This window comes from Mobula birostris, chromosome 21 (assembly GCF_030028105.1).
Source record: "Mobula birostris isolate sMobBir1 chromosome 21, sMobBir1.hap1, whole genome shotgun sequence".
Classification (NCBI taxonomy): Eukaryota; Metazoa; Chordata; class Chondrichthyes; order Myliobatiformes; family Myliobatidae; genus Mobula; species Mobula birostris.
This window is the reverse complement of record NC_092390.1, coordinates 18,949,280-19,079,900: the sequence shown is the minus strand read 5'-3', so window position 1 is coordinate 19,079,900 and position 130,621 is coordinate 18,949,280. Positions and strand designations below refer to the sequence as shown.

The 130,621-nt window shown below is 49.1% G+C and overlaps 3 protein-coding genes across 6 annotated transcripts in view; all 3 read right to left on the bottom strand.

The window, feature by feature from the left end:
- Positions 1-26,510, bottom strand: part of rrp12 (ribosomal RNA processing 12 homolog) — a 72,693-nt gene extending 46,183 nt beyond the window's left edge. The window contains 4 exon segments of the mRNA XM_072239101.1: positions 16,916-16,992; positions 18,858-18,941; positions 21,089-21,321; positions 26,327-26,510. Coding sequence (XP_072095202.1) covers positions 16,916-16,992; positions 18,858-18,941; positions 21,089-21,321; positions 26,327-26,465 — 533 coding nt within the window. The 5' untranslated portion in view covers positions 26,466-26,510.
- An 8,590-nt stretch (positions 26,511-35,100) lies between these two features.
- Positions 35,101-62,239, bottom strand: LOC140185647 (uncharacterized). Of its 2 annotated transcripts, XM_072239100.1 has the most exons (13): positions 62,089-62,239; positions 52,944-53,087; positions 52,061-52,219; positions 47,365-51,913; positions 46,592-46,645; positions 46,392-46,425; positions 46,217-46,284; positions 45,000-45,993; positions 37,210-37,365; positions 36,850-36,961; positions 36,219-36,340; positions 35,769-35,920; positions 35,101-35,422 (listed from the first exon to the last, which is right to left on the bottom strand). In XM_072239100.1, the coding sequence occupies exons 1-13, from the start codon at positions 62,182-62,184 to the stop codon at positions 35,319-35,321; spliced, it is 6,744 nt and encodes a 2,247-aa protein (XP_072095201.1). In that variant the 5' UTR covers positions 62,185-62,239; the 3' UTR covers positions 35,101-35,318. The 2 variants fall into 2 exon arrangements, 1 of the variants encoding a protein (XP_072095201.1); XR_011882686.1 differs by lacking the exons at positions 35,101-35,422; positions 36,850-36,961 and having other exon boundaries at positions 35,832-35,920.
- Positions 62,240-75,967: 13,728 nt separating this feature from the next.
- Positions 75,968-112,543, bottom strand: entpd1 (ectonucleoside triphosphate diphosphohydrolase 1). Of its 3 annotated transcripts, none has more exons than XM_072239099.1 (10): positions 112,325-112,530; positions 95,346-95,470; positions 92,914-93,031; positions 88,575-88,725; positions 85,751-85,910; positions 84,958-85,167; positions 80,388-80,645; positions 79,811-79,924; positions 79,070-79,204; positions 75,968-78,875 (listed from the first exon to the last, which is right to left on the bottom strand). In XM_072239099.1, exons 1-10 carry the CDS (start codon positions 112,341-112,343, stop codon positions 78,651-78,653), a joined length of 1,515 nt encoding a protein of 504 aa, XP_072095200.1. In that variant the 5' UTR covers positions 112,344-112,530; the 3' UTR covers positions 75,968-78,650. The 3 variants fall into 3 exon arrangements, with proteins under 3 accessions (XP_072095200.1, XP_072095198.1, XP_072095199.1); XM_072239097.1 differs by lacking the exon at positions 112,325-112,530 and adding an exon at positions 96,107-96,440; XM_072239098.1 differs by lacking the exon at positions 79,070-79,204 and having other exon boundaries at positions 112,325-112,543.
- Positions 112,544-130,621: the final 18,078 nt, after the last annotated feature.

Below are 130,621 nucleotides of genomic sequence, written 5' to 3'. Positions count from 1 at the left end.
AGTAGACTGGGAAGGGGGGAGGGGAGTAGACTGGGAAGGGGGAGGGAGGAGTAGACTGGGAAGGGGGAGGGAGGAGTAGACTGGGAAGGGGGAGGGAGGAGTAGACTGGGAAGGGGGAGGGAGGAGTAGACTGGGAAGGGGGAGGGAGGAGTAGACTGGGAAGGGGGAGGGAGGAGTAGACTGGGAAGGGGGAGGGAGGGAGGAGTAGACTGGGAAGGGGAGGGAGGGAGGAGTAGACTGGGAAGGGTGGAGAGAGGAGTAGCCTGGGAAGGGGGAGGGAGGAGTAGCCTGGGAAGGGGGAGGGAGGAGTAGCATGGGAAGGGGGAGGGAGGAGTAGCCTGGGAAGGGGGGAGAGACGGAGGTGTAGACTGGGAAGAGGGGCAAGAGGGAGGAGTAGACTGGGAAGAGGGGAGGGAGGGAGTTGTAGACTGGGAAGGGGGAGGGAGGGAGGAATAGACTGGGAAGTGGGAGGGAGGGAGGAGTAGACTGGGAAGGGGGAGGGAGGGAGGGAGGGAGGAGTAGACTGGGAAGAGGGGAGAGACGGAGGTGTAGACTGGGAAGAGGGGCAAGAGGGAGGAGTAGACTGGGAAGAGGGGAGGGAGGGAGTTGTAGACTGGGAAGGGGGAGGGAGGCAGGAATAGACTGGGAAGTGGGAGGGAGGGAAGAGTAGACTGGGAAGGGGGAGGGAGGGCGGGAGGAGTAGACTGGGAAGGGGGGAGGGAGGGCGGGAGGAGTAGACTGGGAAGGGGGAGGGAGGGAGGAGTAGACTGGGAAGGGGGAGGGAGGGAGGATTCGACGGAAGGGGGAGGGAGGGAGGATTCGACGGAAGGGGGAGGGAGGGAGGATTCGACGGAAGGGGGAGGGAGGATTCGACGGAAGGGGGAGGGAGGATTCGACGGAAGGGGGAGGGAGGATTCGACGGAAGGGGGAGGGAGGATTCGACGGAAGGGGGAGGGAGGAGTAGACGGAAGGGGGAGGGAGGAGTAGACGGAAGGGGGAGGGAGGAGTAGACTGGGAAGGGGGAGGGAGGGAGGAGTAGACTGGGAAGGGGGAGGGAGGGAGGAGTAGACTGGGAAGTGGGAGGGAGGGAGGAGTAGACTGGGAAGAAAGGAGGGAGGACGGCGGTAGACTGGGAAGGGGGAGAGAGGGTGGAGTAGACTAGGAAGAGGGGAGAAGGAGGAGTAGACTGGGAAGAGGTGAGAGAGAGAGGAGTAGACTGGGAAGGGGGAGGGAGGGAAGAGTAGACTGGGAAGGGGGAGTGGTAGACTGGGAAGAGGGGAGAGAGGGAGGAGTAGACTGGGAAGAGGGGAGAGAGGGAGGAGTAGACTGGGAAGGGGGAGGGAGGAGTAGACTGGGAAGGGGGAGGGAGGGAGGAGTAGACTGGGAAGGGGCAGGGAGGGAGGAGTAGACTGGGAAGGGGGAGGGAGGAGTAGACTGGGAAGGGGGAGGGAGGAGTAGACTGGGAAGGGGGAGGGAGGAGTAGACTGGGAAGGGGGAGGGAGGAGTAGACTGGGAAGGGGGAGGGAGGAAGGAGTAGACTGGGAAGGGGGAGGGAGGAAGGAGTAGACTGGGAAGGGGGAGGGAGGAGTAGACTGGGAAGGGGGAGGGAGGAGTAAACTGGGGAAGGGGGAGGGAGAAGTAGAGTGGGAAGGGGGAGGGAGGAGTAGACTGGGAAGGGGGAGGGAGGAGTAGACTGGGAAGGGGGGAGGGAGGGAGGAGTAGACTGGGAAGGGGGGAGGGAGGGAGGAGTAGACTGGGAAGGAGGAGGGAGGGAGGAGTAGACTGGGAAGGAGGAGGGAGAAGTAGACGGAAGGGGGAGGGAGTGAGGAGTGTTCTGGGAGGGGAGGGAGGAGTAGACTGGGAAGGGGAGAGAGGGAGGAGTAGACTGGAAAGGGGAGAGAGGGAGGAGTAGACTGGGAAGGGGGAGGGAGGGAGGAGCAGACTGGGAAGGAGGAGGGAGGGAGGAGTAGATGGGGAGGGAGGGAGGAGTAGATGGGGAGGGAGGGAGGAGTAGATGGGGAGGGAGGGAGGAGCAGACTGGGAAGGAGGAGGGAGGGAGGAGTAGACTGGGAAGGGGGAGAGAGGGAGGAGTAGACTGGGAAGGGGGAGAGAGGGAGGAGTAGACTGGGAAGGGGGGAAGAGGGAGGAGTAGATTGGGAAGGGAGAGGGAAGGAGGAGTAGATTGGGAAGGGAGACGGAGGGAGGAGTAGGCTGGGTAGGGGGAAGGAGGGATGAGTAGGATGGGAAGGGGGAGAGAGGGAGGAGTAGACTGGGAAGAGGGGGAGAGGGAGGAGTAGACTAGGAAGAGGTGAGAGAGGGAGTAGTAGACTGGGAAGAGGGGAGGGAGGGAGGAGTAGACTGGGAAGGGGAGGGAGGGAGGAGTAGACTGGGAAGGGGGAGGGAGGAGTAGACTGGGAAGGGTGAGGGAGGGAGGAGTAGACTGGGAAGGGTGAAGGAGGGAGGAGTAGACTGGGAAGGGGGAGGGAGGAGTAGCCTGGGAAGGGGGAGTAGACGGAAGGAGGAGGGAGGAGTAGACGGAAGGAGGAGGGAGGAGTAGACGGAAGGAGAAAGGAGTAGACAGAGGGATGGAGGAGTAGATGGAAGAGGGAGGGAGGGAGGAGTAGACTGGAGAGGGAGGGAGGAGTAGACTGGGAAGGGGAGGGAGGGAGGAGTAGACTGGGAAGGGGAGGGAGGGAGGAGTAGACTGGGAAGGGGAGGGAGGAGTAGACTGGGAAGGGGAGGGAGGGAGGAGTAGACTGGGAAGGGGAGGGAGGGAGGAGTAGACTGGGAAGAGGGGAGAGAGGGAGGAGTAAACTGGGGAGAGGGGAGAGAGGGAGGAGTAGACTGGGAAGAGGGGTGGGAGGGAGGGAGGAGTAGACTGGGAAGGGGGAGGGACGGAGGAGTAGACTGGGAAGGGGGAGGGACGGAGGAGTAGACTGAGAGGGGGAGGGAGGAAGGAGTAGACAGGGAAGGGGGAGGGAGGGAGGAGTAGACTGGGAAGAGGGAAGAGACGGAAGTGTAGACTGGGAAGAGGGGCAAGAGGGAGGAGTTAACTGGGAAGAGGGGAGGGAGGGAGTTGTAGACTGGGAAGGGGGGAGGGAGGGAGGAGTAGACTGGGAAGTGGGAGGGAGGGAGGATTCGACGGAAGGGGGAGGGAGGGAGGATTCGACGGAAGGGGGAGGGAGGGAGGATTCGACGGAAGGGGGAGGGAGGGAGGATTCGACGGAAGGGGGAGGGAGGATTCGACGGAAGGGGGAGGGAGGATTCGACGGAAGGGGGAGGGAGGATTCGACGGAAGGGGGAGGGAGGATTCGACGGAAGGGGGAGGGAGGATTCGACGGAAGGGGGAGGGAGGATTCGACGGAAGGGGGAGGGAGGATTCGACGGAAGGGGGAGGGAGGATTCGACGGAAGGGGGAGGGAGGATTCGACGGAAGGGGGAGGGAGGATTCGACGGAAGGGGGAGGGAGGATTCGACGGAAGGGGGAGGGAGGAGTAGACGGAAGGGGGAGGGAGGAGTAGACGGAAGGGGGAGGGAGGAGTAGACTGGGGAGGGGGAGGGAGGGAGGAGTAGACTGGGAAGGGGAGGGAGGGAGGAGTAGATTGGGAAGGGAGAGGGAGGGAGGAGTAGATTGGGAAGGGAGAGGGAGGGAGGAGTAGACTGGGAAGAGGGGAGGGGGGGAGGAGTAGACTGGGAAGAGGGGAGGGAGGGAGGACAGCGGTAGACTGGGAAGGGGGAGAGAGGGAGGAGTAGACTGGGAAGGGAGAGGGAGGAGCAGACTGGGAAGGGGGAGGGAGGAGTAGACTGGGAAGCGGGAGGGAGGGAGGAGTAGACTGGGAAGGGGGAGGGAGGGAGGAGTAGACTGGGAAGGGGGAGGGACGGAGGAGTAGACTGGGAAAGGGGAGGGAGGGAGGAGTAGACTGGGAAGGGGGAGGGAGGGAGGAGTAGACAGGGAAGGGGGAGGGAGGGAGAAGTAGACTGGGAAGGGGGAGGGAGGGAGGAGTAGACTGGGAAGGGGGAGGGAGGGAGGATTCGACGGAAGGGGGAGGGAGGATTCGACGGAAGGGGGAGGGAGGATTCGACGGAAGGGGGAGGGAGGATTCGACGGAAGGGGGAGGGAGGATTCGACGGAAGGGGGAGGGAGGATTCGACGGAAGGGGGAGGGAGGATTCGACGGAAGGGGGGAGGGAGGATTCGACGGAAGGGGGAGGGAGGATTCGACGGAAGGGGGAGGGAGGATTCGACGGAAGGGGGAGGGAGGATTCGACGGAAGGGGGGAAGGAGGATTCCACGGAAGGGCGAGGGAGGATTCGACGGAAGGGGGAGGGAGGAGTAGACTGGGAAGGGGGAGGGTGGAGTAGACTGGGAAGGGGGAGGGAGGAGTAGACTGGGAAGAGGGAGGGAGTAGACTGGGAAGGGGGAGGGAGGAGTAGACTGGGAAGGGGGAGGGAGGAGTAGACTGGGAAGGGGGAGGGAGGAGTAGACTGGGAAGGGGGGAGGGAGGAGTAGACTGGGAAGGGGGAGGGAGGAGTAGACTGGGAAGGGGGAGGGAGGGAGGAGTAGACTGGGAAGGGGAGGGAGGGAGGAGTAGACTGGGAAGGGGAGGGAGGGAGGAGTAGACTGGGAAGAGGGGAGGGAGGGAGGAGTAGACTAGGAAGGGTGGAGAGAGGGAGTAGCCTGGGAAGGGGGAGGGAGGAGTAGCCTGGGAAGGGGGAGGGAGGAGTAGCCTGGGAAGGGGGAGGGAGGAGTAGCCTGGGAAGGGGGAGGGAGGAGTAGCCTGGGAAGGGGGAGTAGACGGAAGGAGGAGGGAGGAGTAGACGGAAGGAGGAAGGAGTAGACAGAGGGAGGGAGGAGTAGATGGAAGAGGGAGGGAGGAGTAGATGGAAGAGGGAGGGAGGAGTAGATGGAAGAGGGAGGGAGGAGTAGATGGAAGAGGGAGGGAGGAGTAGATGGAAGAGGGAGGGAGGGAGGAGTAGATGGAAGAGGGAGGGAGGGAGGAGTAGACTGGGAAGGGGAGAGAGGGAGGAGTAGACTGGGAAGGGGAGAGAGGGAGGAGTAGATTGGTAAGGGAGAGGGAGGGAGGAGTAGACTGGGAAGGGAGAGGGAGGGAGGAGTAGACTGGGAAGAGGGGAGGGAGGGAGGAGTAGACTGGGAAGAGGGGAGGGAGGGAGGACTGCGGTAGACTGGGAAGGGGGAGAGAGGGAGGAGTAGACTGGGAAGGGGGAGGGAGTAGTAGACTGAGAACGAGGAGGGAGGGAGGAGTAGACTGGGAAGGGGAGGGAGGGGAGGAGTAGACTGGGAAGGGGAGGGAGGAGTAGACTGGGAAGGGGAGGGAGGGAGGAGTAGGCTAGGAAGGGGGGAGAGAGGGAGGAGTAGATTGGGAAGGGAGAGGGAGGAAGGAGTAGACTGGGAAGGGGAGGGAGGGAGGAGTAGACTGGGAAGGGGAGGGAGGGAGGATTAGACTGGGAAGGGGAGGGAGGGAGGAGTAGACTGGGAAGGGGAGGGAGGGAGGAGTAGACTGGGAAGAGGGGAGAGAGGGAGGAGTAAACTGGGGAGAGGGGAGAGAGGGAGGAGTAGACTGGGAAGAGCGGTGGGAGGGAGGGAGGAGTAGACTGGAAAGGGGGAGGGACGGAGGAGTAGACTGGGAAGGGGGAGGGACGGAGGAGTAGACTGAGAGGGGGAGGGAGGAGTAGACTGGGAAGGGGGAGGGAGGAAGGAGTAGACAGGGAAGGGGGAGGGAGGGAGGAGTAGACTGGGAAGAGGGGAGAGACGGAGGTGTAGACTGGGAAGAGGGGCAAGAGGGAGGAGTAGACTGGGAAGAGGGGAGGGAGGGAGTTGTAGACTGGGAAGGGGGAGGGAGGGAGGAATAGACTGGGAAGTGGGAGGGAGGGAGGAGTAGACTGGGAAGGGGGAGGGAGGGAGGGAGGAGTAGACTGGGAAGGGGGAGGGAGGGAGGAGTAGACTGGGAAGAGGGAGGGAGGGAGGATTCGACGGAAGGGGGAGGGAGGGAGGATTCGACGGAAGGGGGAAGGGAGGGAGGGAGGATTCGACGGAAGGGGGGAGGGAGGATTCGACAGAAGGGGGAGGGAGGATTCGACGGAAGGGGGGGGGATTCGACGGAAGGGGGAGGGAGGATTCGACGGAAGGGGGGAGGGAGGATTCGACGGAAGGGGGAGGGAGGATTCGACGGAAGGGGGAGGGAGGATTCGACGGAAGGGGGAGGGAGGATTCGACGGAAGGGGGAGGGAGGATTCGACGGAAGGGGGAGGGAGGATTCGACGGAAGGGGGAGGGAGGATTCGACGGAAGGGGGAGGGAGGATTCGACGGAAGGGGGAGGGAGGATTCGACGGAAGGGGGAGGGAGGATTCGACGGAAGGGGGAGGGAGGATTCGACGGAAGGGGGAGGGAGGATTCGACGGAAGGGGGAGGGAGGATTCGACGGAAGGGGGAGGGAGGAGTAGACGGATGGGGGAGGGAGGAGTAGACTGGGAAGGGGGAGGGAGGGAGGTGTAGACTGGGAAGAGGGGAGGGAGGGAGGACAGCGGTAGACTGGGAAGGGGGAGAGAGGGAGGAGTAGACTGGGAAGGGAGAGGGAGGCGCAGACTGGGAAGGGGGAGGGAGGAGTAGACTGAGAACGAGGAGGGAGGGAGGGAGGAGTAGACTGGGAAGCGGGAGGGAGGGAGGAGTAGACTGGGAAGGGGGAGGGACGGAGGAGTAGACTGGGAAGGGGGAGGGAGGGAGGAGTAGACTGGGAAGGGGGAGGGAGGGAGGAGTAGACAGGGAAGGGGGAGGGAGGGAGGAGTAGACAGGGAAGGGGGAGGGAGGGAGAAGTAGACTGGAAGAGGGGAGAGAGGGAGGTGTAGACTGGGAAGAGGGGGAGGGAGGGAGGAGTAGACTGGGAAGGGGGAGGGAGGGAGGAGTAGACTGGGAAGGGGGAGGGAGGGAGGAGTAGACTGGGAAGGGGGAGGGAGGGAGGAGTAGACTGGCAAGGGGGAGGGAGGGAGGAGTAGACTGGGAAGTGGGAGGGAGGGAGGAGTAGACTGGGAAGGGGGAGGGAGGGAGGAGTAGACTGGGAAGGGGGAGGGAGGGAGGATTCGACGGAAGGGGGAGGGAGGATTCGACGGAAGGGGGAGGGAGGATTCGACGGAAGGGGGAGGGAGGATTCGACGGAAGGGGGAGGGAGGATTCGACGGAAGGGGAGGGAGGATTCGACGGAAGGGGGGGGAGGATTCGACGGAAGGGGGGGGAGGATTCGACGGAAGGGGGAGGGAGGATTCCACGGAAGGGCGAGGGAGGATTCGACCGAAGGGGGAGGGAGGAGTAGACTGGGAAGGGGGAGGGTGGAGTAGACTGGGAAGGGGGAGGGTGGAGTAGACTGGGAAGGGGGAGGGAGGAGTAGACTGGGAAGGGGGAGGGAGGAGTAGACTGGGAAGGGGGATGGAGGAGTAGACTGGGAAGGGGGAGGGAGGGAGGAGTAGACTGGGAAGGGGAGGGAGGGAGGAGTAGACTGGGAAGGGGAGGGAGGGAGGAGTAGACTGGCAAGAGGGGAGGGAGGGAGGAGTAGACTGGGAAGGGTCGAGAGAGGGAGTAGCCTGGGAAGGGGGAGGGAGGAGTAGCCTGGGAAAGGGGAGGGAGGAGTAGCCTGGGAAAGGGGAGTAGACGGAAGGAGGAGGGAGGAGTAGACGGAAGGAGGAGGGAGGAGTAGACGGAAGGAGGAAGGAGTAGACAGAGGGAGGGAGGAGTAGATGGAAGAGGGAGGGAGGGAGGAGTAGATGGAAGAGGGAGGGAGGGAGGAGTAGACTGGGAAGGGGAGAGAGGGAGGAGTAGACTGGGAAGGGGAGAGAGGGAGGAGTAGATTGGGAAGGGAGAGGGAGGGAGTAGTAGACTGGGAAGAGGGGAGGGAGGGAGGACTGCGGTAGACTGGGAAGCGGGAGGGAGGGAGGAGTAGACTGGGAAGGGGAGGGAGGGAGGAGTAGACTGGGAAGGGGAGGGAGGGAGGAGTAGACTGGGAAGGGGAGGGAGGAGTAGACTGGGAAGGGGAGGGAGGAGTAGACTGGGAAGGGGAGGGAGGGAGGAGTAGGCTAGGAAGGGGGGAGAGAGGGAGGAGTAGATTGGGAAGGGAGAGGGAGGGAGGAGTAGACTGGGAAGGGGAGGGAGGGAGGAGTAGACTGGGAAGGGGAGGGAGGGAGGAGTAGACTGGGAAGGGGAGGGAGGGAGGAGTAGACTGGGAAGGGGAGGGAGGGAGGAGTAGACTGGGAAGAGGGGAGAGAGGGAGGAGTAAACTGGGGAGAGGGGAGAGAGGGAGGAGTAGACTGGGAAGAGGGGTGGGAGGGAGTTGTAGACTGGGAAGGGGGAGGGAGGGAGGAATAGACTGGGAAGTGGGAGGGAGGGAGGAGTAGACTGGGAAGGGGGAGGGAGGGAGGGAGGAGTAGACTGGGAAGGGGGAGGGAGGGAGGAGTAGACTGGGAAGGGGGAGGGAGGGAGGATTCTACGGAAGGGGGAGGGAGGGAGGATTCGACGGAAGGGGGAGGGAGGGAGGATTCGACGGAAGGGGGAGGGAGGGAGGATTCGACGGAAGGGGGAGGGAGGGAGGATTCGACGGAAGGGGGAGGGAGGGAGGATTCGACGGAAGGGGGAGGGAGGGAGGATTCGACGGAAGGGGGAGGGAGGGAGGATTCGACGGAAGGGGGAGGGAGGGAGGATTCGACGGAAGGGGGAGGGAGGATTCGACGGAAGGGGGAGGGAGGAGTAGACGGAAGGGGGAGGGAGGAGTAGACTGGGAAGGGGGAGGGAGGGAGGAGTAGACTGGGAATGGAGAGGGAGGGAGGAGTAGACTGGGAAGGGGAGGGAGGGAGGAGTAGACTGGGAAGGGGAGGGAGGGAGGAGTAGATTGGGAAGGGAGAGGGAGGGAGGAGTAGATTGGGAAGGGAGAGGGAGGGAGGAGTAGATTGGGAAGGGAGAGGGAGGGAGGAGTAGACTGGGAAGAGAGGAGGGAGGGAGGACAGCGGTAGACTGGGAAGAGCGAGAGAGGGAGGAGTAGACTGGGAAGGGAGAGGGAGGAGTAGACTGGGAAGGGGGAGGGAGGAGTAGACTGAGAACGAGGAGGGAGGGAGGGAGGAGTAGACTGGGAAGCGGGAGGGAGGGAGGAGTAGACTGGGAAGGGGGAGGGAGGGAGGAGTAGACTGGGAAGGGGGAGGGAGGGAGGGGTAGACTTGGAAGGTGGAGGGACTGAGGAGTAGACTGGGAGGGGGAGGGAGGGAGGAGTAGACTGGGAAGGGGGAGGGAGGGAGGAGTAGACAGGGAAGGGGGAGGGAGGGAGGAGTAGACTGGGAAGAAGGGAGAGAGGGAGGTGTAGACTGGGAAGAGGGGAGGGAGGGAGGAGTAGACTGGGAAGGGGGGAGGGAGGAGTAGACTGGGAAGGGGAGGGAGGGAGGAGTAGACTGGGAAGGGGGAGGGAGGGAGGATTCGACGGAAGGGGGAGGGAGGATTCGACGGAAGGGGGAGGGAGGATTCGACGGAAGGGGGAGGGAGGATTCGACGGAAGGGGGAGGGAGGATTCGACGGAAGGGGGAGGGAGGATTCGACGGAAGGGGGAGGGAGGATTCGACGGAAGGGGGAGGGAGGATTCGACGGAAGGGGGAGGGAGGATTCGACGGAAGGGGGAGGGAGGATTCGACGGAAGGGGGGGGAGGATTCGACGGAAGGGGGAGGGAGGATTCCACGGAAGGGGGAGGGAGGATTCCACGGAAGGGCGAGGGAGGATTCGACGGAAGGGGGAGGGAGGAGTACACTGGGAAGGGGGAGGGTGGAGTAGACTGGGAAGGGGGAGGGAGGAGTAGACTGGGAAGGGGGAGGGAGGAGTAGACTGGGAAGGGGGAGGGAGGAGTAGACTGGGAAGAGGGGAGGGAGGGAGGAGTAGACTGGGAAGGGTGGAGAGAGGGAGTAGCCTGGGAAGGGGGAGGGAGGAGTAGCCTGGGAAGGGGGAGGGAGGAGTAGCCTGGGAAGGTGGAGTAGACGGAAGGAGAGGGGAGGAGTAGACGGAAGGAGGAGGGAGGAGTAGACAGAAGGAGGAAGGAGTAGACAGAGGGAGGGAGGAGTAGATGGAAGAGGGAGGGAGGGAGGAGTAGATGGAAGAGGGAGGGAGGGAGGAGTAGACTGGGAAGGGGAGAGAGGGAGGAGTAGACTGGGAAGGGGAGAAAGGGAGGAGTAGATTGGGAAGGGAGAGGGAGGGAGGAGTAGACTGGGAAGGGAGAGGGAGGGAGGAGTAGACTGGGAAGAGGGGAGGGAGGGAGGGGTAGACTGGGAAGAGGGGAGCGAGGGAGGACTGCGGTAGACTGGGAAGCGGGAGGGAGGGAGGAGTAGACTGGGAAGGCGGAGGGAGGAGTAGACTGGGAAGGGGAGGGAGGGAGGAGTAGACTGGGAAGGGGAGGGAGGGAGGAGTAGACTGGGAAGGGGAGGGAGGGAGGAGTAGACTGGGAAGGGGAGGGAGGAGTAGACTGGGAAGGGGAGGGAGGGAGGAGTAGACTAGGAAGGGGGGAGAGAGGGAGGAGTAGATTGGGAAGGGAGAGGGAGGGAGGAGTAGACTGGGAAGGGGAGGGAGGGAGGAGTAGACTGGGAAGGGGAGGGAGGGAGGAGTAGACTGGGAAGAGGGGAGAGAGGGAGGAGTAAACTGGGGAGAGGGGAGAGAGGTTGGAGTAGACTGGGAAGAGGGGTGGGAGGGAGGGAGGAGTAGACTGGGAAGGGAGAGGGAGGGAGGAGTAGACTGGGAAGGGGGAGGGACGGAGGAGTAGACTGAGAGGGGGAGGGAGGGAGGAGTAGACTGGGAAGGGGGAGGGAGGGAGGAGTAGACAGGGAAGGGGGAGGGAGGGAGGAGTAGACTGGGAAGAGGGGAGAGACGGAGGTGTAGACTGGGAAGAGGGGCGAGAGGGAGGAGTAGACTGGGAAGAGGGGAGGGAGGGAGTTGTAGACTGGGAAGGGGGAGGGAGGGAGGAGTAGACTGGGAAGTGGGAGGGACGGAGGAATAGACTGGGAAGGGGGAGGGAGGGAGGGAGGAGTAGACTGGGAAGGGGGAGGGAGGGAGGAGTAGACTGGGAAGGGGGAGGGAGGGAGGAGTAGACTGGGAAGGGGGAGGGAGGGAGGATTCGACGGAAGGGGGAGGGAGGATTCGACGGAAGGGGGAGGGAGGATTCGACGGAAGGGGGAGGGAGGATTCGACGGAAGGGGGAGGGAGGATTCGACGGAAGGGGGAGGGAGGATTCGACGGAAGGGGGAGGGAGGATTCGACGGAAGGGGGAGGGAGGATTCGACGGAAGGGGGAGGGAGGATTCGACGGAAGGGGGAGGGAGGATTCGACGGAAGGGGGAGGGAGGATTCGACGGAAGGGGGAGGGACGATTCGACGGAAGGGGGAGGGACGATTCGACGGAAGGGGGAGGGACGATTCGACGGAAGGGGGAGGGAGGATTCGACGGAAGGGGGAGGGAGGATTCGACGGAAGGGGGAGGGAGGATTCGACGGAAGGGGGAGGGAGGATTCGACGGAAGGGGGAGGGAGGATTCGACGGAAGGGGGAGGGAGGAGTGGACGGAAGGGGGAGGGAGGAGTAGACGGAAGGGGGAGGGAGGAGTAGACGGAAGGGGGAGGGAGGAGTAGACTGGGAAGGGGGAGGGAGGAGTAGACTGGGAAGGGGGGGGAGGGAGGAGTAGACTGGGAAGGGGGAGGGAGGGAGGAGTAGACTGGGAAGGGGAGGGAGGGAGGAGTCGACTGGGAAGAGGGGAGGGAGGAGTAGACTGGGAAGGGGAGGGAGGGAGGAGTAGACTGGGAAGGGGAGGGAGGGAGGAGTAGACTGGGAAGAGGGGAGAGAGGGAGGAGTAAACTGGGGAGAGGGGAGAGAGGGAGGCGTAGACTGGGAAGAGGGGTGGGAGGGAGGGAGGAGTAGACTGAGAAGGGGGAGGGACGGAGGAGTAGACTGGGAAGGGGGAGGGACGGAGGAGTAGACTGGGAAGGGGGAGGGAGGGAGGAGTAGACTGGGAAGGGGGAGGGAGGAAAGAGTAGACAGGGAAGGGGGAGGGAGGGAGGAGTAGACTGGGAAGAGGGGAGAGACGGAGGTGTAGACTGGGAAGAGGGGCGAGAAGTAGACTGGGAAGTGGGAGGGAGGGAGGAGTAGACTGGGAAGGGGGAGGGAGGGAGGGAGGAGTAGACTGGGAAGGGGGAGGGAGGGAGGGAGGAGTAGACTGGGAAGGGGGAGGGAGGGAGGGAGGAGTAGACTGGGAAGGGGGAGGGAGGGAGGGAGGAGTAGACTGGGAAGGGGGAGGGAGGGAGGGAGGAGTAGACTGGGAAGGGGGAGGGAGGGAGGATTCGACGGAAGGGGGAGGGAGGGAGGATTCGACGGAAGGGGGAGGGAGGGAGGATTCGACGGAAGGGGGAGGGAGGGAGGATTCGACGGAAGGGGGAGGGAGGGAGGATTCGACGGAAGGGGGAGGGAGGGAGGATTCGACGGAAGGGGGAGGGAGGGAGGATTCGACGGAAGGGGGAGGGAGGGAGGATTCGACGGAAGGGGGAGGGAGGGAGGATTCGACGGAAGGGGGGGGAGGGAGGATTCGACGGAAGGGGGAGGGAGGATTCGACGGAAGGGGGAGGGAGGATTCGACGGAAGGGGGAGGGAGGATTCGACGGAAGGGGGAGGGAGGATTCGACGGTTTGGGGAGGGAGGATTCGACGGAAGGGGGAGGGAGGATTCGACGGAAGGGGGAGGGAGGATTCGACGGAAGGGGGAGGGAGGATTCGACGGAAGGGGGAGGGAGGATTCGACGGAAGGGGGAGGGAGGATTCGACGGAAGGGGGAGGGAGGGAGGATTCGACGGAAGGGGGAGGGAGGGAGGATTCGACGGAAGGGGGAGGGAGGGAGGATTCGACGGAAGGGGGAGGGAGGATTCGACGGAAGGGGGAGGGAGGATTCGACGGAAGGGGGAGGGAGGATTCGACGGAAGGGGGAGGGAGGATTCGACGGAAGGGGGAGGGAGGATTCGACGGAAGGGGGAGGGAGGATTCGACGGAAGGGGGAGGGAGGATTCGACGGAAGGGGGAGGGAGGATTCGACGGAAGGGGGAGGGAGGATTCGACGGAAGGGGGAGGGAGGATTCGACAGAAGGGGGAGGGAGGATTCGACGGAAGGGGGAGGGAGGATTCGACGGAAGGGGGAGGGAGGATTCGACGGAAGGGGGAGGGAGGATTCGACGGAAGGGGGAGGGAGGATTCGACGGAAGGGGGAGGGAGGATTAGACGGAAGGGGGAGGGAGGATTCGACGGAAGGGGGAGGGAGGATTCGACGGAAGGGGGAGGGAGGATTCGACGGTAGGGGGAGGGAGGATTCGACGGAAGGGGGGAGGGAGGATTCGATGGAAGGGGGAGGGAGGATTCGACGGAAGGGGGAGGGAGGATTCGACGGAAGGGGGAGGGAGGATTCGACGGAAGGGGGAGGGAGGAGTAGATGGAAGGGGGAGGGAGGAGTAGACTGGGAAGGGGGGGAGGGAGGAGTAGACTGGGAAGGGGGAGGGAGGGAGGAGTAGACTGGGAAGGGGGAGGGAGGGAGGAGTAGACTGGGAAGGGGAGGGAGGGAGGAGTAGACTGGGAAGAGGGGAGGGAGGAGTAGACTGGGAAGAGTGGAGAGAGGGAGGAGTAGACTGGGAACAGTGCAGAGAGGGAGGAGTAGCCTGGGAAGGGGGAGGGAGGAGTAGCCTGGGAAGGGGGAGGGAGGAGTAGACGGAAGAAGGAGGGAGGAGTAGACGGAAGGAGGAGGGAGGAGCAGACGGAGGGAGGAGGGAGGAGTAGACGGAGGGAGGGAGGAGTAGACGGAGGGAGGGAGGAGTAGACGGAGGGAGGGAGGAGTAGACGGAAGAGGGAGGGCGGGAGGAGTAGACTGGGAAGGGGAGAGAGGGAGGAGTAGACTGGGAAGGGGAGAGAGGGAGGAGTAGAATGGGAAGGGAGAGGGAGGGAGGAGTAGATTGGGAAGGGAGAGGGAGGGAGGAGTAGATTGGGAAGGGAGAGGGAGGGAGGAGTAGATTGGGAAGGGAGAGGGAGGGAGGAGTAGACTGGGAAGAGGGGAGGGAGGGAGGAGTAGACTGGGAAGAGGGGAGGGAGGGAGGAGTAGACTGGGAAGAGGGGAGGGAGGGAGGACAGCGGTAGACTGGGAAGGGGGAGAGAGGGAGGAGTCGACTGGGAAGGGGAGGGAGGAGTAGACTGAGAACGAGGAGGGAGGGAGGGAGGAGTAGACTGGGAAGCGGGAGGGAGGGAGGAGTAGACTGGGAAGGGGGAGGGAGGGAGGAGTAGACTGGGAAGGGGAGGGAGGAGTAGACTGGGAAGGGGAGGGAGGGAGGAGTAGACTGGGAAGGGGAGGGAGGGAGGAGTAGACTGGGAAGGGGAGGGAGGGAGGAGTAGACTGGGAAGGGGAGGGAGGGAGGAGTAGACTGGGAAGGGGGAGGGAGGGAGGAGTAGACTGGGAAGGGGAGGGAGGAGTAGACTGGGAAGGGGAGGGAGGGAGGAGTAGACTAGGAAGGGGGGCGAGAGGGAGGAGTAGATTGGGAAGGGAGACGGAGGGAGGAGTAGACTGGGAAGGGGGAGGGAGGGAGGAGTAGACTGGGAAGGGGAGGGAGGGAGGAGTAGACTGGGAAGAGGGGAGAGAGGGAGGAGTAAACTGGGAAGAGGGGAGGGAGGGAGGAGTAGACTGGGAAGGGGGAGGGACAGAGGAGTAGACTGGGAGGGGGAGGGACGGAGGAGTAGACTAGGAAGGGGGAGGGAGTGAGGAGTAGACTGGGAAGGGGAGGGAGGGAGGAGTAGACTGGGAAGGGGGAGGGAGGGAGGAGTAGACTGGGAAGGGGAGGGAGGGAGGAGTAGACTGGGAAGAGGGGAGAGAGGGAGGAGTAAACTGGGAAGAGGGGAGGGAGGGAGGAGTAGACTGGGAAGGGGGAGGGAGGGAGGAGTAGACTGGGAAGAGGGGAGAGAGGGAGGAGTAGACTGGGAAGAGGGGAGAGAGGGAGGAGTAAACTGGGAAGAGGGGAGGGAGGGAGGAGTAGACTGGGAAGGGGAGAGAGGGAGGAGTAGATTGGGAAGGGAGAGGGAGGGAGGAGTAGATGGGAAGGGAGAGGGAGGGAGGAGTAGACTGGGAAGGGGAGGGAGGAGTAGACTGGGAAGGGGAGGGAGGAGTAGACTGGGAAGGGGAGGGAGGGAGGAGTAGACTAGGAAGGGGGGCGAGAGGGAGGAGTAGATTGGGAAGGGAGAGGGAGGGAGGAGTAGACTGGGAAGGGGGAGGGAGGGAGGAGTAGACTGGGAAGGGGAGGGAGGGAGGAGTAGACTGGGAAGAGGGGAGAGAGGGAGGAGTAGACTGGGAAGAGGGGAGAGAGGGAGGAGTAGACTGGGAAGAGGGGAGAGAGGGAGGAGTAAACTGGGAAGAGGGGAGGGAGGGAGGAGTAGACTGGGAAGGGGAGGGAGGGAGGAGTAGACTGGGAAGGGGGAGGGACGGAGGAGTAGACTGGGAGGGGGAGGGACGGAGGAGTAGACTGGGAAGGGGGAGGGAGGGAGGACGGTGGTCGACTGGGAATGGAGGAGGGCAGTGATGGACCGGGAATGGGGAGGAGGACAGTAGTACACTAGGAAAGGTGTAGGAGGAAATCGACACACTGCGATCTGGGCAATGCTTTCCTGAAGGGAAGTATACTGGGTGTACTGGAACTACACACACTTGCCCTCATGCTGAAAAGATTCAAACATAGGAACATGGATATCTTGTTGCAATTCTACAAGGCATCAATAAGTGCACATTTTAAAATTAAATATGTAATTTTGGTCCTCCCCTTCTGAGAAAGGATGTGTCTGCAATGAAGTGAGTGAAATTAAAGCAATTGTTAGGTTGACAGGACTGAGGAATAAAGAGAGATGGGTTGACAAGGCTTATATTCACCAGAGTTTAAAACAGAGTGTGTCTTGAACATACAAACTTTTAACAGAGATTCCTGACAGGAAAGATATTCCTGATGGTGGGGCAGATCATGGCCAAAACTCAGATTGGAGACAACCCACGTAGGATCAAAACCTGAAAAATTTCTTCCATGGAGAGCATGGTGAGATTCTCTCACATGTGAAGTCAAATCAGTTCTCAATTTCAAGGAGGTATGGATAATTCTTAGGATTAAAGGGATGAAAGGATATGACGAGAAAGCAGGAACAAGGTGCGGATTCAGACCATATGAGCAGAGTGGGCCATTCGGCCCATCATGCCAGCTCTGCCCATTTGGAAGAACATGTAGGATGCTATTATTATTCTCTTCTTCATCCTTTGTGTTTTTATCTTGCGCTGCATGGGATCTAGAGTAAGAATTATTTTGTTGCTGTTACACTTGTGCGCAGGAAATGACATTAAACAACCTTGAGTCTTGAAAGCCAAGGGAAACGAGAGACTGCAAGAACCCAGAGCAGAACTATGTCCCGACCCACATGAAGTGTTTCGACCCAAATCCTGCCGAGTTCCTCCAGATTCTGGTGTGTTGCTTCAGATTCCAACATCTACAGAACTGTGTCTACATTCTCAGTGTACATACTCACAAAGGCAGTGTGCAGGTTCAGTACGCATACTCTCATCACACTGTACCATTCAGAGGTTTTCTTAACTAATTGCATCATTGCTCATTCACAAAGGCACTGCACCCACAAATAAAGGAAATTTGCTCACATTAACGTTTTGTAACTCATTGGTGAACCACCTCAGCTTCTCACATTGACGTAATGGCACACTAAAAGTCAAATTATCATGCTGATAACTGACACTAAGATCACCTTAATTACAAATACGTGGCATTCTACACTAAACATGAAACCTTACACACTGGCAATTGTTCCTGGCCCTCAGAATTGTTTGTACTTACCGCTTCACTACCAAGCTCAGCAGATACACAATGGCTGCAACAGAGTCCTCAGACTCCACGGCTTCCAACGTCGTCATCTGTGAAGGTAGGCACTGATCAGGTTCAGGTTTACGTTCATCCTGCCTACAGCCTCAGCTGCCCTGCACAACACTCACCTCGAAGTGCAGACTAACTTCTCTGATCACATGTTCCAGAATCCATCTTACCTGGTCTGGCTGTCCTTAAAACTTTCTACAGCCGAGCTTGTTCTGGAACAGACACCAGTACTGCTGCAGTACAGTGTGTGGCAGGGCAAGGCTAGGTGAGTACAGCACCACGTTCAGTTCTGAGAGTATAAACGTGGCCCAGTGCTGGATTAGAGATTGATATCAACAACTGTGTTGGGATACAGACAGTGTGTAAGTTATGTAACTAAACCCAGTGGCCAGACTGAATTGGTATCATCGAGCTTCCTTCCATTTATGCTGCTCGGATTAACGAGATGAGACAACAGGGCAATGTGACAGCTCACATTTTCAGACACAGCACCATAAAGAACATCTCGTCCCACACTCTCCTGTCTGTCCTCAGCCACCGCCTTCAGTGTGACAGCTGAACAATGTTTTCAAACACAGTACCCTATACAGAGAGGGAAAGACCAAACCCAAACTAGAGGAACAGCATCTCATCCCACCCGGTAAATGTTCAAACCAACAGATTGAATACAGAATCGTCCAGTTTCAGGTAACCTGCATCCACTTTGCTCCTTTCTTTTTCCTTGTGATCCACCCAGGTCTCCCTCACGCCCGCCTCCCTCCAACCCCACCCCGAAGAGCTCCCTATTTACCAGTTTCTTTCCCTTCCCAGGTGATTCCAGATGCCTGTCACCAACACACAATCTAAAGGATCTCCTATCTCCGTCCCATGTTCCCATCTGTCCACCACCCTTTCCTCATCCATTTCCACTCTTCACCTGATCTGATTCCTCTATTCACCTCCCTGCCATTCTTCACTCTGCTCCATCTACCCATCAACACTCTATCTTTTGCTTTCCAGCTCTTAAGATTTAAGACAGAACTAGCCTTATTTGTCACATATACATCGCAACGTACAGTGAAATGCTTCATTTGCATCAGCGACCAACACAGTCCAAGGATGCCTGGAGACAGCTCGCAAGTATCGCCATGCTTCTGTGGCCAACACATCATATTAACCCTAACCCATATATCTTTGGAATGAGGGAGGAAACCAGAGCACCCAGAGGAAATCCATGCAGACACAGGGAAAACTTACAAACTCCTTACAGACAACTGGTGTTAAAAAAAGCATTACGCTAACCACTACACCACTATACTGCCCCTTATCTCCTTATATACCAGCTATCTCCCCTCACATCCTGGGCCCTGACCATCCACCTCCACAAATGCTGTCAGACTCACTGAGTTCCTTCAACAGCTTGTTTATTGCTCCATGGGCTTCTATTCATTTGAAACTGACAGCTATAAACATTGCACAGCACAGCACCACGCAATATGGAAAACGTTCAGAAAGAAATCTGAGGAAAGGTAGATTACTGTTATCTTCTATTGGTTGGTGAGGATGTGTTTCTTCAAACGCTTTCAGCTGTATTAGTTACAGGAATCTAATGATATGTAACTTGAGTACTAACATTACCATCTGATCGCATTACAAACAGCAACATAATTGAAACACTGCTAATGATACTAAGAACAAACATTTTAAGATTCAGTTCTTTTAATAAATATTTTGAGGCTAGTGCAAATATTAACCCCTGCAGAAGGTCACTCCCCTCTCACAGCGACATCTACACCCTGACCCCGTTTTGACATACAGTGTCCAACTGCTGAATGTGAATTCTAGTCAGCACATGCCTGTCAAGTGACTCCACTAAAGCACAGCCCCTCTTCTTGAGACAGATGGGAACGGGTGCTGGGAAACTCACCAGGGCAGCAAAGTATTCTGTTTCCGTTTCCTTCCCACCCTGAGAGCGAATCACTTCAGTAACAGCAGCCAACACAGCACAGATCTGTAAAGTAAACAGCACAGGACCACAAAGTTATTTATTTCATTTTTTTGTTTAGAGATACAGCACGGAACAGCCCATTCTAGGCCAGTGAGCTAATTAACCCTAGCCTCATCACGGGGCAATTTTATAATGACCAATTAACCTACTAACCTGTACATCTTTGGACTCCGGGAGGAAACCCATATGGTTCATGGGGGAAGTCATACAAACTCCTCACAGACAGCGCTGGAATTGAATTCTGAACTCCAGAACGTCCCAAGCTGTAATGGTGTTGCTACTGTGGTAGCCCAAGTTATTCTGCAAGGAGGTATTATCCCACATCGCATCACAGCCATGCAAACCCAAAGGCATTCTCACCATCATTCCTTGCAAATTCTCAAAGTTCCTTTCTAAAAGGTCCGATGATTCTATTCCTAAAACACTTGCTAATACCACTGAATACCATGGAGAGTATTCTAACTGTCTGGTATGGAGGGGCCACTGCACAGGATCAGAACAGCTGTAGCAAGTAGCAAACTCAGCCTGATCCATCATGGGAACTTGCTTCCCAGCACTGAAGGCATCTTCAAAACATGATGCCTCAAAAAGTCACCACCCAACATTAAGGACCCCCCCGTCATCCAGACAATGATTCCATGTACACCTCAATTATTTTTTCCTGCTCTCTTTGTAAAAACACCTGCAGAAGGTCACTCCCCTCTCACAGAGCAGCAAAAAAATAAATTTCATGATTTACTCCACTGATGTTAAACCTGATTCTGATAATAACCATCCTCCCTATAAAAGTATTTGATCTACTCTGCTCCTCATCAAACTAAACAGTGGGAACAGTTTCCCTACATTTACAAACTAAACACTGGGAACAGTTTCCCTACATTTACACTTCATAACCCAGTATAACCCTCAACACATCCAACTTCAGGCAATGTTCTTCACTGAAAGGGCAGAGAAGGCAAAGCATCTGAACAAGAATCTAAACATAGCTTGCAAACAACATCAGTAAACAAAGGAAGATGTAAACAGAAACAAGAGAAAATCTGCAGATGGTTGAAATCCAAGCCACACACACAAAATGCTGGAGGAACTCAGCAGGCCAGGCAGTATCTTTGGAAAAAGTACAGTCGACGTTTTGGGCTGAAATCTTTCAGCGGGATGGCACAAAAAAAAAAGTGAGGAGTGGATTTAAAAGGTGAGAGGAGGGGAGAAGGATAAAGAAAAGAGCTGGAAAGTTGATTGGTGACAGAGATGCAGGGGTGAAAAAGGAGAAGTCTAACAGAAGAGGACAGAAGGCCATGGAAGGAAAGGGGGAGAGGAGCACAGAGGGAGGTGAGGCAAGGAGATAAGGTGAGAGATTGGTGAAGGGGTTTGGGGGGACGGGGGACAGGGGTTGGGGGGCATCACCAGAAATTCGGGAAATCGATGTTCATGCCATCAGGTTGGAGACTACCCAGATGGAATATAAGGTGTTGTTCCTCCAACCTGAGTGTGGCCTCATCGCAACAGTCAAGGAGGCCATGAATAGACATGCGGGAATGGGAATGGGAAGTGGAAATAAAATGGGCGGCCACTGGGAGATCCTGCTTCCTCTGGCAGGTGGAACATAGATGGGTAGGTGCTCAGCGAAGCGATCTCCCAATCTCTCACCGATATATAGGGGCAGCACTGGAAGCACCACAGTATAAGACCCCAGCAGGCTCACGGGTGAAGCGTTGTGTCACCTGGAAGGACTGCTTGTGGCCCTGAATGGTAGTGAGGGAGGAGTTGTAGGGGCAGTTGTAGGACATGTTCCGCTTGCAAGGATAAGTGCCAGGAAGGAAATCAGTGGGGAGGGGCAAATGGACAAGGGAGTCGCATAGGGAGCAATCCCTGCGGAAAGCAAAAAAAAGTTGGGGGGGGCGGGGGTGGGGGGAAGGGAAAGACAAGAGGAGAGCAGATCAAGAGAGCGGAACAATAGGATGACAGTCACTTGAAAATAACTGGGCTTCGCCATACCGCCTGGAATCAAACTACTGGACAGGGACATATACTGCTACAGACAGTTCCGGCACATGACACCAATCACAGACCTTTTCCACAATCCCAGCCTCCTGACCAGTCACTCAGAGCCCCCCAAGGATCTAGGCTTAGATGATATGTTAAACATCCACCTCTTTATGGGCAGCAGAATTGGATTCCCAGAAGCGCTGAACTCGGCTGAATGTCAGGTTGCTGCAGTCAGACAGTCCACTAAGGAAGGTACCAGAGGTCTTCTCTGTAAGGCAGTTGTCCTCTGTCTCAGCAATGGGCTCTTCTGAAGAACACGCCCTTGGGCCCATAGATAAGCTGTTGGTCTGAAGTTCATTGTGCAATTTCAGCGCATCTACCGTCAGATCACTGTTCCCTAAAGAGCACAAACAACAAATACATTGAACAACAAAACTCAAACAATCTCCTGAAAATAGCGGAGAATAACACTTATAAAGCAAACATGGAGTTAAAGATATCAACTTCAGTTGAAAAGAATGGAGGTATTAATGAGTCAGAGAGCTAATAATTATCTAGGAGCTGATAACCAAGATTCTGAGAGGTGATGATGAAGCAATTATCCTGTTCCAAAATTCCAGAGACACAAAGGTAGGAAATATAACCCCACAACTTAATAGACCAAGAGAGGAAGTGGGCAACTGTAACCCAACATTAATAATTGTGAAAAGATTAGCATTCCAGACATAATAATGTGGCATTTACAAGTGGAGTTAAAAGCTTGAACAAGAACGGTTCTGCACTGCTCTATGTCTATCTATACAATAGAGCGTTGCTTGGCACTTAATCCAAAGATCTGTCATCTCAGCCCCTAGTTTATAGTGGGAAATAAACAATGGGCCAGCGAGAGAAGCAACGTTTTAGCTTTTATAAAGGACTTTATTAAAGTTGTTAACTTGACTCAACATTAGAAAAGGTCACCTGAACGTGAGAAGATGATGGGGAATTGGACAGACTTTTCTGCATCCCTTGCCTCAGAAGATGGAGGCATAAGCAGGGTGAATGCAATTCCCCCAGGATTAGGGAGTCAAGAACTAGAGGGCATAGTTCAAAAGCACGAAGTACAATTGTATCAAAGTATGTAAACTTTATACAAAACAAAGAAACCCAATAGAACCCATTAAAAAAAAGACTACAAACACCCTAATCTGCAGAAAGAAAAAAACAAATCATGCAAACAATAAAAGTAGGTAAATTTCATTCAGAACTGAAGTTCACAGAAGTGAGCCACACTCACGAAGACAGGCATCACTGCAGCGGATTCAGGTACAGGCCATGGCCTCAGCTCAGCGCAGAGACGGGTAAGCCTCGCAGAGCAGCGAGCTGAACCGACCCGCCCCTTGCCTCTGGCCCCGACACCCTGAAGCTAAAGGTGGAGGGGGAAGATTTAATAGGAACTTAAGCTGCAATGAGGGTAGTCGGTATATGGAGCGAGCTGTCAGAGGCAGGTAAAATCACATTTAAAAGTTACTTGGACAAGTTGGACTAGGTTGGATGGCCACCTTGTTGGGCATGGGCCAAATGGACAAAGGACCTGTGTCCGTGCTGTGTGGTTCTCTGGCTCTGAACAAGCCCTTCAACCTGTGATATTACGCCAATCTAATTAAACTAACCTCACATAATACCTTCTGCCTCCATTCCTGTATCTACTTAAGAGACCTTTCAACAGGCTCCACCACCACTCCCGGCAGCACATTCCAGGCACCACTGCTGTCTGCAAAATCTCCTCTGAACTTTCCCCCTTTCCTAACATCTTAGCACGTAGCATCACTGTGCGGTATGGAAACTACACTGTGGCGGACAGGAAGGCTCTACAAAGCGTAGTTAAAACTGACCGAAGTACGATACCCACCATCAAGGACATATGTGCAGAGAGGTGTCAGAAAAAGTCCCGCAGAGTCACGAAGGATTCCACCTACCCTGTTTCTAGAGTGTTTGTCCCCCTTCCACCAGGGAAGACAGTACACTGCATCTACTACAGGACCAGTAGACTCAAAAACAGTTGCTGCCCTCAAGCTGTCAGGCTGATCAACACCTCCACCTATTAACCCTCCACCACCACAGCGGTCCCCAACCACCGGGCCGCGAGGAAACGATATGATTTGGCCATAGGAGTCAGCTGCACCTTTCCTCATTCCTTGTCATGCCCACCGTTGAGCAATTACGCATGCGAGGTCAACCCGCGCAACATCCATGTCAGCGCGGGAAGGAGATCAACTCCTCGAGCTTGCAAATGACGGTGGGCTGAAAAGTATGTTTGACATAACATCTCTGCCGGCATTCTGGATCAAAGTCAAGGTTAAATATCCTGAGGTAGCCACGAATGCACTGAAAATGTTGCTTCCATTTCCAACGTATCTCTGCAATGAATGCAACGAAAACTAAATTGCGGAATAGGCTGGACACAAGGAACCCCCTTCGAGTCTCGCTGTCTCCCATCACCCCTCGATGGCATCGTCTCACTGCAGGAAAACAAGCCCAGGGCTCCCACTGATTCAGCGATATTGGTGTGTTGCAATGATTTTATATGTTCATACAGGGAAAATATGTGCTGTGTGTTTAATATCCAAACGTTAGACTTAAAATGTTATGATGCTATTAACTTGTAAGTGACCTATATAACCATATAACAATTACAGCATGGAAACAGGCCATCTCTGCCCTTCTAGTCCGTGCCGAACGCTACTCTCACCTAGTCCCACTGACCTGCACTCAGCCCATAACCCTCCATTCCTTTCCCGTGCATATACCTATCCAATTTTTATTTAAATGATAATATCGAACCTGCCTCTACCACTTCTACTGGAAGTTCTTTCAGCACTTACTTCAAGCTCCCCTGTCCTCCGCTGATAATTGACTTATCACTATATTCATTCGAGGAAAATATGTGGTGTGTGTTTAATATTAAATTCGTCAGATAAACCCTTTTAGAAACAAAATTGAATGTATTAGCCACTTATCACCTATATTCCGGTTGTGATTAACCCCCGCCCCCCCGAACAGAATCACCAGAAATGATTTGAAGAGCGGCGTGTACACACATGCGCACTGGTGCCCGCGCAAGGCTTCATGGTCATTGTAGTCTTTCTCGGGGTAAACACCGTATTTGACTGCTAACAACAGGAATTCTACAGATGCTGGAAATTCAAGCAACACACATACACCTTATATTCCGTCTGGGTAGCCTCCAACCTGATGGCATGAACATCGACTTCTCTAACTTCCGCTGATGCCCCACCTCCCCCTCGTACCCCATCTGTTACTTATTTTTATACACACATTCTTTCTCTCACTCTCCTTTTTCTCCCTCTATCCCTCTGAATATACCCCTTGCCCATCCTCTGGGTTCCCCCCACCCTCCTTGTCTTTCTTCCCGGACCTTTCTGTCCCATGATCCTCTCCTATCCCCTTTTGCCTATCACCTGTCCAGCTCTTGGCTCCATCCCTCCCCCTCCTGTCTTCTCCTATCATTTTGGATCTCCCCCTCCCCCTCTCAAATCCCTTACTCACTCTTCCTCTGTTAGTCCTGACGAAGGGTCTCGGCCTGAAACGTCGACTGCACCTCTTCCTAGAGATGCTGCCTGGCCTGCTGTGTTCACCAGCAACTTTGATGTATTTGACTGCTACTCTTGTCCGTTGGCAACCCTACCCCGACCCCCCCCCCCCCCGGGGTCGGCCGGTCCGCAAGAATATTGTCAATATGAAACCGGTCTGCAATGCAAAAAAGGTTGGGGACCCCTGCGCTACCACACACACACACACACACACACACACAACAGCTAGCCTTACTTTATGTACATACAATGTATATCATAGCATGTTGTCTTTTATGTGATTACTTTTATATTTGTAGTGTTATTTCAGTTCTTTTTTTGTTTATTGTTCTTTTTTTTAATGCTGCATCAGATCTGAAATAACAGTTCTTTAAATTCCTGCACTGAAGAATGACAATAGACAATCTGATCTTTCACATTAATCTGCAATCCATCTAGTATTGGATCTTAGGGGTTATAAAAGGAAATCACAATTAGCAGATTTGTTGAACAGTTTCAAAGGTTTTTAGCAGCCGAATTGATAAGGATGAATGAGTAGATGTGATACAGCTGGTTTTCCAGGTTATTTACAGAGTTTTAGACCATAAGACATAGGAGCAGAATTAGGCCATCTGGCCCATCGAGTCTGCTCCACCATTCAATCATGGCTGATGCTTTTTTCTCCTCCTCCTCAACCCCAGTTTCCAGCCTCCGTACGTAACCTTTGATGCCATGTCCAATCAAGAACCAATCAATGTGTTTTCTTACACTTCCCAATCTGTCAGTGTTTATCCATGCTAGAATCAGTTATACAGCATGTATAATATTACATCTGACTAGGTGTCCATGATCTCAAATCTAAGTGCCCTTGCATCCACCTCACAATTCACAATCCATGTTAGTTTAGTGTAGAATAAAGAGACTGTTTTTTCTAACTAGTGGGCTTTAGAACCAGTCACCATAAGGTATCAGTACAAAAATAAAATGAAATTTCTTAACCCAGAGTGCGGCAAATCTCAGGAATGGGTCAACAGCAGAGTTCTGTAGAGGTTCAGTTATGAGTTATGTTCAGGACTTAAAAAAATGGTAATATTATGAAGGCCAGGCAGTTCTATCGACAGTTAACCTTTCAATTCATAAATCCTAAATATTAACTCCCATCTGATGAAGGATCTTCAACCTCAAATAATAGCTACTTGCAGCATTGGTTCATTTAAAACAGATCTCTCAAACAAAACAATCAGTTTTACAATGAAGAAAGGGGCCCTTCGCCCCATCCTGACTATTCCAACATGGAGTTCCCGTCCATACTAATCCCACTGACCAACAATTGTTCTGTAACTCTCCACCTGCCCATTCAAGTACTCATCTGTGAGCCTCGCAATACTATGAGTCGCTGCCTCCTTCTCCACCTCCTCAGGTGGAGCCCTTCGCTTTCAAACGCCTCTGCTGGTTTCTCGAAATCCCCCTCTATACTCCAAACCCGGTCTCCACTCAACTCCACACCACCCTTATCCCCATCCTCCCTCCGCCGTTCGGACACTACCCCACCCCCCAGCTCTCCTCACCCCCACCCCAACCACCGGGTATTCCTCATTCCCATCCAATGGAACTTCACCCATTGATGAAAGTGGGAGGTAATCAGTAGCGGAGGAGCTGAGGTGATAGCTCAGGGTTAGGATACACCGAGGGGGCCGAGTGTCCTACTACGGACGCCGCAACATCATCACCAGCCTCCCCGCACCCCCACCGTCTGCGCTGGCCAGGGGCGCTTGACCCACGTGGACCCAAATGCGGGCCTTCTGCCGGCCTGTGGCCGCTCGCACTCACCTGACGGCCTACTGAAGAAACGGCTACGCGCCGCCTCCCGAAACCGGTGAGTCTGCGGGTTGGATTCGCTGCTGTGCCCCTTTTTCCAGCGGTTTAGCTTCTGCTTCACCCCGGACCGCAACCGGCCGCACCGCACCATCGTGTCTGCCGACTGTGATGTTGCGGTCCTCCAGAGACGGCACGCACTACCGGCTCGGATCCGTACTGCAACCCCGGTGGCAACCTCCAGAGATGGCGCAGACTATTGGCCAGAATGACAACTACATCCACGCTGCAGACCTCCAGGAACGGCACCCCCATCGGCCGGGATCCACACTGCATCCGCGATCCGCAGCTCCAGGGACGGTGGTCCTACCGGCCCGCTCGCATCGACTCTGTACACGCCTGGTTCCGACCTCCAGAGTGACGTGCACATCGTCCAGACTTCCACTTACAGCGCCCCCGACGATCCAAAGTGACATTACACTTCGGAATTAGCTTCCAAGCATAGCTCTCCCTCCTCGTCCCTGCCCAGGGTCACATTGCATTTATGGTACGGATCCCCGGAGACAACATGCGCTCCCGGCCCGGAATATCATCACACCTCAGGGACTGGACCTCCCCAAAGAAGGCCTCATCTGCTTCAGAGTACCTCCGGACATAGCTCTCCCCTCCCAGGAATGCTGACCCCAATCATTTGTTATGAAGCAGACACATCCAAATGCTGGAGGAACTCAGCAGGCCAGGCAACGTCTATGGAAAAGAATTTCAGGCCAAAATGCTTTGAGAGGTTGGTCATGACTAGACTGAACTTCTGCCTCAGCAAACACCTGGACCCACTGCAATTTGCCCTTTGCCACTCTAGGTCAACAGCAGATGCAATCTCAATGGCTCTTCATGTGGCCTTAGTCCACCTGGACAATACAAACACCTATGTCAGGATGCTGTTCATTGACTATAGATCAGCATTTAATACCATCATTCCCACAATCCTGATTGAGAAGTTGCAAAATTTGGGCCTCTGTACCTCCCTCTGCAATTGGAACCTCAACTTCCTAACCAGAAGACCAGAATCTGTGTAGATTGGTGATATCTCCTCCTTGCTAATGATCAACACTGGCGCACCTCAGGGGTGTGTGCTTAGCCTACTGCTCTATCTACTCTCTCTATACCCATGACTGTGGCTAGGCATAGCTCAAATACCACCTATAAATTTGCTGATGATACAAACATTGTTAGTAGAATCTCAGATGGAGATGAGAGGGTGTACTGGAGCAAGACATACCAACTAGTAAGGGTAAGACGAAGGAAAACATACCAATCCTCATAGAGGGATCAGAAGTGGAGAGAGTGAGCAATTTCAAGTTCCTGGGTGCCAAGATCTCTGAGGACCTAACCTGGTCCCACATACTGATGCAGCTATAGAGAAGGCAAGAGAGCGACTATACTTTGTTAGGAGTTTGAAGAAATTTAGTATGTCAACAACAACACTCAAAAATGTCTATAGATGTACTGTGGAGAGCACTCTGCATCACTGTCTGGTATCGGGGGGGGGCACAGGACTGAAAGGAGCTGCAGAGGTTGTAAATCTCATCAGCTCCATCTTGGGCACTAGCCTACAAAGTACCCAGGACATCTTCAAGGAGCAGTGTCTCAGAAAGGCAGCGTCCATTACTAAGGACCCCCAGCACAGAGGGCATGCCCTTTCCTCACTGTTACCATCAGGTAGGAGGTACAGGAGCCTGAAAACACACACTCAGGGATTCAGGAACAGCTTCTTCCTCTCTGCCATCCGATTCCTAAATGGATATTGAACCCTTGGACACTACCTCACTTTTAAAATATATATTATTTCTGGTTTTGCATGATTTTTAATCTATTCAATATACATATACTGTAATTTATTTATTATTTTATCTTCTATGTTGAACATTGAATTGAACCGCTGCTGCTAAGTTAACAAATTTCACGACACACGCCGGTGATAATAAACCTGATTCTGATTCATCAGGTCTGGAGAAAAAAAGATGAGAAGTTAGAACTGGAAAGTGGTGGAGGAGAAGAAACACAAAGTGATAGATGAAACGGGGAGGAGTGAAGTAAAGAACTGGGAAGTTGATTGGTGAAAGAGATACCTGGCTGGAGAAGAGGGAATCTGATAGGAGAGGACAGAAGGCCATGGAAGAAAGAAAAGGGGGAGGAGCAACAGAGGGAGGTGATGGGCAGGTAAGGAGATACAGTGAGAGAGGGAAAAGGGAATGGGGAATGGTGAAGGGTGGGGGCAATTACTGGAAGTTGGAGAAATCGATGTTCATGCATCAGGTTGGAGGCTCTTCGGATGGAATATAAGGTGATGCTCCTCCAACCTGAGTGTGGCCTCATCGCGACAGTAGAGGCCATTGATTGACATGTCGGAATGGGAAGTAGAATTAAAATGGGTAATCAATAAAAATATTGGGGGAAAAATGGGTGGCCACCAGGAGATTCTGCTTTTTCTGGTGGACAAAGCATAGGTGCTCGGTGAAGCAGTCTCCCAATCTATGTCGAGTTTCACCGATATACAGGAGGCCACACCGGGAGCACCAGATACAGTAGATGACCCCAAGAGGCTCACAGGTGAAGTGTCGCCTCACCTGGAAGGACTGCATCTCCCCCTGCATCCCCCCCAGTTTTACCTATCACACTATGTTTCTTCCCTCCTTCCCCCCACCGTCTAACTCAGATTCATCTTTCGTTCTCTAGTCCTGATGAAGGGTCTTGGCCTGAAACATCAACTGTACTCTTTTTCCATAGATGCTGCCTGGCCTGCTGAGTTCCTCTGACATTTTGTGTGTGTTGCGTGGATTTTCAGCAGCTGCAGATTTTCCTTTGTTGTAATATGAAGCAGAATTAAGATTAGCAATGACTTACTTGAGTCACCAAAAGAAAACTGCAAGAATTATCACCTCCCAGACAAAGGGCTTAAGTCATATATGTATTTTTTTGGCGTGACTATCTTTGCTATTTTGAATGTGCTGAGTATGCTTTGCAATTTGGCCCCAGGGAAACACTGTTTTGTTGGGCTGTGTTGATGAATGGTTAAACGATAATTAAACTTGAATTTGATTATATTTGATTCATGACTCTCAGGAACTATCTGTGGAGAAGGTAGCAGGTTGTGATGGAAAGGTAATATTTGATGTGGGGTCTCCAGTACCACTGCTGACTGGCAGAGGAAGGTGGGGGGGGGGGGTATTGCAGTACCACTGGCGACCAGCAGGAGTATGTGAGACCTGCAGTTCCACTGGTGACCAGTGGGGGAACGGTGCTACAATACTCCCCTGGGTAGTGGGGCAGCTGGTGGTCTACCTGTCATTGCGTGGTGTGCACAGAGCAACTGTAAATCTTTCTTTCTTTCTTTTTAAATCTTTTTATTGAATAAGTATACAAAAAGGTAAGCCATATAGGCACTAATACACTGTTAGAATATAATAAAATAACAGGAGGTATTAATACAAAAAAAATGATACAAACAATGTAATTTAAACATAACATACTAAGGTAACATAATAGTATACTAATTTATATATATATATATATATATATATATATCAATAGAGAGAAGGAAAAAAAAAACCCAAAAAAACCACCGTGCAACTAACTAAAAGCAAAGCAAAGCAATGGGCTAACTTGGAACCAAGCAGAGTTAAAAAACTTTAAATCACGTCCTCAATTCCGACCTCCATTAAAAACAGTAAAAAAAAACAAGAAGGGTATATAAATATGGAGCAAAAAAAGAGGAGAAAAAAAATTACATTAAATGAAAATATTGAATAAAAGATCTCCAGGTCTGTTCAAATTTAAGTGAGGAATCATAAAGATTGCTTCTAATTTTCTCCAAATTCAAGCATAATATCATCTGAGAAAACCAAAAAAAGGTAGTTGGAGCATTAAGCTCTTTCCAATATTGTAAGATACATCTTTTCGCCATTAAAGTAAGAAATGCAATCATTCTACGGGCTGAAGGAGAAAGATTACTGGAAATTTTAGGTAGTCCAAAGATAGCAGTAATAGGGTGAGGAGAGATATCTTTATTCAATACCTTGGAGATAATATTAAAAATGTCTCTCCAAAAAGTTTCCAGAGTAGGACAAGACCAAAACATATGAGTTAAAGAGGCTATCTGCCCCGGACATCTATCACAAAAAGGATTAATATGAGAATAAAAGCGAGCTAATTTATCTTTGGACATATGTGCTCTATGAACAACTTTAAATTGAATTAGGGAATGTTTAGCACAGATAGAGGAAGTATTGACTAATTGTAAAATCTGCCCCCAGTCATCCACGGAAATGATAGACCCCAATTCCTGTTCCCAATCTACCCTAATCTTATCAAATGGAGCTTTCCTAAGTTTCATAATAATATTATAAATCATAGCCGATGCACCTTTCTGACATGGATTAAGGTTAATTATAGTATCTAAAATGTATGTAGGAGGAAGCATTGGAAAAGAAGAAAGTATAGTACTTAGGAAATTTCTAACTTGTAGATATCTAAAAAAATGTATTCTTGATAAATTATATTTATTAGATAATTATTCAAAAGACATAAGGGAACCATCTAAAAATAAATCCCAAAACCGTGAAATACCCTTAGTCTTCCAAATTTGAAAAGTACGATCCGTAAAAGAGGGAGGAAAAAATATGTTACCTAAGATAGGAATCGCTAGCCCAAATTGGTTAAGATCAAAAAATTTTCTGAATTGAAACCAAATACGTAAGGTATATTTAACTATCGGGTTAGATACCTGTTTGAGGCGTTTCAAATCAAAAGGAAGAGAGGAACCTAAAATAGAGCCAAGTGTATAGCCCTGAACAGATTGTAATTCCAATGCTACCCATTTAGGAATGGATAGTATATCCTGGTCAAGTAACCAAAATTTCATATGTCGAATATTAATTGCCCAATAATAGAATCTAAATTTAGGTAATGCTAAACCTCCATCTCTCTTAGCTTTCTGTATGTATTTTACCCAGTCTCGGGTTTTTATTCTGCCAAATAAATGAAGAAATTTTTGAGTCAACTTTATCAAAAAAAGATTTTGGAACAAAGATTGGTAATGCCTGAAATATATATAGAAATTTTGGCAAAAAAAACATTTTAACTGCATTAATACGACCAATCAAAGTTAAATATAAAGAAAACCATTTAGATGAAAGTTGAATAATATGGTCAATTAAGGGTAAAAAGTTAATCTTAAATAAATCTTTGTATTTACAAGTAATTTTAATCCCAAGATATGAAAAATAATTATTAATCATTTTAAATGGAAAGTTATGATATAAGGGAAGTTGTTTATTAATTGGGAAAAGTTCACTCTTACTAAGCTTTAATTTTTAACCTAGAGCAACGGTAAATCAACAGAACTGCCCAAACCTGCAAACACGAGGAAATCTGCAGATGCAGGAAATTCAGGCAACACACATCAAAGTTGCTCGTGACCACAGCAGTCCAGGCAGCATCTCTAGGAAGAGGTACAGTCGACGTTTCGGGCCGAGACCCTTTGTCAGGACTAACTGAAAGAAGTACTAGCTCTTCTTTCAATTAGTTCTGACGAAGAGTCTCGGCCTGAAACATGGACTGTACCTCTTCCTGGAGATGCTGCCTGGCCTGCTGTGTTCACCAGCAACTTTTATGTATGTTGCCCAAACCTGACTGCTTCTGTGCAACTTGACACCTGGTTGAGTGGTATCACAACTCACCATCAGCAGAACTAAACAGCTGATTGTTGACTTTGGGGGAAAAATCAGTCTACACTAGGGAGTCCACGGTTTTAAATTCTTGGGCATTAACATACCAGATGGCCTGTCATGTAATGGAGGATGTCTCTATTTCCTGAGGAGACGGAGGTCCTTTAACATCCGCCGGATGATGCTGAGGATGTTCTATGAGTCTGTGGTGGCCAGTGCTATCACGTTTGCTGTTGTGTGCTGTGGCAGCTGGCTGAGGGTAGCAGACACCAACAGAATCAACAAACTCATTCGTAAGGCCAGTGATGTTGTAGGGATGGAACTGGACTCTCCGACGGTGGTGTCTGAAAAGAGGATGCTGTCTAAGTTGCATGCCATCTTGGTCAATGTCTCCCATCCACTACATAATGTACTGGTTGGGCACAGGAGTACATTCAGCCAGAGACTCATTCCTCCGAGATGCAGCACAGAGCATCATAGGAAGTCATTCCTGCCCGTGGCCATCAAACTTTACAACTCCTCCCTTGGAGGGTCAGACACCCTGAGCCAATAGGCTGGTCCTGGACTTATTTCCTGGCATAATCTACATATTACTATTTAACTATTTAAGGTTCTACTATTTATTATTTATGGTGCAACTGTAACGAAAACCAATTTCCGCCTGGGATCAATAAAGCCTGACTATGACTATGTGCCCAGCAAGGTGGGCTGGTATCTTTATGTTCTTACATTAAGGAGACTTAGCTTAATACTCAACACTTAAACAAACTTCTGCAGATGTACTGATGGAAGTATCCTGATTGGTTGCATCATGGTCTAGTACAGTAACTCGTGCACAGGAATACAAAGAACTGCAGAGAGCAGTAGACTCAGCCCAATACACCACAGACACTATCGATGGTGGGGAGGGGGGGATGGTATCTACTGGAAGCGTTCCATCAGGAAAGCAACATTCATCAAATGTCTTCACTTTCTAGATAGGATTTGCAATCTTCTCACAGCTCCCATCGGTAGGAGGTACAGAAGCCTTAAGTTACAGTTCAACCATTCAGTTCCTGAACAAAACAGCACAACCCTAAATCACTGCCGAGAAAATCTGCACATGCTGGAAATGCGAGCAACACACACACACACACAATGCTGGAGGAACTCAGTAGGCCAGGCAGTATCTATGGAAAAGAGTAGTCAATGTTTTGTGTGCTTTAACCCTAATCACTAGCCCAATATAGCAAAACTATGACTAATTTTATCACTTTGTATTAAAATTGACTTTTTTTGTTGTGTTTCTTGTAAAAATTGATTTTCTTATGCAGTATGCCTGTGATGAGGGACCAATGTCATTGCAGGCAGGTTTCTTAGAGCTGTTGGGGAGGGTTTAAACTAACTTGGCTGGGTGATGAGAACCCAAGTGATAGGCTGAGCATAGGAATCCTGGTTTACAAGCAGAGGTCGTGTATAGTGAGACTGCTAGGAAGGACAGGCAGATGATAAAGAGGGTCAGTCTGACTACTGCACTGTATCAGGGAGACAATTGAAAAAGGTGACAAATACAGGAATGAAGGCGTTATATTTTAATGCACATGATCTTGAAGTGCAGTTAGAGACAGGCAGGTATGAATTGTGGGTAGCACAGAGTTCTGGCTTAAAAAGGATTGTATTTGGGAACTTAACATTCAAGGATACACAATCTAAAGGACAGTGGCTCTCCTGGTTAAAAAAAAAATGAAATCAACTCCTTAGAAAAAGGAGTGGAAGATGTAGAATCATTTTGGATAAAATTTAAGGGTAAGTTGACCCTGATGGGGACCTTCAAATAGAGCCAGGAAAATGAAGTTGAAGCTAAAGTTGAAGAGAGAGAATATGCAGATTGCCTCCAAGATGCCTTTTTGGAGCAACTTGTGATCGAGTCCTCTAGGGGATCAGCAATTCTGTATTGGGTATTGTGTAGTGAACTGGATACGATTAAGGGACTTAAGGTAAATGATCATAATATGAAACCCTTAGGTAATTGATCATATGATGTTAGAATTTACCCTATAACTTGAAAGGGAAGTCAGGTATGTCAGTATTACAGTGGAGTAAAGGGAATTACAGAGGCATGAGAGGGGAGATGGCCAAGGTTGATACGAAAAGGACACTAGCAGGGATCACAGCAGAGCAGCAACGGCTGAAGTTTCTGGGAGCAATTCAGAAGGTGCAGTACAGATACATCCCAAAGTAGTATTCTAAAGGCAGGATGACACAATCGTCATGACAAGGAGAATCAGTGCAAAAGAGAGGGCACATAGTAGAGCAAAAATTAATGGGAAGTTAGAGATTGCGAGTTTAAAGGAAACAATATCAGGCTGAGATGCAACCAGACTGAATGCTCTCCACTGTACATCTGCAGAAATTTGTAAGTTTTTGGTGGCATATCAAACCTCCTCAGACTGAATGAATGAGCCACTGGCGTGTCTTCTTCATGACTACATCATGGAGATGATGCTCACAACTTCCACTGTTGATGCCTTGTTTGTTCTCCTGCCTTCAACTTCAAGTCAATAATCAATTCCTTGGTCTTACACTGAGTACAAGGTTGTTTTCGTAACACCAGTCAACCAGCCAATCAATCTCACTCCTGTACGCCTCCTTGTCACCATCTGAGATTCTGCCAACAATAGCATCATTGGCAAATATATAGATGGCATTTGAGCTGTGCCTAGCCACGTAGACAAGTGCAGAGAGTAGAGCAGTGGGTCAAATGCACATCCCTGTGGTGAATGGTGTTGATTGCGAGATGTTATTTATGATCTGCACTGCCTGGTCTCCTGCTGAGGGTGTCAAGGATTGAGTTACAGAGGACTAAGTTTTGTTCCTTAATAGAGAAGGGCTGATGATGTTGAACACCCATTATAAACAACTTTATACTGTGAGTCTTCAAAAGAATTTAACTCACAAGCATCAACATTACTGGGTCCCTGCAGGACTGTCAAGACAATTAACGGCTCAGTGAACCCCTTCTCACCCGTCTCTCCCTCACCCCCAAGGATAGGCCTTTAACAACAAGCAACAGCAATTATTTCATGAGATATTTTATTAGATTTTTTTTTAAAAGTGGGTTTTTGTTTTCCTGACTCGGTGCTCCTCCGTTCAACTCCCCGATGACATAACCATCCAGAGCGACACACAGCAGCCTGAGTTTATATAAATCTGAGTAACTCCAGTAGCAGCATGAATCAGAAGGGAGTGCAGTCCTGGTCTGTCAGCGCCTCCCACACCTCTTCTCCCACAAGGGCTCTGCGTCACCTCCGCAGGCTTCGTTTGGCCTGTTTCAGTAAAGTGTCAAAGTCTACAGAATCAAACTTGCTTTTGCTAGAATAGGAGCTGACATCACTGTGACTGGAATCTGGAAAGAAAACACAACAGTTATGGGCGGAGAACATATTAGAAGTTGTCTGCGATGGAGGGAGGGGTGGGAAGGCAGGAGCTGTGAGATTGTGGGCCGGGCCACAATTATCCCAGGATTTGTTGGGATCATTCTGTTCTCTCCACCCTGATTACACATGGAAGTCTGCGATCTGTTTGATACCTTCCCTTGGGGGAGATGGGAGGAAGTGACAAGAACAAGTGAACCCGCGGTTACGTTTGAACACAATCAGCAGATTCCCAAAGTGACGGTGGTCCCTCCAAGACTGGTCGTCTCAGTACTGAAGCACCCAAAATATCATGGCCTTCCCTCGTTCCAAACTCACCCAGGTCAGCATAATTGGTTTTACAGAACTGTCGTCGGCCACCAAAACACAGGTCAAAGGGCAGTTCATCGGGCCGGCGCAGTGACTGTCCATTCTCGATGGCGGCAAAAGCGTCACACGTGTAGCGGTAGGTGACAAACCCGTAGTTATCCCTGCAACAAAACAGCACTAGTTACAAATTCCGTCAGGGAGATGTGATTGAACAAATAAGAGGGGAGGGGCCAGATGGGGTAGGGAAGAATTCTGACTAAGCACTGTGTATGGGGGGGGGGAAGTGAGTGGGGGAGACGGGCAAGGAAAGTGGGGCAATAGGTCAGGGGGATGTGTGCAATATATCAGGGAGGGGATGGACAATGAGGCGGGGTGGGGGGTGGGATGAGCAACAGGTGAGGGTCTGCGCAGGTGACAGAGGGGCAAGATGGCTACACAGTCCTGAAATCACACTCTTACCCTTGAGTTCTGAAGTAAATGTTGCAATCCTCGATTTCCCCAAAGACCTCGAACCGTCTCCGGAGTTCCTCACGCATCATGCCATTCCGGATTTTTCCCACATAAACAACTCGCCGCTCCTCCTGTGGATAGAAATTCCCAGGTGAATGGAATCCTGGCTGTGATTACACCCACTGTTGAACACTGCCCATCTCCAGGAACTTGCCACTTCAAGAACCAATTCCCACTCATTCTGAGCACAGTCTGCAGAGGGGAGCGTGGGAAGCAGGAAGGCCTTGGCCTCCTCAGCAGTCATGGCCACCCTGTCCCCATGACAGTCAACACACATAAAAGTTGCTGGTGAACGCAGCAGGCCAGGCAGCATCTCCAGGAAGAGGTACAGTCGACGTTTCAGGCCGAGACCCTTCCCCATGACAGTAGTAGTCAGTGACTCCATGCCAGAAAGAAGATTAAACAGCCACTGGAAGAAATTCTCCTTCAACTCCTCCTTATTCCAACTCTGTGCACCCAACATTCAGGAAAACCCCACCCTCTCTGCACCTTGTGAATTACCCACCCTGACCCAGAGTCCCTGGAGCACAGACCCTACGGGGCAGGTATCATCCCCACAAGGCAAAGACTCTATGCTTACAATGGCGAGCTCTCTCCTCCGACTGATCTTGTGTTCGTGAGCCTGTCGCCTCGAGTAGTGATATCTGTCTCTTGGCCCCACATCATACGGGTCAAACTCATCTGTGAAGTAACTACAGAAGCAGCAGTGGTTAGAACTCACCTTTCAGTAACTGTGTGAGACCACTGGAACCTTCCTCAGCAAACTCTGGGAATGAACGCCTTTCAGCCTGGGAATCTGGGAACAACATGTGCCTTGGCACACCCCTACCCCCACACCCGCAATCATCTCACAACGTGAAAACTTTGTGCTTACAGTCCCAAATCAATCGCACCCACAGGCCTCACAGCCACATCCACACCGAACCCAGTATCACCTCACCTCATCCGGACACTACACCTCTGCGGAGACCTAGATCTCGACCTGGATCCAGACGTGGATCGTGAATTGGATCTGGAAAACGACCTGGACCGCGAGCTGGATCTGGAATCTGAGCGGGAACTGTGTCGGGAATGTCGGGACCTCCTCCTGTAGTACCTGTACCAGAGGGGGGCAGTTAGTGGCCAAGACTGGACTTGCATCACACCCACATCATCGGTTCCACAAAGCACCACGCGCTACTGAGGAAGCCTCCCACTACCTCCCAGAGAGGCCAGCAGTGTGGCTACTGTTGTGAAAACATTACAGATACTTGCAACAGCAATCTGATATCAGACTGTTGGAGGCTGGACTGTTTCCTGCCGAGTGTCCTTTTGATCCAGCTTTACCAGGGCCAACATTTCTGCCAGCCAAACACGGCCTTTACAGTTATTTTTTTAGAGATACTCTTGCAACACCACCCAATTATACTGATTTGACCAATTAACCCACTAACCGGTACGTCTTTAGGATGCTGGAGGAAGTCAGAGCACTCAGAGGAGAATAAACCCCTCACAGACAGCGACGGGAAATGAACCCGGGGCGCTGGTGCTGTGGAGTTACGGACGTCAAAGGCAGTCACTCTCACCCCACCCCTGAGTTCAGCTCCTGGTAAACCAAAACTGCACCTTGATGAGCAAGTTATGCCTGAACAAATGCTGCAGAGCTGAACCTGGTACTGCATGGGATGACCATTCAGTCCAGCATGTGGTGTCAAGCTAATTAAGCTGGCAATTAACATCCAACTAAATCCTTTCCACCGACACGTGGTCCATATCCCTCGAGTCTCTGCATATTCCTGTGCTTCACAGCCTCTTGAACCTCTTGCATCTGCCTCCACCACCACCCAGAAACACACCACTGCATAAAGTACTTTTCCCACACATCTCTGAACCTAACCCCTCTCACTTAGTGCATGCCCTCCAGAATTAGAGATTTTAACTCTGGGATGAAGATCTCGGCTGTCTACTTTCTGCTTCTCAAAATCTTATCAACTATATTCTCAGCCACCGTTACTGCAGTGAAAACAACCCCCAAGTTTGTCCAATCGCTCCTCATAGCTCATGCCCTCTCATCCAGGCAGCATCCAGGTAAACCTCTCCTACATCCTCTCCAAAGTCTCCACATCCTTCCTACATGGGGAAACCAGAATGGAATGCAACATTATCCAACTTTGGTTAGGCTGCATCCATAAAGTAGCAACATAACTTCCTGACATTTGAACTCAGTGCCTTGACTATGAAATGTCACAGGTTTTGTTAATCATCCTATCAGCATGTGTAGCCACTTACAAGGAACTGTGAATTTGCACCTGAACTTCCCACTGCTCATTAAGAATGCTAATGCAAACCCTTAACAGCGTACTGTGTCTTTACATTTGATCCCTCAAAATGCAACACCTCACATTTGGTTCTCCTACCAATGAACTCAGGTCACAATGCAGGTCAGGTACTTGTCAACATAGACAGGACTTAGCACAGTTCAATTGCAGGAAAACTTTCTCAATGCTAATGCAGGCACTTGTCAATTTAGGGGCCACTGCTCGGGGATAAGCTGGACCTGGATTAATGTGAGAGCGTTGGGAGTGCATCACAGTGCAGATTGCCAAGTGTGGACAGTCCTTCATGAGGGATGGAGCAGAGACTCCGGTTCTGAAAGTCAGTTGTTGAAGAGTGATGAGTTTGTTACATCAGGAGGCCAGCACCATGGGGTGGAAGTGAAGACAAAGGCACTGAGAAACAGTAACAAGAGCACATCCTTGGAGCCTGCTCTGCCACTTAGCACAAAGATAGCCAAGGCTCTACCTCACTTCATGCTCCCATCTCTCCTCATGCCCCTGGCAGGGCAGCAGCTGAAAATGCCCCTCAGGCAGTTCAAGAATGGAGAACCAGGGATGCTGCCACTGGAACTGCAGTCTGTGTACAGATCGAGGCCCTGTGGGTAGTTGTCGAGGCCAAGGTCATGCTATTGAGACTGTGCTGCTAAAGCAGGAACATGGTGGATGGAATGTACGTGGGGGCAAGCAAAGCTGGGGCTGGCACAATAGACAGGTAGAGGAGGGGTGAGTGGAAATAGTGATTGAGTGCTGATCGTAGTGGAATCTGTAAAGATTGAGGAGCATGGAATCTAGCCAGGGAGATGGGGAGAGTAATTTGAAACAGTACAGGAGGGGACCCAGTGGGAGGAATGTAGAATATAGAACAGTACAGCACAGACAGACACTTCAGCCCACATTGGCCGAACCAATTTAGTAATCAAATGGCCAACTAATCTCTTCTGCCGACACAATGTCCATTTTCCTCCACTCACAGGCCTCCTCTTAGAAGTTCCTAATGTAAATGTCTCTGCCACCACCCCAGGCAGCACATTCTAACACCCACCAGTTTCTGTGTAAATAACCTGCCCTCAACATCTCCTTTAGAATTATCCCCTCTCATCTTAAATACATGCCCTCTGGTATTAGACATTTCAACTGTAGGAAAAAGATAATGCCTGTCTACTCCATCCATACAGATCTCCCCCCAGCCTCCACTGCTCCAGAGACGACAGCCCAAGCTTGTCCAACCTCATGGCCTCTAATCCAGACAGCATCCTGGTAAACCTATTTGCACTCTCTGCAACACCTCACCATCCTTCCTATAACACAAACACAAGGAATTCAAGTAACACACAAAAAATGCTGGTGAACGCAGCAGGCCAGGCCAGGAAGAGGTACAGTCGACGTTTCGGGCTGAGGCTCTTCGTCAGGACCAACTGAAAGAAGAGATAGTAAGAGATTTGAAAGTGGGAGGGGGAGATCCGAAATGATAGAAGACAGGAGTGGGAGGGATGGAGCTAAGAGCTGTAAAGTTGATTGGAAAAAGGGATACGAGGCTGAAGGGAGAGGATCATGGGACGGGAGGCCTAGGGAGAAGGGGGGGGGGGGCGCGGAGAGAAAACCCCGAGGATGGGCAAGGAGTTATAGTGAGAGGGACAGAGGGAAGAAAAAAAGAGAAAAAAGGGGAAAGAAAAAATAATAAAATAATAATAATAAATAAGGGATGGGGTACGAAGGGGAGGAGGAACATTAAAGGAAGTTAGAGAAGTCGATGTTCATGCCATCAGGTTGGAGGCTACCCAGACGGAATACAAGGTGTTGTTCCTCCAACCTGAGTGTGGCTTCATCTTTACAGTAGAGGAGGCCGTGGATAGACATATCAGAATGGGAACGGGACATGGAATTAAAATGTGTGGCCACTGGGAGATCCTGCTTTCTCTGGCGGACAGAGCACAGGTGTTCAGCGAAACAGTCTCCCAGCCTGCGTTGGATCTCGTCAATATATAGAAGGCCGCACCGGGAGCACTGGACGCAGTATATTACCCCCGCCGACTCTCAGGTGAAGTGTTGCCTCACCTGGAAGGGCTGTCTGAGGCCCTAAATGGTAGGGAGGGAGGAAGTGTAAGGGCACATGTAGCACTTGTTCCACTTACAAGGATAAGTGCCGGGAGGGAGATCGGTGGGAAGGGATGGGGGGGACAAATGGACAGTGGAGTCGTGTAGGGAGCGATCCCTGCAGAAAGCAGAAGGGGGTGGGAGGGAAAGATGTGCTTAGTGGTGGGATCCGGTTGGAGGTGGCGGAAGTTATGGAGAATTATATGTTGGACCCGGAGGGTGGTGGGGTGGTAGGTGAGGACAAGGGGAATCCTATCCCTAGTGGGGTGGTGGGAGGATGGGGTGAGAGCAGATGTGTGTAAAATGGGAAAGATGTGTTTGGGAGCAGAGTTGATGGTGGAGGAAGGGAAGCCCCCTTCTTTAAAAAAGGACATCTCCTTCGTCCTGGAATGAAAAGCCTCATCCTGAGAGCAGATGCGGCGGAGACGGAGGAATTGTGAGAAGGGGATGGCATTTTTGCAAGAGACAGGGTGGGAAGAGGAATAGTCCAGGTAGCTGTGAGAGTCCGTAGGCTTATAGTAGACATATTATTTTTTCTTCCCCCTTTTTTTCCCCTCCCTCTGTCCCTCTCATTATAACACTTGCCCATCCTCAGGGATCTCCCCCCCCCCCCCCCTTTCTCCCTAGGCCTCCCGTCCCATGATCCTCTCCCTTCTCCAGCCTAGCATCCCTTTTTCCAATCAACTTTCCAGCTCTTAGCTCCATTCCTCCCCCTCCAGTCTTCCCCTATCATTTCAGGTCTCCCCCTCCCACTTTCAAATCTCTTACTATCTCTTTTTTCAGTTAGTCCTGATGAAGGGTCTCAGCCTGAAATGTCGACTGTACCTCTTCCTATAGATGCTGCCTGGCCTGCTGCATTCACCAGCATTTTGTGTGTGTGATCCTTCCTATAATGTGGGCAACCAGAATTGTATGCAACACTCCAGATGCAGCCCAACTAGTTTTATAAAACTGCAACATAACTTCCTGATTTTTGAACTCAGTGCCTCAACTATTAAAGGCAAGCATGTCATATTCCTCCTTAACCACCCTATCGACCTGGGTAGCCATTTTCAGGGAGCTATCAACTTGGATTCCAAGATCCCCCTACTCAATACTGTTAAGGGTCCTGCCATTAACAGTGAACTGTCTCTACATTTGACCTGTAACATCTCACATTTGGCGAGCTTAAACTCTTATCTGCCATTTGTCTGCCCTCAACCACAACTGATCTATATCCCTCTGTATTCTTCGCCAGTCTTCTATGCCATCCACACCAATCTTCGTATCACCTGCAAACTTACTAACATCTAAATTTTCATCCAGGCGTGGGTGAGGGGTAGATGGAGAGGGCAGAGACGCCGGAGGAGGGGTTGTGGGGCTTGGGGTTCAGAATGAGATCGGGGGCAGCAGGGCCGGATGAGAATGATGTGTGAGAGAGGACCTTGGGAGACCAGGAGGAAGTGAGGGGATTTAGTGTTCATGCCGTTGAGTGGCAAACCTACCAGGGGGAATGTCAGAGGCTGTTCCTCTAATTTGTGAGGTGGCCAAGGGTCGGCAGATCGGAGAAAAAATGGGGGGTGGCCAGCAATCAGGAGCTCTAGGCAGCCACAGCAGATGGAGTACAGGTGCCAGTCAGTGTCTGCTCTCACCAATGCTGATGAATTGGAATTGCTTTATTATTGTCACGTGTACAGAGGTACAATGAAAAGCTTGTCATTCATACAGATCAATTCATTACACCCTGCAGTGGAACTGTGGGTCCCAGTGCTGGAATTGAAATTGGTTTATTATTGCAAGGGTATCAATATACAGTGAAAAGTTTGTCTTGCAGACTGTTCATACTGATCAGATCATTACAGTGCATTGAGGTGGAACAGTAGCAATTCAGAATAAAGTGAGACAGCTGCAGAGAAAGTGCAGTGCAGGTAAACAATAAGGTGCAAGATGAGGTCAAGAGTCCATCTTATTGTAGGGAGCCATCCAACAGTCTTATAACAGCAGATTGAAGCTTTCCTTGATCCTGATGGTACGTGGTTTTACATCTTCTGCCTAATGGGAGGATGTCCAAGGTGGGTAGATAATTGATTATGTGGGCTGCTTTAAGGAACAGTGAGAATCTTAGAGAAGCCATAGAGGGGTGTCCAGTTTCTGTAAGGTGCTGAGCTGTGCCAACTCTGCAAGTTCTTGCAGTCATGGGCAGGTGTATCCGGGTAGAATGCTTTCAATGGTCCCACATCAATAAAGATTGGTACGGGTCGATAAGGACATGCTCAATTTCTTTAGCCTCCCAAGGAAATCGAGGTGTCGGTGAGCTTTCTTGGCTGAGGCACCCATGGAGGTCACATTGAGAGCACTGGATGTAGCAGCAAGGTTGGACCAGGTGAATTGTGGCCCTCACCTGGAAGTGCTGTTTAGTTGCTGGATGCAGGTGTGGGGACCGGTGTTACACTAGTCATCCACTCGGCGTGGAAGGAGCTGCCAGCCGAAGCGGTAGACACAGAGTCAATTGTAATGTTTTAGAGGAGTTTGGATAGGTATGATAAAGTATGTAAAAGGGTTAACAACAGCAGCCTGGTTTTCTGAAAGAAACTGCTGATGATGAACAGATGTGCTGAGCCATATTTCTTCTTGAAAGTGGCTAGCTAGGGTTTCAGGATGTTTATCTCCTTGTGCACTCATGCGTAGAGATCGGGCCACCCTAGCCTGTTTCTGTATGTTCTGTACATTACGCCTATTTTGTAATTTGTCTTTCGGGACTGTCATGTAGTGAATAACTTTGACTCCAGCCTGTCTTGTGTGGGAGGTATCTGAAGAAATATATCTGTGTTGTAAGGGGGATGGTTAGTTAGTTGGTGGATCAGACAGGAACGGTCACAGACAGACTGTTCCTGTTTGAGCGACTAACTGAATCAGCCCCGGGTGCGTTGAATAAAGAGTTTGTACTTATATGGTCACTGAGTGACTTTATCTGGATTCGACTTCCACAGGTACATGGGTGAGGTATGGAGGGCTGTGGTCTGGCTCCAGGCAGACCAGACTGTCATGGAGCAAAGGCCTTCTCCATGCTCTGCGAATGAGTCATGCAGAGAGCAGTCTCTGCAGAAGGCAGAGAGAGGAGGGGAGGTAAGGGTGCAGCTGGCAATGAGGTCACGTTGTGACTGATGGAAAGGACAAGAAGTAACGTGGTAACTGTGTAGTCTGGTGAGATGAAAGGCAGGGACCTGGGAATCCTATCCCTGTTGCCTGGGGTGAAGGCCTCATCCTGCAAACAGATGCAGTGGAGACGGAGACACTGAAAGGTTAGAGACTGGGTCGGAGGAAATGTACTCTCTGTAATGAAACTGCATTTCAGTAAGCTACCCCGAGCTGCAGAAACAACCCTGTGGGAATCCAGACACACACACGAGTCACCTCTCATTCAGTCATACTGCACAGAGATAGGCCATATAGCCAATGGCGCCCATGTGATCATTCTGCCTCACTACACCAATCCCATTAGTCCACAGCAAGACCCCATCCTCTATACCTCACATATTTCAGCGTTGTCTTGTAATGTCTGCTAAATGTAATTAGATCATCTGCTCGGGCAGTGCCTTCTAGACAGTAACCATTCCTGTGCATAAAAATGTACCCCTCAGATCCGCCTTTAACCCACCTTCCTCTCACCTTAAATCCTCTTGTAATGAAAGCCCTGCCACGGGGAATGACTATCTACCTGATCTAGTTTTAAAAACCTCTATCACATCGTCTTCAGCCCCATCCACCAATCGATCCAACCTCTCACTGGAACTGAAGTCCAATCCAAGTGAATCTTCACAACCTCTCTCCAGCACAACCACCTGTACTCTTGTGCCCAATCCAGTCTCCATCTCGGCCTTAAACAAAGCACAGAAGCTTCCTTGCGTTTGCAACCCCAGAGACCAAGGTTCACTCCTGACCCTGGCACAGTGGCACAGTCTATACACCCTCCTGGTGATCACATGGCGTTTCCCAGGTGCTCTGGTTTGCTTCCACATCCAAAAAGTGCACAGGGATGGGATCAGTGGGTGCTGGGGTGTAGGTTTCTCAACAGGAATGTGGGGAGGAGAAATTGGGATTAATGTAGGATTGGAGTAAACTGGAGTACGTAGGCCGGCTTGGACACCATGAGTGAAGTGTCTTTTTCCACGCTGCCTGAGTGCCTGTATCTGTGACGTGACCCCGCCGCCCCTTCCCCACAACAGCACAGCCACCATGCATCCCAACCGTATGCAAGATTAAACCTACATATAGAAAGCTTCTCCCCATCACCACCCCCTCAGGGAATATTAACAACTGAAAATTCTCATTAAAGCCTCACCGTCTCCGCTTCCGGGCCGGGGACCGGGACCAAGACCGAGACTGAGAATGGGAACGGGATCGGGATCTGGAGCTGGAGGAGCTGGAGTACTCCTGACGATAGCAGGGGGAGGATTGAGTCCTGTTGCAGTCCCTTTCAGAACAAGAGGGTTCTCCTCTGCATTCTTCAGTCCCACTGAGGGACGGAGTCCAGGTTCCTCCCTCTAGGCCAATGCTCGCACTCTCCAGCGTCCGGGAGCAAGTCCGGGAGCCTTCCCTCGCTCCAGCAGAGGGTACCCCATCCCTGGGTAGCTCCTGCACAGTACACGAGCTCTCAACTCCCTGCTTCTGTAGCCCAGAGGCTCGATGGTTCAATAAGGTGATGGGTTTGATGGTGATACTCGATTGCCGCTTCACATTCCAACGACAGGCAACATTGGGCCTCGTTCCAGGCAGTGGGATTGTCTTGTGTGGCAGAGTATGTCCAGTCGGAACACTGGGCAGGCAATATTCATGGTCACCAAAGCCTGGGGCCGGAGTGGACACTGTCCCGCTCATGGACTGCACACCCACACGCGTGGTCAGCGAGCTGGTCTGTGTTCCTTCATGTGTGGTCGATGTTCTAGTCCCAGACTGAACATCCATCTGCGTGACTGAGGCTCTGGAGACGGGCTGTGTGTCCTCATGGGCGACCGAGGCCCTGGTCACATACTGCGTTCCCACATATGTGGTCAAGGTACCTGTCATGGACTGTGTTCCCACATATGTGGTTGAGGTACCGGTCACAGATTGTGTTCCCACACCCGTGGTTTTCGTCACGAAATGCGTTCCCACATGTGCGGCCGAGATCCCAGCCTGGTTCCGGGCTTCCACACACTTGCTGCCCCTGTTCTGCACCGGATGCTTGACTTCGGTGAACCTCAGCGTCTGTGGTGGAGAGCCCTGGAGGGGCTGGCGACAGGCTGGCAAGACAGACTTCCAGTGCTGGTAAGGGGGGGTGGCCGGGGGCGTCAGACCTACAAGCACACACGGACCGTCAGAAGAAGCAAGTCTGCAGGGATACACCATCAACAACTCCCCCACACAAACAGGATCTCACCCACGACAGCGAGACGACATCCCGGCCCCTCACGAGGCAGACCCTCCCCCCAACTAACCTCCCCTCACCCCACTCCATTATAAACTCCAAATCCCCCCTCACAGCCACCCATTCCACCTCCATGAGGACCACAGACTCACCAGCTGTACCCGCCAGTTCTACTCCAAAGACCTGATCCAGGAAGATCTTGCCATCTGGCTCAGCCACCCTGGAGGCACGAGAAATCAGAGGTCAGCCTCTCCCTGAACCCCATCACCCTCAGTTCCCACCGACTCCCACCACTCTGGGATCACGGCACAGCCGTTCTGAACTCACCTAGTGTTGCCTGGAGGAGACGGCCATTCGTTCACTGCAATAGAAACACAGCTGTTAGGCCAGACCATCCCTGCAATCACCACCTCCCCACCCGAGCCCCTCCCCACCACTCAGGCCCCCAACCCAACCAGTCCCAAATCGCCAGCCGACGCAATCCGATCTCCACCCTCCTCCCCAACAGTAAACTGGAGCTACTTTACCCTCATTCACTTCAAATTGTTCCAACAAACTCATCAGATCCGCAGCCTCGATACCTGCCGGGAGCAGAGATAGTCCGTCACTCCAAAATCCCTCCACACCCCCAGACCCCTCCACCACTCCCGACCCTCTCCTCTCTACCTGCTGGGAGCAGAGATAGTCCGTCACTCCAAAATCCCTCCATACCTTCTTCTCCACAAAACCCTCCCCCAATACTGCCGAGGTCAGAGAATATCAGTCACTCCAAAATCCCTTGATACCCCCAGGCCCCTTCACCACTCCCGACCCTCTCCTCCCTACCTGCCGGGAGCAGAGAGACTGTCTGTCACTCCCCTTTGTAGAGCACCCACCCGCAGACAGTCTCAACCTTGAACTCCCAGGATCAGCTGTTACGCCATTCCCAAAGTCAGCCGCTCCCAGAGCTTCCCATGAGCCAACTCCCCCATGGCCCTCCAACCTACCTACTGCAACCTTTAACCCCATACATCGTGCTTGCTTCCCTCCCTCAGTAAGTTAGAACAGTCAGTAACAGACAATGGTAGAAGTGGAGCCATCCCCAACTCGAGGGCAGAGATCTGCTAGGACAGACCAGTCACTCTTCTCTGCCCCAGTCACCTCCTTCTGATGGCCATTAACACAACTGTGATGCCTTCTGCAGTTCACCAGCCCGACAGTGTCTGCAGCAGCTGGGAGCAAGAGGTTGGGAACAGGTTGCCCAAGGGGTAAGTCAGGTCCAGCAGGTAGACAGTAAATACTCCCTCTAACACCCACTCACCTTTAGTGCCGTCCTCTGTCAGAACTTCCTGCAGGGAGGGGCTGCGGTGCTGTCCGACCTCCTCTGCATCAGCTGTCCTGCTGCACTGTTGCTGCGTGGGTATGGATCGGGGCAGTAGTGCCGGTGAGTTCCTCACCACAGAGGCTGTATCCCCCTTGGGAAGACAGGTTGGGACAGGGCTTGGTTTACCCTGTGTCACTGTGTAGGCACCGGCCTGCACTGAAGCTGGAGGGGCTGGTTTACCCTGCGTCACTGTGTTGACCCGGGCCTGCATCGAAGCTGGACTCCCCTCTGGGAGAGGGGCTGGGGCAGGACTTAGTTTACCCAGTGTCACTGTGTAGGCACCAGCCTGCATCAAAGCTAGATTTCCCCCTGGGAGAGGGGCTGGGACAGGGCTCGGTTTACCCTGTGTCACTGTGTAGGCTCCGGCTTGCACAGGGGATGGATTTCCCCCAGGGAGAGGGGCTGGGACAGGGCTTGGTTTACCCTGCGTCACTGCGTATACACTGGCCTGCACCGAAGCTGGATTTCCCCCCAGGAGAGGGGCTGGGACAGGGCTTGGTTTACCCTGCGTCACTGCGTATACACTGGCCTGCACCGAAGCTGGATTTCCCCCCAGGAGAGGGGCTGGGGCGGGGCTTGGTTTACCCTGCGTCACTGCGTATACACTGGCCTGCACCGAAGCTGGATTTCCCCCCAGGAGAGGGGCTGGGGCGGGGCTTGGTTTAGCTTGCATCACTGTGTAGGCACCAGCCTGCACCGAAGCTGGAGGGGCTGGTTTACCCTGTGTCACAGTCTGCAATGAAGCTGGACTCTCCACAGGGAGCAGGGCTGGGGCAGGGCTTGGTTTAGCTTGTGTCATTGTGTATACACCAGCCTGCACAGGGGATGGATTTCCCCCCGGGAGAGGAGTTGGGACAGGGCTTGGTTTACTTTGTGTCACTGTGTAGGCACCAGCCTGCACCGAAGCTGGAGGGGCTGGTTTACCCTGTGTCACAGTCTGCAATGAAGCTGGACTCTCCACAGGGAGCAGGGCTGGGGCAGGGCTTGGTTTAGCTTGTGTCATTGTGTATACACCAGCCTGCACAGGGGATGGATTTCCCCCCGGGAGAGGAGTTGGGACAGGGCTTGGTTTACTTTGTGTCACTGTGTAGGCACCGGCCTGAACAGGGGATGGATTTCCCCCTGGGAGAGGGACTGAAGCTGGATTTCCCTCAGGGAGAGGGGCTGGGGCAGGGCTTGGTTTAGCTTGCATCACTGTGTAGGCACCAGCCTGCATCGAAGCTGGAGGGGCTGGTTTACCCTGTGTCACAGTCTGCACTGAAGCTGGACTCCCCTCAGGGAGAGGGGCTGGGGCAGGGCTTGGTTTACCCAGTGTCACTGTGTAGGCACCAGCCTGCGCCAAAGCAGGAGGGGCTGGTTTACCCTGCGTCACAGCCTGCAACGAAGCTGGACTCCCCTCAGGGAGAGGGGCTGAGGCTGGATTTCCCTTGGGGAGAGGGACCGAGGCAGGGCCCGGTTTGGCCTGTGTCACTGTGTATACACCGGCCTGCACAGAGGCTGGAATCTCCTTGGGGAGAGGGACTGGGGCATGAACTGGCTTACCCTGTGTCACTGTGTATACACCAGCCTGCAAAGGGGATGGATTTCCCCCAGGGAGAGGGACTGGGGCAGGGCTCAGTTTACCCTGTATCACTGTGTACACACCAGCCTGCACAGGGGATGGATTTCCCCCAGGCGGAGGTGTTGGGGAAAGGCTCAGTTTACCCTGTGTCACTGTGTATACACCGGCCTGCACAGAGGCTGGAATCTCCTTGGGGAGAGGGACTGGGGCAGGGCTCAGTTTACCCTGTGTCACTGTGCATACACCAGTCTGCACAGGGGATGGATTTCCCCCAGGGGGAGGTGTTGGGGCAGGGCTCAGTTTACCCTGTGTCACTGTGTATACACCGGCCTGCGCAGAGGCTGGAATCTCCTTGGGGAGAGGGACTGGGGCAGGGCTCAGTTTACCCTGTGTCACTGTGTATATACCAGCCTGCACCGAGGCAGGACCCCCACCAGGGAGAAAGGCTGGGACAGGTTGCTGAACACTCAGCACTTGGCCACGGACTGCGGTAGCTCCCAGTGAGGTTGTCTGGGCTGAACTGGGTGTCTGGTCCTGCCGTGTCAGTTTCGGATTGGCTGTCTGGACCAGCCCGGATGTCTGAACCCATCCTGCCTGGGCAGGGGCAGTTGTCTGGGCTGTGCTGGGCGTCTGGCACGGGCTTGGTTTCAGGGACTGTTGTGTATGGGGCTGCCCGGTTTGCACCAGGCCCAGTGTTTGTATCCATCCCATCTGGGCCGGGCTGGGTGTCTGCCCTGGACCAGGTGTCTGGCACACACTCGGCTTCTGCGTCTGCTGTGTGTGCGATGGGTTGGGTGTCTGGCCCCACCCCATCTGGGCTGGTGCTGCAACAGAGCCCGGGTTGGGGGGTAAGGTGGGAGCCTGGGGCGGGGCTGAGACTGAGACTGTGTCAGGGGCTTGGGAGGGGCTGTGTGTAGGCGGTGGAGCCCAGCGCGCCATGGGCTGACTGTGGGGCAGGGGAATGGGTCTGTGGCCTAGCCCCTGCCCCTTTGGGATAGCCGGTGGGGCCGAGGGTGCTGGGCTTAAGGGAGACCCCAGGTTGTCCAGCGGCAGGACACTGAGCTCACCCTGGATGATGGAAGTGATGGGGACGACAGGCCAGGCTCCAGGGCTGGGCCCAGACGCTGGGCGGGGGTCCCGGGGCCCCGAAGAGGCCCCTGCTCGCTGCCGCTGCCGGTACTGCTCCAGGCTAATGGGGCGCAGGCGGGGTTCGCTGGGCAGGGGGCTGCTGACTGCCAGAGGGACAGTGGTAGGAGGGGAAGCAGCTGGTATGGAGGGAGGCTGGATGGAAAGTGGAGAGGCAGAAGGAGGGGACACAGAGGGAGAAGGGTCAGAAGGGGAGGCTGGCGTGGAGACTGAGGGAGAGGATTCAGGAGGGGAGGCCGGTGGGGAGAGCGAAGGATGAGGTACAAAGGGAGGGGTGTTAGAGGGTGCGGAAGCTACAGAGCTGGAGGCAGGGGGATTGGACCATGCAGAGACAGACAAAGGGGAGACAGAGGGAGAGGGTTTAGGAGGGGAGGCCAGAGGGGAGACAGCAGGAGAGGATTCAGGAAGGGAAGCTGGTGGAGAGTCGGAGGGAGAGGGTTTAGGAGGGGAGACCAGTGGGGAGAGAGCAGGAGAGGACTCAGGAAGGGAAGCTGGTGGGGAGTCGGAGGAAGAGGGTTTAGGAGGGGAGAGAGTGGGAGAGGATTCAGGAAGGGAAGCTGGTGGGGAGAGAGAGGGAGAGGGTTTAGGAGGGGGGGCCAGTGGGGAGAGAGCGGGAGAGGATTCAGGAAGGGAAGCTGGTGGGGAGACAGAGGGAGAGGGTTTAGGAGGGGAGGCCAGTGGGGAGACAGGAGGGGCACTGGAGGGTGGGGAAGGTACAGAGATGGAGGCAGGAGGGTTGGAACCCATGGAGACAGAGGGAGAAGGATCAGGAGGGGGAGTCAGTGGAGAGACAGAAGGTTGCATGACAGGGGGAGGGACCACAGGGGAGGTGCAAACAGGGCCATCAGCTGAAACTGCCGCTCCCTCCTGGCTGTCAGTTCCTCCCTCTGACCCGGGATGGACACCTACAGCCCCAGCCCTGACCCTGCTGCTCCCTCGGAGCCTGGACCCAGGCTCAGCACCCAGGTCTCTCCTGTCCCGAGCTCTCAGCCTGGTCTGTGGTCCCTTAGTCCCCACAGGCCGAGCCTGGTCCTGGGACTCGGGTTGTAATTGCCGCCGCAGACTGGAGCGCGTGACAGGGCCCTCAGCTCGGCCCCGCTGCATTCCCACCGCTGCCTTCTCCTCGGGTTTGGACACTTTCCTCGGCCGTCCCCTCCTTCTCACTGGGGCTGGTGGCTGCTCCTGCTCTGGGGAGGTTACAGGCACAACAGGCTGACCCGGCGGGGATTGAGGCAGACCCTCTGGGGCAGGGTCTCCGGCTGCTGTAGGCTTCTCACCAGCCGTGGAGAGTGGTGTGCCTGAAGGACGCTGGGGGCTTCCACACAAGGTTGCCGGACCTTCCAGATCCAGATCCAGCAACTCCCCCTCTTGGACCATCTCGACATCCAACGTCACAGCTTTGGTTGGGGAGTCCGTGCTGTCCTCGGAGGGCAGGCAATAAGGGTGAACATACTTGACCAGGTCAGACAGGGAAACGTGCTCGACATTGATGACGCAAGGAGAATTCTGGTCAAACACAAGGGTCACACTGTCCTCGAAACCAACAGAATCCAGCTGTTGATCCAGCTGCAGGTCCAGGATTTCAATGGCAGGTTTGGATACATCTGCAACACCGCTAATTGTGTCAGCAGTGTGGTCCGACAAACTCTCCATCCCAAAGCAGTCTTCATCGGCAGTCTTTTCGGAGCTCCACGAGACATCCTGAGGAATGGCCGCGTCCACACATTTGAAGAGGTCCTTCTCCGAGTCTGGGAAAGAGGCCCACGAGCATCTCTCTACCTGCAAGACAGCAAAAAAAAAACACACCAGGGTGTCCGAAAGTGGGCAGTGGCACCAAAGAGGGGCAAGGACCCAAGGGGCAGCAAGCCCAGAGGGGCACAGCGAAGGGAGGAAAAGGGAAGGAGGCAGCAAGGAGAGAACTCTTACCCTCAGCGGCCCTTCACGGACACCCTTTGGCGAGGCAAACAGCTCATTGTCAGGAAGTGTGTCAAACGGAGAGGGATTTTCATCATCAACAGTGTCCAGAATCTCAGTTAGGGCCGTCAGTAACGTTGCTTCGCTCTCCTCGTCTAATGGGCATTTACTCTGGAAACAGGTCACGGTGAGCAAGCGTCAGTCTCGGAGAGCGGCTGACAACATACAAGCATCTTTCTCACAGGTATAGACATGCTAGGATCACAGGGCTCCACACAACTGCAAAAGCCTCTGTAAAACTTGGGATTTGCAAGTCCCAGGAAGCCGGTGGTGCTGGATGTGACTACCGACACTCCTCCCTCCCTTTTACATCACATTTCCCTTGCATTACACAGCACTAGAACATACTTTCCCTGCAAGATCGAATGGAGCATAACAATCAGTACGCCAATGAAATATACAAACAACTGTCAAAATAAATACTGGGGCAGGAAGTGCACCCCGCCCCTACAGACACCCACACTGCCAACTCAGCCCTGGATGCAAAACCCTCCTACATTTTCCGACCACCAGACCTCCCCCACATCTCCCACTCCAGACCCAGTACTACCCTCCTCACAAATATGTGGACTGCCAGAAAACAAGGAGTTAGTGTATTGACGTGTCAGCGATCAAAACAAATGGACACTGCATTACATTGAACTAGTCAGAACACACCCTGGGCACTTATCCAGAAATAAATTACAGTAAAAAGAGATAATCCAGATTAGGAATTTCTTCGCCCAAAACTACAGAATCAATGAGGGCTTGTGTAGATCTGGAACTGGCAGGATGAGATGACAGCCCCTGTGTCACATCCCCAGGCCCACAGGCACTGTTTCACAATTGAACTAACCTCTGCTGATGAGGAGTCCTCAATGATGGAGATTATGGTCTGATCAACATAACTGTGGAAAGCTCCCAGAATCTCTCCAGTGTCCAACCCTGTGATGGTGAGGTCAGGTAGGCTGGAGGAGAGGAAATCTTCCCCACATGATTTCTACAGAAAATGAAAAGCACAGAAAATGAAAATGTGCAAGAACACAGTTCGGGCCATCGCAAATCTGTTCTGTCTCTGCAGATGCTGCTTTATCTGCCGGGTTTTCACACCTCCTGTAAATCTGAAAGCCTCCTGCACACAACCCTTCACTCCCACCCCCGGCAGCTCATTCCTGCACCCACCACTGGGTGTGAAATGTACATACCTACTCTCACCTTTAGGCTTTGCCTTCTAGTATTGGACAATTCAGCCTTGGGAAAAAGACCATCTACATATAATAGTCTGAATGCAGTTTAACCAAGGTTTTATACAACTGTACCACAGCTTCCTCACTTGTGTACCCTATGCTCCTAGCATTGAAGGCAAGCACCTCTTACTTCTTTTAAAATCGAGATACAGTGTGGAACAGGCTCTTCAAGCCGCACTGCCCAGAAACCTCCGATTTACCCCTAGCCTAATGACAGTACAATTCATAATGAACAATTAACCTACCAACCAGTACATCTTTGAGAGGAAACGCACACAGTCACGGGGAGAACGTACAGACTCTTCACAGGCAACGTCAGGAATTATGACCCTACCAGCTTGTGTGGCTACTTTCAGGAGCTATTGACTTAAATCCCGAGATCTATCTGTCCATCAGTCCTGTTAAGGGTTCTGTTGTTGGGGCATATTCTGGACTCGGGGGGGTATATAGCAAAACATTAACTTCAGCAACCAACCTTCAGACCTGAATGTGGACTGTAGATTAAATGGACAGTAGAGAACAGCAGTTAATTGAAAAACCAGACAATGCCGATTAACATTTATTTTGGGTGTCTGGAGTGTGGGTCCGAAGGAGGAAGTGTGAAAGTTATATGTAATTCAAAGGAAGCACTGTTGATATATAATATAGAATTGTCCATACAAAATATCATGTGATATTGGGTCATACAGGCCTCTCCCCCCTAAATGGGTCTCAATTCGATGCCTGCTGCTTGTCTTCGTTAAATAAATCACTTCTGTATCCATTAGCTTCATTCTCTCTCCGGTGACTTTGCTCACATTACAACATGTCCCCCTAATATTTGACTTCCAAACTGCAACTCCTCTCACTTAGTTGGATTAATCTCCACCCACTGTTTCTCTGCCCAAAACTATATACTAAAATTTTTGTATCACCTGCAAGCTTATTAACTACCCAACCCATGTTTTCATCCAAATAGCAGAGGTCCCAGCACTAATCCCTTTGGAATGCCACTGGCCACAGATCTCCAGTCGGAATAAACCCCTCTGTCGGACCGGACCCTGCCTTCATTGAGCAAGCCAGCTCCAATTTGAAACGGTTAAGTCACCATGGATCTCAATCACCTTCATCTTCCTGATCAGCCTACCAAGAGGGACCTTGTCAAATGCTTACTAAATTCCAAGCAGGAAACATCCAATTCCTTACCCTCAGCAATCACCTATTACTTTCTGAATTATCCCCCCTTTCCCTTCTTAAACAGGAAAAACACGGATAACTCTCCGGTCCCCTTGGACCTCACCAGTGGCCAGACAAAATATAAAAGTGTGGGTCAAGTCTCATCAGATGTTAGGTGTTTATCCATCCCAAATCTCTTCCAAGAGCCCCAACGCAACCTCAAAATGCCCTAGCAAATCAGAATGCTGACAGAACTTATTATTTCCCCAGCACTCTGGCCTCCAAGCATTAATTCTCTCCTTTATCCTTGAACAGTCGTACCATCTCCCTCATCACTCTCGCTTTTTAATGCAGGTAAGAAAACTCCTTCAATCCTACAGCAAAGGACATTTCATGGCCCCTTTTAGCCTTCCTATTTTGAGATCATTCAGCCTTTCTTTATTTTCCTCAAAGGCCACATCTGATTTCAGCTGTAAATCTTACAAACTTCCTCGAGTTAGGTCCTCTAGTTTGCAGTAGAGGAGTCCAAGGATGGACAGGTCACTGCAGGAATGGGAAGGGGAATTGAAATAACACAGAGCACTTAGCTCAGATGGCCAGCTCTACTAATTAGGCCAATATCTGCATTTGGTCTCACTGGCCACATCAGGAGCACTGAATGTAGATGAGGTGTGCGTTCACCTGCCTCACCTGCAAAGGCTATTTAGATTATCGATGGTAGTGTAAGAACAAGCAGCGAACCTCCTGTGGCTGCAGGAAAAGGATCCTACAGTCAGGGATGGGTGAGGAGGAGAGAGGAGAGAGGAGAGGAGGAAGGATGAGCAGACAAGGAAGTCAGAGGGAGTAAGTGATCCCTGCAGAAAGGAGTGGGGAGGAGATGTGGCTGGTAGCAGGATCTCATCACAAATGGTGGAATAGACAAAATGTGACATGCCGGATATGAAGGGAGGTGGGGTGAAAGGTGAGACCGGGGGAACTCTGTTCTGGGGGAAATGAGGTGAAAGTTAGGATCAGGGGAACCATCTCCATTCCGTACGAACAGAGGTGCGGTGAAAGTAATGAGTAATTTCTTTCTCCTGAGAAATGAGTACACTTCTGATGTCCTGGAATGGAATGCCCCATCATGAGTGCAGATGAGACAGAAACCAAGACAAAAGAATGACATCCTTACAAAAAACAGGGTGAAAAGAGGTGTACTCTAAGTAGCTGTGGGAGTCGGTGGGTTTATAGTGAATGTCAGTGGATAATTTGTCTCCTGAGATAGACAATTGGAGCTAAGAAAGGGAGAAAAGTGTCAGAAATTATCCATATGGATTTGAGAGCACAAGATCCAGATGGGTGCAGGAATTAGCACCAGTGTAGTTGATGTTATGGAGAACTGGGAAGTGTAACCATAACCACATAAGCATTAGAACATATAGCCAAAGAAATGGGCATAATGACTGACACCCCACTATAGGAAACATCCTCTCCACATACACTTTATCTAGAGCTTTCAATGTGATCACCCTTCCTTTTTCTAAACTCCAGCGAGTACAGGCCCAGAGTCATCAAATGCTCCTCATATATCATCCTCATGAACTACCTCCAGACACCTCTGGTGCCAGCACATCCTTTCTTTCATAAGGGACCCAAGGCTGCTCACAATACTCCCAAGTGCCATCTAACCAATGCTTCATAAAGCCTCAAGATTACATCCTTGCTGTTATATTCCTGTCCTCTTGAAATGAAGGCTAACACTGCATTTGCCTTCCTTACCACTTGCAAGTTAATCTTTAGGAAATCCCACAAGACCCTCAAGTTCCATTATACCTCTTTTTTGAATTTTCTCCAACTTTCAAAAATAAGTCTATGCCTTTAATCCTTCTACCAAAGTGAATGACTGAACTTCCCTGCACTGTTTTCCATCTTCCATTTCTTTGCCCAATCTCCTCTTCTGTCTTAAGTTCTTCTGCAGACTCCTGCTTTACTTAACGCTACCTGCCCCTTCACCTATCTTCATACTGTCTGCAAACTTGGTCACAAAGCCATCAATTCTGTCTTCCAAATCATTGACGTATAACATAAAAAGGAGTGATCCCAACACCAACCCTGGAACACCTCTAGTTATTGGCAGCCAACCAGAAAAGGCCCCCTTTATTCCCACTCTTTGTCATTTGCCAGTCAAGTGGATCGAACAGTATCAAACAGATACTATTTTACAGTATCCTTCCTGTAATAACATGGGCTCTTGTTTAGCAGCATCATACCTAAAGCCATCTGAAAATCCAAGTAGACAACATCAACTGACTCCTTTGTCAAGCTTGTTCAGGGCTCAACCAAGCACAGCAGATTGCTGGTGGGTTGGAGGGGGGTTAGAGGTGTTAAGCGACCAGACACGTATAGTGAAAATAAAGTGGTGGGGGGCTGGGAAATCGGTAGGTGTTGAAATGGTGGAGGCATGCAAGGTGTGCTTAACATAGGTGAGAAATCCCAAAGCACTTTATTAAGTACGCCAAAGGCAAGTTCGCGGCCCATTAGAGAGAGAAATGGTGATAATGTGCATCTAGCTAGAGGCTTTTAACAAATAACTCTCAGCCACATTTGATAATTAGGATAAGCACATTGTACTTGGAGAATTCAGAGAGGGCATTGTGAAAATCTAGAACTGGGGTATTAGATGTCTTAGTGAGTTTAAGGACAGATAAATCATCTGGACAAGCTGTATTCCCAGCTGCAAAGGAAAAATCACTGGGATCCTGCAAGAGATTTTAAAATTTGCAATGGCCACAGATCAGGTGCTAAAAGACTGGAAGACAGCAAACATCTTCATTCAGGAATGGCAATAGGGATAAGCAAGGTTATTTACATTAGTGGTGGGGAAGTTATTGGTAATTCTGAGGACTCAGATCAACATACATATGGAGGCACACAGGGATTGATCAGGCAAAATCGGCATGGGTTTGCTGGTGAAATTGGAGCTTGAGTATTCCATTCAATTCTGGTCATCCTGCAGCATTAAGTTGAAGGGAGTGTTGGAATGATTTACATGGGTATTGCCAGGACTCAGGGAGAGATTGGGCAGGTTGGACTTTATACTTTGGAGTGTATTTTTTTTTTAAGTGAGGAATGTAGACAGGTTATATTCACAGTATCTTTCCCTGGATCAAGGACTACAGGAATAGGCCTTATGTCATAGGGTCATAAAACATGGAAAGATGCCCTTCATCCCAAACTATCCCTGCCAGCATGTCACAAGAGAAAATCTGCAGGTGCTGGAAATTCAAACACACACAAAATGCTGGAGGAGTTCAGCAGGCCAGGCAGCACCTCCAGAAATGAATCAACAGGTGTTTCTGGCCGACACTCTTCATCAGGACTTGTGTGTGTTGCCTGCCAACATGTGCCCACCAAGCTAGATCTATGCGTCCACACCTGGCCCACATCACAATCAGATTTATTATCACCGGAATATGTTGGCAGGACCACCGTATCATTGAGGACCCGAGTCACCCCAACCACAATCTATTCCAGCTGCTACCATCCAGGAAACGGTACCACAGCATAAAAGCCAGGAGCAACAGGCTCCGGGACAGCTTCTTCCACCAGACCATCAGACTGATTAACTCATGCTGATTTGAGTGTATTTCTATGTTACACTGACTGTTCTATTTATTATAAATTACTAAGATGCACATTGCACATTTAGATGGAGATGTAACGTAATGATCTTTACTCATATATGTGAAAGATGTAAGAAATAAAGTCAATACGTTGTGAAATTTGCTAACTTTACAGCAGTACAATGGAATTCATGATAGATAAAGAAAAAATGAATTACATTTAATATGTAAGTGTCTATTAAATAGTTAAAGTAAGTAGCGCAAAATAATAGAAATAAAAAAGTATGAGGTAGTGTTCATGGGTCCAATGTCCATTCAGAAATTGGAATCTTATCCAAACATGTCTTAGAAGTTGTTGGTAAACTTTAAAAAGATTTAAGGTGAGAGGGAGAGATTCAAGAACCTGAGGAGACACCTTTTCCACTCAAGAGGTTGTTGCATATATGGAACAAGCTGCCAGAAGTGGTTGAAGGAAGAACAACATTTAAAAGATATTGGACAGGTAGATGGATAGGAAAGCTTTCAAGTGCTCCTGATGGTTTTTAAGCCACGGACCAATACCATTAGGCAGGGGCTGCAGCTGGAACCCTGCTTCAGACATGTATATCAAAATGCAAATGGGACAAGTTTAGATGGGCATTTTGGTCAGCAAGGACTAGTTAGTGCGATGTTGCCATGCTGTACATCTCTGTAAGATGAATGGTCAGACAGTAGGGGTGGCACCGTGGCTTAGCTGTTAGTGCAATACTTCACAACAGCCAGCTGTAAGATCAGGTTTCAATTCCCAATGCTGTCTGTCAGGAACTTTTATGTTCTCCCTGTGAAGGCGTGGTTTCCTCCAAGTGCTCCAGCTTCCGCCCACATTCCAAACAAATACGGTTAGGGTTAGCAAGTTGTGGGCATGCTATGTTGGTGCCAGAGGTGCGGGGCATTTAATCCTAGCGCAATCCTTACTAAGTTGATTTGACACAAATGATGCATTTCACAGTATGCTTCAATCTACATGTGACAAACTGTAGAGGCAGGTGCAATTATAATTTTTTTTAAAAAGGCATTTCAACACTACATGCAGAGGAATGATTCAGAGAGATACGTGCCAGGAAGAAAATTTGATTGGGACGGATGAGTAGGGCGAAAGGGCCTGTTTTGACTCTCACTTTACCACATGTTCATTAACATGGCCTTCTAGCCCTTCCTTGCTCTATAACCTAACCTCTCCCTTCTCCTCAGTTCCTCCACTTACTGACTTACAGCTCTGGTTCCCACGTCCACTGCACTCCTCTGCAAAGAACACTACCAACATTCAAAGATACTGGAGCCCCTCCAGCTTAGGCCTTTTTTGTCCGTCAATCCTGCCCTCAATGATCTATCCATCGGAAGTTCCCCAGCTCACATTTAATGGCACCATACTCCTAATTTCTTGCCTCACTACCATATAGCACAGGTACTCCTCAGATTGCATTGCCTTTTAAAAACTGCCCAGTTCACTAAATTTTCTTTGCAAGACCTCATCTGTCTTCCTACCTAGGTTAGAGTCATAGATCACTACAGCACAGAAACAGGTCCTTTAGCGCACCTGGTCCGTGCCAAGCTATGTTATTTATTCTGCGGTTCAATCACCCCTCAAAACTAATCAATAAGTGCCAATCCCTCCTTGAGGGACAGTCACCACTCGGGTCACGCTCTCTTCTTGCTGCTGCCACCAGGAAGGTGGGACAAAAGCCACAGGAACCCACACCACCAGGTTCAGGAACAATGATTACCTGCCAACCATCAGGCTCCTGAACCAGAGGATAAACCTCACTCAACTTCACTTGCCCCATCACTGAACTCTTCCCACAATCTACGGACCCACTTTTAATGTGTCTTCATCTCATGTTCTTGATATTTATTGCTTACTTATTTATTAATCCTTCCTTTTTTTTTATTTGCAAAGTTGCACTGGTTGCACACTCAAGTTGATGGGGTCTTTTATTGCTTTATTTAAGGTTATTATTCCATTATGGATTTATTGAGTATGCCCACAAGAAAATGAACATCAAGGTGACATAAACACTTTGAACAGTGTGGAGTAGACCCTTCAAACCACTCTGCTCCAGCAACCCCCAACAAACTGAATTAACCCTAAACTAATCACAATTTATTCTCTAGGAGAATGCAGCGAGAAGAAACCGGAATATCCAGGGGAAACCCAACACATTCCACAGGGAGAACATACAGAACAGTGCCAGAATTGAACTCTGGGAGCTGTAATAGCGCCGATCTAACGGCTACACTATGTGGCGTCCACCTGCCCAGTTCCATCGAGCTGCACCCAGACCATAGTCCTCCATATCCCTCCCATCCATGTGCTTATTCAAATTTCTCGAGTGTTGAAACCGAACCTGCATCTACCACTTCCACTGGCATCTCAATCCACACTCTCACCACCCGGAATGAAGAAGCTATCCTTCATGTTTCTCTTTCACCCTTGCCCATGACCCACCTCAGTGGAAAAAGCCTGCTTGCATTTACCGCACCCATACCCCTCATAATTATGTATACCTCTATCAAATCTCTCTCCATTCTCCTGCCTAGTCCTAACCTAGTCAACCTTTCCCTATAACTCAGGTCATGAAGTGCTGGCAACATCCTCATAAATTTTCTCTGCACTCTTTCAATCTCTGACAACTTTCCTGTAGGTAGGAGACCAGAACTGCACACAATACTCCAAATTAGGCCCCACCAATGTCTTATACATAACATCTCAACTCCTGCACTCAAAATACTTTGATTTATGAAGGCTGTGAATGCTTATCTAGTAAGTTTAAAAATGACATCTTGTTAGAGGGGATAGTCTTGATTACAGAACACCACAGACCATTTGGCAATTAGGGTGAAGCACTAGAATTTCATGCTGATAAATGCAAGCCAGTACATTTAAGGTGGTGTGATAAGGATAGGACATACACCATGAATGGTTCAATGAGTATTGAGGTACAGAGGGACCTTGGCATAAACGTTCTTAGATCCCTAAAGACAGCTGGACAAAGCAACAAATGTAAACAGAATGCTGGCTTTCATTAGCAAGTGCAAAGAGATAAGAAAACTTTTGTCAAGGTACAACTTTATAAAACTTTGATTAGATTAAAGCTAGGGCAGCTCCCGTCACCACAATAAGACACATTTGCACTAGTTCCTGTGAATGGATACTTGATCATGTGGAGAACTGTTATTACAGAAGCAAAGGAGATTTGAGGAAGAGGAATAAAGGGGTACCGAAATAAGTGGGGCAGATAAGGTGGTTAGTGAGAAACAGTTTCCAGGGCCAGGACTCTAAAGTCAGAGGACATTACGGTGAGGAATGAGAGGGTTAGTAGGAATTCGTGACGAACCAGTGCAGGGAACCGGAGTCAGTCTCACACCCAATGTTCAGCTGATAGGAACTGGTAAACGGTACATGCACAGGGTGCTGGTGGACTCTGCCGCTAACAAAACGCTGCCCGGAGCAACTACAGCCCCAGCGGCGACCACTAAACAACCAAACGGGACGACAGAAGAGGGCCGACTGCCCCATTCCCAGCCCCGGGCTCCTTCCAACCCACGTGTCCTCTCCACTCCGGACAGCCACGTGTCAACTGCGCGCTCGCCGCCCGAAATCAGGCGTCGGCTCCCGGTCCCGATTTCACCCACCACCCTCCACTCCGCGCCCGGCCCTCGACCCCGTCCCCACTCCCTGAACCCGGACCCGTCCCCCGAGTCATGGCCCAGACGGGACCGCAAACCCGCTTCCCGGCCCCCCGCTCCATGCTCCCTGGCTCAAGACCCAGGCAAGGACCGGTTGCTGTCGCCGCACCCCCGGCTCTTGGGCCAGTCGAAGCCCCGTGAACCGTGCCCCGGCACCCTGCCCCAGGACCGCGCCCGGCCCCTCTACCGCACACGTGTCACCGGCAATACCGGCAGCCGCGGAGCTGGGGTGCCGGACCCTCGGCACGGCGTTCTCGTGGCTCTTACTCACCGTGGGGATGCTGTCCCAAGCGGCCTGCTGCGGCCCAAGGCATCGATCGCGGCCCCGGGCTCTAGTTCGGGACACGGTCGCTAACCGCGCCGCCATCTACCGCCACTCCTCGGGTCGGCTTCCCCCGGTCTCTGCCTTCCGCTTCCGCTGCCGGCGGTCCCGTCCACCGCACGTCACTCAGAGCCGGCACTGCCTTGCTACTGGCGGAGGTTTCTGCCATTCACGTCCTGGCCCCGCCTCTCGGGTATAGGAGTTGCAGGTTTATTTGTCCTTCTGCCCACCTACACCGTCCCAGTACTGTCCCAATGATCACCGCCCCACCTGCACAGTCCAACCAACACCCTCCGAAATGCATTGTCAAAACTATACAATCCCACTACACCATGAAACATAGGAGCAGAAATAGGCCATTCGTCCTATATAGTCTATTCTGCCATTCAATCATGGCAGATTTATTACCCCTTTCAATCCTCAGGAACCGGTTCTAGTAAAAAGGCACCATTAAGTGGCGACTGTTTGCATGCAGCTCCCTATTAGGACCACTACATCTGAAACCCGCAGGCACAGCCATGAATACTTCAGTAAGCAGCATCGTTTTAAGTCTTTCAAAATACCTATCGGCAATCCTCAGGCAACAGGCTCAGGTTGCCTCCTTCCCCTCCTCCTTTCTTCTGTCTTCCCTCTTTCTTTCCAGTCCTGAAGAAGGGTCTCAGCTCATTATGTCAACTGCTTACTCATTTCCATAGATGCTGCCTGACTTGCTGGGTTCCTTCAGTGTTTTGTGTGTATTGCTCATCAATAGAGTTCCTCTTTAAGGAAACAGAAGTAGTGATACCGCACTGGTCTACAGGTACAACTGAAACACAGAGGCCTTAGACTTCCACTCCTGACTATCCTGCTGGTGAATGTACAGTTTCTGGAGAATCAAATTTAGAACCTTATAGCAAGATCACTGTACCAGAGTGACATCAGGGATTGCTGTGTAGTCTGCTTTACGGAAACATGGCTCACAGTCATAACTTTGACGCAGCGCTGCAGCCTGATGGCTTCACCGTTCTCCTCAGAGACAGGACAGCTCAGTCTTGTAATGGCAGAGGAGGTGGCGTTTGCTTTAAGATGAACTCATCACAGTTCACAAACGTGGTGGTTTTGTCTCAGTCTTGCTCACCCGACCCGGAACAAATGTCGTCCATTTTATCTGCTGAGGGAGTTTTCCACCACCTGAGGTGTACATTCCTCCTCAGACCAACGTCAGGCAGGCACTGGAAGAACTAAGCAACGTAATCAGCAGACATAAAACTCTGCACTCTGACGCCTTCCCTGCCATTGCGGGAGATTTCCACCGGGCCAGCTTGAAGTGGTCCCTGAACAGCTATCACCAACATATCACCTGTGGAAGCAGGGGAGCTAACACAGTTGACCACTGTTTTAGCACCATGCCCACAATTTGGCTGTACAGCGTATGGGAAGAGACTGAAGACTGCAGTACCAGTGGGGAGGACCCAGAAGGTATGGTCGAGGGAGGTGGAGGAGCACTTACAGGACTGCTTCGAATCAGCGGTCTGGAGAATATTCTGGAATTTACCTTCAAATCTGAATGAACACACCAAAGTTGTCACCGACTTCATCAAGACTTGAGCGGATGAGTGTGTGCCTTCAAGAACTTACTGGACCTACCCAAACCAAAAGCTCTGTTTGAACCTGGAGATTTGTAGTCAGCTGAGGGCTAGATCTGCAGCATTCTAGACCAGGAATCTAGAACTATACAAGAGGTCCAGTTACAATCTACAGAGGCTATTTTAAGGATGATATAACAATTCCAATTGAGTTTGTAGATGTATGTCAGCTCTGGCAGGATTAGCAGGCCATTACTTCCAACAAAGCAATCCTAAAGGCTTCACTCCCAGATGAGCTCAAAATCTTTTATGCACTTATACAAATCCCTGTAGCATCTAGTGACCCTGTGATGTCTGTCTCAGAGGCCAACATCAGAATGTCTTTCAAGATGGTGAGCCATCGCAAGGTGTCAGGACCTGATAATGTGCATGGTAAGGCACTGCAAACCAGTTAGTGGGAGTGTTCAAGAACATCTTCAGTTTCTCACTGCTGGTTCCTACCTGCTTGAAAAAGGTGATAGTCATACCAGTGCCCAAGAGCAGGGGTGAGCTGCCTCTATGACTATCACTCAGTGGCACTCCCATCTACTATGATGAAGTGCTTTGAGAGATTGATCATGGTCAGAATTGGTTCCTGCCTAAAAAAGGACCTGGAATTGCTGCAATTTGCCCTTTGCCACAATAGGTCAACAGCAGATGCAGTCTCAGTGGCTCTCCAAGTGGCCTTTGATTACCTGGACAATAGTAATAGCTACATCAGGCCACTGCTTTTTTGATTACAGCTCAACATTCAACACAATCATACCCTTAGTTCTAATCAACAAGCTCCTAAACCTGGGCCTCTGTACCTCCCTCTGCAACTGGATCCTTAACTTTCTCACCAGGAGACCACAGCCTCTGCGTACTGGAAGTAACATCTCCTCCTTGCTGACAGTCTACGTTGGTGCACCTCAGGGATATGTCCTCAGTCCACTGCTCTACTCACTCTACACCCATGATTGTGCAGGTAGGCACAGTTCAAACGGTATCTATAAATTTGCCAATGACACAACTATCGGTGGCAGATTTCAGTTGGTGACGAGTAAGTGTACGGGAGTGAAATAGATCAGCTAGCTGAGTGGTGTCACAGCAACAACCTTGTACTCAACATCAGTAAGACCAAGGAATTGATTATGGACTTCAGGGATGGGACGTCGAGGGAACACACACCAGCCCTCATGGAGGAAACAGCAGTGAAGAGGGTGAGCAATTTCAAGTTCCAGTGTGTCAACATCTCTGAGGATCTATCCTGGGCTAACCATATTGATGCAATTACAAAGAAGGCACAACAGCAAAGATAACTCATAAATTTCTACAGCTGTACCACGGGGAGCATTTAAACTCGTTGCAGTACCATCTGGTATAGAGGGGTGACTGCATAGGATCGGAAAAAGCTGCAGGAAGTTATAAACTCAGCCAGCTCCATCAGCCTCCCCAGCATTGAATACTCCTCCAAAAGTCAATATCTCAAAAAAGGCAGCATCCATCATTAAGGATTCCCATCACCCTCTTCTGCTTGCTACCCTTATGGGATCTGAAGACACACTCAATGTTTTAGGAACAGCATCTTCCCCTCTGCAATTGGATTTCTGAATGGACAGTGAACTTGAGAACACTAGATCACCACCTTAGAAAGAGGTGACATCGGATCAGAATGTGTAGAATCCTTGTGAGTAGAGTTAAGAAACTGCAAGGCTATAAAGGTCCGATGGGAATTATGCACAGGTCTCAGAACAATAGACAAAATTACAGCAGGAGATAGAAAAGGCATATCAAAAAGGCAATGTTACAATAGTGATGGGGGATTTCAACATGCAGGTAAATTGGGAAAATCAGGTTGGTGCTGGATCCCAAGAAGGGGAATTTGTAGAATGCCTACAAGATGGCTTTATAGAGCAGTTCATTTTGAGCCCACGATGGGATCAGCTATTCTGGATCGGATATTGGGTAATGAACTGGAACTAATTAGAGAGATTAAGGTAAGGAAGCCTTTAGTGGGATTTTTCCCCTTCCTTTTCAGTCTTGAAGAAGGGTCTTGGCCAGAAACATCAACTGTTCATTCATTTCCATTGATGCTGCCTGACCTGCTGAGTTCCTCCAGCATTTTGTGTGTGTTGCTTTGGAGTTCCAGCAGAATTTCTTGTGTTGGTGATCACACTATGATAGAGTTCATCCTGCAATTTGAAAGGGAGAAGTGAATGTGTTACAATAGAGTAAAGGAAATTACAGAGGCAAGGGAGAGGAGATGGCCAAATTTCATTCAAAGGGGACACAAGTAGGGAAGACAGTAGGGCAGCAAATAGCTGAGATTTCTTGGAGCAATTCAGAAGGCGCAGGATAGATACAGCAAAAAGAAGTATTTTAAAGACAGGATGACACAACCAAGATTGTCAAGAGAAGTCAAAGCCGACATAAAAGCCAAAGAAAGGGCATATAATAGAGCAAAAAAATTGAATGGAAAGTTAGAGGATTGGAAAGCTTTTAAAAACCAATATAAGATAACTAAAAAAGTCATAAAATGGGAAAAGATGGAATATGAAAGTAAGCTAGCCAATTTCAAAAATTATATTTTAAGTTCTCTAGATATATAGCGAGCAAATGAGAGGTGAGATTTGAAATCATACCACTGGAAAATAATGCTGGAGAGGTAGTATTGGGGATAAGAAAATGGCAGACAGACAGAGTAAGTATTTTGCATCAGCCTCTGCTGAGGAAGACACTGGCAATATGCTGGAAGTTCAAGAGTGTCAGGGGCCAGAAGTGAGTGAAGCTGTCCTTATTAGGGAAAAGTGCTTGAGAAACTGAATGGTCTGAAGATAGATAAATCACCTAAACCAGATGGTCTACTCCTCAGTGTTTTGAAAGAGGTGGCTGAAGAGATTGAGGAAGCATAAGTAATGATCTTTCAGAATCAATAGATTCTGGCATGGTTCCGGCAGACTGGAAACTTGTAAGTGTCACTTCACTCTTCAGAAGGGAGAAAGGTAAACTAAGTTGTTGGTGTTGATTGTTAAGGATGTGGTTTTCGGGTACTTTGAGGCACATGAAGAAATAGGCCGAAGTCAACGTGCAATTTGGTACGAGAAATAAATGTGCAGACTATTTCCTAAATGGGGAGAAAATTCAAAAACCTGAGATGCAAAGGAACTTGGGAGTCCTTGTGCAGAACACCCTAAAGGTTAACTTGCAGGTAGAGTCAGAGGTGAAGAAGGCAAATGCAATGTTAGCATTCATTTCAAGAGGTCTAGAATACAAGACCAGGGGTGTGATGCTGAGGCTTTAAAAGGCACTGGTGAGGTTTCACCTCGAGTATTATGAACAGTTTTGGGCTCCTCATCTAAGAAAAGATGTGCTGGCTTTGGAGAGGGTTCAGAGGAAGTTCACAAGGATGTTTCTGGAAATGAAAGGGAGGAACGTTTGATGGATCTAAGTCTGTACTCGCTGGAATTTAGAAGGATGAGGAGGTATCTCATTGAAACCTTTTGAATATTGAAAGGCCTAGACAGAGTAGATGTGGAAAGGATGTTTCCCATGGTGGGGGAATCTAGGACAAGAGGGCACAGCCTCAGGAATAGAGAGGGTATCCATTTAAAACAGACATGTGGAGAAATTTCTTTAGCCAGAGGCTGGTGAATTTGTGGAATATGTTACCACATGCAGCTCTGGAGGTCAGGTCGTTGGGTGTATTTAAAACAGAGATTGATAAGTTCTTGATTGGACTTGGCATCAAAGATTACATGGAGAAGGCTGGAGAGTGGGGCTGAGGAGGGGAAAAAAGGATCAAACATTATTGAATACCGGAGCAGACTCAATGGGCCGAATGGCCTAATTCTGCTTCTATGTCTTATGGGTTTATAGTTTTCTTAAGGGAAAATCTTGCCTGACAAATTTGTTGGATGTCTTTGAAGAAATAACAAGCAGGATAGACAAAGGATGCTGTGTACTTTAACTTTCAAAAGGTCTTTGACAAGGTGCCACACATGCAAATACTTAACAAGTTAAGTGCTCACGGTATTAGAGGATAAATACACGCATGGATAGAGCATTGGTTGATTGGCAGAGGGTAAAGAATGGGAATAGAGGGAACCTTTTCTGGCTGGCTGCCAATGAATAATAGTGTTCCACAGGGCCTGTGTTGGGAGTGCTTCTTATTATGTTATATGTCTATAATGTAGAAGATGGGATTGATGGCTTTGTGGCTAAGTTTGCAGACGATAGGTGGAGGGGCAGATCGTGTTGAGGAAGCAGGGAGGCTGCAGCGTAGACAATTTTCCAAATGGAGACAAAATGCAAATATCCAAAGTGCAAAGGAACTTGAGTATCCTTGTCAAGGTTAATTTACAGGTTAAGTCAGTGGCAACACTCACAACATGCTGGAGGAACTCAGCAGGGCGGGCAGCATCCGTGGAAACGATGAGTTGATGTTTCGGGCCGGAACCCTTCGTCAGGACTGTAGAGGGAAGGGGCAGAGTCCGGCCCGAAACATCGACTCATCGTTTCCACGGATGCTGCCCAACCTGCTGAGTTCCTCCAGCGTGTTGTGGGTGTTGCTTTGATCCCAGCATCCGCAGATTATTTTGTGTTTAAGTCAGTGGCAAGGAAGGCAAATGCAATGTTAGCATTCATTTCGAGACCTCACGGAGCATTGTGAGTAGCTTTGGGGCCATTATCTAAGAAAGGATGTACTGACATTGGACAAGGTTCACGAGAATGACTCCAGGAAATGAAAGGGTTAACATATGAGGAATGATTGATGGCTCTGGACCTGTATTCCCTGGAATTCAGAAGAATGAAGAGTGATCTCATTGAAACATATCAAATGTTGGAAGGCCTAGATGTGGAGGAGATGTAGGGGAGTCCAGGACCAGAATAGAGGGGCATCCACTTAGAATGGAAATGAGCAGGTATTTCTTTAGCCAGAGAGTGGTGTACCTGTGAAATTCATTGCTTGAAGCAGTTGAGATATAATTGTAATTATATCTCATTACAATTTAGTTTTTATTATTATATATTGCAATGTACTGCTGCCACAAAACAACAAATTCCGTTATGTAGGCCAATGATATTAGACCTGATTCTGAAATTAAACTCTGTTCTCAATTTAATTTCCACTGATACTTGAAACCAATCACTGGATATCAGACATTCTGAATCTGTCCCATTGAAACGACTCAGGAGATGAAATGTTCATGTTAATTGGTGGCCATTGGAAACTTCAGGGTGAGATCAGGGAAGGCATTAAGGGACAATGTCCTGCATTAACAAATTGTTAAAGATGTATCCCTGCTTCTTAATGTATGGTTCTCTTTCACTACTTTAATATTCCAAGTGGTTCTGCTAGTTGGGAAGTGTTACTAATGTAAATGTGTTATTCTGCACAATGAATTAAAGGTAAAATAAGTGATGATAGCTTTTGAAACTGTTGTTAATCATTTATTCTTGTCTTTGTGTTTAAAAGTATAAAAGATTGCACTCAACCATTAGTAAGACCAAAGAACTGATTGTGGACTTCAGAAAGGGTAAGATGAGGGAACACACTCCTGTCCTCATTAGGAGGATCAGAAGTGGAAAGAATGATCAATTTCAAATGAGCTAACAGTTGGCATTTTGGGCTGAGATCATTCACCAGTCCTGATAAAGGGACTCTGCCCAAAACGTCGACTGTTTACTCTTTTCCATAGATGCTGCATGGCCTGCTGAGTTCCTCCAGCATTTTGTGTGTGTTCCCTTGGATTTCCAGCATCTGCAGATTTTCTCTTGTTTGTATTTGCAGATATTCTCATGCTAGCAATTTCAAATTCCTGGGTGTCAATATATCAAGGACATAACCTGGACCCAACATATCAAGGCAGCTATAAAAAAGGCAAGACAGCGGCTATGCTTCTTTAAGAATTTGAGGAGATTTGACATGTCACCAAGAACACTTACAAATTTCTGCAGATGTACTGGAGAGAGCATTCCAACCAGCTGCATCACCGTCTGCCATGGGGGGTAGCGGGTGGGGAGTGCAGGGGTTTCTGCCCAGGATCGAAGTAAGCTGCAGAGAGTTGTAAAATTAGTCAGCTCCATCATGGGGACTAGCTTCCATAGTATCCAGGACATCTTTGAGGAGCAGTGCCTCAAAGAGGGTGCACCTATCATTAAAGACTTTCATCACCCAGGACATATCCTCTTCTCATTGCTGCCATCAGGAAGGAGGTACAGAAGCCCAAAGCCACACACTCAATGATTCAGGTACAGCTTCCATCCCTCTGCCATCCCATTTCTGAATGGACATTGAACCCCTGAACACTGCTTCACTACATTTTTTTTGGACCACTTACAGTGGTATGCAAAAGTTTGGGCACCCCGGTCAAAATTTCTGTTACTGTGAATAGCTAAGCAAGTAAAAGATGACCTGATTTCCAAAAGGGATTAAGTTAAAGATGACACATTTCTTCAATGTTTTAAGCAAGAAAACTTTTTTATTTCCATCTTTTACAGTTTCAAAATAACTAAAAAAGGAAAAGGACCTGAAGCAAAAGTTTGGGCACCCTGCATGGTCAGTACTTTGTAACACCTCCTTTAGTAAGTATCACAACTTGTAAATGCTTTCTGTAGCCAGCTAAGAGTCTTTCCATTCTTGTTTGGGGGATTTTCACCCATTCTTCCTTGCAAAAGTCTTCTAGTTCTGTGAGATTCTTGGGCCACCTTGCATGCACTGCCCTTTTGGGGTCTATCCACAGATTTTTTATGATGTTTAGGTCAGGGGACTGTGAGGGCCATGACAAAACCTTCAGCTTGCGTCTCTTGAGGTAGTCCATTGTGGATTTTGAGGTGTGTTTAGCATCATTATCCTGTTGTAGAAGCCATCTTCTTTTCATCTTGAGCTTTTTTACAGACGGTGTGATGTTTGCTTCCAGAATTTGCTGGTATTTAATTGAATTCATTCTTTCCTCTACCAGTGACATGTTCCCTGTGCCACTGGCTGCAACACAAGCCCAAAGCATGATCGATCCACCCCCGTGCTTAACAGTTAGAGAGGGGTTCTTTTCATGAAATTCTGCACCCTTTTTTCTCCAAACATACCTTTGCTCATTGTGGCCAAAAAGTTCTATTTTAACTTCATCCGTCCACAGGACTTGTTTCCAAAATGCATCAGGCTTGTTTAGATGTTTCTTTGAACCTTTTGAATAGAACTTTCTGGCAAACATTGCACCGTCTGTAAAAAAGCTGAAGATGAAAAGAGGATGGTTTCTATAACAGGACAATGATCCTAAACACACCTCAAAATCCACAATGGACTACCTCAAGAGGCGCAAGCTGGAGGTTTTGCCATGGCCCTCACAGTCCCCTGACCTAAACATCATTGAGAATCTGTGGATAGACCTCAAAAGAGCAGCGCATGAAAGACGGCCCAAGAATCTCACATAACTAGAAGCCTTTTGCAAGGAAGAATGGGCGAAAGTCCCCCAAACAAGAATGGAAAGACTCTTAGCTGGCTACAAAACGCGTTTACAAGCTGTGATAGGTACTTACCAAAGGGGTGTTACTAAGTACTGACCATGCAGGGTGCCCAAACTTTTGCTTCGGGCCCTTTTCCTTTTTTTTGTTATTTTGAAACTGTAAAAGATGGAAATAAAAAAGTTTTCTTGCTTAAAATATTAAAGAAGTGTGTCATCTTTAACTTTATGCCTTTTGGAAATCAGTTCATCTTTTAATTGCTTAGCTATTCACAGTAACAGAAGTTTTGACCGGGGTGCCCAAACTTTTGCATGCCACTGTATTTAACTATTGAATATATTATGTGTATACTGCTCGAGCTTTGCATGCTCCACGAATTGTGTGTCACCAACACCTACTTCTAGACCAAAGCTCAGCACAAAGTGTCTTGGCGGCATCCCCGCGCCAAACACTGGCACCAGCTAGACCTGATAATCACAAGACGCCGTCACCTGAGAAACGTGCTCATGACTCGCTCCTTTTAGAGTGCTGACTGCGACACGGATCACTCTCTGGTTTGCTGCAAGATCAGACTTCGGCCGAAGAAGATGCACTGTGCCAAGCCACCAGGCAAGCAGCGCATCGATGCCAGTAAGACACAGCACCCAGACAAAGCTGCAGAGGTCATCAAGTCAGTGGAGGATGCTCTCCTTGCAGACCCACCAGAAGGAGATGCTCAGCAGAGATGGGACTCTCTCAGGGACACTATCCACAGCACTGCACTCAAGGCCTTCGGGAAGAAACGGGGCAAGACACAGGACTGGTTTGAAGTGAGCTCAAGTAAGCTCACCCCCGTCATCGAGGTGAAGCGTGTTGCACTACTAGAGCACAAACACCACCCCACCCAGGCAACACTGCAAGTGCTAAGGACAGCAAGAAGCAAGGCCCAGGAAACGGCCAGATGCTGTGCAAATGACTACTGGCTACAACTATGCGAAAGCATTCAGTCATCATTTGACACAGGCAACATCCGTGGAGTGTACGAGGGGATCAAGAAAGCCATCGGGCCAACCCAGAGCAAGACAGCACCATTGAAAACCATAACAGGCGAGACCATCAATGACAAAGGCAAGCAGATGGAGAGACGGGTGAAGCATTACTCTGAACTCTTCTCCAGAGAAAACAGCATCTCTGATAGCGCACTAGATGGTGTGGAATGCCTGCCTGTCATGGAGGAACTGGATGCATTGCTGACTGCTGAAGAGCTGAGTAAAGCCATCGACAGCCTGCCCACTGGGAAGGCACCAGGACTGGATGGCATTCCACCAGAGGCCATCAAATGCGCAAAGGTCGTCCTGCTAAACCACCTGCACAAACTACTGTGCCAGTGCTGGACAGAGGGAGCAGTGCCACAAGACATGAGAGACTGCAACATTGTCACCATATATGGGAACAAAAGGGACAGAAGAGACTATAACAACTTCAGGGGAATCTCCTTGCTGAGCACCGTTGGGAAGGTCTTCGCCTGTGTGGTCCTGAACAGACTGCAGAAGATAGCCGAAAGGGTGTATCCCGAGTCTCAGTGCGGTTTCAGGTTGGAACGCTCCACAATCGACATAACATTCCCTCTTCAACAGCTAGCAAGAGAAATGCAGAGAGCAAAGACAACCACTCTACGTCGCTTTCACTGACCTTACGAAGGCCTTCAACCTTGTGAGCAGAGACGGCCTGTTCAAAATCCTCGCCAGGATTGGTTGTCCCGCGAGGCTCCTCAGGATAGTTCAGTCATTCCACACAGACATGAAGGGCGTCGTTCAGTTCAACGGCTCTTCTTCGGAGGCCTTCAACATCCGCAGCGGTGTGAAGCAGGGCTGTGTGTTTGCCCCCACCCTGTTTGGCATCTTCTTCACAGTCATGCTGAAGCACGCCTTTGGAACACCAACTGATGGTGTCTACCTCCACACCAGATCGGACAGGCTGTTCAGTCTGTCCCAGCTGAGGGCAAAAACCAAGGTTCATGAAGTACTCATCAGGGACATGTTGTTTGCAGACGATGCGGCACTGGCAACACACTCTGAAGAGCAACTGCGACACCTCATGGTCAGCTTCTCAAGAGTCTGCCAGGACTTCAGCTTGACCATCAGCCTGAAGAAAACCAACGTGTTGGGCCAAGGCGTTGAGCACCCCCCTGCCATTACCATCAACAACTACGAGCTGGAGGTAGTTCACGAGTTTACATACCTTGTCTCCACCATCACAGACAGCCTCTCCCTAGACCCCGAGATCAACAGACGGATCGGACGAGCAGCCTCAACATTCGCCAGGCTGACAAAGAGAGTCTGGGAGAACAGAAAGCTGACGACGCACACCAAAGTTGCAGTCTACAGGGCCTGCGTCCTCAGCACACTGCTTTACGGCAGCGAGACCTGGAGACTCTACTCCAGACAAGAGTGGCGTCTCAACGCCTTCCACCTTCGCAGCCTGAGACGCATCCTGGACATCACGTGGACTGACCGAGTCACCAACAATGAGGTCCTGGCTCGCTCCCAGATACCCAGCCTCTTCACCCTGCTCCAACAACGCTGTCTCCACTGGCTGGGCCACGTACACTGCATGTCAGGTGGGAGGATCCAGAAAGACCTGCTGTACGGGGAACTGGCCTCCGGCAAGAGAGCACAAGGGTGGCCCCATCTTCGTTTCAAAGACATTTGCAAGAGAGACAGGAAGTCACCGAAAATGAACGTCGAGAGGTGGGAGGACATCGCAAGCCATCGCTCTCACAGGAGGCTGGAACTACGCAGAGGTCTAAAAAGAGGAGAAGAGAAGCTGAGGCTTGCTGCTGAAGAAAAGCGCACTCATCGGAAAAACAGCACCAAGACAACACTGGAGGACAGTGCCTTCAAGGGCAGTCGCTGCAGCCCAGACTGTCACTCCCGTGTGGGCCTCTACAGCCACAACAGACGCTGCTCTAACACAACTGAAGCAAGACCTTCCAGGCACAGATCCATAGTCTCGTGAGACTAACAGATGCCACCATATATGTGTATATATTTACTATAGTTGTTTTCTTTTTCTCTAATTCTATGTACTGCGTTGTACTGCTGCCACAAAGTTAACAAACGTCATGACCTATGCTGGTGATATAAAAACCGGACTTTGATTCTGACCATTGAGTCTGGAGAGAAGGCCTACAGTCCATCCTCTGCTTTGAAAATGGAGCCACAGACAACACTGGATCCGACAGCATCTGTGGAGGGAAATGGACAGTTGACATTCTTCAGAGCTGACTGAGTTTGAAATAGGCTGTTTTGAATACAGCCATCTACATCTTCCAGTCACAGCTTCAGTGTGTCTGTTTAGTCAGTCCCTAGCGTCAAGCTGTCTAAGGGTTTTAAAAGATTATACCACATGTAAATAGCTCTTTCTGGTCCAATGAGACCACGTGTACGTCTTTGGAAAGTGGGAGAAAATGGAGCACCTGAAGGAAACCTACATGGTCACGAAGAGAACGTAGAAACTCCTTAGACAGCGGCGAGAATTGAACCAGGGTCGCGGGCCCTGTAATCGTGTAGTAACACTGCTCTGCCCTGCTGCCCATACAGTTAGCATCACATTCACCCAGGCAGGTGGAGAGTACTCCATCACATTCTACAATTGCATCCTTTGTCGGTGCGGCATTTTATTTGGTGTCAGGAGGTGAGCCGTTCACCACAGCACACCCAGCCTCCGACCTGCTTTTGAACCCAGGGTATTTAAGTGGCTGGCGCAATGGCGTTTCTTGTGAATGGTGATGACAAGGAGGTTGATGCTGGGGGGACTTGCTGAAGGCAATACCACTGAATGTGGTGCTTGACTTCCCTGTGTTGGAAAGATTCAAGATCTTAAAGATTCACATACAGTGAAGTGTATCACTTGTGTAAAATCGTTTCAGCGAGGTCTGGGCCTGGGGTGTGGGGGAGTTTACAAGTGTTGCCGCACTTTCAGTGCCAACAGAGCATGCCAAAACTGGAGCCGATGAAACTGCCTACCCAGTGTCTGAGGAACTCTATTAATGAGCTAACCTTTAGGGAATCCTGCACAAAGGCTCCCATGTCCTTCTTCACTTCTAATTTCACTCTCTGTTTAGAATATAGTCTGTGCCTTTACTCCTTCTACCAAAGTAAGTGACAATACACTTCCTGACATTGTATTCCATCTCCCACTTGTTTGTCCATTCTCCTAATCGGTCCAAGTCCTTCTATAGCCTCTCTGCTTCATCAGAACTACCTGCCCCTCCGCCTATCTGTGTATCGTCGACAGACTTGGCCACAAAGCGTTCTGACATCCAAAGCATTAACATAGCCGGCTGGTGGTGCAGCGGCATCCGCAGTGGACTTCAAGGCGACTGGTTCCCGGTTCAAATCCAGCCAGCTCCTTGAACCCTTTCCGTCTGTGCTGGGTTGGGTGTCAAGCTAGCCATTCGGCCTTGTAAGAAACAGACAAAATGCTAAACAAATGGCAAGGTTATTGTCCAATGCACCACGAAGTGCAGAGAAGAACAAGTAATCATTAACCTATAACATGAAAAGCAGCAGTCCCACCACCGACCCCTGCAGAACACCGCTAGTCACCAGCAACCAATGAGAAAAGTCTCCCTTTATTCCCCTCATTGCCTTCTTCCAGTTATCCAAATGTTCTATCACACCATGGGCTCTTATTTTGTTAAGCAGCCTCATGTGCAGCACCTTGTCAAGGGCCTTCCGAAAATGAATGAGCCATGGAGACCTTGTCTTTGTAGGTTATGATATCTGTAAATCAAAGTCTCACTTGTCTCCTGCAAGAATATTTTATTGAAAAGGAATGTTATTCAAACTTTGGCACCAAAAATAGAAATACAAAATTTCATCAGCAACTGGGAAATGTCTCAGCAAGTTTGGTTGAAGGTCATTGTGGAATGTGGATGTCTGTTCAACATGGCATTTGACATAAGCTGGCTTTCCATCTGCTCATCCTGGGAGTGCTGTGAGAGCAGGTTAATTGGTGCACTGGTGGATAGGATGACATCAGAGCTGTGTAAGAGTACAGTTTCACATACTAAATGTACTTCTAAACTTATCAGGTGTGAATTTAAGGATTTAGTACCAGTTGTGAGTTTCCACTGTTGTTTGTGGGCCCCACAGACTCTGCTGCGGTAACTCATTGCCTTCAAGAGTTTGCTTTGGAGGTCTGGAGGTGCAGAAAAGATTCCAGCATTGAAAGGCTTGAGTTAGAAAGATAGGCTGGATAAGATGGGACCATTCTCCCTGGAGGCTGAGAGGTGAACGTGTTGACACGAGGACCATAGAGAAGTCCTCTTCCCAGAGTAGGGGAGTCTAAAATAGAGGGCATGGGTTTATGGCGAGAAGGTACAGACTTACAGGGAAGAGTTTCCCTATACAGAGAGTGGTATGTATATGGACGGAGCTGCCAAAGGAAACTTTGGTCCAAATGCAGTGGTCAAATATGAGACAGCCAAAAGGACTCCATCAGCATATTGTGCCAAAGTGCCAACTTCTGTGCTGTATGACCCTGACTCCATTAGCAGAAAACTGCAGATACTGGAGACCTGAAATATATATTTAAAAAAGACTGGCTGCTGGAAAGAGGCAGCATCTGTGGAGAGAGAAACAGGGACCGGGAGCATCAATGCTTCATTGCCTCTCAGTCTGTTCCTCCCACCTGAGGCTGCTTGACTTGCTGAGTATTTTCAGCAGCCTGATTTCATTGATCATTTCAGGGCAGCCTCTCGACAATCTGCTCTGGAGATTTAGGTGTGTGAAGTCACTGCAACCAGCAGAGGGCACTATTCTACAGTGCAACATAACTAATTATTTCCAGGTGAAACTGTGTCACTCTGTACATTCAGCCAGGAAGCCCTTGATTGCTGATGGTGGCAATGCTCACATCAGACCGGCAGAGAATATCACTGTTCCCCAAGCAGTGTTCTCCCTACAGCTGAGCTCATTCATGCAAGTCCTCCACGGAAAACCCTTCGTCCAGTAAAACAGGAGCAACGGTATGTGAAATATTTGGTTCTACGAAAGGGGAACAAAGCAAGGCAGTCACACCAAATCCTCGGCTGGGCATTGGGTTTGATTGGACGGATAGCAAGGCGTTGAAAAGCACCGGGAGTGGAGCTTCCCTAGGACAGTCCATTTCTTCTGATGGAACATTATTGATCCGATGCATCAACCCAATCCTTTCTCCAGGAGAGTTTATTGATACACAAGAGTTCCAGATTCCAGCAGTGTGCTGTAACAACAAGTCAGGGCCCTCTCCATGGAATGGAAGCTTAAAGTCATCGTAACAAGCGTTCACATGACAAGATGTTCTCCCTGGGCTTCACTGCAAGGCCAGAATTCTTTGTACATTCCAACGGGAAACACTGCGATGGGGCACCATCTCGGCCCGATCCAGCCCGTGTGAAGGAAAAATGAAGTGCATCTCCTGGCATCGGATTTGGAGCTGATAATGCTCCCACGGTGAAGTGTTCGCCACGTACTGTTGGGCAAGAGGAGGGGAGGAATGTTTAGGATGGTGGGTGGAACGCTATTTACATCAGCTGCTTTGTCCTGGGTGGTGCCCAGTTTCCTGAGACCTGCTGGAGTTGCTCTCATCTTGGAGAGGAGTGCATCAAGTTCCCCGTCCTTAGGGAGACCTGGCACAGGAAGCCCTTCAGTGCACGGGGTGTCCTGTATTCCTGAGCCAATGTGGTACCGGGACTGGAGATGCAGGTCCCACAGAGTGAAGACCACAAATTCTAGCGCCATTCTCGGACCTCCTGCTGGAGCCCAGGGTGGAGGTTAGGGGGGGCAGTGGTTACGGAGGGGAGGAAATGGAAGGGAATTATAGTGGGGGGAGGGAGACTAGAGGAGGGGAAACCTCAGGAGAAAAGATGTTTCTTCTTTAGGACAGTGTTGGGTGTCTGGAGTGTTAACGTGGCAGGGAAGGATGGGGTGGCAGTTGGGATGCGTTGAGGAGACCGTGAGGTAGAGGAGCTCTGTGCTGGAGTTTGGGGATGGGGTAATATTTGGAAGACCCGGGATAGCAGGGGCGATGAGTCCAGGGAAATGGATTTCCTATTGGTAGGAAACCAATAGTGGGCAGGCAAGAAGCAGCTTGGTGTGAAGGAGATGGAGGAAGCACAGAGGGACCCAGGGAAACAGAGGACACCACCTACACTCCTGGGTCACACAGGATCTGATTTTTTTGGAAGACTGGCACATCCTCGGAGACTCTACCCTGACCAGTCGTCTGCAGTGGCCTGGACAGGGGGTTACAATGAGACAGCACTGCATTAACCCCACGGTTAAATCTGATCTGACAGGCATCCTCAGACATATTGACAGCAAAAATGTATACAAGGCAAACTGCACAGGCAGGTCGCCACTGAAAAGGCTGAGTTTGAATTTTACAAAACAAAATCAGTCCACGCACAGCAGCTGGTGACTCAGGCGGCAGACAAAGTCACGCAGTTCCCAGCGTGGCACCTTGTTCTACCCCGCAAAGTTTCCTCTTCATTACAAGGAAGGCAAGGAGCAGCAGGATCAGGACGCAGAGAGAGAAGATGACCATGATGGACAGGAAAGAGGCCTCATTCATCAGGGTCTCGGTGTAAGGCAGCTCGGCAGGAATCATATTGGTGAGATTCAGCATGTAACCCAGGGTCCAGCCTGCATCCGATCCCTTGATCTGTAAACACAACAGACTATTAACAAGACACTCTGCAGATGCTGGAAATCTTCAACATGCAGGCAAAACGCTGGAGGAACTCAGCAGGTCAGGCAGTGGCTGGTGCGGTGTGGTGGGAGGTGGCAGTGAACAGAGATTTGGGTTAGGACTGGGGAGCAGGCAGATTGACATTAAAGGGTGTGACGTACACGAACCTTTTTCAGAAACTGAATGGAGTTCCAGTTACTGCCTGTGAAGTTGTAGCCTTCCGTGAGGAGCATGAGGATGTAGTGTCCGGAGAAACAGTTTTCACTCAGGTACTTCTCCTTCATGTTGTACATATGCTTCGCCTGTGCAAAATACAAACTGACTCATGACACACCTCCGCTTGTTCCACACCTACAGGCAGCTTGGATCAGCCCGTGCTCCCGGGGACCAGGCCAGTGTCAGCTCAGGGAAGGTGCTGTCTGTGAGCTGTTGAACAGGACGTCTGGGTCACCAGCCCCCTGTGGCCCATCCATTGGGCTGTCTCCAGTCCTGGTATCGTACAGGTGTTGGGGGGGGAGGGGGGTCACAATCGGCTGCTCCAAAATTCCCCCTGAACTTATCAGTCAATTTCCCAGATACAGGCAATGACCATTGGGAGCTGGGAATCTAAAACCACAGTCTGGGTGTCCGAAGGCCAAGAAAATCACACAGGAACAAAAGATTCTCCTAGCTGGGACCCCTCCTCCTCTGCGGGGGCTGAGCCAGGTCTCCCCTTCCAACCTGGGAAGACCCCACCCTGGGAACAGAGGCAGGACTCCTGCTCTTGGTGTGGTGTAGGTTCCAACCACACTACCCCCCCCCCCCCATCTGAAGACCGGGTGGGCTGCTGGCACCACTGTGTGCCAAGGTCGAGACCAGTCCTGGGTGCACAGTGCAATCCCACTCCAGTGCAGGGACCTGCCACTCACCTCCTGCCAGGCCATGTTGCAGAATCTCTCCACGGCTGCCTGAACTTGATCCAAATTCTTCAGCGGTCCATGCTTACTGAAGAAGTCCATCACGTAATAAAATGCAGAGAAGGCCTGGCATAAAAGGAGGAGTCACAGTGTCACCCGGCACAGAAACAGGCCCTTCGGCCCACCCACTCAATGCTAGCCACAAACCACTCACTTACACCTTCCATTTTATCCCCCATCAGCTCCGCTCCGACCCCACCCCTCACCCATACATTCTGGGGGCTATTTATAGCAGCCGTTTAACTCACCAACCCACACGTCTTTGGGACGAGGGAGGGAACGGGAGCACCCGGGAGAAATTCACGCAGACACAGAGAGAAAGTGCAGACTGCATATGTAGCGCCAGAGTTCAGGGTTGAACCATCTACCCTCTGCACTGGCCGAGTTACAAAACGCATCAGGTCCAGGTTATTCCAATGACCATCGCTTTTCCTACTGACCCCAGATTCTTCTTAAATGACCTTGCTGTGTGCCTAGGGCTGTTCCAGTGTGGATGGGGTGATATTCCAGGAAAACCAGCAGTACTGACCCCAAATTTCCCCCAAATAGGGGGCTGGCACACCCCATTAAATGAGCAGGTGCTACAGTTGCAGCTGCTGTGGTTAAGCAGCTGGCTGACGTGGGATCTGCATTCCTTAGAGCTGCCTGTACCAATCAGCTTCACTGTCTCGTGTGTTGTTCTGGGAGGGTCGGGCGTGCACGGACTATCGTAGAAAGCAGACACGTTGATGAGCTTCTCGTATCCGTCATTGAAACAGGGACTGGAAATGGTTCCATTGTCTGTCACCTGAAAGAGATAAGTGGGTTGTTTACTGGTTTGTTGGTGCTTGAGACCAGAACCACCAAGGCCCACCTTCCACGAAAACAGCAGCTCTGGGACCGGGAACAACAAAGCAGATGGAGACCCAAGTTTAGACCATAAGACATAGGAGCAGAATTAGGCCATCTGGCCCATTGAGGCTGCTCTTCCATTTCATCATGGCTGATCCATTTTCCCTCTCAGCCCCAGTCTCCTGTCTTCTCCCCAAATCTTTTCATAACCTGACGAATCAGCCTCTACCTTAAATATACCCAGTGACTTAGCCTCCACAGGCCACCTGTGGCAATGGATTCCACAGATTCACCACTCTCTGGCTAAAGAAATCCCTCCTCATCTCCATTCTATAAGGACACCACTCTATTCTGAGGCTGTGTCCTCTGGTCTTAGACTCTCCCAGCATAGGAAACATCCTCTCCACATCCATTCTATTAAGGCCTTTCACCATTCGAAAGGTTTCAAATGAGGTCACCACTTATTCTTCCAAATTCGAGTGAATACAGGCCCAGAGCCATCAAACGCTCTTCATATGACAAGCCTTTTCATGAACTTCCTTGTTCATTTTCATGAACTTCCTTTCAATCACCTCCACTGTCAGCACGTCCTTTCTTAGAAAAGGGGCCAAAAACTGCACAGTACTCCAAGTGAGGCCTCACCAGTGCTTTATAAAGTCTCAGCATTACATCCTTGCTTTTATATTCTAGTCCCCTTGATATGAATGTTAACATCACGTTTGCCTTCCTCAACACAGATTCAACCTGCAAACTAACCTTCAGGGAATCCTGCACAAGGACTCCCAAGTCCCCTTGCACCTCAGATTTTTGAATTTTCTCTCCATTTAGAAAATAGTTAACCCTTTCATTTCTTCTACCAAAGGGCACGATCATACACTTCCCGACTCTGTATTCCACCTGCCACTTCTTTGCCCATTCTCCTTCTGTAACCTCCCTACTTCCTCAAAACTATCTGCCCCTCGACCCATCTTCATATCACCTGCAAACTTTGCCACAAAGCCATCAATTACATTATCCAAGTCATTGACATATAACGTAAAAAGAATCCGTCCCAACACAGACCCACATGGAACACCACCAGTCACTGGCAGCCAACCAGAAGAGGCCCCCTTTATTCCCACTCTTTGTTTCCTGCCAATCATCCACTGCTTTATCAATGCTAGTATCTTCCCTGTAATACCATGGACTTTCAACCTGTTATTGGATCCCTGGTTACAGACTTCGAGTGAGACAAAATACTCCTCCACCATTACCCTCAGTTATCACTCATCAGATGTGTGTACCCTAACCTTCTAAAGTCCATATAAACAATACCTATTGCTCTGCCTTGATTACCTCCACAAAAAATAATTTCGTGTGCAGTAAATGTTTACATCACTTATTAAATCTTTCCTTGAAATACAAATACACTACATCTCCCGGATCTTCTTTATCTACCCTGCTCATTATATCCTCTAAGAATGATTACGTTTGTACAATCTCAATGTGGACAAATCTGATATCTAACTTAAAAGATCTTCTGTTAAAATAGGAAGCTCTGTCTGTTTATGCACTACTATTCAGTTGGTTGGTGAGGGGGAGAGGGGTGGAGAAGGGGGTGGGGATGAGGAAGAGGATGAGGAGTGGAGGTGGGGGATGGTGATGAAGGTTGGAGGTGGCTGGGTTAAACAGTCAAGATGTAATCAGCAACTGGTTGTATTGAATGTAAGTTGTTGGCGTTGCAATAAAAAAAATAGTGATTAAAAAAAAGAATGAATACATTTGTCAAACATAATGTCCTTTTCAGAAAGGAAAAAAAATCAAACTGCTGGAGCAATTAGCCGTGGAGGCAGGCGGACAGCCGACATTTTGGGTCGAGACCCTGCATCCAGTTGTTATTTTGTTTTGATCCAGATTCCAGCATCAGCAGCCTTTTCTGTCTTCCCCTCCATACATCATCCTTGTTATCTTCAACTAATCTTTCCTGCATGACTTAAGGATTGAAGGGCACCCATTCAGAACAGAGATGTGAGGAAATTTTTTTAGCCAGAGGGTGGTGAATCTATGGAATTTGTTGCCACGGGCGGCAGTGAAGGCCAAGTCATTGGGTGTATTTAAGGCAGAGATTGATAGGTATCTGAGTAGCCAGGGCATCAAAGGTTATGGTGAGAAGGCGGGGGAGTGGGACTAGATGGGAGAATGGATCAGCTCATGATAAAATGGCAGAGCAGACTCGATGGGCCGAATGGCCGACTTCTGCTCCTTTGTCTTGTTGTCTTATTATTGCCTAATGATGTTATGCTTCTCGGAGTACAGAACAGACCCACTGACCAAGCCTATGTTGAAGCTGTACATTGGTGAGACTGAGTACTGTGTGCAGTTTTGGTCACCTACCTACAGGAAAGATGTCAACAAGATTGAAAGAGTACAGAGAGAACTTTCAAGGATGCTGTTGGGACTTGATGACCTGAGTTATAGGGAAAGGTTGAATATGTTTGGACTTTACTCCCTAGAGTGTAAGAGAATGAGGCAAGATTTGATTGAGGTATACAAAATTGAGGGTGAATACAAGCAGGCTTTTTCCACTGAGTGAGGGGAGACTAGAACCAGAGGTCATGGGTTAAGTGTAAAAGGTGAAATAATTAAGGGGAAACCAGAGGGTGGTGTGAGTGTGGAACGATCTGCCAGTGAAAGTGGTAGAAGCAGGTTCAATAGTCACATCTAAATTACCTGGATGGGAGGGGAGGGGTAAAGAGGGCTGTGGTCAATGCAGGTACAGGAGGTGGGACTAGGCAGAGACCAGGTCGGCACGGACTAGATGGGTGAAAGGACCTGTCTGTGTGCTGTAGTGCTCTGTATCACTCCGGTCACCGACTACGGGAAGGGTGTGATAATAATAGTGTGTGTGCAGGAGATGTTCACGAGTGTTGCCTGGAATGGTGGTGGGGTTGAAGAGACTGGATCGGCTCAGTCATTCTCACAGCCTCATCGGGTGCCAAGGGGTGACCTTACAGAGATTCACAAACCCTGGGACAGAGAAAGGGCAGCTGGTGCCTCTTTCCTAGGGAGGGGATCTGAACCCAGAGGGCACAGGAGAAATGTAAAGGAGATCTGGGCAACTCCCACACACAGTGTGGTGGGTCTTTGGGACGAGCTGCCAGGAGGCAGGGTTACAACATCACGGAGCCTTAGAGCACAGAAAATCATCCACACCAAGCGAAGGTCAGAAAGTCAGATTAAAGATAGTTTAATGTCATTTCCAGTACACGAGCGTAAGGGAGACAAAATAATTGTTACTCTGGATCTGATGCAGCACAGAAACAAAAACTATAAGATAAAGAACACAGGCAATAAATACATAAGATGGTTAATACACAGACTGATCGTACGTACATAAAGTGATGCTAGGCATAGGGGTATCTGTACAGTTGGCCGGTCAGATGCTGAGGTGTGACCTTATAGAGATTCACAAACCCTCAGCCCTCAGCCAAGGAACAGAGATAGGATAGACAGTCTGACTCTGACAGGAAATGATAAAGTAGTGGTGGCAGGGTGGGTTAGCGGGTGGGGGTGTTGATCTGCCTTTGTTAAGGATCCGGCCTGAACACTGGGTCGAAGGGCCTCTGCTGGTAGCTCTGGATCACGACAGTCTTTAATTTTTGTTTTCTTTCACCTGGCCATGTGGGTTCTGGCCCAGTCCCTTTCCTTTTTGGACTTCCTCCAATTACCTGCTCGTCTCCTCATTTGCAGCCACCTGTTTCTAATTTTCTGCACCCTTCTTCTGGATCAGACCCCCCCGTGGCTCCATCCCATGAACACCATTCGTTGGCTTGGGATGACCCCTGCCAGACACACCCCGACACTGCTCTCCACACGCTCAGCCAGTCGTGCAGTGCGCGTCCGGGAGCTGAGGATGCTGGGTAGCTGGCGTGAACACGGGGCACGTTTGCCACATTCCAAAATCTCCAGCATCTTTCCCCGAGGTCCTGTAGAAGCAGACGCAGTCACTCTCTGTCCTCACCGATTCCAGCGAGAACTCCTCTCAGACGCGCGTGAAGCTCTGAAAGTCTCCAGCCTGAGAGGCGAGGAGAGAGTGGCTGCTGAACACATTCAGACATTTGACGTACTGAGAAGTTGTGGCTTAAGGGGATTAACAGGAAAAGGGAGCCGTGGTCCCACTGCACAAGGAGCCCGGTGGCCAACTCTCCCTCCTGCTTACGGTGGGAGGTGAGTGACTGACCCAGCCGGCCATCAGTCTACGCGGGGACCTGGTGCCGTTTTCTGCTTACCACCAGACTCTGCAGAAGCATCTTCATGGCCTGGTCCTTTCCGTAGCACAGGAAGCTGTGTGTGTACATGTGGTAACTCCTCCCGTACAAGCGGAAAAACTTGGAGTCTTCTGGCGATTTTACCACATTATTGGGAATAAATGTGACCTGTGTGGAAGCTCCGCCCAGGTCCAAGGCTCCCAATGTGTCAGGATCTCCTCCAGCACTAACCTGGGACACAAAGCAGGAACAGGTGAGTCAGGAAAACGTGGAACTCACAGGGAATCAGCCCCATCGCCAGCACCTCCCTGGGTCTCCTTGGATCAGCCTCCCAACAGAACGGGCCAACTGAATGTGGTACACGTGCCCCACGTTCACGCCAGCTTCCCACCTTCCTCAGCTCCCAGACGTGCACTGCACGACTGGCCGAGGGTGTGGAGAGCAGTGTCGGGGTGTGTCTGGCAGGGGTCATCCCAAACCAACACATGGTGTTCATGGGATGGAGCGGGGGGGGGGGGGGTTCGTTTCAGAGAAAGGGTGCAGTGATTGGGGTGGGGTGGGGGGTGACAGGAGTCATCCCAGAGGAAGGGTGCAGAGGTCGAGGGGGTATCAGGATGGTGTATATGGCAAGGATCATTCCAGAGAAGGCTTGCAGTAGTCAAAGGGGTGTGGGGATAATTTTCGTGGGAAGGGGGAGCAGGGGTTGGGGGTTGGGGGCTGGTATTCAGGGTCACAGCCAGTGGTTGCCTTCATCAGGACTGGACTCAATGATAGGGATAGCCCTTCAGCCACGTCAGTGGTGTGGTGGGAGTACCGTGCCAAAGTTCCCCATCAGGTAGTTGATGGTAATCCAGCCAAATGCTCCTTCATCCGCTCCGCTTATAATCCGCGCTCCCCGGAAATCAAACGGATACGAGCTGATGAACGTTTCCACGGCCTGCAGCAGCTTCTCAGACTGAGCTGGGTTCTGCAACCTGCAAAGTTGAAAGTACATTGTTTATCAAACTACATATCCGTCACCATATCCAGGACAACCCCGAGATTCCCTTCTTGTGGGCATCACAGCAAGTAAAGGAACACAACAGAATCAATGAAAGACTGCACGCATCAAGGCAGATAAACAGGCCATGTGCAAGAAACAACAAACTGCAAATACAAAAGAGAAAGAAAGTAAAATGATAATAGTGAATAAATAAGCAGTAAATATTAAGGCCGTGGATTGAAGAGTCCTTGAAGGTAAGTCCATTGGTTGGGAATGGTTCAGTGCTGGGTGAGTGAAGTTATCTCCCCTGGTTCAAGTGCCCGGTGGTTGAGGGGTAATAACGGTTTCTACCAACAAGGTGTTTCCATTACCTGAAGGGTTTGAAGGGCAGATCACAGCGAGGCAGGGCAACGTGCTGTGTAGTCAGGACAGGGACAGACAACTTCTGGAGGGGTACAGGAAACACAGGACATCTCTGTACGTTCCCCACATTCGGGCGTGAAGGACACCGGCTCTTCCCCAAGGGAAGGGGTGGATGGGCACTGGCTCTGTTCTGAGGGAGGGGGTGGACGGGCACTAACTCTTCCCCGAGGGAGGGGGTGGACAGGCACCAGCTCTGTTCCGAGGGAGGGGCTGGACGGGCACCAACTCTTCCCTGAGGGAGGGGGTGGACGGGCATCGGCTCTTCCCCGAGGTGGGGGGGTGGACGGGCACCAGCTCTGTTCCGAGGGAGGGGGTGGACGGGCATCGGCTCTTCCCAGAGGGAGGGGGTGGACAGGCACCAGCTCTGTTCCGAGGGAGGGGCTGGACGGGCACCAACTCTTCCCTGAGGGAGGGGGTGGACGGGCATCGGCTCTTCCCCGAGGTGGGGGGGTGGACGGGCACCAGCTCTGTTCCGAGGGAGGGGGTGGACGGGCATCGGCTCTTCCCAGAGGGAGGGGGTGGACGGGCACCAGCTCTTCCCTGAGGGAGGGGTTAGATGGGCACTAGCTCTGTTCCAAGGAAGGGGGTGGACGGGGCACTGGCTCTGTTCTGAGGGAGGGGATGGACGGGCACGAACTCTTCCCCGAGGGAGGGGGTGGACGGGGCACTGGCTCTGTTCTGAGGGAGGGGATGGACGGGCACCAACTCTTCCCCGAGGGAGGGGGTGGACGGGGCACTGGCTCTGTTCCGAGGGAGGGGGTGGACGGCTCTTCCCCGAGGGAGGGGGTGGATGGGCATCAGCTCTGTTCGGAGGGAGGGGGTGGACGGGCACCAGCTCTTCCCCGAGGGAGGGGTTAGATGGGCACCGGCTCTGTTCCGAGGGAGGGGGTGGACGGGCACCAGCTCTGTTCTGAGGGAGGGGGTGGACGGGCACCAGCTCTGTTCCAAGGGAGGGGGTGGATGGGCACCGGCTCTTCCCCGAGGGAGGGGGTGGACGGGCACCAGCTCTGTTCCGAGGGACGGGGTGGACGGGCATCGGCTCTTCCCCGAGGGAGTGGGTGGACAGGGCACCGGCTCTTCCCCGAGGGAGGGGGTGGACGGGCACCGGCTCTTCCCTGAGGGAGAGGTTAGATGGGCACCAGCTCTGTTCTGAGGGAGGGGGTGGACGGGGCACTGGTTCTGTTCTGAGGGAGGGGGTGGACGGGCACCATCTCTTCCCCGAGGGAGGGGGTGGACGGGCACCAGCTCTGTTCGGAGGGAGGGGGTGGACGGGCACCAGCTCTTCCCCGAGGGAGGGGGTGGACGGGCATCAGCTCTGTTCGGAGGGAGGGGGTGGACGGGCACCAGCTCTTCCCCGAGGGAGGGGTTAGATGGGCACTGGCTCTGTTCCGAGGGAGGGGGTGGATGGGCACCAGCTCTGTTCTGAGGGAGGGGGTGGATGGGCACCAGCTCTGTTCCGAGGGAGGGGGTGGACGGGCACCGGCTCTGTTCTGAGGGAGGGGGTGGACGGGCACCGGCTCTGTTCTGACAGAGGGGGTGGACGGGCACCAGCTCTGTTCTGAGGGAGTGGGTGGACGGGCACCGGCTCTTCCCCGAGGGAGGGGGTGGACAGGCACCAGCTCTGTTCAGAGGGAGGGGGTGGATGGGCACCGGCACTTCCTCGAGGGGAGGTGGGTGGACGGGCACCGGCAATGAGAAGCCGATCGTCAATCTCAACACCAGGCTAGACACAACAGGGATCCGACTGAGACTCGGGAACCCGTGCCTCTCACTTGGCTTCTGTCTTCAGGGGGCGGGGGGCTGGTGCTGACAGTGTCTGCACTGGAGACCCCCCGACTCGCAGAGGTCACTTAACGGAGTGCCAGCCTGCGGTGCCTGTGGATATCCAGAGTCCAGTCTGGACTGCTGTCTTGATACCACCGCCTCTGTCTCCGTGAGATTTGTTTCCGCAGTGAAGACGGCCCAAAGCACCTTGTCTTTTGACCAGATTGGCTGCACCCCCACCCTGGCACTGGGTTTGAGAGGTGTGGGCTGCTATTTGCCCCCACAGATACTGCTTGACCGAGTTCTTGCGGCATTCTGCTTCAGTCAGATTTTCACTCTCCACAGATGTTGCCCGACCTGCTGAGTGTTTCCACTGCAGTGAGAGGCAGCGGGAGTGTGAGGGGACAGGAAGCGGGTCAGCACTCGGCCTGTCAGATAGCAATCCCACCCCCCCGGGACAGACTCTGACCTCAGTAAGCGCATGCCAGCCGTGGCTCCCAGGTACACTGGCGTCTCACCATGCTGCTCCTTAGGAATACTCTGCTTAGCCTTGTCCAGGCAGGCTCTGAGCGAGGGGCCAGCTTGTTCCACGTTCCTCCAGTAACTGGAAATCCCAGGACCTGGGGAAGGGAGGGGGCACATGGTGATAATGCAGTATCCTGCCAGGGGAGCGGCGGACGAACCGAACATCAGGCCACAGACAACACACTCATCGGCCAGGGGCTTTGGCAAGAGAGAGGCAAAGGTGAGGGAGAGGAGAGAGGTAAATTGATTTATTACTGTCACATGTATCAAGAGAGGCATTAGACAAAGATGTGTTTTCTCCCCTGATTTATTTAATGTGTACAGTGAAACAATAGTACAAAAATAAGAGACATCTTGGGAATCAAAATTGGCGGTGAAAACATCAATAATTTCAGATATGCAGATGACACTGTGTTAATTGCAAGTACGGAGGAAGAGCTATAAAACTTAATTGATATCGTTGTTGAAGAAAGTGCAAAAATGGGTCTATCTATCAAATGCAAAAAGACAGAATGTATGGTGATATCTAAAAAGAAGGAGAATCCTATCTGCAGGCTGAGAATAAACGGGGAAGACATAAAACAAGTACAGAACTTTTGCTACTTAGGAAGCTGGGTGACATCAGGTGGCAGGTGCGACATGGACATCAAAAGAAGAATAGGGATGGCAAAAGACACCTTTACGAGAATGAAGAGTATACTGACCAATACTAAACTAGGCATGACAACCCGCCTCAGAGCACTGAAATGTTACGTTTATCCAGTTATGTTATATGGCTCAGAATGTTGGACAATATCTAGTAACATGAGGAAATGAATTGAAGCAGCAGAGATATGGTTTTTGAGGAGAATGCAAAGTATATCATGGACAAAACTAATATCTAACGAGGATGTCATGAACAGAGCAAACACAAAAAGAGAAATAATGTATGAGATCATGAAAAGGCAACATAACTTCATTGGACATGTGATTAGGAAAGAGAAGTTAGAATGCATGGTAATTATGGGAAAGATTGAAGGGAAGAAAGCAAGAGGAAGACAAAGACAAATGATGATGGTGACAGCAGCCAGAGAATTGGAAATGAATTGATCCACTTGACCTGAAACAGGAGTGTGTGGGCTGTGGCAGTCAAAGCTCAAACTGGGCATGGCACCTGATGATGATGATGATGATCGAGGTACAGCGTTTTTCTTTTGATCCCAGGAGGGATGGAAATTGGAAGGGAGCAGAGGTGAGAGGGGAATATGAGGTAGGGTTGCGCATGGTTGAAAGGGACGCAGAACTGGGTGGGATGAGAACGGGGCGGAGGGGTAAGTGGGACACAGGTGGGGAAGAGGTGGTTAATGTCATGGCTTTGTCCGTGAAGTCTGTATTCCGGTCCATCGACCCTTGCTCCAGGTATTCCTGTCTACCCTGTTTCTGTTCTTGTTGAGCTCTAATTGAGGCAGCTGATGCTCGTTGGAGCTGGCTGCATAAATACCTTCAGAGACCAGGGTGTGGCTGATGATCAATGATGTCTTCATAAGGGTACCAGTGGATATAGGTAGGTCACTGTTTGCGGATGATGGGACCTTGTGGAAAAGAGGCAGGAACATGGACCATATAATCAGGAAACTACAAGAAGCAATTGATGAAGTGGTGGAGTGGGGTTATGATTGGGGATGTAGATTTTCAGTAGATAAAACTCAAACTGTATTTTTTACCAGGAAAAGGGTTGAGGTAGGGAAGAAGTTAAGGATGTATGGGGTTGAATTAGAAAGGGTTGCATCATTTAAATTTCTGGGAGTTATATTTGATTCACGATTAACATGGACAGACCATATCAGGAAAGTTGAGGAGAAATGTAAAAAAGTAATAAATGTGATGAGATGTTTGACTGGTAGGGAATGGGGAGCAAGTTGTTCAGCTTTGAAGAGAATGTATGTGGCTTTAGTGAGATCTGTATTGGATTATGGAAATATAGTATATGGATCAGCAGCTAGGTCTCTCATAAGGAAACTGGATGTGATTCAGGCTCAGGCCTTGAGAGTGTGCAGTGGGGCTTTTAAAACGTCACCAGTGTCAGCCCTACAGGTAGAAATGGGAATAATGTCTTTGGAACTAAGAAGGATGCAACTAATGGCAAACTACTGGGCTAACTTGCAGGGGCACAATGATTCTCACCCCACTAAAGCAGTGTTGCAGGAGTGCTGGGAAAATGGGAGGTTTCAGAGGGATACCTTTAGTCGGGTAGGGAATGATATTGCTAAAGAATGTGGAGTATTTAATCTGAGGATAAGTCCTTCAGTAGTTTATCTGGTTGTAGCTCCATGGAAGCTTGTATGGCCTGACATAGACTGGCATTTGTTAGAGGCAAAAAGGAAAGAAAGATATAAAACAGATTTGGTAAATGCATTTAACTGTCATGTGATGGAAAAGTATAGTGATTATACTCACATTTATACGGATGGTGCGAAGGAACCTGAAACAGGAGTGACAGGGTTTGGGGTGGTAATACCAGCAAAAGAAATTGGAATCAGCAGAAGAACATCTAATAAGTTAGGGGTGTTTACAGTGGAGATGCTGGCAGTGTTGGTTGCGTTGCAATGGGTGCAGAAAGCCAGACAAGTCAAAGCATTGATATGTTCAGATTCATCCTCAGTTCTAGCAAGTTTAAGGTCTTTTCACACAAACAGTTGGCAAGATGTACTTTATGAAGTCCTTCAGTTAGTTACAAGAATTGCAAATCAGGGAGGTCAGGTAAAATTTCTATGGGTTCCAGCACATGTAGGGGTGAAGGGGAATGAGAGGGTGGATGAGTTGGCAAAGAGGGCGTTAAAGAAAGAAAATGTGGAAATGCACATTAGTATCAGTAAAGCAGAGGTTAAGTGTGTAATCTGGGAAAAAGTCAACCGAATGTGGCAAAAAAGATGGGACAGGGAGGGGGAAAGGGAGGCATTTATATCAAATACAAAAGAGTGTTGCAGTTACTAGGGTAGGTAATGGAAACAGAAGAGAGGAAATTGTGTGGACTAGGTTAAGGCTGGGGCATTGTGCATTAAACAAAACATTGAAAATGATAGGGAAACACCAGACAGGATTGTGTGAGGAATGTCAGGAAGAGGAATCAGTGGAACATGTAGTTTTGTGTTGCAGGAAGTATGGGATACAGAGAGAGATGATGAGAAATAAATTAAGGGAGTTGGGGATGCAGGAATTCACATTAAAAGGGTTGCTGGGCCTGGGTGAGAGAGCACAAGTCCGGGTATTTTTAGCGTTTTTAAGGGGTACAGGGGTTTTTTATAGAATATGACGAATAAACAGGAATAGGCTACTGGGATGGTCAAAGATGGGAGGGTGAAGTGTAAGTTTGTGTGTATATGTATATATACACACATACATACATACGTGCGCGCGATTGGGTGAAGGGATTTAGAATGTATGTCTAGTGCACATTCCGGAGCAGAGGGTGGCGGTAATGCACCATTAAGCTGGATGCCAACCGCCGTAAAACAAGATACAGACAGGCAGGTGTGGCTGCTGGATTGTTCTTGTCCTTACTCCTTGTATCCCTTCTTCTGCCTCCTGTTTCCTCGCCTGAAGTCCTGCCTTGTCTTGCCGGTAACTCTCCTCTCGCCTTGCTTTGCCAGAAGCCTTGTCTTGCTGGTAACCCTCGCCTGCAGCCTTGTCCTGGAGCCACCCTGTACCTAGCTCCCTTCTTGTCCCTTGCCTCTGCCCAGGTAAGCCAGGCCGTCTTGCCGTTACCTGCGGTGGTTCTGTCCCTTCCTGTCCCTTGCCTCCGTTGGGTGGAGATCCGTGCCCTGCCCAGGAGGAGCCTGCCTAGCCTCAAGCCTGAAGATTCCAGCCTCCTGCCTAGCCCCTCAAGCCTGAAGACTCCAGCCTCCCGCCTAGCCCCTCAAGCTTAGCCTCAAGTCTCTAAGACTCCAGCCTCGTCCTGCCTGCCAGCCAAGCCTCGTCCTTGCATAGTTCTGGGGTCTGAACCAGAGGCAAGACCCAGGTACTGGGTCCTTGTCCAGTCTCTGGCTCGGAGTCCAAGCCCGGGCTCCTAGCTCTCTTGTCCAGTCCTGTTCCGGGTTCCCGGTTTTCGTGTCCATGTCCCTGCCCTCACCCTGTATCCTAGTCCTGTCCCTAGTACTTCAGTGTCTGTGTCTTGCACTTGGGTCCGTTCCTAGCCACCATCTTATGACAGTTAATGGCCTTAATTCTGCTCCTATATCTTATGGGTGCAGAAGGGAAGGGTCAATATGAGGCTAGTACCGGCTCACGCCTCAGCCTGGCCTCACCCTTCACGTTGCAGGACGTCAGCTGTTCCACCAGCCCGGTGTTGTTCATCTTCTCCGCCGGCCACTGGTAGATGTAGAGCGCGGTGTGCGAGGAACCGGCGTCCAGGACAATGCCGAACTGTAAAGAAGCAGACGGAGTCGGTGGGCGGCGAGACCCCGCGGAATCCCGGCTCCTGCACCCGCGGCACATGGGGCAGCCGTAGCTCCGCCTCTAATGTAACCCCGCCCCCGCCCGCCAGTCACCCTAAATGTCACAATGCCATACTTTCAAATGGTTCTTTTTATTATCAGAGAATGTATACAACCTGGCATACTTAGTCTTCACAGACATCCACGAAAAACAGAAGAACCCCAGAAGAATGACAACAGGAAAGTGTTGGAACCCCAAAGTCCCCTCTCTACCCTCCCCCGTGCAATAGGAATGCACTGGGAGATAGTATATTAGGGACAGTTCTAGTTGTCATGTTACAAGAAATGTAGGGATGCTGTATTGGAGAGGATGCAACAGCAGAAATGGAGAGATTTCCTGCAAAGGATAGCCTTAGCGCTTTCCTGTTGGACAAAGGCAGCCATGGCAGGAGCTAAAGAAGCCACCAATGTGTTATTAAATATTGATAGGGGAATGAGAGTGAGAGATGGCTCATCCGTACTCAGGAAGAGGTCCAAGGCTGGTTATGTCGGGTGATCAACCCTCCTCTTTGATTTTTTAGAAATGATTTGGATGAAGAAGTAGAGGGGTGAGTTAGTAAGTTTGCTGATGACACAAAGGTTGGGGGTGTTGTGGATAGTATGGAGGGCTGTCAGAGGTTACAGTGGGACATAGATAGGATGCAGAACTGGGCTGAGAAGTGGCAGATGGAGTTCAACCCAGATAAGTGTGAAGTGGTTCATTTTGGTAGGTCAAATCTGAAGACAGAATATAGTATTAATGGTAAGACTCTTGGCAGTGTGGAGGATCAGAGAGATCTTGGGGTCTGAGTCCATAGGACACTCAAAGCTGCTACACAGGTTGACAGTGGAAGGTATATGGTACATTGGCATTCATCAACCGTGGGATTGAGTTTAAGAGCCAAGAAGTAATGTTACAGCTATATAAGACCTTAGTCAGACCCCCTTGGAGTACTGTGTTCATTTCTGGTCACCTCACTATAGGAAGGATGTGGATACTATAGAAAGAGTGCTGAGGAGATTTACAAGAATGTTGCCTGGATTGGAGAGCCTGTCATGAGAATAGGTTGAGTGAACTGGGCCTTTTCTCCTTGGAGCAACAGGTGATGAGAGGTGACCCAATGTACATTGATCGTGTGGATAGCCAGAGGCTTTTTCCCAGGGCTGAAATGGCTAACATGAGGGGGTTAAAGTTTTAAGCTGCTTGGAAGTAGGTACAGAGGGGATGTCAGGGATAAGTTTTACATCCAGAGAGTGGTGGGTGTGTGGAATACACTGCTGGCGATGATGGTAAAGGCGGATACTACAGGGTCTTTAAGAGGCTCTTAGGTAGGTCCATGGAGTTTAGAAAAATAGAGGGCTATGCGGTAGGGAAATTCTAGGCAGTTTCTAGAGTAGGTTGCATGGCACAACATTGTGGGCCGAAGGGCCTGTATTGTGCTGTAGATTTCTGTTTCTATGATATACCCAACAGTGGAAAGCCACTCTGACTTGGTGCAGAACAGCAGAGTGGTTTTGTACATTCTTGTGTCCTGGAAGCATGGTTCAAATTCAGTTAAGCTGATCAAACTGAGAAAATGGAATAACTAGTATCAGTTAATGGTAAATATTAAGCTATTAAACATTATTCATATTGTCACTGGCAAGCTTTCATTTCTTATCCATTCCTGAATAACCTTGACCTGGGGAATGTTCCTGCCACTATATAGGACATCTATTATTTTAGCTTTTCATTTCTGGATCAGGGTGTTTGTGACGAGACCAGCCTTCATTACCAATTCCAACACCGCTACTGACAAGGTCCTCTGCTGAAGATGCCCCCAGGGTGCTGTCGAGAGGAGGTTTGAGGATTTAGACCCAGCGAGTATGAGGAATGGTGAGATATTTCATGTAGGGTGGTGTGGCACTGAGTACAGGAGAGAGCAGGGTGGTTTCAAGTACAGCCTATTTTATCATCAATCATATTCATGCAAAGCCGCAACTTGACCAGTGTCCTGTCCAAACCCGGAACTTCGCTCGCTCCCTCCCCCACCCTGAGCACAGTGGCTGCCGTGTGAGGCATCTACACTATTCACGGCAGCTGCTTGTTCAGGGTACTTCAGCAACACCTCCCAATACTGATCTCCTCCACCGAGAAAAACAGGGGCTAGTGGGCAGAAGGACCTCAGCATTTCAAGAGAGTGACGCCCCGCCACCCTTTCACAAACGGTAACCATGCCGGACACAGACCAACACCGGCAGCTCCTGACGCAGCCAACGATTACCTTCATATTCCGTTGCATCGACGTGCTCTGCATCACACCCACAGCCACCAACACAACCACACCAACTAGGCACAGGACGGCAATGAGACAAATAAAGTGCTTGCGACGCTTGTTCTGTTTTATTCCTGGAAATGAAGGAAAAGAGAGTATAAGCCAGATTCCTTGAGTAACCCACCCAGGTCTGGCAGGGTCTCCCTTTCCCTTTTGGGTCCCTATCTCTGGAACACAGGACAGAGCAGGAGTGCTGCCCCACCTTCCTCACCATCAATGAGACCACGGCCGATCAGCCTTAGCTCCATTTCCCCGGCTCTTCCCTTCCCCCTGAATCATGCCCGGGGTGTTTGACTGGCATGTAAGCCAGGAACAGGCTTGACTCACGCTGGCCCAGCTCTACCACACCTCACTTCAGTGATCACCTCCACACACTGTTTCTGATCACACACTGTCCTAAAGCAGGGCTGCCTTCTGCTCTGGCACCTGTGGATGTCAGCAGCTTAGTCCACCTTTCGATTGTGTCCACCCCACCTTTATTGTCCTTAACCCCAAAGTAGTTAAAAAAACTTTATAAATTCAAGTTCGTAAATTTCAGAGTCAAAGCAGGAAAGAGACAATCAGCTCCTAAAGCCTCACAGCACAGAAACAGGCCTTTCAGCCCATCCTCTCGGTGCTGGCCACTTTCAGGGAATCCTGTACTTGGACTTCTAGATCTCTCTGATCTACTGCACTCTCCAGCGACCGACCGTTCACTGTGAATGTTCTACCTGCTGAGGTGCCATCGTTAGTGAAACTACAACTCCGGATTTACTAGAGACGAGCTCACAGCCAATCGGCAAGGTCCCGCCGATGACAGGCAGGAGTTATGGGGGGAGCCCAGTGTATGGGTGCCAGACTTCCTTTGCCACTCTCCGGGACTCTCGCCGCCACGGAAGCCTTTCTCCGGATCCCGAGGGTGTCCTCTGACCTCTCGCCAATGCGCAGCAGGCGGGTGATACCTGGCGCTGCATCAGCCGCCGCGGGGAGGATGGGGTTAACAGAGCAGGGTTGGAGGTGGTCGCCGCCGTCCGCGGGCACTCATCGACACGGCTGCTCCTCGGGACACGCGTGCGCCGTTCCCCCGGTCCGCTCGCCATCCCCACATCCGCGCACTCGCTCCTGCCGCTCCCCCTGTCTCCGAGGCCGCGCTGGAGCGCGCCTGCCTGTCTTCAACCCCGATTACCGCCGCAGCCTGTTCCGAGTCCGGGGATGGTCCCGGCGAACAGACCACGCACACGGGGACCGAACCGGGTTGCGGGGCAGGAGGGATCACCGTCGCTGATATCGTAAAGCGTTGGGCTAACTACATGCTGTAGCCAGATTCAGCTATGATACCAAGATAGGTGAGAGAGACAGGTTAAACGTGGATCTGACAGAGGGAGTATAATGTGGGTTCTGTGGAAGATAGCTCAATAGGGTGAGACTGGGCAAACTGGTGCAGGTACCCGTGTTTTTTTTTGTCCACGGAAAGTTGAAGGCCTGTGTGATGCCACAGGCACGGTGGTATCTATCTTGAACAGGGGGACAAATGGGCTGAAAAATGGCAGATAGAATTTAATGCAGATAAGTATTGCACTTTGGGAGCACAAACCAGGGTAGGACTCACACAGTGAACGATAGGGCACTGAGGAGCGTGATGGAACAGCGGCATGTGGGAATACAGGTCCATAATTCCTTGAAAGTGGCATCACAGGTAGATAGGGTCATAAAGACAGCTTTTGGCAGATTGGCCTTCATGATGGGTGTTGCTATTGTTATGCTGAAGTTGTGTAAGATGTTGGTGAGGCCGAATATTAGTACTGGGTGCAGTGCTGGGCACCCTCCTACAAGAAAGATTTCAATAAGCTTGAAAGAGTGCAGAGAAAATTTACGAGGATGTTTCTGGGACTTGAGGACCTGAGCAATAGGGAAGGGTTGAATAGGTTAGACTTTTTTCCTTGGGACGCAGGAGAATGAGGAGAGATCTTATAGGGGTATACAGAATTATGAGGGGTGAATACAAGCAGGCTTTTCACCAGAGGTTGGATAAGACTAGAAGAGAAGATTATAGTTTAAGGGTGAGAGGTGAAATGTTTAAGGGAAACAACTTCTCTCAGGGGGTGGTGAGGGTGTGGAATGATGAAGTGGTAGATGCAGGTTCGATTTCAACACTTGAGTGATTTGGATAGGTACCTTAATGGGAGGGGTACAGTCCAGATGCAGGTTGATGGGCCTGGGCAGAAGATGGGTGAACATTGACTAGATGGGCCGAAGGGCCTGTTTCTGTGAACTATAAGCTAGGGAAGCCTTGCCGCCATATTGTGGGGACTTGTGTGACCACGCCTTGAGCAATGCAGCCTTACTGGCTTTGGTGGGCTAAACTGCCCTGAAGACTTTGCACAGCAGATCATCAGGTTGATTCCCAGGATGCATGGTGAAGATCTTGTAATGTCCTGTGGAAGGAGTTAGAACAGGGGCAGGGTTTTGGTCGGTGGTGAGGAGGAATTTTCACTCTCAGTAGGTTGTGAAGTTTGGGACACTGTGGAGAACTCGGGGTGTGGGTGTTGCTGGAAAAACATGTCCCTAGTTGTCCTGATAAGTTGGTGAGCTCCCTTCCCAAATGACTGCCATCGCACACCAGGACATCTCTGCAGGACAAGACCGACTGACCTCTGGCTGCTTATCAATCTTTCTTCCAGCATGAGCTCGGAGGTGGGGATGCTTGCTGATGACTGCACAACGTCCAATTCCATTGGCATCTTCTCATCTGCAATGATGTCCTAGTCTGGAATGGCTGACCCTCCGGTAGCCAACATCTGTGTGTGAGGTTTGATCCAATTATTTTTCCCTAGACGCCCACTGACCAGCTTTCCCGTGGCTGTGATGCGATGTTCAGTCCCACTGCTCTCCGACACTTTTTAAACATCACCCGGAGTGAATGGACCCGACTGCAGTGGTGTCTCGAGTGGTTACAGGCAACTGCTGCTCTTTGGCGTGGGCACCCTGTCGAATTCAGTTTCTCTACAAAGCACGGGGTATCTCCCGTGGTGAGATTGAGCCTGGCTGATGACCTGTGTACTTCAGTGAAGTCGGTGGGTCAGACAGCGCCAGTTCTGATGCAGGACCTCCGGTTGAAACACCACCCATCCCTTCCCCTCGGATGCTGCCCGACCCATTGAGTTTCCTGCAGAGCCCAGTGTGTGCAGTCTTGCATGTCTCTGCTGGAGTGCTGCACGTCTGCGTCATCAGATCACTTGTCCCGACAGGGTTTGTGTTTTTGGAATAAAATGACTAAATGTTAAAATGATTATTTGGAATGAGGGAGCAGCACAGCTTGGAAGAGACATGCGTCTCTGCCCATGTGCATAGAAACTCTTGTCTTTTGGACACATTGCAGGCACCCTCAGGGAGAACCACCCACAGCCGCTTCCTGTCAGACCCTGGCACCACCCTGACCAAATTCCACTGTACGTCACAGAGAATGTAATCAGTCAGATCAGGAATTCCCTCTGCATTCTGCCTTCCTTAACTTCCAGAACACAGTCTGGCGTTTCTTCAAACAATACCTCCAGTCCCCATGGAAAAATAACATTGCTGCTCTCTGAAATTTCCACATTACATTAGTCCCTTGGGACAGTCAACAGTCATTGTTAACCAAAAACACAAAAAATGAAGTGAGATAAGCCCAGGAAGGCCCACGCCAGGACCAACCAGTGTCTGCTCAGCAGCTGCTAGCCGTCCAGACATAACGGCTAAACTCAGCCGATTAAAACTCCGCCTGTTTGTAAAATCCAGTCAGACACCACAACCAGGAACAGTTGCAGGATTCCCCCCTGAACCGTTCAGATTTGAGCTGCAATCGGTTCATGTCCTGCCTGGAGCCAGTGGCTGGTGGAGACTATATCAGGAGGGCAGAGGCTGAGTTAGTTTTGTGCCCCACCTCTGATCTCAGCAAATACAGCAGCACACTCTCTCCCCTCCATAATGACTCTCCTCTCTCGTCTCCCCTCCCCCTCTCCCCTCCACTCCCTTCCCCCTTCCAATCCCCTTTACCCTCTCCACCCCTCTCACCCCTCCTTCCTCTCCACCCTTCTCATCTCCCCTCCCCCTTTCCATCCTCTTTACCCTCTCCTCTCCCCTCACCCCCCCCCCCAAGATCTTTGCCAGTTGGAATTGACCAGCCCAATAGGATCCTTTGGTCATCCCCAGGCACACCGGAGAATTGAGATCCCTCTGTGAGAGTGAGGGCTGCCTTAAGGAGTTTTGAGAGTTCGAACCAACGACCAACGTCAATAAAACCAGGAATTATTTAGAAAGTTCTGTTTGTATGTCTGTACACCTTCAACGCACGCACCCTTTCTGTGCACATACAACTCCCCCAGCACGTCCCAAAAGCCCTCCCCAACACGAAACAACCCACCCCTCCTCCCTGTCAATAATAGATACTCTGTCATAGCATGAACCTCCCATCCCAGCATCCCATAGATTGGCGCTTATCATCAAAGGATATACTTTGTATCGAAAGGACAGGCAGGAAGGCATGGGGGTGGAGTGAGTCTGTTGGTGAGAGATGGAATTACATTTTCAGAAAAAGGTGACAAAGGGTCAGAGAATGCTGAATATCTGTGGGTTGGAGTTAAGAAACTGCAAGGATAAAAATACCACTATGGGAATCATATATGGGCCTCCAAATAGTAGCCAAGATGTGAGGTTGAGTTTGCAAAGGGAGCTCGAAAAAGCATGAAATAAGGATAATACGCAAACACGAGAAAATCTGCAGATGCTGGAAATTCAAGCAACACACACAAAATGCTGGTGAACGCAGCAGGCCAGGCAGCATCTATAGGAAGAACATCTGTAGGAAGTACAGTCAACGTTTCAGGTCGAGACCCTTCGTCAGGACTAACGGAAAAAAGAGACAGTAAGAGATTTGAAAGTGGGAGTGGGAGGGGGAGGGGGAGACCTGAAATGATAGGAGAAGACAGGAGGGGGAGGGATGAAGCCAAGAGCTGGGAAGTTGATTGGCAAAAGGGATACAAGGCTGAGAAGGGGGAGTATCATGGGATGGAAGGCCTTGGAAGAAAGAATGGGGGAGGGGAGCACCAGAGGAAGATGGAGAACAGGCAAGGAGTTATTGTGAGAGGGAAAGAGAGAGAGAGAGAGAAAATAAATCAGGGATGGGGTAAGAAGGGGAGGAGAGGTGTTAACAGAAGTTTGAGGAATTAATGTTTATGACATCAGGTTGGAGGCTACCCAGATGGAATATAAGGTGCTGTTCCTCCAACCTGAGTGTGGCTTCACCTTGACAGTAGAGGAGGCCGTGGATTGACATATCGGAATGGGAATGGGACGTGGAATTAAAATAAGGATAATGACATAATTGTAATGGGGAATTTCAATATGCAAGGGGATTGGGAAAATCAGGCTGGTGTCGGACTGCAAGAGAAGGAATTTGTTGAGTACCTGAGAGATGGCTTTTTAGAGTAGTTCATGCTTAAGCCTACTCAGGGAAAGGCTGTCTTAGATTGGGTGTTTGGAAATAACTCAGATTTTATTAGGGAGCTTAATGTAAAGGAACCTTAGGAGATAGTGATTTTAATATGATTGAATTCATACTGCAATTTGAGATTGAGAAGCATAACTCAGATGTATCAGTATTGCAATGGAATAAAGGAAATTACAGAGGCACGAGAGAGGAGCTTGCCCAGGTGGATTGAAGGACGAGACTGGCGGGGATGATGGCAGAGCAGAGATGGCTAAAGTTTCTGGGAATAGTTCACAAGGCACAGAGTAGATATGTCCCACAGAAGAAGTTGTCCTCAAATGGCAGGCAACCGTGACTGACAAGGGAAGTTAAGGATTGCTTAAAAGCCAAGGAAAGAGCACATAAGGTAGCAAAAGTGAGTAGGAAGTTGGATAATTGAGAACCTTTTAAAATCCAACAAAAGGCAACTAAAAAAGATATAAGAAGGGGAAAGATGAAATACGAGGGCAAGTAAGCTAATAATACACCAAAAGTTTTTTGAGTTTTATTGGACTGCTGGTGAGGTAGTAATCGGGGACAAAGAAATGGCAGATGAACTTTAATGGATACTTTGCACAGTCTTTTTGTGGATGGCACTAGCAGTGTGCCAGAGGTCCATGGGAGCAGGAGTGAGTGTCTATGCTATTACAAAGGAAAAAAGTGCTCGGCAAACTCAAAGGTCTTAAGGTGGATAAGTCACCTGGACCAGAGGGACATCCCAGAGTTCTATAAGAGTTGCTAAAGAGATAGCAGGCACACTGGTTATGATCTTTCAAGCCTAACCTCAGTTGTTGGGGAAGTGTTAAGAGTCTATTATTAAGGATGATGTTTTGGGGTACTTGGAGACTAATGATAAAATAAGTCAAAGTCAGCATGGTTTCTGTAAAGGGAAATCTTGTCTGACAAACCTGTTAGAGTTCTTCGAAGCAGAGTGGACGAAGGAGAGGCAGTGGATGTTACTTACTTGGATTTCCAGAAGGCATTTGATAAGGTGCCACACATGAGGCTGCTTAACAAGATAAAATTCTATGGCATTACAGGAAAGATACCGACATGGATAGAGGAATGACTGACAGGCAAGAGGCTGTGAGTGGGAACAAAGGGGGCCTTTTCTAGTTGGCTGCCAGTGACCAGTGGTGTTCCTCAGGGTTCAGTATTGGGACTGCTGCTTTTCATGTTGTTTGTCGATGATTTGGATAATGGAGTTGATGGCTTTGTGGCAAAGTTTGCAGATGATATAAAGATAAGTGGAGGGGTAAGCAGCAATGTGATTGCAGCAGGACTTAAAGAAATTGGAAGAATGGGCAAAAAAGTGGCAGATGGCATGCAGTGTTGGGAAATGTATGATAATGTATTTTGGTAAAAGGAACAATAGTGTGGACTATTATTGAAGATTCATACGTCAGAGGTGCAGAGGGACTTAGGAGTCCCTGTGCAAAACTCCCAGCAGTTAACTTACAGGTTGAGTCTGTGGTAAAGAAGGCAAATGCAATGTTGGCATTTATTTCGAGGGGAAAAGAATATAAAAGCAAGGAGATAATGCTGAGGCTTTATAAGACAGGCTGCACTTGGAGTACTGTCAACAGTTTTGGGCCCCATATCTCAGAAAGGATAAGTTGCCATTGGAGAGAGTCCAGAGGAGGTTCATGAGGATAATTCCAGGAATGAAGGGGTTTACATATGAGGTGCGTTTGGCAGCTTTGGGCCTGTACTCACTGGAATTTAGAAGAATACAGGGAGATCTCATTGAAATCTACCGAATGTTGAAAGGACTAGATAGGTTGGATGTGGATAGGATGTTCCTGATGGTGGGGGTATCCAGAACTAGAGGGCACAGCCTCAAAACTGAGGGGCAACCTTTTGGAACGGAGGTAAGGAGTTATTTTTTTAGCCAGAGAGGAGTGAATCTGTGGAATGCTCTGCCACAGACTGCGGTGGAGGCCATGGGTATGCTTAAAACAGAAGTTGATCGTTTCCTGATCGGTCAGGGCATCAAAGGATATGGTGAGAAGGCAGGTGTACGGGGTTGAGTGGGATCCGGGATCAGCCTTGATGGAATAGCGGAGCAGACTCAATGGGCTGAATGGCCTAATTCTGCTCCTATGTTTTATGGTCTATCCAATTGTATGCCCACCAGCCCAGCATCTGCACACACCAATCATTCTCTTCCTGAACACTGCATTCTGCAGTGTCTCTGCAGCCCCTGGACACTGTGTACACAGGTCCCAGTGCTTCTGTGCACTGGTACACAGGGCCCAGGGTCTCCACACACTGGATGCACTGGGCCTACAGTGACTGTTTGAGACAGAGTTTGGCTCCATTCTGATCCTGACAATCGTACCCATCCCTCAGCTCATCTGTTCCAACTTGCTGCCAACTCAGGATCCTGAAGAAACAATGTCTTCAGCCCCTGACCTCTCCCATACACACACACACTCACGGGCACAAACACACACACACGCACACAGGACACAGATAAACGCACTACAGACAAATCAAGCACACCAGTACACCACACACAGTCACACGTGTTTACCGACAGGGCACACAGAGGTAATCACACGAGGAATTTCTCATGGGCAAAGGAACCTTGGGGCTTTGATGCCAGAAATGTTGCAGTTTCATATGAAAACCAAAAGCAACAGGGAGGGTAAATTAAATGCATGAATGATGCAGTTGTGGTCCAGCAGCAGAAGGTGCTGGTGAGAAGTAACTAAAGTGGTGTAGTGATGGGCTGCTGTGTGGTTTGACTTCCTGTAGTAGGGGTGCACGCTGAAGGGGAGGCTGTGGTTGCAAGAATGAGGGGTGACAGCATGAGGTAGGAACCTTCCTCACTGGGAAACGCTCCCTCGTGGGCTTGGAATGGAGTGCTGGAGGCCGGGACGGTAGGGTTAACCCGAGCAGGTCCATGGTCAGCTAGCATGGCCTGATGGGCCGTGGCCTCCTCCTGTGCTGGGCTATTTCTGCGATTCAGATACGCACAATTACATGCATGCACATGCACACGTACACCCACACACCCACGCACACAGATGTGAGTTTCAGTCTGAATGTGAAGGCTTTTAAGCTGAAAGTGGAACTTGGTCTCAGTGAAGGTGACCGAGTGGAGAGCGGGAAAAGCCTCGCTGACACCACCATGCTTGGCCAAGATGGGTCAACACACCCACACATGGTTAAATCTTTCCTGACCAGTTGAGGGTGTGCCCGGGATGCCAGTATGTATTAGCCGTGACTACTTCGGAACAAACAGCTCCCTGTACATCCACGTGCCAGGGTCACCCTCGACCCACACCAGCTAACTCCCATCACCTCACCTTCTGACCAAGGTCTCCCCTCAGTGAAGTTGTGCGGACAGCAGGAACAACGTGAGGGGAACCTCCCCACCTGCTGTGTCTGAACTTCCTGGCCGCAAGAACCAGGTCCAACTGTCAACTACCAAAGGAGGTTAGGTAAACTTCAGAGCTCAGGATTGGGAAAAGAACACACCGTGTCACTCTATAGTGGGCTGGCAGCTGCTTAATGGACCCAAAGGCCTTGCTGCCATGACTCAAGTTCAAGAATATTATTATTCAACCGTAAACATGAATACTGTCAAATGAAACAATATTCCTCTGGGTCAAGGTGTAAAATACAGTACATATAAGTTACACGCAACTCAAAGTAATATTACCACAATAAATTAACATATAATGAAATGTATTGGAGACAATTGACATTTAGCACAAGATGTATTTACCACACAAGTCAAAAAGAAAACTGATGCTTCATAGGTGATGAGACCTGGGTGGTGGCAAAGGAGTTCAGAAGTCTTGCAGCCCAGGGGAAGAAACGGTTTCCTATCTTAACGGTTCTTGTCCTAATGCTACAGTATTTCCTGCCTGATAGTGTTGTACCAACACAGCAACCGACTTCAGCAGAGCCACAGTTCCGCCCCTCCCTCGGTATGACACTCCACCATTGCCGGAGAGGGACAGGGGCACTACCCCCGGTTCAGGGCTGGAGTGAGACTGATCCACACACTGCACCCAGTGCACAGCTCACAGGCTGTGGGGAAGGACGGAACACCTTTCCTCTGATAACTGAACGCTGTATATTTCATTAGAAGCAGCTTGCTTACATAGAACTTTTCTTCTTAGTTGGATAGAAAAGCTTTTCTCTTGCCATTTACAACGTTGAATTGTTTTTGCCAAGAAATGAATGTTCATAAAACCAGATCTGGGTGGTTTCTGCATGTCCAGGTTTGTTGAATGTGAACTGTGTGTGAGTGTGTGACGTCCTGCAGTAACAAAGCAGTGAACCAGCCTTGCCTTCACCACTCCATGGTGGTCTTGGCTTGAGCTGGAGTGCATCAGAATGTTCTGGAATCAGTGCGAGCAGGAGTGTGCCAGGGTGCTCGTGCAGCAGCTGGGCAAAATTAGGGTTGCGGGGGCCCGTTTAGATTTACTGTCTCATCCCCTGCAAAATATCTGTTCTGCTGGGCTGGACTTTTCTGATTCAAGCATTCAGTTTCGTTAACCATTCATAATCAAATGTCATTGCTTCATGTTGGGGCGCGGGGCCAGGACCTTTGCTGTGGTGGATGTGATCGAACGGCCCTCATGTGTAAAACCAGTGGCTGATTGTAAGGGGGAGCATGCTTCTCCACTGCCACAGTGAAGGTCAACCAGCACAAACCAACTTTCTCTGGATATATTTCTTTAAATAAAAGTATATTTTTTAAATTTAAAAAATGAACTTCCTCCAGCAGGCAGATGGGAACCAGTGTAGTGGGAGAGCATGTCAAGTGGCTGTGAGGGGGAAGTAGATGATAAGCCTAGGAAGTTGAAAGTAAAAACATATGTGTCACTATACTATACCTTGGGTTGAGCAGGGATAGACTAATGTTCTGAGTACCATCTATTTCAGTGCAAGGATAGCAAGGGATAAAATAGGTCCTCTTGAAGATCAGAGTGGTCATCTAAGGACAGAGGCAAAACAAATGAGGGAGATCTTAACTGGATTTTAATGCATCTGTATTGAATCAGGAGACAGACACAGAGTCTATAGAAGTAAGACAACACAGCAGAGAGGTTATGGACTGCACACAAATTACAGGGCAGGAGGTTTTTTTTGTCTTGAGGCAAATTAGGCAGACAAGTCGCCAGGGCCTGGCGAAGTGTTCCTTCAGACTCTATGGGAGGCAAGTGCAAAAATTGCGGGGGCCCTAGAGGAGACGTTTAAAACATCCTTAGTGACAGGTGAGGTGCCGGAGGACTGGGGAATAGCAAATGTCGTTTGGATGTTTAAGAAAGACTCCAAGAATAAGCCGAGAAATTATAAGCTGGTCCGCCTGACATCAGTGGTGGGCAAGTTGTTGGAAGGTATTCTAAGGAACAGGATATACTTTATACTTTATTGTCGCCAAACAATTGACACTAGAACGTACAATCATCACAGCGATATTTGATTCTGCGCTTCACACTCCCTGGATTACAAATATTAAATATTATAAATATTAAAAATAGTTAAAATTAGTAAATATTAAAAATTTAAATTATAAGTCATAAATAGAAAATAGAAAAATGGAAAGTGAGGTAGTACAAAAAAACCGAGAGGCAGGTCCGGATATTTGGAGGGTACGGCCCAGATCCGGGTCAGGATCCGTTCAGCAGTCTTATCACAGTTGGAAAGAAGCTGTCCCCAAATCTGGCCGTACGAGTCTTCAAGCTCCTGAGCCTTCTCCCGGAGGGAAGAGGGACGAAAAGTGTGTTGGCTAGGTGGGTCGTGTCCTTGATTATCCTGGCAGCACTGCTCTGACAGTGTGCGGTGTAAAGTGAGTCCACGAATGGAAGATTGGTTTGTGTGATGTGCTGCACCGTGTTCACGATCTTCTCATAGTAGTCATAGTCATACTTTATTGATCTCAGGGGAAATTAGTTTTCATTACAGTTGCACCATAAATAATTAAATAGTAATAAAACCATAAATAGTTGAATAGTAATATGTAAATTATGCCAGGAAATAAGTCCAGGACCAGCCTATTGGCTCAGGGTGTCTGACCCTCCAAAGGAGGAGTTGTAAACTTTGATGGCCACAGGCAGGAATGACCTCCTATGACGCTCTGTGTTGCATCTCGGTGGAGTGAGTCTCTGGCTGAATGTACTCCTGTGCCCACCCAGTACATTATGTAGTGGATGGGAGACATTGACCAAGATGGCATGCAACTTGGACAGCATCCTCTTTTCAGACACCACCGTCAGAGAGTCCAGTTCCATCCCCACAACATCACTGGCCTTACGAATGAGGTTGTTGATTCTGTTGGTGTCTGCTACCCTCAGCCTGCTGCCCCAGCACACAACAGCAAACATGATAGCACTGGCCACCACAGACTCGTAGAACATCCTCAGCATTGTCCGGTAGATGTTAAAGGACCTCAGTCTCCTCAGGAAATAGAGACGGCTCTGATCCTTCTTGTAGACAGCCTCAGTGTTCTTTGACCAGTCCAGTTTATTGTCAATTCGTATCCCCAGGTATTTGTAATCCTCCACCATGTCCATATTGACCCTCTGGATGGAAACAGGGGTCGCTGGTACCTTAGCTCTCCTTAGGTCTACCACCAGCTCCTTAGTCTTTTTCACATTAAGCTGCAGATAATTCTGCTCACACCACGTGACAAAGTTTCCTACCATACCCCTGTACTCAGCCTCATCTCCCTTGCTGATGTATCTAACTATGGCAGAATCATCAGAAAACTTCTGAAGATGACAAGACTCTGTGCAGTAGTTGAAGTCGGAGGTGTAAATGGTGAAGAGAAAGTAAGATACAGCTTCTTTCGGTCTTGGACAGGACAACTTCCATACCAGGTTATGATGCACCCTAGAAGAATGCTTTCTATGGTGCATCTATAAAAATTAGTGAGGGTTTTAGGGGACAAGCCAAATTTCTTTCGTTTTCTCAGGAAGTAAAGGTGCTGGTGGGCCTTCTTGGCAGTGAACTCTGCTTGGTTGGACCAAGTCAGGTCATTTGTGATATTGACCCCGAGGAACTTACAGCTTTTGACCTGTTCCACTTGCGCATCACCAATGTAAATTATAAGTATTATAATTATAAGGATATATAAGTATTTGGATAGACAGGGACTGTTTAAGGGCAGCCAACATGGTTTTGGGTGTGGAATTTTTCAATGAAGTCAAGGCAGTGGATGATGTCTACACAGAGTTTAGCAAGGCCTTTGATAAGGTCCCACATGAGAGGTTGGTCAAAAAGATTCATTCATTTGGCATTCAGGATGAGGTAGTAAATTGGATTAGACATTGCCTCCGTGGGAGAAGCCAGAGTGGCAATAGACAGGTCTCGGCCTGAAATGTCGACTGCACCTCTTCCTAGAGATGCTGCCTGGCCTGCTGCGTTCACCAGCAACTTTTATGTGTGTTGCTTGAATTTCCAGCATCTGCAGAATTCCTGTTGTTTGTGGCAATAGATAGTTGTCTCCCTGACTGCAGGCCTGTGGCTAGCGGTGAGCCACAGGCAGTGCTGAGTCCATTGTTGTTTGTCATCTACATCAACGATGTGGTTGATAACGTGGTAAGCAGGATCAGCAAATGTGCAGATGAAACCAAGTTTGGGGGTGTAGTGGACAGGAGGAAGACTATCAAAACTTGCAATGGGTTCTGAATCAGCTGAAGAAATGGCAGATGGAATTTATTGCAGACAAGTGTGAGATGTTGCAGTTTGGGAGGACAAACCAATGTATAACTTACACAGTGAGTGCTGGGGCACTGAGGAGTTCAGCAGAACAGAGGGATCTGGGAATACAGGTCCATAATTCATAGAAAGTGGTGTCACAGATAGATAGGGTTGTAAAGAAAGCTTTAGGTACATTGGCCTTCATAAATCAAAGGCATTAGAATGTTTTGTTGAAGTTGTATAAGACATTGGTGAAGACTAGCTTGGAATATTGTGTGCAGTTCTGATCATCTACCTACAGGAAAGATGTCAATAAGATGGAAAGAGCACAGAGAAAATTTACAAAGGTGTTGCTGGGACTTAGGGACCTCGGTTATGGGGAAAGGTTGAATAGGTTAAGGCTTTATTCTCTGTGAGGTTGGGTGAGACTGGAACTAGAGGTCATGGGTTAAGGATGAAAGGTGAAATGTTTCAGGGAAACCTAGGGGGGAATTTCTCAACTCAGATGGTGGTGAGAGTATGGAATGAGCTGCCATCAGAAGTGATCGATGCAGGTTCGATTTCAACATTTAAGTACATGGATGGGAAGAGTGTGGAGCACCATGGTCCAAGTGCAGGTTGAGGAGACTATGAAGAATAACAGTTTAGCACAGTCTAGATGGGCTGAAAGGCCTCTTCCTACACTGAGGTGTTCTATGATTCTATAACAGAATAGGGAGCGAAGTGATCGAGTACCTCTCGATCCCACTTGCCAGCCACCTAACCTTCCTGTACATCATAGCAGGCTTTCACAGGAAACCACTAACCGTTCAATAAAGACCTCTAGATCACAGCCGTTGGGCAGCAGAACAGTGACTCGTGTTACCAGTCAGGGCTGTAGATACAGCTCAAAACCACCAGCTCTGAAGAAAGGAGATGAGTCAGTGTCTGGAGAGTGGAGGTCAGGCAACAGACACCAGTCAAGGTGCAGGAGATACTGAGAGTAGATTACTCCTTCAGCAGTGAGGTCCTAGCCATGGGAGAGGTGGTCTTCCAGGGCTAGGGGCCACCCTGTATAAGGTGCAGAGGAGACTCGCACAGAAACGGGCAGCAAGACTGGAACTCTCCTCCTCTCCTTTCTTCCATGGTCCACTCTCCTCTCCTATCAGATTCCTTCTTTTAAGAACAACACACAGGTGTTGGAGGAACTCAGCAGGTCAGACAGAGTCCTGATGAAGGGTTTCGGCCAGAAATGTTGATTCTTTATTCCTGTCCATAGAAGCTGCCTGATCTGGTGAATTCCTCCAGCATTTTGTGTGTGTGTTACACTGGACCATCCTGTTCCCTACACCCTTGGGTAGTCTTCCAATTCAACCTTCAAACTATATTCAAAGACTCTGCATCCGTCCTTTGAGAGACACACACAATTCCAAAGACTCAGAAAACTTAGAAAATATTTCACCTCTTCCATCTGAAATGGATAGCTCTTTGTCTGAGGCACTGAGCCCTAGTTGTAGACATCCCACCAGAAAAGTGTCCACTCGATATTTACCATGTTCTCCTCTTACAGCATGGGTAAGGTGGACAGTGAGAAATGGTTCCCCGTCATAGAGGTGTTCAACTGAAGGGAAGAGGTTAGTAGCAGGTGATCAGAGGTTCTTCTCCCTGCAGGGTTTTGGAGTCTAGAATCCACTACCTGAGGGGGTGGTGGAGACAGCCACACTTCAATGTTTGAAAGTTATCTGGACGAACCAAGATAGGGAAGGTTAAGGATCCGGTGGGATTTGTACAGATGGGTAGGATAGTTTGTCACGGGCACAGGGAGGTCCCGTTCCTGTACTGCTTAACACTTTGTCTATCAGATCACCTCTCAGTCACGTAACCTCCAGATCGTACAACTACCGCTTGGTTTCCCCTGAGACACCACTTTCATTCACAAAGGGTTAATTTCGGTTAACACCCTGGGACCCTGGCAGGAGAAGAAATATTTTCATCCTGTGGATTATTTGCACGTTCAACTGCAATGGGGCTGAGGCAGGGTCCTTAGAGTTCAAAAGGGGTGTGCTGGATGGGTCAGGAAAGGGGCAGGACAGAATAACAACTGGGTCACCCCACCTCTTCTGGACATTAGTGGGGTGCCTGCAGACGGCCAGGGCAGCTCCCACCTCCTCTCACTCTGCTCCCTCCACGCACAATACCGAGCCACTTGGTTCCACAGCAGCTGCTGGCACCCGGAGTAGGGGCAACAGTAGTGACTCCATTTCACCCTCCTGGGTCTTCCTTCATTTCAGCTGGTTAGATTCCTCACCCCCCCCCCCCCGCCCCACAACAACACTGGAGGAGAGCCCCTCCCTTTCATCTTCAGGGTCTGGGTACAGTCAATTTATTATTTTTGTACTCTGGTACTGAGGTAGAGTGAAAAACTGTTCTGTGCGCAAATTACTTCACCACATCAGCATATTGTTAAGCAGGTCAATTAACATCGTTAACCAGGTCGGCATTTACTGCCGATCCCTCATTGCCCTGAGAGGAAGGAAGTGGACGGTCTTCCTGAACGGCAGCTGTGCTGGAGAAGGTGGTCCCACAGCACTGCTGGGAGGGAGTTCCAGGGTTTAGGCCAGTAGATATTTCCGAGGCAACCTGCAGATGGTGGTGTTCTCCGGCACCTTGTGCTCTTGTCTCCAATCCAGTCTGCCCAACCTCTCCTCAACATGTCAACCCTTTCGTGAAAGGAATCGGCCTCCTGAACTTTATCCATCGGTCCGCCTGTATTTGCCTGCTGGTCACATCCTCATGGAGACGCTGAGAAGTTTATCAAACGCACAGGCGGGGACAGTCACCGCACGGCTCACATCTCCCCAGACCCAGCCTACCTGGTCATCACCCAGGCACGGCTGAGGGGCGGCGGACACGCTCTCAATACTTCCCAGCGTCCAGTCCGCATTCTCACCAGTTTTAACAAACACGCTTCAGGATGAAACATGAATTGTTTCTCCCTCCACGGACGCCGCTCTACCCGCTGAGTGTTTCCACCTTTTAATAATTTCTAACGTCCCGAGGTCACAGACGCAGTGGTTACAGGTGCGGGCAAAATGCCGCATCAGCAATGCGAGGAATCGCCCTCGTTACTGGCACAAGAACAAGATTTGACAAATGAAGCCGATCTCTCGCTTTCCTGCGCTCCGACACAATGAAGTTGAATACCGTGGCGACCGAAGCGGTCGGAACACTCTCTCCCTCTCTCCAGCCCCAGCACGGTGGCCGCAATGTGACCAGAGCTCACTGTACCTGGGGGTGGGGGTGGGGGTGCTAATCCCCACTCCACACCCCTCCTCCAGAAAAAAACCGAGAGGGACCCATTCCCTCCCTAAGCTTCATCAGACCAAAGTTCGGTGTCTGGGTACAGTCAACCGTTACTTTCCCGAAACGATTGATAATCTCGGGATATCGTCTCCTTTACCCCTTCCTTCCTTCTCCCGGCGGCAGATTCACTGAGCGGGGGCAGGGACTGGGAACCCGTTAAATTACCCCAGCGGGGGACATAGCGATCAGAGAGCGAGAGGGTTCAGACAGGGTGAGGAGGGGACCGAGAGGCTATGGATATGGGGTGTCCCGAACGAACGACACTGAGCCTCAGACTCTCTCGCAGACCGATTTGCAGGGTGTCCCGGAGACAGTACCCGGAGATCCTCTGGCGCCGAACCCCCCGACCCCGTGATTCCCCCGACTCGTTCAACTGCTCCCGGATCTGAAAGCCGAGCAGTTCAATCCGCCCAGACGCCCCGTTCTTGCATCCTACCTTCCTGTGACTCTGGCATCTTTGCGTTCGGTCCGGAGCCCTGCTCCCGGCTTCCGTCACCCGCGTACCGACCTCCCACAGCCCAGGATGTCCGGAATGTGAGGCAGAGGTCGTGGGAACCCCGGTTAAATAGCCGCGGCCCTGCCGCTGCTCTCCGGGTAGAGAGGCGGGCTGGAGGCGGTGCAGCAGATGGAGAGGTTTCTGTGGTGAGTGTCGCGACCTTTCACAGCACAGCCTCCTTACAAGGAGTGTGAGCCTTTGCTCTGCCCCGAACGACCCAAGGACATTAGGTGCGCAGAGAGGGGTCATCGCACGGGACAGTACAGGTGGTGAGGAATGGCCTCACCCCTACAACGGCAGGTCACCGTCTGAAATGGAGAAAGGTGGAAACACTCGGCAGGTCGGGCGACGTCTGAGGGAGGAGAAACAGAGCCGGTGTTTCAGGCTGAAGTGCCGCTGCCCGCCCTACACAAAGATGCCAAAGTTTGTTTTTATTTCGGATCACCAACATCTGCAGCGTTTTGAAGTTTTTTGAAAAGTTTAAAGACTTGCTTCTCCAAGAGGTCTCTAACCCAAGAGAAAGGAGAGGTTGGATCTGCTGTGCAGAATGAGGAGGGCGCAATGGGGAGCACTCAGGCAACAGTAATCACCACACGGTATCTGGTTCAGACAATGAATGAGAACTCTAAAGTACAATATCTTCACTAGAGACAGGCTGGCTGAAAGGATCTGCTCAGAATAAAGTTTGCTGTAACTAGATAATCCTCCCCATGTCCCAGGATCCCTACAAAGTGAACATCTGCGAGAGAGAGTGCCACACGTCCTCTGTCCCATGACAGAATAAGTTCCTCCTACTCTCTATATTCTAGATTCACACCATTATTCTGAACTAGGCCCCTTAATTACCCCATGGAGAAACATCCCAGCATCCGTCTGCTGAGTTCCCTCAGAGTCGTGTATGTTTCAATAAGATCACATCTGGTCCTCTAACCTCAATTTTCAAAACAACCCCAGAAACAACACACACTTTCTGTAAAGGAGAACCCCCCCCCCCAATAACCCCAGAGGTGCTGATCCTGATGCTATCTCACCAGTGCTCTGTGATTGTAGCAGGACCCCATCCCCCAAGTTACCAGACCAATGCCCCATTTCTGCTCTAGCTGCATGCTAAACATCTCTGTTTTCTATGAGAAGCTCCTGATTTTCATCTTCCTTCCTGTGACTCTGTCTCTGTTCCTATCAATCAATGACTCCTGACCTCCATGTCCCTCCATTTGAGGACCCCTGACCTTCATCTCCATTCCCGTACCCCTTCATCTATATCTGTTTCTCTCACCTGATGTCTCCTGATCTTCACCTTCCTCCAAATGAGGAGCCCTGACCTCCATCTCCCACCACACGAGAACCCTAACCTTTGTTTGCCTTCCCGTGATCCCTCATCTCTTTCCCCATCATCTGATGACTCCTGACCTCCGTCTCCCTTTACACTTCCTCACTCATTCTCCATCCGGCCATGTTCTTGCCTACTCCCATGGCCATGCCTCTTTGCCGAATACCTGTGCTCTTTTGACAGCTTACTCACCCACCCATTCAACATCTGCTAATGTGGCCGGGGGACAATCAGCAGTAAGTTGTTGAGGTCCCAGTCCTGGTGAATGAGAATGCAGTAAAACCATCAACTGATGAGAAAGAGGCATGAGTGGCAATGACTATAAAGGGGGGCGTGCCAGAGCCAGCATTGGTGTGTGGGTGCAGACACAGCTCATTGGAAGGAGGTTCCGGGGTGAGCAGCCAATCGGATACATCATGGGCCCAGTGACATGATTAGTAACTGTGCAGATGACTGGTGTATGAGTGGTATGATGGACAGCGAAGAGGGTCACAATGGGCTCTATATCAACTGGGAAAGTGGGCAAGGGAATGGCAGATGGAATTTAACTCAGAAAAATGTAAGTGATGCACTGTGGTAAGTTTAGGGCAGGAGTTAAGACAATGAAGGCAGGGCCCTAGGGAGTGATAAGAACAAAGAGACCCTGGGATACAGGTGCATAGTTCCCTGAAAGTGGTAACAAAGTTAAAATCCATAATACATTATTTGGTATGTTACGTGCTCGCATAGAAGACAATTCATATTCAAAAAGCATAGATATGATGTCTTCACAACTACCTGTAAACTTAGCATTCTTGTTTCAGAGGTGCCAGAGATGCATTGTTACAAATGAAACATATGGCATGCTTGCCTTCATTGGCTGTGACATTGACTACACGAATTGGGATGTCATGTTACTGTTGTACAAAATATTGGTGAGATTATGCTTGGAGTGCTGCTCTTGTCACCCCACTATAGAACAGATAAAACACTGAACAACTTCTCAAGGAGGTAACCAGACCTGGAGAGCTTGAGTTATAAGAAGAGCTTCGGCAGGTTGGAGCTTTTTTCCCGGGAGTGAAGGAGACAGCAGGGTGCTCTTAGAGGTGTATAAAATCCTGGGGGGCACAGATATGGTGAATGTATATAGTCCTTTTCCTGGGAAAAGGGAAGTCTAAAACTAGAGCATATAGGTTTAAGGTAAGAGGGGAAAGATTCAAAGGGGACCCGAGAGGCAAGTTTTTCAAACAGAGGGTGGTGGGTGTATGGATCAAGTTGCTGGGGAGTGCATCTCGCAACGTTTAAGTCTTTTAACAAGTACATGGATATATAGGAAAGGTTTAGAAGGATATGGGCTAAATGGGGACTGGCTGACATAGGTAACTTGGTTAGCACAAACGAGTAGGGCTGAGAGGCTTGTTTCTCAGCTGTATCACCCAATGACTATATTGTGCAGAGTGAAAATCACCGAGAAGATGTGCGGAAATTTGGCTGTGCTTAAGGAAAACAAGTCACCTGTGTATGAAATAATTTAAACAAATAGAGAAATGCTTCTGATACTGTTTTAATATTGCTGTGATGGCAGATTGTAAAAGCAAGTACATTGCTAACATGGAGTAAAGTTAAGAAGCCACACACAGTGGTCAGTTTGGTGAGAACAATGCAGAGGAATGTTGGAATGGGTTGGTGTCATTATGAGGGCACTAACAGATAGTTGGAGGCAAGCAGATAGTCTGGGACGGAATGAATACGGCCAGCCTTCACTCTTGTCACCTTGTGCTTTGATTGGTGCATTGTGATACATCCTAGATTGCCAACGCAGACAATCCATTGTGAACACTCTACAGAAAGAGAAATAAGGCCTCCTTGGAAACAATATCATGGCCCCACTGACTCTCGGGACAACGGTCTGAGAGCACCAGTAAATGGCGGAAGGACTGGACCTCATTGCAAACTATCCATCTGCTGCAATCTTCGCCTGTCCTTTAGGTGGAGGAGTCTGCATGTACTACATTTGGTCTCATCAGTCACCCAAAACCTCTTTTTCAATCTTTTTATTGGTTTCATACCAGTAAACATAATATTGATACAAAGTTATTGGGATTACATTGTTGTAATTAACATATTTAATTATAAACCCAGTTGACACACGGGTATTAAACCTCCCAATCGTACAGGATACAAATATAATATACATTAAAAAAAAAGAAAAAAAATCATGAAAAATATACCCTAAACAAAAACTAGCCTAAACAATGTTAACCAACTAAACTAAAGAAAGAAAGACATGGGCTGTTATACAGCATCAAAAAAAAAGGAACCATTAGTATCGTCAACTCCGCTCTTCTCAACAGATATTAAAAAGAAATAGAATGGGTTTGGAAAAGGTCAAATTACATCATATGGAAGTGTTGAATAAGTGGCCTCCAAGTCTTTTTGAATTTAATAGAGGGATCATAAATAACACTTCTAATTTTTTCTAAGTTTAAACACAGCATAGTTTGAGAGAACCAATGAAATGTGATGGGAGGATTGATCTCTTTCCAATTCAGCAAAATGGATCTTCTAGCCATTTAATATAAGAAATGCAATCATCCAACGAGCTGAAGAGGTTAAATGACTTGGTTCTATCATTGGTAACCCAAAAATTGCAATTATAGGGGGAGGTTGTAAGTCAATATTCGGAACAGTTGAAATAATATCAGAAATATCTTTCCAATATTTTTTCAAAAATGGACATGATCAAAAAATATGAGTTAAAGAAGATATCTTAGAGTGACATCTATCGCATACAGGATTTATATGAAAGTAATAACGAGCTAATTTATCCTTAGACATATGAGCCCTGTGCACTACTTTAAACTGTATCAATGCATGTTTAGCACATATAGAGGATGAATTAACTAATTGAAGAATTTTTTTCCCCCATTTTTCCAATTGGTAAAGTAATCTTAAGTTCCCTTTCCCAATCAGTTTTAACTTTGTTAAATACGCCTGGACGTATTTTCATAATTACGTTATAAATAGTTGCTATTACACCTTTCTGAAAAGGATTTAAATCTAAAATTTTTTCCAAAATATCCATTGAATATAAATTCAGGAAGGTAGGAAAGACAGTCTTTAAAAAGTTTCTAATTTGTAAATATCTAAAACAATGGGATCTAGGCAAGTTATATTTACTAGATAATTGTTCAAAGGACATGAAACAATTATCCAAAAAAAGATCATGAAAACATACTATACCTTTAGTTTTCAAAGCCCGATATGTTTGATCCATAATAGAGGGTTGAAAGAAGAAATTAGATATAATAGGACTTGCTGAAATAATTTGATTCAACCCAAAAAATTTTCGAAATTGAAATCATATATGTAAAGTATGTTTTAATATTGGGTTATCGATTTGTTTATACAATTTAGAAAGAATAAAGGGAAGTGAAGTCCCTAAAATAGAACCCAATAAAAACCCTTGTAAAGAATTACATTCAAGATCTACCCAATGTGGACTTGAAATTACGTCCAAGTCCCATAACCAAAATTTTAAATATCGAATATTAATTACCCAACAGTAAAATCTAAAATTCGGCAAAGTCAAACACCCCACCTTTTTAGATTTCTGTAAATATCTTTTACCTAACCCAGGTTTCTTATTCTGCTATATATATAAAGAAATTTTGGAATCAACATTGTCAAAAAAGAATTTCAGAATAAAAATTGGTACTGCTTGAAATAAATATAAAAATTTAGGCAAAATAATCATCTTAATAGCATTGATCTGACCAATCAATGACAGAGACATTGGTGACCATCTAGTAAACAAAAGTTTAATCTGATCAATTATTGGTAAAAAAATTAGCCTTAAATAGATCCTTATGCTTTTTTTGTAATTTTAACCACTAAATATGTAAAAGAGTCAGTAACCAATTTAAATAGTAAACAACCATAAATTGGAACCTGCATGTTTAGGGGAAATAGTTCGCTCTTATTAAGGTTCAATTTATAACCAGAAAAATTACTAAACTGAGCCAACAAAGATAAAATAGAGGGAATGGATTTCCCAGGATTAGAAATATATAATAACAAATCATCTGCATATAATGATAACTTGTGTATTTCATTCCCACGGGTAATACCAAAAATGTTAGGTGAGTCTCGGATAGCAATTGCTAAAGGTTCAAGGGCAATATCAAATAATAATGGACTAGGAGGACATCTCTGCCTAGTACCCTGAGATAAGTGAATAAAGGGCGATCTTTGATTATTAGTACAAACCGAAGCTACAGGCATATGATATATCAGTTTAATCCAAGATATAAATATCGGACTAAAATTAAATTTCTCAAGCACACTAAATAAATATGGCCATTCAACTCTGTCAAAAGCTTTCTCAGTATCTAATGAAATAACACATACTGGAGTACTAAGTGAAGGAGTATAAACAATATTCATTAACCTCCTAATATTAAAAGATTAATAAGGTTTTTTAATAAATCCAGTTTGGTCCACAGAGATAATTTGGGGTAATATCTTCTCTAACCTAGTTGCTTATATTTTAGAAAAAAAATTAGAATCTACATTCAGGAGAGATATCGGTCTGTATGATGCACAATCAGTAGGGTCTTTATTCTTTTTAAGAATTAAAGAAATAGAAGCTCCATAAAATGATTGTGGTAATTTACCTAATCTGATTGCTTCTTTAAAAACTCTAGACAACCAAGGAGAAAGAATAGAGGAAAAAAATTTAAATAATTCCAGTGTAAAACCATCTGGACCAGGTGCTTTGCCAGAATTCATTGAGGAAATAACAGCTGTTATTTCTTCATCCGTAATAGGAGTTTCTAATGTTATATATTCTTCAGTTGGTAATTTCGAAAGAAAGTAAGAAAGGAAAGAAACAAACAAAACCTGATGAACCAAATTGGGTGAACTTACCAGATGAAGACAATGATGGACCTGCAGGTTCTGGCCCAGGCAGGGCAAGAGATGGCTACGTCTGCCCCCATGTGCAGCCCTTCTCCATGTACCAGCCTTGAATTCTCCTTTCCACACTCTGAGTGGCTGATGGGCAGGGATTACCAGTAGTCAGCAGGAATGTTGTAGGTTTCAAGAAGGCTTTATGATTCATCTACCCAGTGCCAATGAAATTTTTCCCCTTGGGGCCAGAGCACCAAAGGAAGGGAAACAGAATAATAAGGGTTGAAGCTATTGAAGCAGAGTACTGGGCAACTGATAGAGTCCAATTTAAGCTCAGTCTGTGAGATAGTCAACAAGATAATAAGGGATTGGATTAGAGTTGAATTGGTGGAAATGCACAGTGCATAGTCTGAAACAGAGACTCTGTTACTGAGCTCTGCCACTCTATAGTGAGTACCGACTTTCATTCTAGTCACCACGCATGAGGAAGGATGTGGGTTCCCGAAAAATATTCCAAGAATATTCCCAGGAATGATGGAGTTCAGCCTGGAGAAGGAGCTGGGGTTGTTGCCATCAGAGAGAAGAGGTTTGAGAGGAGGTTTGGTGGAGGCAGGTAAGTACAGGATATGTCTGCAGAGGGGTGCAGACAACAGCTTTCCCAGGCTCAGGACCTAGGAGGACAGACTCCAAACTTTGGGCAGAAGAAAAAGGAGGACAGAAGGGAGGAAGTTACACACACACACACACACACACACACTCACTCAAGGTGGGGGGGGGGTGAGGGTTCTTCTGGAGCTCACTGCTTGCAACAAGGGTTGGAAGCTGGGGACAAGGAGAACTTGATCCTTGTTCTGTCCTGGAGGAGAGGACTGACGGAAATGGATGAGATGTGGTCAAGGGCTTTACTTACAACATGAGGGGTGAAGCCATGGTATAGAAAAAAAAAGTCACAGTGGGGAAAGTTCTACCATCAGAGCAAGTAAAACAGAGACAGAGGAACTGGCAGAATGGAATTAGGTCCCCAACACCATGCATGACTTTTTAAGGAAATTGAACTTTCCAAAGTTACCAACTGAAGAATGTATAACATTAGAAACTCCTATTACGGATGAAGAAATAACAGCTGTTATTTCCTCAGTGAATTCTGGCAAAGCACCTGGTCCAGAAGGTTTTACACTGGAATTATTTAAATTTTTTTCCTCTATTCGTTCTCCTTGGTTGTCTAGAGTTTTTAAAGAAGCAATCAGATTACCTAAATTACCACAATCATTTTAAGGAGCTTCTATTTCTTTAATTCTTAAAAAGAATAAAGACCCTACTGATTGTGCATCATACAAACCGATATCTCTCCCGAATGTAGATTCTAAAATTTTTTCTAAAGTATTAGCAACTAGGTTAGAGAAGGTATTACCTCAAATTATTTCTGCGGACCAAACTGGATTTATTAAAAATCATCATTCATCTTTTAATCTTAGGAGGTTAATGAATATTGTTTATACTCCTTCACTTAGTACTCCAGCATGTGTTATTTCATTAGATGCTGAGAAAGCTTTTGACAGAGTTGAATGGCCATATCTATTTAGTGTGTTTGAGAAATTTAATTTTAGTCTGATATTTATATCTTGGATTAAATTGATATATCATACCCCGTAGCTTCAGTTTTTACTAACAATCAAAGATCTCCCTTTTTTTGCTTATCTCAGGGTACTAGGCAGAGATGTCCTCTTAGTCCATTATTATTTGATATTGCCCTTGAACCTTTAGCAATTGCTATCCAAGACTCACCTAACATTTTTGGTATTACCCGTGGGAATGAAATACACAAGTTATCATTATATGCAGATGATTTGTTATTATACATGTTTAATCCTGAGAAATCCATTCCTGCTATTTTAACCTTGTTGGCTCAGTTTAGTAATTTTTCTCGTTACAAATTGAACCTTAATAAGAATGGACTAATTCCCCTAAATATGCAGGTTCCAATTTATGGATGTTTACCATTTAAATTGGTTACTGACTTTTTAAAAACATATTTAGGTGTTAAAATTACAAAAAAAACATAAGGATCTATTTCAGGCTAATTTTTTTACCTTTAATTGATCAGATTAAACTTTTGTTTACTAAATGGTCACCAACATCTCCGTCATTGATTGGTTGGATCAATGCTATTAAGATGATTGTTTTAACTAAATTTTTATATTTATTTCAAGTGGTACCAATTTTTATTCTGAAATCCTTTTTTGATAATGTTGGTTCCAAAATTTCTTCATATATATGGCAGAACAAAAATCCTAGGTTAGGTAAAAGATACCTATAGAAATCTAAAAAGGAGGGGCATTTGGCATTGCTGAATTTTAGATTTTACTATTGGGCAATTAATATTCGATATCTAAAACTTTGGTTATGGGACTTGGACGTAACTTCAAGCCCACATTGGGTAAATCTTGAATGTAATTCTCTACAAGGGTTTTCACTGGGTTCTATTTTAGGAACTTCGCTTCCCTTTATTCTTTCTAAATTATATATTCAAATGGATAACCCAATAGTAAAATATACTTTCTGAATATGGTCTCAGTTTTGAGAATTTTTTGGGTTGAATCAATTTATTCTAGAAAGTCCCATTATATGTAATTTTTTCTTTCAACCCTCTATCGTGGATCAATCCTATTTGGCTTGGAAAACTAAAGGTATAGTACGATTTTGTGATCTATTTTTGGATAATTGTTTCATGTTCTTTGAACAATTATCTAATAAATATAACTTGCCTAGATCCCATTTTTTTTTTAGATATTTACAGATTAGAAACTTTTAAAATACTGTTCTTCCTACCTTCCCGGATTTATATTCAACGAATATTTTGGAAAAAATTTTAGATTTAAATCCTTTTCAGAAAGGTGTAATAGCAACCATTTATAATATAATTATCAAAATACGTCCAGACGTATCTAATAAAGTTAAGACTGATTGGGAACGGGAACTTAAGATTACTTTACCGATTGAAAAATGGGAAAAAAATTCTTCAATTAGTTAACTCATCCTCTATATGTGCTAAACATGCATTGATACAGTTTAAAGTAGTGCACAGGGCTCATATGTCTAAGGATAAATTAACTCGTTATTACTTTCATATAAATCCTGTATGTGATAGATGTCACTTTGAGATAGCTTCTCTAACTCATATGTTTTGGTCATGTCCATTTTTGAAAAAAATATTGGAAAGATATTTTTGATATTATTTCAACTGTTCTAAGTATTGATTTACAACCTCAACCTATTACCGCAAATTTTGGGTTACCAATGATAGAACCAAGTCATTTAACCTCTTCAACTCATCGGATGATTGTATTTCTTACATTATTAGCTAAAAGATTCATTTTGCTGAATTGGAAAGAGATCAATCTTCCCACCACATTTCATTGGTTCTCTCAAACTATGTTGTGTTTAAACTTAGAAAAAATTAGAAGTGTTATTTATGATCCCTCTATTAAATTCGAAAAGACTCAGAGGCCATTTATTCAACACTTCCATATGATATAATTTGACTTTTTCCAAACCTATTCTATTTCTTTTAATATATGTTGAGAGGAGTGGAGTTGATGATACTAATGGTTCCCTTTTTTTTGATGTTACACAACAGCCCATGTTTTTCCTTCCTTAGTTTAGTTGGTTCACATTGTTTAGGTTAGTTTTTCTTTTGGAGTATATTTTTTTTTCCTTTTTCATTTTTTTTTGTATATTATATTGTATCCTGTACGATTGGAGGTTTAATACCCGTGTGTCAACTGGGTTTATATTTAAATATGTTAATTATAACCATGTTATCCCAATAACTTTGTATCAATACTATGTTATGTTTATCATTATGAAACTAATAAAGAGAGAGCTTCAGATGCTTTCACTTGGTTACTAGGAAACTTGGCAATGATTTTTTGAAAAAGTATTCTGACAGTTTCCAAATAATTTGGCTAATGTCTCAATACAAATAGTTGAATATTTATCATTTATTCTTACATTAAGTTTAGCTGACTTTGAATATGGACAAAGACAGTTAGTAGTGTTCTAATTTGATGTGCACAAAGTGCTCACATCCAAAGGGTTGTAAGGTTTGGAGGCTCTGGAATAGAATAGATAAGGCAGAGGTGCTGCTAGATTGACAAGTTCTGCCAGCATTTCTGTTTTCAGTTCAACACTTTGATTTGTTTCCCAGAGCATTCTCTCTCCTGGCTCATTGTACATTTTCCAGTGGATGTGCTTCATAGTTTTCCACCTTTCTATGGGCAGCCTCTTCCTCATTTTTCATTTGCTCCTCTGCTAGGAGTCTTCTGATTTTAAAAAAAGTGCAATGCCTAAAACTTGTGGAAGTTGAGTTCTCGGTTATCAGTAAACTACCAAATTGAACTGAAGTGACATTCTTTGTTACAACTGTGTGTGCAGTGATTGACAGACTACTTTGTATCCCTCTCACTTAACTAAAATGGCATTGTAATTAAAAATGTAATAAATCAGTAAACTAATAAATATTAGACTTTATTGTAGATAAACTCATTGTACTCAAAGTACTGATATAAAAAGGTAATTGAAGCATGCTAAGATGGGAAGCTGCTATTCATGAACATTGTGGAAAATGTTATTGTTAGTTACTGTCACTACTCTACATTCTCAGCCGGTGAAATCTGAGAATAGCTTATATAGCCCATCGGTCCCCCAGATTTGCTGTTTCTTATTCTATCCTGTATTTTTCTAATAAATGCTAAGGGGGAAAAAAAAGAAAAAGAAAATGGAATTAGGTCCCTATAGGAGGCAGGGTAGGGAGCAGGGCAGGTGACGTAGCTGCAGAATTCAGCATGTTTCCAGTGGATGTTAGTACTACCATATTCTGATATGGAGATAGGGAGATCCAGAAAGGAAGAGACAAGTCAGTGAGATAAGGGCACAGTGGAACTGGCAGCAAAGGCAATGAAACTGTTGAATTCCACATGAGTGCAGGAGGCAACATTCATCCAGTCTCAAGTGACCCCATGGGCAGGATTAGAACTTAGAGCGTCTCTGAGAACCCCTGACCTTTGTCTGAATGTTTGGTCATCTTCAACTCTCTCCTCCTTCAAACCAAAACCAGAGACATACTGGAAAAGTGGAGCACGCGGAGGGAGACAGGGCACAGAGGAATGCTTTTGGTCTGCTGGCATTTGTCAGGCAGGGATTTGAGTACAGAAGCTGGGACATCACGGTGCAGCTGTGCAAAGTGTTGGTGAGGCTCCACCCCGAGTGTTGTGTATAGTTTTGGCTACCCTGTTATTGGAAAGATGTCACTAAACTGAAACAAGAGCAAAGAAGATTTGAGTTATAGAAGACTGGGCAGGTTAGGGTTTTGTTCTTTGGAAAAGAGAATATTGAAGGGTGCTACACACATCAAAGTTGCTGGTGAACACAGAAGGCCAGGCAGCATCTCTAGGAAGAGGTACAGTCGACATTTCAGGCCGAGACCCTTCGTCAGGACTGACTGAAGGAAGAGTTAGTAAGAGATTTGATACTAACTCTTCCTTCAGTTGGTCCTGACGAGGGGTCTCGGCCTGAAATGTCGACGGTACCTCTTCCCAGAGATGCTGCCTGGCCTGCTGCGTTCACCAGCAACTTTGATGTGTGTTGCTTGAATTTCCAGCATCTGCAGATTTCCTGTTGTTTGCATATTGAAGGGTGTATAAAGTTATGAGAGGCATAGATAGGGTGAATATGTCTGCTTCTATGTTATATTGCTCTGACTATCTACCCCTAACATGCTCTTCTGTGACAGTGTCAGACATGGATGGTATGGTTGTGGGAAATGCCTCAGAATGTTTGCTGAAAAATACAAGATTTGAATTTCTCCAGTGTTTTTTTTAAAACAACTGATTATTGCTGTGCGGTTCTTTGAAGAATGAAGCTTCGTAGTGTAAGAATGGTGCTAACCGATGTGTACACCAAACGACCCACACAACTGAAGAGCCCATTTCTATATTGTAACACTCTTCTTATCTATCTAGACAGCAGAGCAGTTAAAAAAAAAACGTGTTGTGGCAATGATGATAAATGTTAGGCAGTAACCATACCGGACTGCACTGTGTTTATATGAGGCTGCTGCAGTTTTTACTTACTCACTTCACCAGCTGGCTGGTGGTGTAGTGGCATCAACACTGGACTGTGAGGCAAGTGGTGCCCAGTTTGAATCCGGCCGGCTCCATCTGTGCTACATTGAACGTTGACAGTGTCAAGTGCTGCAGAAACAGAGACAAAAAAATGTGCTATGCAAGGTGCGAAAATTACAAAGAGCAGATGGAATTTAATAGCAGAAATGTGTGAGGTGTTGCACCTCAGAACAGTACAGGCCCTTCAGTCCACCACAAACTGTGCAAAAACAAAAACCCTACCTGATATCTCCCTATAGGTTCCTTTGGGAGGACACACAAGCTAAGACTTACGATGTGAATGGTAGGACCCTGAGGTGGGTGGAACAATGAAGAGGCATGAGAATACAGATCCATAACTTCTTGGAAGTTGCCTCTCTCTTGGTGGACGGGTAGACAGGATTGTAATGATAGCTTTTGGCTCATGGGCCTTCCTGGGGTATAGAAGCTAGGATGTTATGTTGAAGTTGTATAAGACGTAGGTGAGGGAAAACTTGGAGTATTATGGTGCAGTTCTGGTCACCTACCTTCAGGAAAGATATCAATAAGATTGAAGGAGTGAAGAGGAAATTTACACAGATGTTACCGTGACCCGAGTTACAGGAAAAGGCTGAATAGGTTAGGATTTTGTTCCCTGGAGTGTCAGAGAATGAGGGGAGATATCACAGAAGTTTATTAAAAGATTTGGGGTATAGATAGGATGAATGCATGCACGTTTTTTACCCCCTCATGTCGGGTGAACCTTGGCCTATATTATTATTTTTAAAAATGTTTTTGTAACTATGATTTTCCACTATACGGTGGTGGCATCCGTTAGTCTTGTGAGACCATGGATCTGTGCCTGGAAAGTCTTAAGTGCCCTCTCCAAGGCGCAGGCCAGGGCAAGGTTGTACAGAAGACTGACAGTTGCCTATGCAGCAAGTCTCCCCTCTCTACGACACCAATGTTGTCCAAGGGCCGATACAGCTTGGCACCGGTGTCGTCGCAGGAGTCGCCAAAACGAGGTTGAAGGCAACGTCGGACTGCCTTAGGGACCCCAGCTCCGGATTTGTCCTCAGGGTTTACTCCCGAAGCCTTTCCCATGAGTGGGTATGGCGGCAAGGCAGAGGAGCTTTGAAATCAGAGTTTTCCCTCTCTTAGATGGACTGCCTTCCCAGGCTGACGAGCTCCATCTACCCGAAGCACTGGTTTTAAGGCACCAGGACCCGCCTTCACCCCTTCTCCTGTCAGTAGAAACAGTTCCACTAGGCTTAGAGGCTAAGCCACACGAGAAGGCCAGGAGTTGGACTTGGTTGTCAGAGGCTATTTGAGGCGCATGCCGTGAGGAGCACTTTTAGGTAGTGGGAGCTTGTCCCCACTACCGCCCCTCGGCTTGACAACCTTGGAACCATGATTTTCCACTAGCATAATTATAAATGCTATATGTGCTGTGACTGTTGATTCTGTGGTTTGCACCTTGGCCCCAGAGAAACACTGTTTTGGTTGGCTGTATTTATGTGTCTAGGTTGAATGACAATTAAATTTCAACTTGAAACTTGAACTGGAGGTTATGGGTTTAAGATGAAAAGTGAAATATTTAAGGGGAATCTGATGGGAAAGCTCTTCACTCAGGATGGTGCAAATGTTGAATGAGCTGTCTAGAAGCAGCATTTGTGGGTTTAATTGTAATATTTTTAATGAAGTTTAGATAGGCACATGGATGAAAGGGGTATAGAGGGCTATGGTCTGTGCTGGTAGATGGGACGAGGTAGAAGATCAGGTCAGACTGGACTAGATGGGCTGAAGGGCCTGTTTCTATGCTGGTGCACTCAATGATGCCATGACTCTGAAGAAATAGATTCTGTATGTCCATAAGATCTGGGAACAGAATTAAACCATTCAGACCATTTAGTCTGTTCCAGCATTCAATTATGGGGCTGATTTTTTTTCCAACCCCTTGTCAATCTCTGCCTTTAATATACCCAGTGACCTGGCCTCCACAGCTGTCTGTTACAACAAATTCACAGGTTCACCACCTTCTGGCTGAAGAAATGACTCCCTGTTTCACTTCTAAAGGGATGTATCTTTATTCTGAGGCTGTGCTACACTCCCCTAGTAATGTAAACATCCTCTCCCATCTCCACCCTATCCAAGCCTTTCAGTATCTTGCAGATTTCAATGAGATTCTCCTCAACCTTCTAAAGTTCAATAGGTTCAATTTAATGTCAGAGAAATGTATAGAACATACATCCTGAAATTCTTTTTCTTTGCAAACATCCACAAAAACAGTGGAATGCCCCAAAGAATGAATGACAGTTAAATGTTAGAACCCCAAAGCTCCCCGCCAATTCCCCTTCCCAACATAAGCAAAGTGATGAGCCCTCCCCCACCAACAAAACATCTGCATCCTCCACCGAATACTCAAGCATGCATCAATAAAGACAGACCTGCAGTACCTCCAAAGACTACTCGTTCACCTAATAAATCAACGTATCACAGTCCTCTCCCTAATAAGGGAAAAGAAAGGTGTCCGCATTTCACAGTGACAGGGGAGACATAACAAAGCAGCTCGCCAATTTATGGTGTTAAAAGTCTGTCGTGTCACTTTTTCCAAGCTCTGCACCTAAACATCTCGGGTCTCTGGGCACACAGCCAGCAGCCATCTTGCCATTTACGATCTTCCATCTCCCACGACACACCAGTTTTCTGCGGCGGCACCGACCTCGAATCCACCCGCCTCTGGAGCCACGAAAATCTGGCACCCTGAAGGCATGCTAGTCTTTTAGGCTGCGTCCTTGGCATATTGAAAAATGGCCGGTCATGAGGCCCTGAGAGCAGGTCCCATTCCCGCAAAGAACCAAAGTCAGCATGCAACTCCAGGTCAGGGTCTTCAAAAGAATCCTGAAAAGGGTAAAAAACAGAGATATTACAGATAGAAGTTATCAAGATGCTGGAGCAGGGATCTGTGATTGGATCCAGTACTGTGTACACAGTGATATTAATTGAGTAATAAATCCCGAGGTACAAACAAAGTCGGCATCAAAGTTCAGACAGAGATTAAAACATCCAGAGAAATCTAAAAACCAGAATTGGGAAACAGGCAGAGCCGATATTCAGATGGCTAGAGTACAGATACGATGCTGGAAAGGCTCAGGAAAATTCACTGGCACAATCTGGTAGCAAACAGGTGAAAACACAGGACTGAAACACACTGAGCAATAAACAGAGGCAGATGATAGGTGGAGCACAATGAGACACAGGTGGCAGCAAAACAGGTAATAATGAGAAACAGGTGAGAGGTGGAGTACTCAGTAATACAGGGACCGGAGTAGAGCAGGAGCAGGGACAGGAGCACATGGCAATACAAAACCACAGACTGACAGCTAGGGGAAAGCACACAAAAAGACAGTTCAAATGGAGGTACTGACTTCCCCCCTCTCCCCCCCTACAGACGCCTGCTGGCATCATGGCAGGTGCAGCTGGGTGCTGGCGATGGAAGTCCCTGATGAGAAAGGGGTCCAGGATGTTACGGGTGGAGACCCAGCATCTCTCCTCAGGACCGTAGCCCTCCCAGTCCACAAGGTACTGGAGGCCACGGCCCCAGCGATGAATGTCCAGTAGTCAACGCACCATGAAGGCCTCTGACCTATTGCTGAGCTGTGGGGGAGGGGAGGTTTGGGGACAGGACACGGGGTGGCTTATGAAAGGCTTGATGCGGGACACATGGAAGGTGGGATGAATGCGGTGGAGAGTGGAGGGGAGCTTGAGACGGACGGCAGCAAGGCTGATGACTTTAGCAATGGGAAAGGGGCCGATGAAGCGAGGGATGAGCTTGCAGGAATCCACCTTGAGGAGCAGGTCTCGGGTTGAAAGCCACACACGCTGTCCCTGGTGGTAACGTGGGGCCTCGGAGCGATGGCGGTCAGCTTGACGCTTGATCCTAGCAGAGGCACGGAGAAGGGCAGAGCGAGTGCGCCTCCACGTCCGCTGACAACGGCGGATGAATGCCTCGGCAGATGGAACGCCAACCTCCTCCTCTTGGGCAGGGCACAGTGGAGGTTGGTAGCCAAGGCAGCACTGAAAGGGGGACAGACTAGTGGATGAGCACGGATAAGAGTTTATGGTGTACTCAGCCCAGAATAGCTGCTGACTCCACACGGAGGGGTTCTGGGAGGCCAGACACCGCAATACGGTCTCTAGCTGTTGGTTGGCCCGCTCGGTCTGTGGGTGGAATCCTGAAGACAGACTCCGAGGCACCCAGAAGATTCCAGAATGCCCTCCACAAGTTGGATGTGAATTGAGAGCCCCTGTCTGACACAACGTCTACAGGTAAACCATGTAATTTAAAAACATGCAGTACTAGTAATTTGCCTGTTTCTTTGGCAGAGGGGAGTTTAGGTAAAGGAATAAAGTGTACAGACTTGGAGAAACGATCAACTACTGTGAGAATGGTGGCATTACCATCTGATGGGGAAGACCGGTGACAAAATCCAGGGCAATGTGGGACCAGGGTCTCTTGGGGATCGACAGGGGTTGTGACAGACCTGCAGGTGACCGGTTAGATTTCTTACCTTGAACACAGATGGAGGAGGCTGAGACAAAGTTGTGGATGTCATCTCCCATGGAGGGCCACCAGAACCGCCGACTGATGAAGGCCTGAGTACGCTTGGTTCCAGGGTGACAGGATAACCGGGAAGAATGACCCCACTCAATACCTGTGAGTGGACAGAGTTGGGAACATAAACACGGTTAGTGGGGCATTGACTAGGGGCTGCCTCGCTCTGTCGAGCAACTTGCACGATGGCTTCAATGTCCCATTGTGCTGCACCCACGAGACAGTGAGCAGGGAGGACAACATTGGGTACCTCAGGGGTCTCAGAGGAAGGAAATCTTTGAGAGAGGGCATCAGGTTTTCCATTCTTGGAACTGGGGCAGAAGGACAGAGCAAAATTGAATCTTGAGGGAAAACAGAGACCAACGAGCTTGATGGGAGTTGAGATGCTTGGCTGTACGGATATATTCCAGATTCTTGTGATCAGTCCAGACTAAAAATGGCACCTTTGCTTCCTCCAACCAATGCCTCCATGCTTCACAGCCAGCTGCTCCTAGTTTCCGACATCGTAATTCCACTCTGTGGGAGTGAGGCAGCGAGAGAGGAAGGTGCAAGGGTGTACCTTCTCATCCTTGGCCAAGCGCTGAGAGAGAACAGCTCCTACGCCAACGTCAGATGCATCCACCTCCACAATGATCTGCCGGTCAGTGTTGGGTTGAATCAGGATGGGGGCAGAGGTGAAACGTTCCTTCAGGTCAGAGAATGCTTTTTCAGCAGCAGGGGACCAGGAGAATCTGACAGCAGATGAGGCAAGAGCAGTGAGTGGTGCAGCCAGTGTACTGTAATTTCTGATGAAGTGGCAATAGAAGTTAGCAAAGCCCAAGAACCATTGCAACTCCCGACGAGTCGAGGGTTGGGGCCATTCGACCACCGCCTTGACCTTCTGTTGGTCCATCTGAATGGAACCACCTGAAATTACATACCCCAGGAAGGAGACAGTATTGCGATGAAACTCACATTTCTCAGCCCTTACAAAGAGCTGGTTCTCCAGAAAGCACTCGAGAACTCTGCGGATATGACCTGTGTGTTCAGCAAGGGACTTAGAAAAAAAATCAAAATGTCGTCATGATACAGTACACAAAAGCAAATTGGTTCAGCATGTCCCTGAGAACGTCATTTACCAGGGCTTGGACGACAGTGGGGACATTGATGAGACCGAATATGGCATGACCAAATGACCAGTGGCCTGAGGTGGTGTTGAAGGCCGTCTTCCACTCGTCCCCTTCGTGGATGCGGACAAGATGGTAGGCTTCACTGAGTTCAAG

Coding starts and splice junctions, on each gene's coding strand:
- LOC140185647 (XM_072239100.1), bottom strand. CDS start 62,184: ATGGCGGCGCGGTTAGCGACCGTGTCCCGAACTAGAGCCCGGGGCCGC. Junction 51,914..52,060: donor TCCGTGAAGGGCCGCTGAGG/GTAAGAGTTCTC, acceptor GCTGTCTTGCAG/GTAGAGAGATGCTCGTGGGC. Junction 46,285..46,391: donor TCTCCTCCAGGCAACACTAG/GTGAGTTCAGAA, acceptor TCGTGCCTCCAG/GGTGGCTGAGCCAGATGGCA.
- entpd1 (XM_072239099.1), bottom strand. Junction 93,032..95,345: donor CGATGCAACGGAATATGAAG/GTAATCGTTGGC, acceptor GCTTCTTTACAG/TTCGGCATTGTCCTGGACGC. Junction 88,726..92,913: donor GACGTCCTGCAACGTGAAGG/GTGAGGCCAGGC, acceptor TCCCTTCCCCAG/GTCCTGGGATTTCCAGTTAC.